This window comes from Chenopodium quinoa, unplaced genomic scaffold (genome assembly GCF_001683475.1).
Source record: "Chenopodium quinoa cultivar QQ74 unplaced genomic scaffold, ASM168347v1, whole genome shotgun sequence".
Classification (NCBI taxonomy): Eukaryota; Viridiplantae; Streptophyta; class Magnoliopsida; order Caryophyllales; family Amaranthaceae; genus Chenopodium; species Chenopodium quinoa.
In genome coordinates this window covers 1,469,413-1,579,768 of record NW_018744502.1, presented here as the reverse complement: position 1 = coordinate 1,579,768, position 110,356 = coordinate 1,469,413, and the positions used below count along the sequence as shown (strand labels likewise).

Below are 110,356 nucleotides of genomic sequence, written 5' to 3'. Positions count from 1 at the left end.
GAGAAATAATAAAATATTTATGAAAGTGGGGTTAGTGGGAGAGATAAATTATAAAATAATAGTAGGTCATTTCCTAACATAGAAGTGTTTCAATTAATATGAAATGGCCGAAAATGGAAAGTGTTGTAACTAATACGAAATGGAAGGAGTAGTTGTAATTAAAATCAATAATATGTCTTGAGTTATTGCATTATTTCTATCATAAAAATCTTTATTAAATGCCATGTAATATGGTAATAGCTTAGTGTCTAACACCTTATACTTTAAACTTAAGGTCGTGGGTTTAAATCTTATAAGAAACATATTTTTAAACTTGGAGTGAAAATCGGATTAAAATGAGGGAGTTGCCACATGGCTAAACATATAGCTTAAAAAATAAGCAGAGTGCCATGTGGTGCCTAAATTTATTTGGGAACGTCTTTTAATATATAGCATAGATTAGTTCTCATGTACGATATTTAATTTATGGAAAAAGATACTCTATCATGCTCACCTAATTTGTTAGTACAAGGTTGAATCCCAAGCCCTTATAGTTTTTTTGGTCCGGTATTTGCGAGCTAGATATTTGGAAGTAAGAGGATTGACACCTTCAAGTACCCTCACTTGGTAGGATTCGAACTTGACCCTAGAATCTAAGGAAAAAACTCTACCAAGTGTGTACCAACTTACAAGGTAGGATTTTTTGTACAATAATTTTTACAGAATAATTTCAACTACAGTTTCAATAATAACTACCTACAAATAAGTTAGTTTCTTATACATAGTCCTTACAATATAATGAGTTAAAATGGAAAAAACATGTAAAAATACAACATTAATTACATTGATATGTACGTGATATTGTCATGCATTCCTAAATTAATACCATTCTAAGCCATATAAGTTAAATATAGAAAAAGTTATAATTTTGCTGATCGTTGCACATGTCTGTAGATATTTAACATATAAGACAATCATTAGATCAGTTAATCAGATAACAAGTAACAGTGGTTAAACAAAAAAGTACTGTCATAAGTTAATACATGAAAAAATGAATAAAAAATTTTAGATGTTAAATAGCCGCAAAATAATTATTTTAAAATAATAAAAAAAAAAAAAAAAAAAAAAAACTCAATGAATAAATATGGGGGTTGTTAAATATCGCCCTCGTATATCTAACTAGCGGCCGCAAAATAATAAAATAATTACGTACTTATTCTTATAATAACGATTATTAAAATAATTAATTTTACCTCAACTTCACACTTTTACCGTACACAAATATTTTAACCATTCTCTCTAGTGGTCAAAGGCCACCAACGATCATTGGTCAACCACCAACCACCGTGATTTTCAAAATCAAACAAATTTTTTAAATTTTGCAAAATCAAATTCATTGGATCTTATGGACGACGACGAAAGACCGGAAACACAACCTACGCTGCTCGCCGAAGGCTTGTCGGACCATACGGACTCGGTGCGTGCTGATTAAATTTTCTTAAAATTTGAAACCCAGGCAAATGCCTAGGATTTTCGAAAACCCTAGGCTGAAACACCAAGTTTTTTCGAACATCCTAGAAAGTTTCGAAAAAACTAGGCACTTTAGCCTAAGGTTTTCGAAAATCCTATGCGTTTGCCTGGGTTTTGATTTTTTTTTTTTTATTGTTTTGGATTTCACGCATGCTTTAATTGTTATTGGATTTCATGCATTCGAAATTATTTTTCTTATTAGAATTATATTATAATATTGTTATTAGAATTATTATAGGGTTAAAAAGTTTTTGGTATTGTTGAAGATAATTAAATTGTTTATAATTAGTTGCGTTGTTAGAATTATTAGCTTTGTTTAGGGTAAAAATACCCTTGACATGTGGACCAATACCATTGCGACGCGTGTCCCTAAGCTCAGCTTTCAACGAGCCAATTAGAGCATGACATGTGTCACTCAATGATAGAAGGGGAAAAATGGGCTTCAAGCCCATAACCCTAGAAATCATAAAACGGTGGGAAGCCTATCTACTTAGGTTAAATACCTAAAAGGCACATGTCCCAATACACTATATATACTGATCATTTACATCAGTTGGGATACATTCACAATTGAATATACACGAGAGACCTTACTCAGAAATTGAGGCAGTCAATGATTGCCAGATAATACATTCTCCCCGTAGAGAAACTTGACCTCAGAATCCGAGAGGATACCACTTCACTTTCCGCACTTTTAATTTTTCGAACACGTTCTAACTTGATCGTCGGAGGTGGAACTCCACCTAACCGGAGTCTCCGTTGTTTAGTGGTACAGGCGCCCAGAATCCAGTCTTGGTGTTGTAACTCTCCCGAGGGACACAGAAAACCCCGAAACAATTATTATTATTATTGTGTTTGTTGGTTCTAAACTTTTATTAATATTTATATAGGATTCTAAGTCTGAGAATGGTGATGGTGCGGACTACAACGGGCATTTTTTGACAGACACTGTGTTTCCGAGTTTTGAGGATTCTGTTCTATGGGCACAAAATGTTTGTCGGTCGCTCTGATTTATGTTAGTGAAGGCTTCTTACAAGACCGATTGGAGTGGTCGGCCGTATTGACATGTGAGTCGTGATCGTGGAAAAAAGAGCATGATAAGAGACATGATGAACGCGATACGCAAAGACACGAAAAGAAAGGCAAACAGTTCTCCCTTAACTCAAGGTTGAGTATGTCAGAGTAGTAAGTGGTTGGAAGCTCAGTTGGTTGAACGACACTCACAATCATTCTTTGTTTGTGTATCCCGAAGGACATCGACAAATTAGCGGTCTTAGTCTTGCTGCTAAGCAGGTAGTGTGTGACATGACTCAGGCACAGGTGCCGCCTCGACATATCATGAGAACTCTTGTAGAAAAGTTTCCCGGAGACCATCCAAACATCAGGCATGTCTACAACTGCAGAAGTAACATCAGAATAGAGCAATTCGAGGGAAGAGAGGTGGTTCGCCAGGTGCTTCCAGAGTAAATACCTTACTTGGGTTATGACTGATATTAACATTGTGTTGCAACATGCTTTCATGGCACACCCGATCATGACAAATTTGCTACGCACATACCCGTACATGATAGGTATGGATTCCACTTACAAGACAAACCGATACGACATGCCATTCTTTGAGATTGTTTGGGTTACACCGACTAATAAAAACTTTCTGGTTGCATACGCATTCATGAGGCCGGAGTCCGGAGTCCGAAAAAGTTATCAGTGGATCTTCAGTGCTTGAGGTTGTTGATCGGTCATCATAGAGAGTCGTCGGTACTACTGACAGATAGGGAGCTTGGCCTTTGTACAGCGTTGAAGAGTGTGTTTCTAAACACATGACACATGTTGTGTGTGTGTGTGGCATATTAACAAAGATGTTGAGGCGAAGGTTACTTCCATGTTTGAAAAAAAGAAGGAGATTGGTGCCAAGTTCAAAAATGGGAGGTGGAGGCATGTGATTAATGCTACATCTGAAGAGGCGTATAAAAGAGAACTTGTAGAGTTGAAAACCAAGTGGGGTCGATGGTTGAAAGTGATTGACTATGTTGTGGACACTTGGCTCATACACAAGAAGAAGTTTGTGATGTTTTGGACGAACCAGGCACTGCACTTCGGCAATGTTAACAACCGCAGGGTTGAGAGCCAACATTCGGCATTGAAGTGTTGGATTGACAGTTCAACAGGTTTTTTAGACACAATTTGGGCTCAGGTGCACTACTCGATTGAGAACCATATCATAGCCATTCGTAATGGGTTAGAGGTATGTAGAACAACTCATGGTCAGAAGTACAAACAGAAGCTTGTGCATCAGCTGAACGGAAAGGTATCCCACTATTGTTTGTCTATTCTTCTCGGTGAGACGAACAGGATGCGAGGGTTGAGTACGTATGTCCATCGACGTTGTGGGTGTGCTCTACATACTACCCACGGGTTACCTTGTGCGTGCCAAATATATGACTTAATTGCTGCAGGGAAGGGGTTGTATACGAAGAACATTCATCCATATTGGAGGACCCTTGTCATTGGAACGGGTGTCGACATTCCTGATATAGTTGATGAAAATGATGAGGATCGAGCTCATTTCTGCCCAGATCTTTCGTACAACCATACGGTTGTTCGAACAAACTAGGCGTTTGAGCCTAGGATGTTCGAAGAAACAGGGCGTTTGCACCCGATTTCAAAAAATAATAAAAAATAAATAAATAAACCTTGTCTCCGGCGACCGCCTTTCCCTTGTCCTTCCTCGTCATTTTCGCGGCTGTGTAGATCGAGAAACCGAAGGTTAAAGGAGATGGTGGTTTAGAGAGAGAATTATTTTTAAGAGAGAGAAGAGGGAGTGAGGGTTTGGGGGGTAAATTATGTTTGAGGGTTGTAAATTTTTTTTTTTTTAATATAAGGGTAAATTTGTAAAATATATTTTATTTTGCGGACATTAGTTAGATACTCGAGGGCGACGTTTAGCTTTCGACTTAAATATTGGCACAGTAAAATATCTTACACATACTACTTTCTTTGGGTCCTTCCTCTACTACAGAGAGTACCACTCAAAATCTTATCAAGTCAAAAACTAATGAAAGAATTCTTAGGCAAGCCGAAATTAGTTATCCACAAAACCAGATATTCTTTAGACCAAAATCTAAACCCTCACTATTATTTTAGTTCGAAAATTACATTAATTTACATGTAAACAACAAAATGATAGCCAACCAGTGAGCCACCCTATACATTTATTTCATGGTTTCACTACATAACTCAAAATTCAAGCTTTAGCTTGGACTTGTAGCAGTTATTTAAGAATTGTTGGCTGCTTTGATCTTCGCGAAGCTACAAATTCAAATATGTTAACTAAAATCCCATATAAACCCTGAAGGCCAAACAAATGCAACGACAGGAGATTCAAGGTTTTAAATTCCTCAGATTTTTCACTTCACAGTTTCGATAAATATTCAACCAACCTGTCTTGCCTGCTTGAGTTCATCACACCTGGAATAGCTACCCATCATTTGCAAAATCTTCTTTCACCAAAATTTGATGCTATTGAATGTTCATTGGATATTATTTTGAATCTTAAATTATGTCGCTAGCCTTTTCTTTCCTTCTCATCTTTCACCTTTTAACTGAGAACAACTTCGATAAAAATTCATGGTCATAATTTTCTTCCTGCCTACCATCTCTTCACAGGGAACAACTTAGTTCTCTTGGTGGGTATAAATGTAGCAGCTTCAGCTGATTGAGTAGCCCCACCAACTTGTTGCTGGTTAGTAATTCCCTTTTCATCAGCAAGTAGTCGGACCTCAAATGCACCCCTCGTAAAATTTCTAGCTACCTGGTAAAGTGATGCATACAGCAGATGGTCAAATCAAGAGGCATCAATTATATGTAGTACAACTAGTTTATCCTTGGCAATGTTTAAAAAAAACAAAAAAAACGAAAAGAAAATCAACTCAGAAAAAAATTATATTCCAGTTTCATTACGAAGTATATTTCAATTTAGGTTCAAAGACGTGAAAATTATGGACAACATATAAAGTTAAGGACTAAAAATATTTTAGGATCCATGTACTTATCACTTATGGATGATAACTACAGCAACAAAGACGCAGAATATTGAATAGATTGGAGATATTGGACTCATTTTAAATCAGTCAATCAAGTTTAGCATTGGTTTAGTTGAGGTGGGTCATAGCTAGTGTTTTGCTGCACTTCCTGGTTCACTCGTTAACATACAGAATGGGGAAAGTTCGAATCTCGCTAACACATACATATGACCTACATAGTTAAGAACATGCATACGCTATGCTTCAGTATTACGGGGAGGAGCACTTTAGGTGGAATCATCATAATGATGTTATTGGTAGCGGTAGAAGAAAAAATATAGTTAGTGTGTTGAATATTGATAAGAGTACATGGAGAAATTTTTGCCCGGAGAGCACCAACCTCCTGAATGTGCAATTGGTGATTTCCATCATGACTCATCAATACGATCATGTCTTTCAAGCTTTCCCCTTATCTAATTACCAAATTAATCAACTTTTCTTAACCTTCTTAATACCCTATAATCTACTGATATATAAGTGGGAGAATTGTTGGGTTTTACATTAATAAAATAATGTGCAAGAACAACCTTTTACCCGGATCTATGTAATTTGTGAATGACGTATTTGGGCTATCAACCCAATTCGTCTATTGATTCAATGCATGATATAGGTGTGACCCAATAGCTGACTCTAATAGTTGATTATTCTCATTATAGTGTAGAAGCGGCCTCAAGCTAGACATTCCAAACTTTCTATTATAGTGTAGAATATTAAACTTGGCTGAAGAACACATTTACTTCATGGAGAGTATGTAACCACAGGAATTGGTGGTTTAGATTTGTACCCATCATGAGGAGCAGTTAGGGGGTAGCATGAAATATTTAGGTGGTAAGGATATGTAGAAACAGACTCCTGTCCTGCTCTCCTTCATTGACATCTCTAAATTTCCTTCCATCATATGTGGCTTATTATTTAGTGACAGACTGAAGGAAACCTTATTACAGAGTGTAATAAATCAAGTATGAAGACTGCATGCAAGTGAGTAATAGGGTGTCAAATGGATAAAGTAGGGTGGTAAAAGTAGTTTTATCAAAGGAAATATCAGGAGACTAGAGAGCAAATTGCTGCCCCAAGTTTAGAAATCGTAACCAAGGATGAAATCATGCCTCTAATCTCGATTGCTAAGTTAATGGAAACCTAATAGGAAAGCCTCCTACATAACGGCTATGCAGGGTAAGTGTCAGATTTTTTTCGCTATGATCACTGCACACTGTCAGTCAGGCAGTCAGGCATCACAAAATCACAAAATCACAATTTGACATGGAAATATCTTTAGCTCTGAATTGTTGTTTACAATAGTGTTTAAGATTATATTCTAAAATTTTTGTCAAAAAAAAAAAAGATTATATTCTAAAATTATACTTCCTCTACTTACAACACACCTTCTTGGCACGCTATTTGAGGAAGAGATTAGAAAAGGTAAACAGAAAAAGTAAACTTAATAAATTAAACCGCAATAATTTAACGCTTTCTTCTTATTGATGGTAATACTATTTTAATTAATTTGTTTGTTCACTGTGACGGACTCGGTGCACCTAGTGGCCACACTCGAACCTCCAATATGGGTCTACACTCGAAGGAGTATATAACTTGAGATACAAGACAAAGGGGGAAGAGACAAGCAGCAGCAGGCCAGCAGCTAGGGAAAAAGGTGAACAACATGACAGATGTGGACAAAAATAATCAATGAAACACTAATACTTTGTTTGGATAGATGGAAATGGAAGGACAAGAAGAGAAGAGAAATGGAGGACAATTTAGTTTGGGTAAAGAATTGGGAGGAAGGGGAAAGAGCGAGGGAGATCCATTTTTCCTCCCTTAAATAAGCATAATCCCTCAAAAATTGGAGAGATTTGGAGGAGAAATAGAGCTCACCTTTTCCCTCTCTCCCCTTCCTCCTCTTTTCCTCCCCTTCCTTTCCTTCTTTCTTTGCTATACAAAATGTAAGGGAGGAAACATCATGATTTCTGCAGAATTGATACACTGATTGTGTAATGACAAATATAATTAATGTTAGGTTAACTTGTAAAAGTACTTAATTATAAATAGGATGTGGCATAGTAGTAGAAACCTCAAGTTGCTAAACTAGAGATTGATAGCCTTAAACTGTCTTGTGAACCTTATGGCCATATCTTTATTTATTCTCTTGATAATTTTCAATTACATAGTCTGAAAAATCAGTCCATTATCTATTCTAATATCTTTGTCAAATTGCGTGCCAAAATGATTTGTTGCAAGTAAAAAGAAATGAAGTATATGTATTTAACTAAGTTTCATCTCAAACCTGTGTATATCTGCAGCTTAAGATGTTTGGTTCCTGAAATGCATTTATAAATTTAAAAAAGTTCCTCCGCAAACAGTCAGGTGTCAATAACCTATCTATTCAACAGTCAGTATGACCAAATAATAGGAAATCAGCCATACCTTCAAAAGAATCCAAACTTTCAAAGAGCTAATCAAAGTTGCTAGTCTTGTCCTTTTCCCTGATGTCAAATAGTCGGACATGTAACTATCAACTCTCAACAGCAATCTGGGCCAGGACTTCGGTTCTCATGATCAGCTTTCTGGTCCACTGTTGCCTGATAGAAAGAAAGGCAACAAATCAGATTAAAATGGATGTAAGAAAAGGTTGCAAATGAAAATAGATGAAAAGAATCAAAGTTTATCCTCTCCTCCGAACTGATTAATGAGGATGTGAATTAACAGCTTCGATAATCCTTTGTAGCAAGTTATATGAAGGAAAACTCAGATTTGAATCCTACACCAAATAGACCTACTTGGATGTTTGCCTCTACAGGGTGAAGCAAAGAAAAAAATCTTAAACAAACAGCTTTACTTACTAGCAAGCGGCATATTTCATGCTCAATCTTTGAGAAGGAAGTTTCTAGAGCCTCAATTCTCCAAGTACCATGACAGCAAGTGATGGTTCATTTACCATAAATGTCACACTTGGGCGTACCTGTTTAAATTATGTTAAGAATATAACACTTAGATAATAAAGTAACTTTTAAACTCCAGCAATCATGACTGAATTTTGAGCTGGATTCATTGCACAAATAATAAATTTTTTCACTCAATCTTACAAGATCACCACCATATTGACCTTTTTTAATTATACTTTCAACAGTAGTTTACCAGCAGAGAAAAAAATCGTGGGAACTCTATCAACACCTACTTTATATGCAGCATTTTTTTTCTATTTTTCTTTTTGAAAAGAAAGAACCTCCTAAAAAGATTTCATGTATACAATTGACTTCATGACATTTTTTCCCTACAATTCAGTACAGTATACACCTTGAAATACCTGATTAGACCCTTCCCTAGTCACTACACAGTATACACCTTGAAATTGACCACTAAATATAGTAACCATCTTGCTTTTAATTTACAAAATGATATTCAACTTAAGGTCAAATTATATGGCAGTGATTTACAACACAATAATAGTAGTTCTAAGTTTTTGTGATAAAAGATCCTTGAATAAAATCTATAAGATAATGTTATAAAAACTATTTACGTAGACAAGCCTAAAAATATAACTCAATTTAGGTTTTAAAAAATGTTTCATTCAAAAAGTCAAAATTACAAAAAAAATTCAGACACAATTTAGTAATAATATAAAGAGCCTATGCTGAACCTTTAACACAAAGCCAACCAAACACATTTATTGGATCAGGGATATATGAGGAATGAAGCATTAACATTCAATACATACCCTCTTTCTGGTAATCTCCATAAGTCCATGCTTGGACAATTCAGAAACCTTAACGATAGAGCGGTCCATCTCGACTGCTTTCTTCACTTCTTCATAGACTAATCTTTTGTTTGCTGGAGAGAAGGCATCAGCCAGAAAAAAGAAAAAATCAAGGGAAAAATATATTGGCAAGTTCTGATTCTCAAACAGGATTCCCTTTATATTAAGTCTTATTGTCTAACCATGTTTTCCAGGACTTAAGAGAGGTGATATTTTGTCTAATTGTTATAATGGAGGGATAAGCAGAGCAAACAACAGGCCACCAGAACTGAAAAGTAATTTTAACGCCAGGCTCAAAATTGTAAATTTTGCAAACACATCACCAAAGTGTGAAGTTTACTTGTGTTTTACATTATAGAGTAAAGTAAGAACAACAATCAAATGTAATGGTGTTTAACTAACAGCTCAATCAATAATTTACAAAACCAAAAAATAAAATAAAAGGTTGACAAACATATTTATATAATAAAAATAAACACTACTATTTTGTTTTCCCTGCATTTAGGAGTGGGGTAATCAACAGAAGATCAACTAGTTGTAATGAAAACAACAAAAAATGATTTTCAAGAGTTAAAAGAATAAGGAATAGAGGGCAGAGGACCTCAATGATATAATATTTTTTGTAAATTGGTGTCAGGAATAAAGTGTCTTGACTCTCTTAAGTTCAAAGCTGAAAGAGTTCCTTCAGAAGACAAACAAGTTCCATTAAGATTGCTACTATTTCACCCCTCTTGTGAAAAGCACTGCAATATAGATGACAAAGAGCTGCCTCAGAAGTAGGATTCTCATTGTCTGCTGGTCTCGTTATAATCAGTTGAAAAAGTGTAAGACAACATGATTATACTTTTCAAGAACTGAGGCTAATAACTTGATATTGCCTATCGAGAAAGTTGACTTAATCAACACAGAATATAGTAAACAATATGCTTATCCGTCCCTGCATTCTGAATCTGCTTAAAGTTTGCATATGGATGATATTCAGCCGCTCAATATAGAGTAGATCCTCAAACAAATAATCATTATCATTTTAAAAACTAGTCTCAATTCACAAGTAATGTATCCCTCTAGGAAATTATTAGTGCAGTATAGTTGCACAAATCTAGAGGAGCCAGTGGCAGGTGTAACTTACATAGTTACATAAGTTAAGAAAAAAAAATGTAGAACTTACAAATAAACTAGTCCAATAGCATATATTCAGTTCTTGCAAAACAGTAAACGGGTAACAAGCATAAAAGTTAAAGTATAAATAGGGGAATGCTATGAATTAGAGATATTCAAAATACTAACCGTTACTTCAATCGGAACACCGGAATCAACACGATGCTGATAATACAGGTGTATGCAATCAACATCAAGTCTCTTCAAGCTTGGTCGCTAATTGTACCTTCTCTCTCATCCCTCCTTTTAGAGCCTGATTAATCAATCAAGAACATTAATGTCTGCAACAAAACTAGCAATAATATCATCATTGGACAAGACCTTTGAATTCTTAGATATTAATAATGCATTCGAAATAAGGGGTTTTGCATTTTTTTTTTTTTTTTTTGGCTAGCTTAGGAATCATAATATGTTGATATAGAGTATCCATATACAACCATCATACCAACACAACCCATCATTTTTTTATTTATTTTTTTGCCGCATAAATGTTCAAAACCTTAGCCACAAAAATACCAATTACAGCAATCAAGGTTTGCAAACAGCTATTAAAAATATTAAATTTAATCAACCAAGAGCACAAAATGTGTCAATTTTTAATTCCTGTTCTCAGACAAATTTAATAATATTGCCTAACCTCCAAATATTCTCCCCACGAAACAAAAAAAAATGGTTAAATTAGTAAACAATTAGCATAAACAATCTCAAATTCTAAAATAAAATAAATTGGATGAAATTCAGTAGCTAGTCCACAAAGTCAACCAAACAAAATCCACTAATTTTCCATTTACATGATACATTAACACCCAAAACAACCAAAAATATGAAAAATTGTAGCTTTTTCAACAAGACCCATCAATTTTAACATACAAAACTATAATCAAACTCACAATTCTTGCTTAAAGTTGCAATCAATCTCAAATTTAAACAAAAATAATAAGAAAAAGGAAGAAATTGTACCTTTCCCACAAGAATTTCACTAGTAAAGGGGCCATAAATATCAGAAGTATCAAGAAAAGTGATGCCAGAATTAATGGCATGACGAATTTAGACCAATCATCTCATCTTCTGGCTTTGGTGGTCGAACTAATCCTGCGCACCCAAGTCCTTGGACTGATACTTCTAGCCCTTGTGAACCCAACTTCATCTTCTTCACTTCTGCCATTGATTTTAATTTTGATTTTTGTTTTTTCTGGGTTTTCTGTCTCCAATTTTATTAGAGAAGAAGTAATCCTATAAAATGTGGGAGAATGAGAGAATTGTAGGCAGTTATGACTTCACTAAATTGAATACTGATGTAGTGATGTTTGTAGAATTGTGAAATAGAAAAGTAAGAACAAAATAACAAAATGTCTAATACTTTCTCTTTTTCACAAATATTGCAGTAACGATGAAATTACGCATCTTAAAACACATTTTATATGTTAAATATTTATAATTATATAAGTGTAAAAATTAAAAAAAATTGATATTGTGAAAATATTTTACGAGATGAATCTAACAAAAACTCAGGTGACTATATTTTACGTTACGTATAAATCATAATATGCGGTCAAACAAGCGTGATGAATAGTATAAAAGTCCGATTGTTGCAATATTACTAGACGGAGGAAGTATCCTTTTCAAACAATACATACTTAGTATAAGAATTGTAAGTTCCCGAATAAATAAGAGAAATTTAAAGACTTGTTAAGGCTAACTACATATTCCTCCTATTTTCATACTCAATTGTTTGCCCGTTGTCATTTTTTACTTTGTTACTTAATCATTGTTGAGTTGAATTCATAAGTGACAAAGGACAAATTTTTAGAGGTGACTTTACAAGAAATATGGGGCACACAATATAGAAGGGACGGTCGGACAGAGTATAATTCTAGGTGAAACATTTTTTAGACAAGTGAACTTTAATATCGATTAATTGGTTTTGGATGGAACAATTTTTGGACTTAATTAAGGGTTAACATAATATCTGAGCCATTAGAGATTGCTTGTGGATGTATCTAATAAATGCATTGTAACTTACATTGTAACTTTATAAGTGATCAATGTTAAACATCTGTGTTTTTATTGAGTAATTCCTTGTTCCTCACTGTGAGGATTTTGTTTCTCATGGGGTATGTGTCAAGAGCAGAGAGATCCACCCAAAATTGACAGGCGGTCCCACTAGTGAAAAACATCACGTTATTTTCCAAAATGCCATTATGAGGAACAAAAGTGTTCCTCATGGTGAGGAATTGGGGTTCCCTCGTTTTTATTTGTTGATTTTGTTTAGTCTTTTTTGCATCCATTATAACATTGTATAAAAGTATTTACCATTGTACAAAGATAAGCAAGTCATTCACAATACTATAGATTAGAAATTTGAAGTTGTTAACATTTGCGTATAAAGGCCACCAAGCTGTTCTTGAAGCTGCAGTATGATCTTTTCTTCTTCAGCAATTGTGTCCAAAAGCCTCTTATTTTCCTCTCTTAACACAACAAATTCACTAATCACCTCCTCAACCTTGGCTTGAATGGCATCATCACTTAACTCGAACACACTCTCCACGGCTCGAACCACTTGCCATAAGCTCACCACCTCCAACAATCCTCCACCAACCCTCGCTAAGGCCAGCTCTAACACCAATGCCACCACTACAACCACACTATCAACAACATAGCCTAGCTTCTCGAAAAATGCCCTGCCTAACCCTACACACAAAAGGATTGTTTTCAAAAATAAGAGGCCTAGAATTATAACTCCTACCAATGAAACCATGTTTGTAGTCTTCTTCCTTCCACATCTTTGCATTTGGTTGGTGTTAAGAGGAAGAGAGCTCAATAAAGGACATCGCGAGATCAAATATTAGTAGAATAATCACGACGATATGAGCTTGAGGGGATTCTAGGATATTCACTAGATGAAGTCTCCATGGTACAACATCATTGCTTTGATCATTATTAGTTGAGGACTTAAAAGTTTTTTGTTGATAATTCTTCCTACATCTACACAACTTAATGAGACCTTGAATAGAGGATTCCGTATTTGTAATGCAAGAATTTATTAATTTGGGGGGAGGGTGTGATTGCTCGATTTGGCTCGAGAAATTAGTCATCATATCGGTTGGAATGTATAGATCTTCTGTGAATAAGTTACTATATAGTATCAAGATTAGCTGATTAGGCACATGATAAAAGGATGACATTGATGTAAAATTAAATTAAGGTGCAAGAAAACTTTGGTTTATGCATGTATTGCTTTTTGTTTGCGTTGATGTCTTCTTTCTCTGCCAAAAGAGTAGTAGTATGTGGTGTATCAAAAGTTTAGAGATGCGTTAAGGGATGTACGAAGTAGTACATATTATTAACATACACGATTGAACAACTATTATGTATGCATGACTTGTCTATTTGTATAGTTAAGCAAAGATGAGGCCAAAAAACATCACAAGTGCATAACATCTTTAACTGTAAATGTATTGTTAGTCAAACCTCATCACCTTTAAATTTCTTTAACTCTACAAATCCACAATAATGTTTAGCACGCAGATCTTCAGATCTCCAATAGCAATGACAATCAGTGCCCAAAATGATAATCAATATGAGATTCAACCTCAAGTATTTCACTTCGACATAAATATATATGCATCCTGCAGCTCGAATGATGATTTTGAATCATAAGTCGCGTCCTCCTGTTACATCCTTTTGTCCGATTGTCGCGACATAAAGTAATTACTCCGTGTTAGTTGAGAAAAAGTTAGGAAAATAACACCAGACAAATTTATCAATAGAACCAGAGGAAAGACGCGCAAGTAGAGGCAGTTGCCTAATTGTTCAGGCAATTAGCCTGATTCATTAGTGTATAGTAGTACTATTATCAGACTTAAATATTCATAAACTGTAACAATAATAACAAAAATCAAATGCAAGACCATAGTAAAGCGAGATTGATATATACCTTGGTAATTAAATTAGTTGATTTAAATGATGAGCTTGGTAATCTGCTCCAAGGCTTTAACACTGGCATACGTTTGGACAGTCTGTTATTACAATCTGCACCATCATCTGTGAGCTCTGATTTAGAATCAAAGTACTCAAAATCAACCTGATTTTTTCTCCTGTGTTCTCCGTCTATATCCAGGGGTGTAACAGAAGTGCAACTCAAGTCATTCATTTCATCAACCTCTTCTAAAGTGCAATGCTTTGCAGTAGCAAAAATCTCTACCATAGTCTTCATTTTACGCCTCCACTTCCTTGTTTTATTCCCCTCTCGCGCTGATACTACACTAGGACTTATGGGTGTAACCTCATTCATGTACCTATAACCCGGACTAAGCACGTCAGAAGGATTCTCTTCCTCTTGTTTTTGGTCATTACATGAAAGGGTTACCAACTGGAATTGTTCAGATTTCATAGATATCGTTGCTTCAACTGACGTGTCATGATCATTTCCTACATTCGCCACATTTCCCTTATCACATGAGATACTTGTCCTTTCAAGTACAACTCGAGCTTCAAGAGGTGGAAGCACGTTTGTAACACCATACTCAAGGCACGATTTTAAGTATTTCTCCGGGAATGGCCAATTCTGAAATATATTCTTTTGACGCGAAAGATAAACATACTGTCTGCAGGGGAAAATTAAATCAGAATAGTGTTATACACTCATACTTGTAGCTCAGAAGAGATTTTGCAGCAGTTGATAAACTAATACCTAAACATTGATGAAATGGTAAAACAGAAGGGTTGCAGAACAACAACAAGTGCATAAATTCAGAGACAGTACAAGCTATTGATTTAGCGAGGTGAAAATATGAAAAATTACAGGTTACAGTAAAAAATTCATCTCACTTTGAAATTTTATTAGTGTTTAATATAATATGCTTCCAAGTTCATAGAATCGAGTACGTACTACGGAGTATATAACATAACTTATGGAGAAGCATAAATCCTTTTCAATTGAATTAGGTGTAACATTAAAGCATATCATCTCAAACAACTAATATAATGTGAAGTTATAAGTGATTATACACTTCTTCTGTAGCAAAAAAATGTTATAAACAGATTGCCTTATACCAAGATTTTGCAAAGACCTTAATTTCGGACATAAAATAAACTCACAGTGCGTTTCAACAACTTCAGAATACAATAGGATTAATTATAAAGTACAATTAACCTCTGTTCAGATTTAGGTATACAAAACTACGCTATGAACGCGACAATTAATTTCGGACATAAGGAGTATGTAACATACCTTATGGAGAAGAGCTTGGTGCATGATTCAGCAGTAGTCTCAGTGCAAACATGTAATTGCTCCGCCGCGCTTCCGGCTTTCTCCATGTTATTCTTCTGTTGGAGCTCATAATGTTGCATCATTACCAAAAATAAAAAAAATCACCAGATGAAAACAAAAGTTGCAAAAAAGATAACTTAGACAGTGTAGTTTAGTTTCTTATAAATATCTGAAAAGGAGGAAGCAGGGGACATACCAAACATAAATAATCCTTAGACCATAGTACTTATCATAGATACATGAAAGGGCATAAATTAAATTATTAGTACTACAAAAAATTCATTAAATAAAAACCCATGATGGAGAAGCAGGAACAGAACCCACAATAAAAAAAAAAAAAATCCAAAAATTAGAAAGTGGAAGACAAAATAATCGGAATTCACGAACGCTTAAGGCATACTAAAAAGAAATACATGAAGATTATCTGTGGATGGGGGGATTGCTAGCGCTACCTGATCAAGTAGTTGAACCAACATGGAGATTTTATTTAATGAGTTGAGAAAGAGTGTGAAATTGTGCAAGTGATTTTATGTTTTGCAGAATGAAGGTAGGGACTAGGGAGTGAATGTGAATATGTTGTGATGGAGCAATCTTGTACGGCAACCACTCTTCACTTCTAGTCTTTTTACATACACTTGCCCCACAATCTTGTTTTTTCCCTAAAAAGATCTAATTTATTTTGATGACAAAACTAATTGTACAGTTGTGCAGTGAGTGAATAGCTCAGTGGAGCTACACTCACATTCCGTGGTCTTGACCCGGGATCGAGCACATCTCCGAGCGCTCCCACCCATAGTTTCCTCCTATAATATGATGGGCTGGGCTGTGTGGCTCCGCTTACCTCTTAAAAAAAAAAGTAATTGTACATCAAGTATAATCTGATCCAGGGGCAGCACCTCTTGATAAGAAACTTCACTTTATAACCGTTTGTACCATTTTAAGGTACAACCAATACTAAATTTTAAATCATGCATTTTCAAGGCATAAGCAAATGGGTAAAGTAATAAAAGTAGCATCATTAATAATATCATGTACAAAGTACAACTGGTTGTACATTGAAAAATTGTCCATTTTTATATAGCAAAAATGAAAAATCTTATGTCTCTATCGACATATTAATATGAAATTACTTAGTATATACAAAAATATTCTCATAAATTTTGAATCATAAAAAGGATTTGGATACAAAAAGACTTTTAGTTTGGAATGGAGGCAGTATTAATTGTTTTTTTCTTAAGATTAGAAAATTAAAGTAAAATTATTGGCCAAAATGAAATACAAACTTTAATACTCGTACGAAATATGTAACAAATCCTTAATCTCTACAAAGACACCACCTTGAGCAACAAATAGAGCAATCAAAGGATTTTCTTTGTACCCACAAGCTTAAGATCGAATGAAACCAACTAGATATCAAAGATTGAATTTACAGGCACAAAACAAAAAAAAAAAAAAAAAAAAAAAAAAAAAAAAAAAAAGCCTATTTATAATAATTATAAGGAAAAATTGACATAAATAATCCCACCTTTTAGTGGTATGCTCATATTAGTCCCACCTTTCAATTAACTCTACCTCATTTTAGTGGTATGCTCATATTAGTCCCACCTTTCAAACAACCCTTTTAAATCATCTACCTCATCCTCAATATTTTCATCTAAATTCTCATCGGCTAAATCCTCATAGCAAATATCATTATCAAAATCCTCTAGCTCAGCTTCATAATCAGGATCACTTAGCTCTTCTACTTCATTATTTTTAGCAAGTAGCTCATTACATGGAATTGGGCTATCTGGTCTTCTATCATACCAGTCATAATCAGATGGGACTTGGGTGGAAGTATGCTGATGTATAGATGTGTTGCCTGGTTCAAAAGTGGCTATTTCTGGGTGTAAGAATGTGGTTTTTGGTTCAACAGTGGCTTTTTCTATGTGGATAAATATGGTTTCAAGTTGAGGGGTGGATGTTTGTGGATGGGTGGGTATGGTTTATAGTTGATATTCAGGGGTATTTGTAGTTGGTTTGCTAGAGTTAGTAAATGTGTGAAATTGGGAAGGTAGCTTTTGGTGAGTTGTTTGAGTCAAAGAAGCATCTTTTCTGCTCATAGGAGAATCTTTGTATATGGGTTGTTTTTGTTGTTTACGAGGGATTTTCATAAGTGGAGTGACAATATGTGTGGGTGGTCCCCTCTTAGGGGTCAATTTTTTAGCTTTTCTCTTGGATTGTGTTTTAATGACTTCATTTACTGGTTCTAACTCCAATGGCAAAAGTTCAGGCTCATCTACTCCATATAAAACATACATCTCAATGCATCTGTTTGTCACACCTATGTCAATCAAATCCCTTACCTCCGAGTCATTATACACCCTTCTAAGCCCATTAGCTAATGACAGCCCTAGAACGAGGTAATACACACCTTCAATATGCGTATAACCACCACATTTTCTAGCTAATTCCTCAAGCCAAAACCAACGTAACTCATCAGGGTCAACTTCATGTCTTCCCCTGCCCTCCCAAATACACTAATCTTGTAGAATCTTGCTTAAAGAACCCACATGCCATAACTTTAAGGTAATTTCATCATCCATTCCAGCAATCTATACACTAACCCCAATCCAAAAAAATTATTATAAATAAAATTAAAATACGAATTTTAAATTTTAAAACTTATATTAACTACAATTACAAATAATCCCACAAAAATTACTAGCATAATATGCATTCTGTTTCATAAATATCTCTAGTACTAAATAAGTTGTCACCTTTCAAATATAATACGGAGTCATAATAATTTATGACCATATTTCGATATCACTACTAAAAATGAGTGATTTTGCTATTATCAAGGGTGTTTTGTAAAATCATGTCATATCCTTAATTATGAGATATTAAGAAGACAATGTGATAATGAATTTTGAAACGTGAGAGTGCGCTGTTAGAGAAAGAAGCATCATTTAAAATAGCATGTAACACATTACTCAACTCCATTGTTCAATATAGCATAAAATTATCGTACACAAGAATGATAAAATGCAAGACAAAAAAAATCTACTATATGCATTTACTCAGTAGTCAGTAATCACTTGGAAGCAGATCCAAGAACTGTAGCATTTAGACAAATAAGTTCACAAACACATTCCTTCTTCCAACTCAAAAAGGCTTGATAGTATATATATACACTGAAGTTGACTACACCTTTTGGCCTGATCACTCACCTTCAATGGATGAACCTAACAGAGATTCCCTTAGGCCCTTGGTACATAATTTTCACCAATGAACATAGAAGAGGTTTTACTTTGAAAATAAATATTCAGATCTTGTAAAAAGTGACATATCATTAAGACCATTGATTGAATACCGATTGTGTAGGGCGCAAGCAAACTTGCTCTACTTTGACTCAATGTTTCTCTTCAACAATGAGTAGGGATTCTGGAGGGAAATGTAATATTTCAATCAAAAACCATAATGAAATTCAGTAAACCAAAAGGCTTAAAACCTATACCATAAAACAAATCCAGTGATTATTCACCACTTGGATGCAAAACAAGATGATAGTACTAGGTTTCCTAATTACTTATCAGACGACGACAAATGTGTACATATTGCATGAGCTGATACTAATGCCAGCTGATGTCACACTCAACCCAAACATGCACGGTATATGCAACATATGTATTAGCCTAATTTAAAGTATGTGTTCATCGATTACCTTTCACTCTTGCACTCTTCTGCCTTTTCTTGGGTTTTCCTTTACAGGTTGATGTTGCAAAACAGGAGTACGACACCATGGTGAATTGGCTCCTCGAGACAAGCTAATACCTTAGATGAATTGAAGTTCCAACTACACTTAGCAGGTAAGCCAATAATAAGAATAAATACCAGAAGACAAACAAAATAATGAAAAAAATGATTAAAAAACACCCATAGTAGTGATAGAACACAAAAAATTATTATTGAGAGTAGAGCAATACCTAGGTAAATCACATGTATCATAATTATACTTTCTTGTCGCACTTCCCCTGCAAGTAGTTGATCCACATCATTGGTTCACATTTTCCCCGGATAGACCTTGTTTCCCAAATTAAGGTGCCCTTATTGAGAGATGTATAATGACATGATGTACCAAGACTACCAACTAAGAATAACTCAATTGTTCATCTACTTCAACCCAACTCCATGCTCCACACTTTTCCAGTCCTTTTGGCTTCATCAATTTTCTGATATTGGCAGCCTCATCCCATAAGCCAGCTTCAGCATAAATGTGAGCCATTGTTAGGTATGCAGCAGAATCCTGTGGCTGCAGAGCAAAGAGCTGATCAGCAACCTCTCTTCCCAATTCCACGGCACCATATGTTTTGCAGCAACTCAGTAGTGAACTCAATATGACAGAATTAGGATCAAAAGGCATCTTATCCATCAATTGCATTGCCTTTCTTATATGCCCTTGTCTAGCATACAAGTCAATTAGACAAGCATATTGGTCCATTGTAGGAGACAGATCATAATCCTTCATCATCTTGTTGAAGTTCTCTACAGCTCTATCAAGTAAACCCGCATGATTACAAGCACTGAGCACTGCAGTAAAGCAAATATGATCAGGAAAAAACCCTTTGCCCATCATGTGATCAAACAGCTCTAGCGCCTCTATTGCTCTTCCACTCTGAGCATACCCTGAAATTAGAGTTGTCCACAAAACATAGTTCTTTTCAATTGTTTGATCGAAAACATAACGAGCTTCATCAACGCTACCGCTCTTTGAGTACATGTCAATCAGAGTGCTCAAAACAAACAGATTGGTCAAAGAACCTAATTTTGTTACCAAGCCATGCACCTGCCTCCCAACCTGGAGAACTGATAGCCTCCCAGATGCATGCAAAATGCTGCTCATGGTGAAATCAGTAGAGCTAATACCCTGATTTCTCATGCGTAAAAAGAGTCTGACTGCATTTTCAACGTAGAGGTTACGGCAGTGACAAGCAATCATTGAGTTGTAGGCAATACTATCCCTAGTTGATGCCTCATTGAAGGTCAAAACAGCAGCATCTACACTCCCACATTTTGAGTAATAATCAATCAAGGAGCTAACCACGAAATTGTCAACCATAAAACCAAGCTTTATAACATGAGCATGAATTAGTAAGCCTTGTTTAAGAGGTTCTTTTTCAGCAGAACAGGCAGCAATAACACTAACATAAGTGAAGCAATTAGGTTGAATATCGCTTGTTAGCATCTTCTTGAAAAAGAAATTGGCTTCAACTCCACATCCATACTGTAGATACCCCGATATAATAGATGTCCATGACACTTCATCATGCTGCTTCATTTCGCTAAACATGCTCCTAGCATCTTCAATCCCAAAACACTTGGCATAAAAATCAACAAGCGCACTACTCAATATTAAATTATCTTGTAACCATACTGAATTATCTTTGCGTGTATTTGCAAACCCAATTGGGAATTTCGAATCTTTGTACAAGAATTAAGGGTTGTACATAAATCATACTTGTTTACATCAGTTCCAACATGTACCTTTCTCAAAAACACCCTTCTAAACTTCCAAAGAGTTCTCTTAGTTGATAAATATATCAACCTAGTTCCCCATGAAACCATTATTCTTCAACAACTTCCGATTTCTAATGAAAATTTCATTGAACAGACAATGTGCACTAACGGAATAATGGTAGTTACAGCAAAAAGACGAACATTCAATGTTGTGTTTTAATCGCATCATATCCTCCAACCTTGACCATCATCAAAGATTCAAAGTTCCAACCATTAGAATTTGAAAGATTATCAATAGATCACAACTCTTACAAATAAAAAGATTAAAAGAAAAACAACTAAAGTAATCAACCAGGTTTATCTTGCTCTGTTTTTGGTCATATGGTGTTAAATTATAAAGATTCAACAGCAAAAACCCAGAAACTTATGAAAAATTCAACTAATTTAATCACAGTTAATAGTTCCTAAAACATCAAAACAACCCCGGATTAAGGGAATTTCGTCGAACACTTAATAGGCAAGACATATAACTAGAAGTTTACATTAAATACAATAAACTAATTAACAGAAAAAACCCAGCATGTCTTATGATGAGATTGATAAAGTTAGCACCTTTCGGAATTGAACAGCAAGAACAAATAAATCAAAGCAAAAATTAAATTAAAAATAAGATAAGTAGATTGAGGAATTTTGACAAACATATGGTGTGCAACTAAAATTTACAAAGTATAAAGCTCAAGGAGAGAAATGAAAATTTACAAAGTATGCAAAATGCAGAGAAACTTGCATACCATATCAGATATAAGTAGTAGCTCCAATTTCTTCAAAGCAAGGTGGAGACATGAAATTCAACCGCCATTTATGCTCTTTTTAAAATAAAATAAAAAAAGTAGTCAAATTTTACTTTCTCGACCAACGTGAATCCTAATTACGATTCATTCATGTTAGCCACCTCAAATTATTTTGGGATTAAGACGTTATTGTTGTTGTTGTTGGCCAATGTAAATCCTACATATGTAGTAGGGATATAGGTGTAATTACGAATGTATTGTTTTTCGAGCATTTTTCAATTTTCATGGAAATTGCTCACCCATAGGCATAGTTTACATCAATGGGTTAGCCATTTAGTAAGTGGGTTGGGTTTAATGGGTTATGATGTGAGTCTAGTTTGTGAGAGTTGTGAGTAGATGTTTGATTTATGAAATTGTAGGTGAAACCGTAAGTTGTAATATTAATTTCAATTTTATATGTTTTATTTTTTTATTGTTATTTAAAGAGCCACTAAGGTAAGTGATGAGATTCAAATAATTTCATTGTTTATTGATGTGATAAAGACTTTTGGGGTAAAATAGATCAAAATCTATTATTATCAAGGACATTGACTATTTATGTAAAATAGATCAAATTCTACTCAATAACTTTGTAAGTGCCAATTTTTAATGTACAACCAATCATACATTGTACATAGTACAATCAAAATCATCACTGTGAATAGAGATACTACATAAAGATACTACATGAACAGAAAAACAGTGGTCCTTTGATAATAGACAGCTCAGAAAAACCACATGAATAGAGATACTACATACCGCCTCATACTCATCCATTCTTAAATTGCCATCATCTCTAGCATAAAACTCCCCATCCACTTCGTCAATGAATTCAGGAACATCCTGCTCATCAGCCATGTAGTCGAATTCGTCAATCTGATGTTCAGACATGATTCACCTGCACATGAATGTCTTGGCATTAGCATAAAAAGCTTGAAATTTAGAATCCATGCATAATTTCCTATCAGTGGCGTCTCCAAGATTTTCGAAATGTGGGTTTGAAACTTCGGAAGTTTGGAATCGTAATTAACAAAGGAATAAAAATATAATAATTAAATATTCAGTACATAAGTTCAAACAAGTTGAAGACCTTTGTGACTTTCCGGCACGTTTCCAAAATGACTCTAAACTCATGGTATATACAGCTAGTCTGCTACACACACATGATAAATGCAAAATGAAATCAATGAATGAATGATAAATTCAATAATCAATATCAATGAAATAGAAAATCAGAAATAATAATCAACATAAATTAAACAGAAATTATACTATCATACGGCTCAAATACTCAAATATACGGTCACAAGCAGTCAAGCACAACTTCAATTTCTAGAGGAAAAATCCCTTAATCGGCTAATCAAAACCAATCCTCAGTTTTTAATCGGCTAACCAAATTTAAAAAAAAAAAAACATTTGGGACTTATAAATTATGAAGACAAATTAAAACTATCGTAATTTACAGTCAAAAGACTCGAAACCATCTTCAAAAATCCCCAAATCGTAATTTACATTAGCATATGAAATTCAACGATTTAGCAAAAAAAAAAAAATCCCCAAATCGAGAAGTAAATTAGCGAATTATAACCAATAAAACATTAAATCAGCGAAAAGAAATTCACTGACCTCACTACCAGAGTACGAGGACGAAATTCAACGACGACGCCCCACGTCGGACCGTCGGAATCGTTGCTTGGCTGATGACGCGTCGCCGCGTCGGCTGCGGGACAGAGGAAAGGCGGACAGAGGGACAGCCGGAAGAGGAAGAGGAAAAAGGTTAGGGTTTTACAATTTGGGGGAATGAGGAAGAGGAAGTGAGGTAATTGCGTTCTTGAGTCTTGAGAATTGAGGAAAGCAGGAAACAAAAAGAAAAAAAAAAAGTGTGAGTTATGGTTTTTGAACCCACATACTCGTGTGTGATGGGAGGTAAAAATAAATCAGTGGGCTGCAGTTTTACATCTTACAATATAATACACAAATATTCTATTTAAACTTATTTTATTTTTTGTTTTTTTTTTGTAAAAAAAACTTTTTAATTTTTTTCAAAAAATTAGTGGACATTGGATCCGCCCCTGTTTACTACCTAAACCCAATGCTTAAAGACCAATCAGCTGTTCTATCACTAAAATATAATATATACAAAATTCGCAATAACTCATCAAATTATTAAATCAAAAGTACCAAAAATCAATTAGCAGTCAATCACTAAACCCCTAATCTTTATACTCTAGAAAAAACAATTGCCAACAAAAATAAATCAATACTAGATCTTCTATGGATCTTCACCCACCAAAAATAATTGAAAAATTAAATTAAAAACAGAAGCAAAATTCAATAATTCTCAATTAAATTCCAAATCTAAAGAACACCCAATTCAAAACAATCATAACCCATCTATCAAAACTTGAACCCATACAAAAAAACCAAAAACCCAGAAAAAATGAAATCTCAAATCCCTAAAACATACCCCTAAAATTGCAACCAAAGAACAACCTAGAAAAGAAATTAGATAATAAACCCACAAATCATCAAATGAAATATTATTAATTTATTATAAACATAACATAATTAAAATACAGTAAAATAAACCAAGTAAGAATAATTTAGAATATGTAAGAAAACGCCATCACCTTTTAATTAATTAAATTTTAAGACAGAAGAGCAATCTGGAAAACTCTCGTTCTCCTTCAACCTGAATATCTTTCCCAAATATCAAATACTATAACTTATTAATGGGGAAATTTTTTCTTTTTTTTTAAGAAAATAAATTAATTAATTGAATTTCTACATTAAAAAAAACCGACTTTATTGGGTTGTGGGGAAAAGAGGAAGTAAATGGGCCTTAAAAATTGGGGAAAATAAAAAGGGAAATTCTACATGGTGGCCTCCAGGTTTCAGCTTTTCTACGTGGGAGACGAATTTTTTTCCAACTCTCTTTAATGGCACCAAGGTTTAGAATAATTGACCATAGTGATCTTTTTTAGGTTTATGGCTAACCTTTATGGATAAAATGGTTAACCACCTTAGCTTTGATTTTTTTATTAAAAAATTATTTTATAAACAATAAAAAAAATAAAAAACAAACCTAATCACCAACCCAGCCACCACTGCCGGCGGCCAACCCCCAGCCGCGACGCTTGGCCTCTCCACCTCCGACCGGCGACGCCTAGCCTCCCCCACCTTGGTCGGCGACGCCTCGCACCTCCTCTCTTTCCCATTTCCCCCATCGCTGCCCGCCCCGCACCTCCTCCCTTTCCCATTTCCCCCACCGCCGCTCGCCGGTCCCTAATCGCACCCCAAACCACCACAAAAACCAACGCCCTTCCCCAACTAACCCCCTCCTCTGTGAGCTGACCACGAAAACCCTAAAACCCACCCAAAACCACCAGAAAACCGAGACCCGTTTCCTGGGTTTGGTTTCGAAACCCTAAACGGGTTTGGGTATTTTCTGGTATTTTAGGGTGGATTTAAGGGTTTTTGGGTCGGCGAACTATGGAGGGGGGTCGATAAGGAGGTACGCTGGTTTTCGTGGTGGTTTGGGGTGGGGTCGAGGTCGGTAGTGGGGCGGTGAGGGAAATGAGGGTTGATTAGGGGATTTTTCCCTACCAATCATCATCTGACAAGTGGACCAATCAGGCCCTGCCATGTGTCCGCCACATGGGCCAATAGGAGCCTGCCATGTGTCATGCGTTGATCTGTCCACCATGGACAAATTGTGTCACGCCACGTGGCCTCCATACGCCAAGCAGGTCAAACGGCCACCTAGGCCCAATTTCCAAGGGAAGCCCAGTCAGCCCTAGGTTAACCTAAACCTAGTATTTGGCACGTTTCCCAAGGTTATAAATACTCTAATGAATCCTCATTAAAGGGGGATTCAGCAATTAATTACTCTCACCTAGAGAACCTAAACTCACTGATCAATCCTCCCCTAGAGGAACCAGATCTCCTAACCTTTACTTTTCCGCACTTATTGCTCCTCAAGCAAGTACTAACTTGACCGTCGGAGGCGGAACTCCCACCACAAGGAGTCTCCGTTGTTTTGCAGGTACAGGCGCAAGGAGACCAGTCCCGGAATTGTAACTCACCCGCAGGACATAAAAAAAAACCCCGAAACATTTTGGCGCCGTCTGTTGGGAGAGTACTTTCGAGATGGCATCACAGTCTGTACCGAATCCAGAAGAGAGGCGTCCAGTGGACGACCCTCAAGTCTACTGAGACCAAGATACTGAAAATGAGGTCGAGGTTGAAACGCACACGGCCTCAGATGGGACCCTAAGGGCCCGACGCACCCGTCACACCGAAAGAAGGGAACGGGTAGATTGCCAAGCTGGACCCAGCAATCCAGCCGGCCCACCACCTGAGCAACAATAAGCGGCTGAAGGATCTGCTTCCATTACAAGGAACGAACTCATGACTTTCATGAGGGGGTTCAAGGGAGAGATCCAAGAGTTGATTAAGAAGAGGACGCCTGTTCCTGCAAAGGAACAGTCGGCTAAAAAATCCTCTCACTCTAGTAGGATGAAGTCGGTCACTGATCGTGCGGCAACCCCTCACCCAAAACTTGGGGCTAGTCGGCCACCGGTGATTGATTGGACGAAGTTTCACTTCCCGTCAACTGGGAGGAGAAAGCCCATTCGTCATGTTCAAGCGGATGGGACGAAGAAAACGTACATTGATGCTCGGTTGATGCTAGAGTTGAAGAAGAGTGACCGACTATCAGAGTCGGCCTCTACTTCAGATTTTCAAGATAGTTTGCATAATACCTCCATGAGGTATACTCAATCAAATTATGAGAGTCAGACAGGCGGTACCTCCAACAACAATACTTCTTGCAGCCTCCTTTGTTTGGAGGGCAGGCGGCAAGAAACGTCCAACCATTGGACTGGCAACTACGGTTGCTCAAACTTGGAGAACAGCCGTCCGCCTTCTCCAAGGAAATCATTGAGGCCGCCCAGTCGGCCAAAGTGAAGAATGTGTTAGTAGGCGCCTATGATGGCACTACTAACCCAGAAGATCATTTAATGGCGTTCACCAACCTAATGTACCTCCAAGGGTTGGATAATCCCACTTGGTGCAAGTGTTTCGCAGCGACCCTCAAGGGAATTGCACAGCAATGGTTCGGCAACTTGCCGACTGGTTGTGTGAATAATTTCAAGACACTTGCCTACTTGTTCACCTCCAATTTTGCTATGAACATTCCTGCTAAAAAGACGACCCTTGACTTAAGAACCATTCAGCAGGGTGAGAAGGAGGGACTCCGTTCTTACATCAGGCTGTTTAACCTGATGAGGATTCAAATACAGGGGCTGCCGGATGAGGTATCCTACACTGACTTTTTCAGAGGTCTTAAGGATGGGTCGACCTTCAAGTTCGACTTGGTCCGAAAGAGGGTTGCGACTCTCCAAGAAGCGTTGATTGAAGCTGAAGCCTATATACAGGCGACTGATCTCTGTAACACTAGGAAACAGTCGGACGAAAGGAGGTCTGACAAAAAAGAAAATCGACCAAAACAATCGGCAAATAAAGATGAGAAAAAGAGAAAAGAAGTCTGGGCGGCCAACTCCTCTGAACAGCCGTCCCAGAAAAAGAAGAAAGAATTCAAACCATACTCTCCCAAGTATGCGTTCAACAAGGATAGCCAAGCTATCCTCAAAGAAATCAAAAGCCGGATCTCAATCGAGAAGCCGGCTACCATGAAGGGTTCTGCAAGCAATCAGAACCAAGATAAGTTATGTCATTTTCATGAGGATATTGGTCATGAAACCAATGAATGTATTAGCCTCATGCGCTACCTGGACTGCCTGGCTGAAAAAGGCGACCTTGACTCCTATGTCAAGAAGTCCAAGGGGAATGCTCCCCCCAAGCATAAGCAGACAACCAAGAAGAATCACAGGTCGGCTGACAGTTCTGATACTGATGACGCAGTCGTCTACACTATAGCAGGCGGCTTCTCGCGGCCCCACTATCAGGGGCAACAAAGACAATATCAGGCGGTTAGATGTTGATTCCGTTCACCAAGGACGGACCGCCAAGAGTTCGTTCCCAGAAATTGTCATCACAGAAGAGGATCTGGGAGGTGTTAGGGGGCCGCATGATGACCCCATTGTCATTGAATGTAAGGTGGCCAACCAAAGAGTTGGCCGGATCCTTATAGATACCGGCAGTTCCTCTGATCTCATCAGCAACAAGTGTTTGGCAAAGCTCAAGTACAAAACCAACCGCATACATCCGGTAACTCACCCTTTAGTAGGGTTTGGAGGAAGTGTTGTACATCCAGTGGGACGAGTGGATCTACCCATCCGTCTGGGTGAGAAAGGGGAGGGCCGTCACATGGTGGTTCGGTTCTTAGTGGTTGAAGAACTGTCGGCCTACAACATGATCTTGGGACGACCCACCCTGAACAACTCTAAAGCTGTCATTATCCCCTCTCTTGTGCTGCTTAAATTTAAGAGGGATGATGGAACAGTCGACTCCTTAAGGGGAGATCAAAAGATGGCACGAGAGTGTTACCTCTCGGATATCAAACCCACTGTGGCGGCTGCTGGCCCAAGTGGTGAAAAAACTGACCTTGAACTCATCAAGGAGGATGCGCCTGCCCAAGTGGCAGGCGACAAGAAAAGAAAGGCTACTCAACTGGGGGCCGAGAGAAAAGAAAAAAGATAGCAATCACTGGCAGAGGAGCGGTCGGACGAATTTCGCCCTCAGCCAGCTGGCGAGCACACGGATGTTGTCCTGGACGACTCTCGTCCTGGCCGAATAGTCAAAGTAGGGACGACTGCTCTTGAAGTATTGGGTGAAGATTTGCACCCACTTTTGAAGGAATTCAAAGATATATTTGCATTTGAAGTTCATGAAATGCTAGGCATTAGTCTAGACTTGGTAGTGCATAAGCTGGTTGTGGATCCGAAAAAGAAGCCGGTCCGGCAAAAGAAATGGAACCATGGTGAAGAAAGAAGCCAGGCGGCCGCCGCCGAGGTTAAAAAGTTGCTTGATGCAGGGTTCATTCGGCAATGTTATTTCCCAGACTGGGTTGCGAATGTTGTGTTAGTAAAGAAGCCGAATGGTACCTGACGAATGTGTGTGGACTACACTGATTTGAACAAGGTGTGCCCCAAGGATAGTTATCAATTGCCTAAGATTGACAGTCTGGTCGACTCAACAGCCGACCACACTTTAATGAGCTTCATGGACGCCTACTCTGGTTTCCATCAAATTCCGTTGTGGAAGAAAGATTAGGAAAAGACGGCCTTCGTCACTGATCAAGGGTTGTATTGCTACACGGTCATGCCGTTTGGTTTGAAGAACGCCCCGGCCACCTTCCAAAGGATGATAAACACGGTCTTCTTTGACCAAATTGGAAGGAATGTCGAGGCATACATAGATGATATGATTGTAAAGTCCAAACTTCAGACGGATCATCTGGCTGACCTCCGAGAAACATTCACCACACTCAGGCGACACCATGTCATGCTCAATCCCAAGAAATGTGTTTTTGGGGTTGAGTCTGGGAAGTTTCTCGGATTCCTCATTAATCAAAGAGGTATAGAGGCAAACCCTGAGAAAGTGCAGGCGGTCATTGACATGCAGTCGCCTCGAACAGTCCGAGAGGTTCAGAAGTTAACAGGTTGTCTGGCGGCCCTGGGGAGATTTCTCAGCCGGTCAGGCGACAAGTGCCTTTACTTTTTTCAGGCAATAAAGAAGAAAGTCAGGTTTGAATGGGGGCCGGATGCTGAGGCGGCCTTCCAAAAGCTAAAAGTCCATCTGCATTCCTTACCAAGGTTAGTCAGTCCCTTGCCCAAAGAAGTGCTTTACATGTATCTCACAGTGTCTGACCATGCTCTAAGTGTCGTCCTCCTTGCTGAAAGAGACGGCTGCCAGCTCCCGGTTTACTTTGTCAGTCGTGTATCGAAAAATGTCGAGTTGAGATACCCTCTAGTGGAAAAATTCGGTCTTGCCCTGTTCATGGCAGTTAGAAAATTGAAGCCTTACTTCTTGGTACATTCAGTCATCGTATACACAGATCAGCCAATCAAGCGGCCACTGACAACCATGGACTCGTCAGGCCTTATGATCAAATGGGCGATAGAGATTCAAAGCCTTGAAATCGCTTTTGAGCCAAGAAAAGCAGTAAAGGGGCAAACATTTGCTGATTTTATTGTGGAGATGACTCGGCCCTCTGATTCTCAAATTCCAGACCAAGTCTGGAAGGTCTATGTGGACGGGAGCTCCACTTCAAATGGTTGTGGGTCAGTCGTCGTATGTTAGTCGCCAGAAGGCGACAGGTACGAGTATGCTCTACGCTTTAACTTCCAAGCCTCGAACAACGAGGCGGAATATGAAGCTTTACTGGCTGGTATCTGCATGTCTAAGGTGGCTTGAGCAAGAAGAATAGACGCCTGCTCTGACTCACAATTGATAGTGAGTCAGTATAATGGCGAATACGAATCCGGCCATGATTAAATATTTGCAAGCGGTACGATAAGCGGCCGGGTCACTTGAGGAGTTTCATCTAACCCAAGTACCAAGGTCCGAAAACAACCAGGCGGATGCTCTCTCAAAGTTGGCCTCCTCGGCCTCCTGTGATACTCCAAGAACCGTCTCCTGGGAAGTTATGGAGAAGAGAAGTATCAAAGAAAAGCCTATTGGAATCCTTGACAGAAGCTCAACGTGGATGGACGACATCCGAGCATATTTAACATCCGGCACCTTGCCGAATGATCACTCCCAGGCGGCTCTGCTGAAAAAATGGGCGGCCAGCTTCGAAATGTGCAAGGGTGAGCTTTTTAAGAAGAATTATCTTCTGCCCCTCTTAAAGTGTGTGACCCCAGAAAGAGGACGAGAGGTCCTAGAAGACCTGCATTCAGGGTATTGTGCTTCGCATGTAGGCGGCAAGTCGCTTGCTCAACGAGTAAGGCGACAAGGTTACTTTTGGCCTACCTTAGAAGCAGACGCCATGGAGATGGTGAAAAAAATGTGACAAGCGCCAAAGGTTTGACAAGTTAATTCACCGTCCGGCTACTGATCTCACGGCCATCCATAGCCCACTACCGTTTGCTAAGTGGGGCATGGATATCCTAGGTCCCTATACGCCTGCTACAGGCGGCAGGAAGTATATACTTGTTGCAATCGACTACTTCACCAAATGGGTAGAGGCAGAGGCTGTTAAGGGAATCAAGACGAAGGATGTGATCTCATTCATCTGGAAAAATGTCATCACTCGGTTCAGGGTGCCCATGTCTATGGTTTTTGATAATGGTCCCTAATTTGAGACGCCTGTTCTCAAAAATTGGCTGGGAGACCAAGGCATCTCACACTACTTTGCATCAGTCGGCCGTCCTCAAGCAAACGGCCAAGTAGAAACTTTCAATAAGATCATCTCAGACGGTCTTAAGAAGAAGATTGAACGAGCAGGCGGCCTATGGGCAGACGAACTACCACATGTTCTCTAGGCCATTAGGACGACTGAAAAAGGGTCGACTGGAGAAACTCCATTCCTCCTAACTTATGGTGCAGAAGCTGTTTTTCCAATTGAACACTACGAGCCGACTCTTCGAATAATGTTGTACGACGAAGAGGCGAACTGGGAGTCCATGCGCCTGGCCTTGGACTCACTTCCAGAACGAAGGGGCAATGCAGCCTTGCGCCATGAAATCTACCGCCTGAGAATGACAAGGTCATATAACAAAAGAGTGCACAAGCGTCCACTCAAAGTAGGGGAATTTGTACTAAGAAAGATGGAAGCAGTCGGTAGGGCTAATGAGTCAGGCAAATTAACTCCCAACCGGGAAGGACCCTACCGAATCTATGAAGAAATCCGGGACGACACCTACCGCCTGGAAACACCAGACGGCCAACCCTTGCCTCGAACCTGGAATGTAGATAATTTAAAGAAGTATTATTTTTGAATGATGTAAATAGGCAAGAGCTACTAATAAAGTTTGCTATTTTGCTTCATTAAGTATTTAGAGAGGCATGCCGCCTGCTCCATGAGCATCCAGCTACTCTCCGTTTTTTCTATTAATTGAGGGGCATGCCAACTAGTAAAACAGTCGGCTACTCTCCATTTTACTCAAAAAATGCATTCAATTAAGAGGGGCACGCCGCCTGTAGCTATACAGTCGGCTACTCTACTATACTTAGTTCGCCATGAACTACCTAAGGCCTATGGCCGAATGATCAGACCAGGCGCCCAGCCAACTGATCCAATCTATAAACTAATACGACCTGTCCCAACATTATAGCAGGCGTCCGGCGGCATCCCTCCGGATGAAATTCGTCGCAGAGAGCAGCTCCCTTTTAGGTGGAACATTGTTCTATAAACTAATTACACGGCACCCAGACGACTGTCCCCAAGGACAACCACGTAGCCGTTTTTGAGACAAGGATAACTCTAACACTAAACCAAATAAGTGTTAGCAGTTAACATCCGAGTCGGATGACTGTCTGTATTACTTGGGATAAGTACAGCCGGTACCCCTCAAGTAAATAGCCAACAAAAATTGGTGAATCAAGGGGATCAGCCGGCTCCCGCCGCCTGGTGCCTCTACTACTAAAGCATAAAAGCTGACGAATGAGTAACCTCAAAGATTACTCATAAGTCACTCTCTCATACTTAGTAAGGATTCAAAAGGTATGATGAGTCCGCCTGTCTAAAGGCGAACCAAAGCTCTCGTACTCCGATCCTACTAAGATGATTGCTTTTCAAACCAAACATGTTTGAAAATCTGGTTCGTAGGTCGACTGCTCTTTGGCAAACAAGGACTCAAGAACTATTCTTATTTTAATAAACAGGCGGGCTGGTTATAAGCGGCCTGTTCCTTTCTTACTTGAAAAAGTTAAACAAACCTAATGTATTTCCTAAAATACGTTGGGGGTCCGACTGGGTAAATGGCCAACTGATCGCCTAACCTGGAACCAATACAACCAGTCGTCCAGGGGCATAGGCAATCGGTACCTAGTACCTGTTCGCAATCTTTGGCTCACGATAAGTTATAAATTTTAAAACATTTTTAGCCGAAACAGTCGGTCTGACATGCAAGCGGGTAGTAAGGATCCTCTACACTTAGCAAAAAACAAAGCATAAACAAAATTCAATGAGCAAAGACGACCAAAAGATGGTCGCCAAATTCATATAAACAGCCGGCCATAAAGACCAGCAAAATATTCAATACCCCGGCCCCCTGGCCGGGTAAAGTGATACAAGAGCACACGTCACGCAGGCCAGAGAACAGAAAAAATAAAGCTTTAAGCATTGGGAGGGGCTTCAGTGTTAGCTGCCGCCTGATCGAGCTCAACGATGGGCGCTTGATTCTTCAAGGCCCCCTCTTTTGACGACTCGCCTTCAGGGGCAGGAGCTTTATGCGTATCCACCTCAATCGGTTGCAGGGCCACCTCCTCTTCCTTCTCTGAGCTGGAGTCAACCGCCTCGTCTTCCTCAGTCACCTGCCTCATGATCTGTTGGTTGTACGTTTCAGTACAAGCGTTGAACTTTTTCTCCCAGGCAGCATAGTGAGCTTTTGGGAAGAGGGCTGTCCAGGTCATCTTCATAATCTGAGTTGAGTCCTCCATCACGGCTTGAGCTAAAGCCATCTTTTCAGCCTCGGCCTTCGCATTAAGATCTTTGGTGATGGCCGCCTCCTGCTTCTCCAGGCGCTCCTTGAGTGTGTCAAGAGACGTCTATAGACCTTCAGCCTTATGGCAATGTTTCTAAGCGGCTTCAGCTCCTCTCGAAGACCCTTGACCGTCGCCTCCAGCTCATTATTCTTCTTTTTGGCCGCTCCAACTCGGTGCGGATAGTGGAAGTGGCCTGCGCCTGATAATAAAGAATATCAATTGTCAAACTTTCATTTTGGGCAATTTGAAACATTGCCTTATCAACGTCAGAGGCGGGCATAGCTTTAGCAGCCTTTACCTCTTTGTTCTTGGCGCTGATCGGCTTCCGGAGGCCGTGTACTCGCAGCATGGTCTGGAAAAAGGAAAAACAGGCGTCAAATTTGAGAATAACAGGCGACACGCAAAGTCAGCACTTTAAAAATATTCTAAGTCTACCTCGGAAAGGAGACCCATGATGTCGTCTAGGTCAAGGGTGCCGACTCCCTTGACCGCGTCCCTCTCCTCTTGAGGGACGACCTTAATCATAGACTTGGCCACTTGGACCAAGTCTGGTTCTTGAGGGCCGCCTGCATCCAAAAGAGAGAAACATCAAAAACATGAAGAAAGCGATGAATAAATAAGTTAAGTCTAGCAGAGCAGCTTATACTTCTTTGCGGCCGACTGTCCCTAAGGACTTGTGATTGTTTCCCCACACTTTGTGGGGTGATTGGCTGCTTGTCAGCCGACTGCTTCCTGGCAGAGCCAGGAATGCTCCCAATCACCAGTTTGTGAGCCTTCGCATCCGGCTGCTGGGAAGAAGAGAGTTTGAAAGTGCCCGCCTGCAAAAAATATGAAATGGTCAATACTAATAATAGCAGACTTTCAAGGCAAAGTTTGAAGGATCATAAACTCACTATGGGTGTCTCCTTGGCAGGAGAATCAGAAGAGGTCCGCTTCTGATGCATGATGGAGGTCCGCAGCAAGGCGGCCGCCTTCTTTGAAGCAGAGATTTGGTCCATAGCTTCAGCTGAAAATAAGAACCACAAAGAGTTAGAAAAATTCGAGAACAAAGCAAAAGATGCGTACATATGCTCAAGAGGCCGGCTACCTCTGGAGGTCCGACTGCTGAGGCCGCAGGCGGCCAGAAAGTACTCATCATAGAGCCACTTGAATTTGGGGACGCAGTGCAAGGGCACCTACTCTCATTCCCCCGTAGTAGAGTTGGCCCTAATCTCTACTTTGAAAAGTCCTCGGTCCAGGATCTCTTCCCTGGCCTTGAGGGGAACAAGCGGCATGCTACGACCGCCTGCTAGAAGAGGTGGATCTCTGTTCCACCTGTTGTAGCGCTTGTTCATCAGCTTGTTAGGGCTGGCAATGACGAGGAAGGTGTTTCTCCAATCCTTCCATTTATTCTCTTTGCCCGTCGTCATCAGATAGCCTTTGTGGCTCGTTATTTGAAACCAGTCGGTACCGCTTGCTTTGGGGGTCCGGTTGAGATAGTTCATATGGGTGAACGCCTCAAAAATCGGCTCCACCCCATGCATTTCACATCCGGCTACATAGCCAAGGATGTTGAACCAGGAATTCGGGGCTAACTGCCATAGCCCCACCTCGTATCCATCGAGGATTTGTTGAACGGCCGGATGCAAGGGAAATCGCAGATCAGCCTTAATGGCCGCCTCGTAGCAGCCAAAGCAAGCGTCCCCGCAGCTAGCGCCCGCAGGCCAGACGACTGCGTCCGGCACAAAAAACTTGGAAATCAGGACCCATCACATGGTCCGATAGAAAAGATTCTATTCGTTTCTTCATGGCCTTGATGCGGTCCTTTTGAACGTGGCAATAGTAAGGGGTATTTTGTTCCCTATGAGAGGCCGATGGTTCCGACCAGTCGTCCCCCTTATCAGCCGCATGAGAAAGTCTCGCCTCATGCAAGCGAGAATGCCTTTCCTCTAAATTTATAGAGAGGTGGCTTGAAGAGCCAGAGTCAGACTCGCTATCAAAAGAGTCCGACTCCTCCCCTCTCCCTGAGGGGGCCGACCCCTCTTCTTCTTTAGGGGCTGTCTTCTGATTGGCCAGGTGAACAAAGAAGTGGGAAGGGGCTACCTTAGCTCCCTCCTCGGAGCTCTCGGAAGAAGGGCCGCCTTGGGTCCCTACGGTATCAAGCGGCTGGTCCTACAGCTCGCTAATCTGAACCCGAAAAGAGGAGCCATCAGAGTTTTCAATCCTCTTTGTCTTTTTTGTTCTTGCCATACTGTCCTGCGTAGATACAAAGACAATTGGATTCCGGGACTTGCGCAAAGTTTGAAGTACCGCAGGGCAGTCGACACCTCTAGTCCTAGACTCAGCCGTCCCCGGTGACCGGCTGATTGCTAACCTAAGCCGTGTCGGATGCTTTTGAGGCCTCATTTTCAAAAAGAAAGTAAATAAAACACAAGAGAGCAGATGGTTACCTGAGTAATGAGTTCTGGAAAGAAGGAAAGAGCAGTCGTCCAACGAAAGCAATCGGCCTGTCAGAAGTAATCGACAGGTCAAAAGTTGCAAAGTGTCAGAGCTCAAGTTTAGGGGGTCCGAGAGTTCTCTTGAAAAGTTTGCAAATGTGAACAAAAGACTTGGTCAACATGCCCTTATATAAGGCAAAAGGAGAATGCGAAGGGTCGCTTCCAAATTCAAAAAATGAGCGGGGAAAATGCTCGGCCCGTCATAGGGCGACACTTGTAGCAGGTTGTCGCCTGTTACAGGCCGACACCTATCACAGGTGACATGTGAACAGTCACGCGCCACCTGTGAGGGGCAAATGATTAGGGGATTTTTCCCTACCAATCATCATCTAACAAGTGGACCAATCAGGCCCTACCATGTGTCCGCCACATGGGCCAATAGGAGCCTGCCATGTGTCAGACGTTGATCTGTCCACCATGGACCAATTGTGTCACGCCACGTGGCCTCCATACGCCAAGCAGGTCAAACGGCCACCTAGGCCCAATTTCCAAGGGAAGCCCAGTCAACCCTAGGTTAACCTAAACCTAGTATTTGACATGTTTCCCAAGGTTATAAATACTCTAATGAATCCTCATTAAAGGGGGATTCAGCAATTAATTTTTCTCACCTAGAGAACCTAAACTCACTGATCAATCCTCCCCTAGAGGAACCAGATCTCCTAACCTTTACTTTTCCGCACTTATTACTCCTCAAACAAGTACTAACTTGACCGTCGGAGGCGAAACTCCCACCACAAGGAGTCTCCATTGTTTTGCAGGTACAGGCGCAAGGAGACCAGTCCCGGAATTCTAACTCTCCCGTGGGACATAAAAAAAAACCCCGAAATAGGGGTGGTGGGGGTTCGAGATTGGGAGAAAGAGAGGAGGTGGAGGTGGGGGATCGAAGGTCGGCGCACCGGCGAAGGTGGAGCTGGGCGCTGGCGTTGGGGGGGTGAAGGAGAGGTGGTCGGTGGACGCCGGAAGAGGAGGGGCTGCTGGGGCTAGGTTGGTGGTGGCTGAATTTTGGGTTTTTTTTTTTGTTTTTTTTTTTTCGAAGGTTAACTATTTTAACCATAAAGGTTAGCCATAAACCTAAAAAAAGGTCACTATAGTCAATTATTCTAAACCTTGGTGCCACTGAAGAGAGTTGGAAAAAAGTTCGTCTTCCACATAGAAAAGATGAAACCTGGAGGCCACCATGTAGAATTTCCCAAATAAAAATGAACGCAAAGACTCGGATGAGTCAACTCAACTTGAAAAGTAATGTGTCCCCAGAAATAGATAAATGGGGTTGCAGCATTAAATTGATTTGATAAGTGAATATCAAGGTTAATTAGATTTGAGAAATTAAATTTGGATTTGGCAAAGCAGATTTTGTGAAGAGAGGATGAGTTGTGAGGGGGGAGAGAGCAATAGAGAAAAAGACAGGTTTGTGATGCGACGGTGGATCACCTTGTTTTATAAAATTTTATTTATGGAGTACTAACTAGAGGTGTCAAAATTGAATCGATTCGGAAAAAAATCATTCATTTTGAAATATAATCGATTCGATTTGATCTGAGAAAATCAGGATCCAAACCCAATCTGTAACCGACCTGAACTCAATCCGAATCCAAATTTGACTCAATCTAAACTTAAATCGACATCGATTTGATCCGACCTGAACTCAACCCGAAACCGATTTGATTCGAGTCCGGTTTGACCTGACCTAAACTTAACCTTATCCGAAATTGACTTAACAAATAACCGATTCAATCCAATCTATTTTGACCCGACTAATATTAACCTTACCCGATTTTAACCCGACTTGATTTTAACCCGACCATGATTTTAAACCCAACCTATTATTGACCTTTTTTTTTAACTTAAACATAATTATTTTGATCCATCTATATACAAGTTTTTTATTTATTTTATTCAAGTTCATATACTACTATATTTAATAATTATTAATAAGTTTACCTTTTATCCCGTCAAAAAAAAAAAAAAAGGTTACCTTTTATAAATAAATAGGAAGTCCTACAGAGTAACATGTTTACTTCAAATATGAAGTTTATAAAATTACATTAGCTTTATATACGTCTCATCTAAAATTTTGTAAACACAATTATAAAAACCTCAACATTTGACTCAAATCTTTTTCAAAATTTAATTATAGTTACTTGGCTCAATGATAAAAAAAAAAAAAAAAAAAAAATTACACAAGAACATTCAATGAGAATACTAATACATTATATTGTATTTCGTAATTAGAGTGAACTAAACTTTGTACTCAACTTGTTTTACCTGTTGTAGCAGGTTATCGGGAAGCATGGAATAGCCATTTTTTTTTTTCATACCTTGAAATCTGAGATAAATTACATTAAAAATGTACAATTTTAAGACTAAGCAATTAGAGTGAACTAAACTTTGTATTCAACTTGTTTTACCTGTTGTAGCAGGTTATGGGGAAATATTAATAGTCATTTTTTTCATACCTTGAAGTTTGAGATAAATTACAATAAAAATGTACAATTTTAAGACTAAGCAATTGTCATTTAAATTATCTAGCCATTACAACTAAATGAGTAAAGCGTTGAACATCACCTTAACTAAATTAACTTCAAAGAACCATTAGAAGCACATTTAGATATCAACATTTTTTTTAAGGATGAAGTATTAACTTATGTAATCTCTTCAAATGTAGGATTTAATTTGCTAGCTTGTACTTGTAGATGGGTATGAATAGATTAATTGGGCAGTCAACTTCAAAGAACCGTTCACATCACCTTTAATATAATGTCGGATTGTTTATTTTTTTTTTGGCTAAAATCGGTTATAACAAGTTAGAACAGGTTAAGTGGCCAGAATATTCTCTCCAGCAAATACTATCTCATAGTTTAATACCCAATTTGCAACTTTTGATAGTTGAGTACCCAATCTGCAACAACTAAGATAGTTTAGTACCTAGTTTTATGGTTCACTCTCGTAATTATTAGTCACATAATATGAAAAATGTAACATGAATGACTTGATATTGACCCAATGATGAGGTAAAACTCAATAAGTACTCCAGTTTTAAATGACTTTATTTGAATATTGAATTTAGTCAACCCGACCAAAATCAGTCAAACACAAAAGGATTTTATTTGGAAATGATCTAATATTGAATCAACCATATCTTAATTAAATTGTACTTGGCCGAACCGCAAAATCAACTAAAACGAAATTAGCCCGACTCGAAATTAACCCGGTCAAACCCTCTTTTAATCCGATCCAAATTTATCTGAATCGATTATGAATCGATTTGAAGATGACCCGACCTAAACTCGGCATATCTTGACCCGAAAGTGACCCGACCTGACCCGATCCAAGTTAAAAGGGTAATTTTGACCCGACCCGTCATGGGTCAACTCAAACTCCATACGGTTATCTGAATTGACACCTCTAATACTAATATTACAGTATTGAGTGTAAATAAATTGCTTCATCTATCTCGTAAAGATTGTTTCATCGTATTAAAAATATATATTAGAACTTTAATTATGAATTCTCATTAGTTAATGGAAAATAATACAATAACGTGTGATCTTATTGTAATTATTATTAAAAGTTTAAGTTAATGTTTTGAAGATTATTCTCATTAGTTAATTACGAAAAGTGATGGAGAAGTCTTAGAAGCCGAACGAAGTGTTAATAAATTTACGTAATAGAGATTTCATAGTTGTAGTCTTCTCATAAGAAAAATTGTTTTATTGACTTTCACGATACTTTCTTTGTTTTTTATTACTCCGTATTTGATTTCAATTATCCTTACAACATTTTGAGTTTTACTTTATTCGTACTCTTTTTTGTTTTTATGAAAAGATTTATACTCTATTTTTTTACGAGAACCCAGGGGAAATTATATTAAAACTTTGTCTGCAAAAACAGACACCAAAACTTTTTCATACTCTGCCAAGAAAATTACAAAATGACAACACACATCAGGATTTTATGGAGAGAAGGAATCATAGCAGAGGTTTACTCACAATCACCATCATATCAATAACATCTACCACGATGATGCCACTGCACCAATATCCCTGAGACGCAATTCTCTAGCAATCTGGGGAAAAAAACGCTGTTAGAAGTATTCTTACAAAGAACAGTAATTTTAACATCTAACTGGTTCTCTTCCCTTCACCAATGAAACAAAAGAAGATGATTGAATATTTTAAAATGATGCAGTTTTCATGTCTAACACTGTACTGTAACTAATTCTCTGAAGGAATTCTGTATTGCTAAAGGAAAACTGATTCTAGTATCCTTTCACCAATGAAACAAAAGAAGATGATTGAACTTTTTAAGGTATTTTGTAACACTATTGATGAAGGAAAACTGATTCTAGTTTAGTTATGCAACCATGAATAACATAATACTCCAAGAGCTTTGAAAATAGAAAAAGAAACATCTGGAGACAGAAAACTGTAGCGTAAAAATAAGGAGATATATGCAGCCCTTAAGCAAAAAGAAGAAAGAATTAAAAAAATATATAAACAAAAAAAAAAAAGTTAAAATAAGAAAGATAAAAAAAATATCAAACAAACACCAGTCGACATGTTTTTTCATAGATTCCTAAGTTAATACCAATACACGAAACATATTTAATGCTTACTGTAAGCCCTTAAGACTTAAAGTATTATATTGTTAACTAAATCAACAAAAGGAAAAGTCAGCTAATCACACACCATGATTAAGAGTCCCACACTAGATAAATATATTGATGTATAAGATACCATCATAAATTTAGAAATTTACATAGAGGGTGTTAGTAGCTTTTTGGAGCAAAAAGAGATGTTTAACCATTTCAGAAAGCTCTTTGGGGTGTTTGATTAAAATGCTTTTTGAAAGAGCTTGACCCAAAAAGCTCTTTTTTAAAAAGCTAATATGAAGAGATTTTGGAAAGAGCTTTTAGCTTTTTGGTTGTTTTATAATCTAAAACAACTAAGTACTACCAACTACTTGCCAAACACTTTTACACACAGCTAATTACAATCAGTTAGTCAAAACAATTAATAATTAATAGCAGGTCAAAACAGCTAAAAGCTACTCCCTCCGTTCCTAAAAGAGGGTTACGTTTGCCCCTTTTGACGTTCCCCTTTAATAGTTACGTTTCAATTATTTTTTAACATTAATATGATTAATTTTTTTACACATTACCTTCGTACATACATATTTTTCATGCAACTATCCCATTTATCAAAATATATACATACTCCCAATGTAACCATTCCTATTTACAAAAATATTTACCTACTCTCAATGCAAATATTCCTATTTTCAAAGTTAATTTAATGGCTTAATACTTGATGTGTGTGATATCTAATCATTATTTTCCACTATCTTATTTTCTTTATTAACTGTGTAAACCCACTAAACGTAACCTTCTTTTGGGTTTGGGGGGAGTAATTGCCAAACAGGGCCATAATCAATGAATGAAATTAGTAGTATAAATTTGGTTTTCATTTAATTTTGTTTAACCAAAAATGCAATATTTCCTGTTCAAGCACAAAGCACCCGCGAGTAAACTTATCAGCACAGAAGTAAATTGGGGTCATAGGATGTCAGAGTGTCACACACTTGTTTTGCAGCAGCAAGTTTGACATCAACAATAGCTTTCTCTTGTGAAGCCCCTTGACCAAACATCCCATGTCCTCCATTCACATCAATAGAGACTAAAGCTTCAGTTTGTTCGATTACCAAAGATTCTCCATTTGGAAGAGCGACCCTGCCAACAAGATGCAATCAGCACAATTTAAAGTACTTGCCTTACTAATTCAAAGATAACACAGAATGTTTTAAATTGTTTAAAAGGAAACCAATATTGTGAGAGCGCAATTTCTGATGCACGCACAAGTCAGAAATACATGGAATTTGACTATCTCCTAACATTTGTAAGTATGAAGCTTCTTCAGAGTTGGCACATACCCCGGCATTTGTGTGAGGCCATCAAAGTAAGGAGATAGACCGTCGAGCATTGTGAGAACCTCTATCCTCCATTTTGTCCTCTTTTTCCCCCAAGTAAAGACAATTACCAAGTGAAAACAATGGGGCAAACCAATGAAGTGATTATCATTTACCACAACTTATTTTGCTTGACAGGCCTAATGATATTCTTAAATGTAATTTCAGCCGCGAACAATTAGTTGTGCAAATTACTGTCAAAACCTTAATTATCTAGAGTGGGACAGAAGAAAAACAAATATGAACAAGGTATGAACAAATCAAATGTGCCAAAAAATCAAGAAAATGACAAACACAGATTACGTGGATATCCTCTCCCTGGGCAAAAGAGAGAAAAACCACCAATTTATTAGAGTTATAATCAATTAGTTAATTGAGCAATGTGTCACGTGCTGACTAATTCCCCTAGTCTTATGCACGCTAGCCTACTAACTTCCCTCCCTCGGATGCTAGTCAAGGCTTAACCCCGAAACGCTTCAAGCAAGAATGTGCAACGAAAGCTAAGGAATGTTGAGAACACAAGAGGAAATATTTTGAATGCTTTGATAGCTTGAGAGAGAGTGTTTACAAGTATTTTCTGAGGTGCCTCCAAATGAAGGCCAAGTCCCCTATTTATAGTGTTCTAAGCATGGCCTAGAACCTTCCCTCTATATACAAGGCTCTAGAATTATCTACTCAACTCTAGATTTACAGATGATTCAAGGATGTCCTAGGAGGTTCTAGAAGCTTCCGGATGCATCTCGAGTCTCCTTGAGTATTCTGGAACCTTCCGGACTTCTCCTTCAAAATCTAACACCACCATGGTGTTCATTGGGCCTAAATATGGTGGACCCCCAAATTTGGGCTCAATCGGACTTCATTTGGGTCCCCAAATAGCCCATTATTGTGTTACTGTCACTTGGGTGTTCACTAGGGTGACAGCACAGTAGCAATATAAAGCTCTATAGGGGGAGGGTGTGTCTGGCCTAGCCAGTGTGCACCAAGGGCATTCCCCCTGGCCACGATTGTTGCCTCCCGTCCAATGGCCCTAGTGAGGGGTGGAATGTGTGGGTCGTGACATGCTCCCCCACCTAAGTCTTGACGCCCTCGTCAAGATCCTGACTCGAATGCCTCGATCTTGTCCACAAATTGCCATAAATCTTCTTCTTTTTCCCACGTGGCCTCGCTGTCCGGGAGACCCTTCCAACGGACAAAGTATTCGTTGTAGCTTGGCACACCTCGACGCCTTATGACTCTCTTTGCCTCGATGCTCTCAATGTCCCTTTCAAACGATGCTACCACGGCCGTAGGTGCCCGTTGTAATTTTCCCCTGGTCTGATCCTCTAGATCGGCATGGTAAGGCTTCAACATGCTAACATGGAACACCGGATGTATTTTCAGCTTGGGAGGTAGCTCAAGCTTATAGGAAACTTTCCCGACCTTCCTGATGATCGGGAATGGCCCTTCATACTTCCGCACTAGCCCCTTATGCACCTTGCGGAAGACTTTGAATTGGTGTGGCAAGAGCTTCACCATGACTAGGTCGCCTTCTTGAAATTCTAATGGGCGCCTGTTTTTGTCGGCCCACTTCTTCATCTTCTTAGCGGCCCTATTCAAGTAAGCCTTGGTGATGTCGAGCTGCTCGTGCCATCCCTTAGCTAATCTGTGGGCAGCGGGACTGCTACCCGTGTAGCCCGATACAACTGCCTGTGGAGTCAAGGGTTGTTGACCCATGACTATCTCAAAGGGGCTTTGCTGGGTTGCCTCGGACCGCTGCAGATTAAAGGAGAATTGGGCAATGTCTAGGAGTTTTGCCCAATCTCGTTGATTGGCACTCACAAAGTGCCTCAAATAGAGCTCCAGCAAAGCGTTCACTCGTTCTGTCTGCCCATCCGTCTGCGGGTGGAAGCTTGTGGAGAAATGTAGACCGGACCCTAGCAACTTAAAAAGCTTCGTCCAAAATTTGGCGGTGAACCTTGGATCACGGTCACTGACGATGCTCTTTGGCAAGCCCCAGTACTTGACCACATTCTTGAAGAATAACTTGGCGGCTTGCTCCCCTGTGCAATCCTTATGTGCCGGTATAAAGGTCCCATACTTGGAAAAGCGATCAACTACTACCATGATAGAGCCAAACCCCTCTGACTTGGGCAAGGCAGATATGAAATCCATTGAGACGCTTTCCCATGGTTTCTCTGGTATAGGCAAGGGCTCCAAGAGTCCTGCTGGCACACGTTGCTCCACCTTGTCTTGTTGGCACACAAGACAAGTCTTCACATAGGCCTCTATATCGTCCCGCATGTGAGGCCAGTAGTATACCTCCTCCAAGAGTGCCATTGTCCGCTGTATCCCAGGGTGACCAGCCCATAATGAATCATGACACTCCTTCATGATGTCCCGCCTAAGGTTGTCCCACTTAGGCACATAGGTGCGACGTCCGACGGTGTAGAGTATCCCATCCTCTATCCAGAAGCGTCGGGTCTTCCCCTCGTTAGCCAAGTCCATCAAACTCTTGGCCATAGAATCCTCCTTTAAACCGTCCTTGATTCGATCAAGGAGGGTGCTAGCTATGCTGCTCACGTTAGCAAAGATTGCCTTGCGGCTTAGAGCATCAGCAACTACATTTACCTTCCCTGGCTTGTACTCCATAGCGTAGTCAAAATCAGCTAGGAAGTCTTGCCATCGAGCTTGCTTGGGGCTTAGCTTCTTTTGATTTTGGAAGTAACTTGTTGCAACATTGTCGGTATAGATGGTGAACCGACTCCCAAGCAAATAATGTCTCCAGTCACGCAAGCAATGAATGATAGCTGTCATCTCCTTGTCATGCACTGGATATCTCCTCTCAGTGTCATTGAGCTTACGTGACTCATAGGCCACTGGATGCCCTTCTTGCATGAGAACTCCTCCGATAGCAAAATCTGAGGCATCAGTGTGTAGCTCGAATGGTTTTGAGTAGTCGGGCAGTGCTAATACGGGCTCTTTGGTGACGGCATCTTTCAAGTCATCAAAGGCCTCTTGACATTTGTCGCTCCAACACCATTGTGCCTTCTTCTTTAGCAAGTCAGTCAATGGCGCTGCCCGTGCTGAGTAGCTCATGATGAACCGCCTGTAGTAGTTGGCGAGCCCAAGGAAAGAACGTAGTTCCGACACGTTCTTGGGCTCCTCCCATTCCCTGATGGCTTGCACCTTGTCATACTCCATCATTATCTTTCCGGCTCTAATATGGTGTCCCAGGAATGACACCTCCTCCTGTCCGAACGAGCACTTCTCTTGCTTCACATAAAGCTCGTTCCCTCGTAAGACCTGGAACACCTGGTCACGCATGCCGTCTTCGCCTCGTCCCCTTCGGCGATGCGCACCTGCCAATACCCCGATCGTAGGTCCAGCTTGGAGAAGTACCGTGCTTTGCCGAGTCGATCGAACAAATCGGCGACTAACGGGATTGGATACTTGTTCTTGACAGTGATCTTGTTGAGAGCCCGATAGTCAATGCACATTCGCAAGCTCCCATCATGCTTGCGCTGAAATAGGACTGGTGCTCCAAATGGTGCCTTTGAGGGCCTAATGAACCCTGCTTCCAGCAGCTCCTTCAATTGCTTCCTTAATTCCTCGAGCTCGGGTGGGGCCATGCGGTATGGTGCCATGGCTGGAGGCTTGGTCCCTGGCTCCAGCTCAATCTCATGATCCACCTCCCTTCTAGGAGGTAGTCTCTTTGGTAACTCCGGAGGCATCACATCCTTATACTCTTCAAGGACTCCGGAGATTTCTGATGGAACCTCATTTCCATGGGGCTCCTCTTCCTCCACTAATGCAGCCAAGAAAGTCTCTTGTCCCTTTTTGATCCCCCTGGACACCTGGATTGCTGAGATTGTCTTGGCTTCAACTTCTTCTCGTGTGACAGGAACGGACCATGACCCTTGATCCCTTTTGATCATAATTGACCCGTCCGCTTCAAAAGAAACGGGCCTTACTGTGTCGATGAACTCAAGTCCCAGCACCAAAGAGAAGTCGTCCATATGCACGACTGTGAGATTTATGGTGCCACTCCATTGTCCCAGACAAATAGGCACCTTATGCGCCACACCAAGGATAGGAACGGGCGAGGTGTTGACCGTCTTGATCCTCCCCGGTTCCTTGGTGTACTTGATTCCCAACTTCATTGCTTCCTTCTCCGTAATGAAGTTGTGTGAGGCACCACAGTCCACGAGTGCCTTAGAAGCTCTCCCATTCACTAATGTATCAACAAACATAAGTGAGCCCTTCGGGCGAGGTAACGTGCTTACCTGGACCACTTTGGTGCTCTCCTCAGCTTTTGGTGTGGCCCGTACGCTACTAAAGAGGCGCAACGACCCCATTTGTGCATCGTCCCCCGACGATTCACCGCCCGAAGCTATGATGGCGCTGAGCTTCTGTCTCCCAGGGCAATCCCTTGCCCAGTGCGGCCCTCCGCACAAGTAACAGCCCCTGTTGTTGGGCTTGTCAGATGATGAAGAAGACGACGATGATCCCTTTGCCTTGTCCTTTTTCACCGTCTTGTTGCTATTGGTGCTGCTTCGATCAGTGGGCTTGGCTCCCCCACCTTTTCCCTTGCTGCCGTTGCTACGCCCTTCCTTCCTTGTGTCCCTGTAATCAACCAAGGACTCTGCAGCTGCGATGGCCTCAGCAAGTGTTTGAACGTTCCTCCTTTCTACCTCTTGTTGAGCCCATCGTTGCAACCCTCCAATAAAATATATAAGTTGTGCAGCCTCCGGCAAATTATCAATTTCGAGCACGAGGGTTGTAAATTGCTTGATGTACTCCTTGATGGTGCTGCTATGCTTGAGTTCACGCAGCTTCATCATGGAGACCTTGGCTGCGTCATGCGGGCGGAATTGCTTTTTGAAATCTTCCTTGAATTGGTCCCATGTTCGGATGGAACATGAACCATTCTTGATGTCTTGTTCACGCCTTCTCCACCACAGAATGGCGTCATCTCCGAGATACATAGTGACAGCATTAATCTTGGAGGCATCCTCCTCCAAGTGCACAGCCTCAAAGTATCGCTCCATGCTCCATAGGAAGTTGTCAATTTCCCGAGCATCCCTCTTTCCATGATACTTTGGAGGCTTGGGAATTTCCACCTTAGGACCGACTTGAATGGTGGCGCCCCCAGCCATCGTGGTCCTTTTTAGCGACGTGAGTTCCTCCTTGAGGAGCTCGTTCTCCTTCTTCAAAGCAAGGAGTTCCCCCGTGAACTCCTCACGCATTTTTGCCATCTCGCCCATCATCTTCTCAAAAGCCTGATCAGCGAGTGATTGAGCATCAAGGGATACCTCTTCTAGACGATCGTCTAGTTCCCCTAATTGCCCTTTGAGCGTAATAACTTCATTCTCGACCTTGCCGACAGAATCCGTCATGTCGCAAGCAGCAACTTCGGCTTTGGCCGATCTCTCATCAACTTTATTCACTCGCTTCTCAAGCTTTTGGACAGCTTGAATGAGAGCCTCAGGCGCATAGCCCTCGGTTATTTGTGAAGCACTAGCGTCCTTACCGTCCTTGCTCTTTGCCATTCTTCCTCCTTCGCTCACAACTTGCTAACAAAGCTCGACAGCACTATAGTCCCCCGCGACCGTAGCTGCTCTGATACCACGTTGTCACGTGCTGACTAATTCCCCTAGTCTTATGCACGCTAGCCTACTAACTTCCCTCCCTCGGATGCTAGTCAAGGCTTAACCCCGAAACGCTTCAAGCAAGAATGTGCAACGAAAGCTAAGGAATGTTGAGAACACAAGAGGAAATATTTTGAATGCTTTGATAGCTTGAGAGAGAGTGTTTACAAGTATTTTCTGAGGTGCCTCCAAATGAAGGCCAAGTCCCCTATTTATAGTGTTCTAAGCATGGCCTAGAACCTTCACTAACCTCCTCAAATGGAGGGTTCTAGATCTAATCCTTTCTAGAGTATTCTATACATTTCTTTAGTACATTCCCTCTATATACAAGGCTCTAGAATTATCTACTCAACTCTAGATTTACAGATGATTCAAGGATGTCCTAGGAGGTTCTAGAAGCTTCCGGATGCATCTCGAGTCTCCTTGAGTATTCTGGAACCTTCCGGACTTCTCCTTCAAAATCTAACACCACCATGGTGTTCATTGGGCCTAAATATGGTGGACCCCCAAATTTGGGCTCAATCGGACTTCATTTGGGTCCCCAAATAGCCCATTATTGTGTTACTGTCACTTGGGTGTTCACTAGGGTGACAGCACAGTAGCAATATAAAGCTCTATAGGGGGAGGGTGTGTCTGGCCTAGCCAGTGTGCACCAAGGGCATTCCCCCTGGCCACGATTGTTGCCTCCCGTCCAATGGCCCTAGTGAGGGGTGGAATGTGTGGGTCGTGACAAATGGCTCCCTAAAATGATCTTTCAACCAACTCACACAATCTCCCTAGATTGTGTATTACAAATCCCTCTCTCAACTGATCTTTCAAAGTCTTCATATTCCTTCACCGGATTTCAGGGTACTATAACCAACATAACTCACCCCCTTTATATTTTTCTACGAAGTTTACCCTTTCTCCAAGCAATGTATATTTTATACTCTTATCCTCAGTACTAGGAAGCATATGATTAATCCTAAATCAATAACAATTAAATAGGAATAAATATAATGAGAAAGAAAATATTTTGAAGTCTTCCATGGATAAGGAATTTCCACAATCAAGCCATAAAAGAGTTTTGCACGTGAGACTTGCCGTAGGCTCTTATTTCCTCAATCGCTATGGATTAAACTTTTTTTTTTGCTTTGTCACTGTTCCTCCCTGACGACCCACAATTTAGCCTGAATCCACCATGGGTCTCAGGTTTTGGGCTTGTAAACTAAAGGAAATAAGTTACACTGGCTCTTATTATATGGTAGTGCCAACACAGTTATTATTTACAGCTTTTCTATGTCAATTTTATTAGTTCTTTAGCTATACATGCTCAAGGAATTTTAATAGATAGGTACAGATATAGTTACGTACGACTTCCGTTACATATTATGTGTAACTTTTGCCATTTTTGTCCGCTATACATTATGTGCAACTTTTTAAAAAATTTCATTTTTAAATTTTTTTTAATGAAATTACTGAAGTATCCTTATTTTAAACATTTCAAATTCAATTAACTCTTTAAATCAGAACTCATTAATAAGTAATTAATCCAACTTAATTAATATAATAATTTATCCCTAATTTAATTCAAACCTCAAACTATTTTTGATTAACTTCACTAAATTCATCAACACCTCTCAACTTCCCTCAGATCTCATCTCCTCTTTCTTTGTTCATCTTTTCAGATCACCTTCGGCCACCATCGCCGGCCACGCCTCCGCCTCCACTGTCGCCAAGAGCCATGTCCTCGGCCCACTTGTTAATTTACCCCAACTACCGCCTACGCCTTAGCCACCAATGAGAGCTCTGTCCTCGGCCGACCATGTTAACCCCACTTTCCGCCTATGCCTCAGCCATTGTGAGAGCCACCCTCCACCATACCTTCTCGTCCGCTTAAACCCAAGTGAAGGCTGGCGTCAATCTCATTCAACCTACCACCGGTTTCAAGTTCCTCTTTCTTGATCTTTGTCTTAATTTTAATTATAAAAAAAAGGTGAAATTGTTTAGATCTGATGGGTTTCAAATTAGATGGGATGATTTCGCCGTTTCGGGGCACAGGCGGGTTGCTCTTGGTTGGGTTTCTCACGTACTTAGGGGTGCGTGGGTGTGGATTTCGGATGGCTGTGTATGTGGTGGGTGGGTGGGGTGGGTTTTGGGTGTTTATGGTTTACGATTAGTGGTGGTTTTCGGGTGTTTTAGATGGGGTAGAAGGGTGATAGAGCAGCGGTGGTTGGGGTCGAGTAGAGGGGTGGTGGGTTTCAAGTTGGCCAGTGGTGAGTTTCGGGTGGTTAGGTTGGGGCTGCAGTGGTGCGGGTACCAGTGGTTGGTGCTAATGAGAGTGGTGTTGGTGTTGGGGTGGTGGTGGCGGGGGTGTTGGTACTTGGTAGTGGACCTGGTGGTTGTTTATTAATGTCTCACTTTCTCTCTTAACTTAAATACATACACTTAACTTTGTTAAACAATAATTTGCATTTTTTTGTCTAGGAGTCCGTGCCATGTCCTAAAGTTGCAGATAACGTGTAACGGATGTAGTACAAATTTGGGACCCAACACAATATCACATACAAAATTTATTAGGAGCAAACAGTTTGACTTATAGGAATTTGTTGTTCATCACAACTAATGGACTTTTCTGAATCCTGATACAGTTCTTTTTTTATTTTTATTTTTAATATATATATTAAATTCTCTATCAATAACTCAAGCAATTTCCTATAACAACAAGAACACACAAATCAATCCATTACATAACAGAGCTATTAGCCTATTAGTATCAGAAATTCCAGACTTCCATAGTTGTCTGTGTATGAATTATTAATCAGAAAATAAAAAGATTAATTATACCTTCTTCCTTCAATCACTCATAAATTTTCTACTTACAGGAATTTCAACATCAACCACTCGTAGAATTATTCCATATATTGCTGCTCTCCTCCTATTCTATTTTTCTTAAAAATTAGACTATTTCCAACCCTTTTTCTTTATAACAATTTTTTTTTTTTTTTTGTTGTTGATATGTTTTCTCCATCCGTGAAAGTTATCTTCCCAAATTTTTGGGTTTTTTATCCTCATTCACGAATGAATTTTTTATTTTTTTTTTTCCAGTGGGAGGTGATTTCGATTCATATGGGCTTAGGTCTTGTCAACAACTCCTCGACTAGAACATTAATCTATATTGTAAAGGTCTCTACAAGGAAAGATGCAAAGATTTCAAAATTTCGCTGCTTGCATCAAACTTGAATTGGTGGAGTATAGTGTGCCGAGAATGCAAAAAAAAAAAATGTTAAATCATTATTTAACATTTATGTTCTTTTCTTTAAATATGTGGTTTATAGATCTATATTACTATTGTAGACGTCGTACGGCTAATTATTAATAATATTATTCTTCTCGTCAAACAACAACAACGAAATATCAACCACTCGTTTAGATGGGGAACATACAGAGAAATCGGTAGAGATGATCAGAATTTAATTTGGACTTCACCAAGACCCATCTGAATTTTGGTCATCATTCTCTCATTCCTCCTTTCTCTCTACTTCTCTCCTCCATAATTCCCAATAAAGGTTTTTATAATTCTATGACAAATTTCCTAATTTGTTGATGGCAATGCTCTAAAATTAATAGGACATAAACCAAGGGCATAAGCACATAACAATGGCAACAAGACCAATTCAAAATTCCCCTACTTGCAGTTTAACCCTAACAAGACAATACCAATAAAAGGGTAGTTCAGATTGAACCTACTAATATAAACATTCTAAAAAGCACACATGGAGGAGTAAGATCAAGTCCAACTATTAGATGTAAATAAACAAAAAAATTACAACATACCACACCTTTGGAAAATTGATTCTTGGCATCCTCACCTTTTATTAAGAATATTATTGATCTCCTCTTTAATATTGAATTCATCAAACAGAGGAACATTTTCCCTGGGTAACTCAACTCTATCACAGAGCTATGAAGCAATATCTTGCAAATAATTGGTCACTTGGAAAGAACATCATATAAGAACAAAGTCCGACAAATGACATCTTAACTTGTTTAGATCATCAAGATACATGAATAACATATCACAACAATGATGATCAAGAATTTATTTCTACCCTATATTAGGCAAATAAGTTGTTTCAGAACAGCTTAAAACATCTCTTCGAGGAAGTCAATAAGCCTAATTAATATTATGCATTCTGAAAGAACCAGTGTTCACAAACACGTATCAAGTTAAGATAAGATAAGATGAATGATTAATGATTGACCTAACCTCATATCAAGTTCAAATTCTATTGCCCAAAGAAAATAGAGAGACATCAACTAAATCTACTAAACTGCTATAACAACTACATGGTCTACATCCAGGTAGCATATACAATCGAATAAATATGCAAATCTTCTATATAACAGGGCTATCAAATTTTAAACTTTGAGCTTGTCCACCTACACCTTTGGATTGGGCCCACTGGGGTGTAATATAACCACAACAACTAAAACATATGTAAAGGGGCAACTAAATTAAATTCGAAGAGTGAGTTTCATACCTCATGGTATGTCCTTGGGGAGTCTACTACCATTCTCTTAACCTGAACAGAATAAAAAAGATAAGACAATAAGGCATGTAACATTTGACTAAATAACTGTTTGCAGCACACAAGTCCATTGAAATACTAGGAATTGGACTCCCAGAAAAGCATTTCAAAATGTCTATGAACGAACATAAAAGGTAAAATTATAGGGTATTAGAGGCAGCAAACCTTCTCATTAAAATAATCCTGGACAACAGATAGTGTCTGCCCCATTGCTTGGTGCAAAATAACAGGTACAACACCTTCAACACCTTCATCTGCTGCAAGTGTTGCAGATTTTGCATGTTCAACAATATTTCTCCATGTTGCAAGCAACCCTTCCAAGTCCTTTCGCAAAGAATGACCAGCAGCAACAGTTCGGATGGTCACAACAAAACCAGGGTGCTGCAAAGATTTTGCTATGACTTTCAAGCGTGTGCGTTCAACCCCAGAAATGTTCTTTGATACTCCAATACTCTTGCACCGGGTGATCAATACCTAACAGTGAAAGGAAAGAAGTTCCACAAATTTCAAAAAGAGCACAAAGATTTATGCATTTATCCACCTTAACCGCTTGATAATTGATAATTGAAAATGAAGATACGTTAACAAAAAGAAACCTTGGGTTTAAAATGTATCTTTTGCAGTTCTCACCCAGAATCCGCTCCTAAGCTTCGGATAAGCAGCAATGTCGGACCTTTTTTTACCCAACCCTTCTTTTACAACTTTCACAAGTATCTTAGTGCCTTTGCAAACATTAGCCCACATTTCTTCCGCACTATGGATGTCATTAGTGCTCCTATGTTTTTTCACCACAGAATGCTGGGAATCAGTTTGAATTTTTAGATGATTCCTATTCCCATCCAGCTGAAATTCAAAGTTCCCAAGATTTAAACCAGTTCCATTACTGTTAACCTGAATAAGATTTCCCGTTTAAACTTCATCGAAATCCATAGTATCTTCATTTACATGTCCCTCAAATTCTTCAACCTCCACATCATTATCAGTAAGTTCATCTTCTTCTTCCAAAAATGCTTGTTTAAAATGACTGATGTCTAAGTTCTTCTCAAGCACGGATGATGAAGGGCAAGTTACACCATTTTCCTTTGAAGTATCAAAGAGTGGAAACATAAAAGGTGAGGGTCTGGAGCAGTGGCGGAGCCAGGATTTGTAATCCGGGGGGACAATTTTTAGATGTTTAATAATCGACAATAATTATAAGAAAAAAGAAATTGATCACATAAATTGTTTAATATATATTTGAAATCGCTTATGAGATATGACAATTATTCTTATATGGTGAAAGAGGAGTTGTTAAAAAATTAATTGCATATTAAGAAATTTATTAACCAAATTTTTTTTTTATGCTGGTAAACCCCAATTTTAAGGTATGTAATCCTTAATAATCGATAAATATGATTTATCAAATGATAAGCATTTACACAAATTGATAGTAGATGTAAAGGGATTTGGGTTACATTTTAAAAAAAAAATAATAATAAATAAATAAACTTTCTTTGACTAAAAATAAAATTGGAAACTTAGTTCCAAACAAGCTATAAAAAAATAGAATTTAGGCACACATAATTAGAGAGATAAAAAAATACGGAGACATGTGTTCATTACAAATAGTTTAATAACACATTAGTAATCACTATCAACAAGGCGATACTTGATTAAACAGTTAAATGAGAGTAATTAGAGGTTTGAAGACTTATAATACTTTGTATATATAAATTACATACTATATAATGAAATTTAAAAACCAGTAAAAAAAAAATGGCAAAATCCAAAAACAAGAAAAAGAAGTTAAATAGGAGCACTTTGTATAAACTATAAAATGAAATAAAAATAAAGTCCAAAAATAGCAAAAAGAAACAAAAAAAATGATCGGGTAAAGAATCGAACCTAGGATCAAAGAAAAATACAAGCTTTACTCAAGCCCATCAACCACCAGACCAAATGTTGTCTTTGTTATATAAGGTATACATGTAAGGTATTTATTCTTATTTACAGCATTTATTTAAGCTAACATAAATTAAATTTTTTTTTGGAAAAATGGGGGGACAACCGTCCCCCCTTGTTCCTACATGGCTCCGCCCCTGGTCTGGAGCTCCCTATATTTACAAATGCACCACCCATATGAGGAACAAGTTTTGTAATTACCCCCAGGTAAACACCATCACGTTTCACATACTTTTGACAAGTTCTAAAAACAACTCAACTAGATTTCCATCTTCAAGTACAGCTATCCTTTGCATGGTACAGATAAAGTAGTTGACTAATATCTCAGTAGAAACTAAACCAACTGGTGGAAGCAGATTACTCTCTGTTCCAGAAAGCAGCTTTTTCTGAAATAATATGGTGTTGTTCCTGCAGTTCTTGAAGACATGCCTCATCTTGAGTAGGCTCCTCGATAATGGGAGTTTCAGCAACTAAGTTGACATTAGTTTCTGAAAAATCGAGCATAGGATATAGGAGCCAGGGATCCTCAACAGGATGGTCTCTCTCAGAGAAAGACTAGGTAGAACTGAAGTCACCATCAACTTGATGATACATTTTTTCACTTTCAATGAAGTACTCACCTCCATATATGAAATTATTAGACGATGACTGTGACGTAACATGATCATTTGGAAAGTTTTTCAAAGTTCCTTCTCAGTCAAAGGAATCAATATGAGCATTGAAGTCTTTTTCAGCATATTGAGAGGTAGCACATGGCTGCATCAACCAGGGCTCCTCCAAAGGTTGGTTCCTTTTAGTAAAGTTGGTCTCTTTATCATTCAGACTATCTGAATCTTCACTTCTAAAATAGTATCCATTGACCATTGGTAACTATAAGATCCTCTAAAAAGGGATTTTCTCGTATGGAATCACTGTCAAAGTATTCCACAATGTCTTCTTGATCTGTCTAAGCGCTGAAAGCATTAAGTTTTCAGAAGCTTACCTAAAGAAGAAATTTCATATGTCCAAATACAAACACGCCCATAATACCTTTAGAAAAAGCAGTTACTGAAGGCTGGACAGGAAGGTGTTGTTCCTGAATTAATGAACCATGTAAATGAGTGTTAGGCCACGTCTTGTATAATCTTGCCAAAGTCGCCCCATTAAGTCTTTCATGTACATTATTTGACAAAGGAAATCGAGGTTTCACCCTTGAGATTGCATCATAACAAGTCCATCTACCGTCTCTTATAAAACAATGGTAATGACAATTCACTGGACAAACCATCTGCTAAGATACATTGAAACAATAATTTGGTAAGGAATCTAAAATCTAATAAACTCTAAGACCATCACCTGAGCCAAGGCAGGAGGCACGGCCGCCTTCGGTCCAGGGAGAAAAATTCCAATTTCATAGCTCCATCCTAACGTTAACAAAATACATAAACAAAACCCTGCAACACATTAGCAACTAGATATGACTCAATTATCAAAGTATGCTCGAAAATTCCCTTTAAATTCTTCTCGCTTATAATTATGAATAGCATGTAGGAATTATGACTAATAGCAATTAATTATAGAGTAAACTTATCTGATTTAATGTCGTGGCGTGACATAGCATCACTGCCCTAAAGTTGAATTTGCCCCATACTTGTACACATGGACTCATAGCAATCGACCTCTAAGGTTACACGACTCTAACTCTCCGGTATACTACGAAGAGCTAGATTGAGAACACAATGAACAATGCCAAAACAAGAGACTATTTTGTGTAACATTTTTGGCGTAAAGAAGAGAAGTATATCCTTTTTTGTGTGTCCAAAAGAAGTGGAGGAGCTTCATTTATATAGTAGTTTCACTAAGTTCAAGTCAAAGGGAGGGAATTCATATTTCAAGGCAACCATGCATAAGAAATTAATCAAAACCCTTTAATTATGCATGTATACTAATTAGCTAGTCTTCCATCTATGTATTAAATGGCTAGTGAGGAGGAAATATGAGGATCAAAGTCAACTAATTGCTATAATCATGGTATTAATCAAGCAAATTTGAATTTTGATCTTTTGAAGCAAAATCAATGAACCTAGACTTGGAATTGCACTATGGGAATAAGTGAATAGCTCCAACATTCCTCCAAATGATTCAAAAGAGCAAAGTAAAGAGATATGAATTTGGGCAAAGGATACTCGGTTTTGCAAGTATCAATGTCTTGTAGACTTGAATTGATACCCAATACTTACAATTGTGTTCTACAATCATGTTGGGTGGACTTGGCCTTGAACCTTTCATGAGGTTAGTAAAAACACAGTTGCGTACTAAACCTTTCTCAAATCAAAGGTGTTCTCGTGAAATTAAAAGTACCCAACATTTGCCTGGATATTTCATGAATGCTCTAAAGTCCTACCCTTTGGAACCTCATAGGGGGTTGGCCGTAGCCCCCACATTCACATAGGTAAGTTCATCAAGTTTGTACTGTCACAAACCACCTTAAATAAGGCTATGAACTTATTAAGAGTTATTTAACTCATCCTTTCACACATAACAGTAATAAAAGTACTACATCTCTTTAATTTATAGGAATGGTCGTAGTACAATACATGAGCTCTTTTGTGACTTCGTTTGACCCATTGAATTTAGACATTTCTAAGATGGGTATCAATCACAATTCACTCCTCAACAGGCTCACTCTAGCACCGAAGGCCTTTATTGAGTGAATCTCTAATATTCCTCTTACATCACGTGATCACATTTTATTTTTTGATTAGTATCCATGCCTCTAGCATGTATACGTGTTTATTCCATTGTAAGCTACCTCAATTGTAACTTATAACTCACCAACAAATATAATAAATGGAGTTGGCTCCCCCCCCCCCCCCCACAATGGATACCTACTAATAAATTTTGCAATAAGAATATTGCATAACGCTTTGAGCCAAAACTTCTTAGTGGACTCATCATTATTGGTTACCTTGTAAACATTTTATACCTGCACGTTTAATCCTTATTTCATGGTACCATACAATGATCATTGGTGAGCTCTTTCACAATCTCCACCTGCACTATGATTATACATGACAATATTCTCGTTACATAAGAAACATTAAGTTAGAAGTAGATGATTCACAATCATAGTCAAACTAACAGATCATGAGAGTAATCATATAATAACTTCTCACACCATAGCTTTGGTGCTCAATTTGATTTATATAATAACCTTATTTACCTTGTATTATTTCTTACAAGGACACACGCATAGAGAAAGTTCCTCCATTTTCACTTTTATATCTAAGTTTTCATATTACTTTGCAATTTAAGTGTTCATTTGAACCACTATCAAACCACTAGAGGATAATAGTGCAAACACGACAAAATACAAACTTAGTTAATAATGAGAAACAATAAAGATAGTCAATCACCAACCTTTAATGAATCTACCATGCATATCAATTTCTTTACTTTCAACTGACTAATGAAAGTCAACATTACAGCCAATAGCTTTCTTATGATTAGACAAAACTAACTTTCACAAATATGATAGGTCACACTGACATAAGGACTTAGATTCATATTAACTTATTTTCTCCGGAAACTAGCACAAACAAAAGGACATGGTCTCTCCACATGATTTAGGATACTTATCCATCACTTCTTGAAGACGTCCCATAACCTCTTCTAATCCTTATACCTTTCTAATTAAGAAGGACAATTAGACTTAACTATTTTGAACTTCGACTTTACTTCTTTCTAGTTGATCTACTTACCAACTTCACAATTGAAAAGTCATGAACCAAATTAAATCATAAGAATCAGATTACAAATTATCATACTATTGCAATGATGAGAGACAATCTCAATGCGTCTCATAGAGCTCATAATTAATTTGAAGAATAACACAACTCAAGTCATTAAAAATCATGTAAAACACAATGCATTAAATAGCAATGACATATTTTGAAACCATGTTAGCATACTCAACCCAAATCCCACATTAGGTCTTTTAAATAGTTTAAAGGTTTATACTAGAAAAATTACATTCCTCATGAATAATTTGAATAAAAGATCACTTACTAAAGTAAGCTAAGCTAAGCAATATTAAATTCATCATTTTCAACAATCACAACATCGCATAGTCTAAGAAAATTAACTACTAAGCACCCAAGGAACATCTCACCTTAATAGGCGCTCCTACACAACAAGTATTTTAGGTTATCACATAATCAATCTATTAATCAGGAGAGGATTAAAGACATTCTTTTGAGACGAAACATTTACCAACATACCGAAAATATTGCTATCCCGTACATAGATTACATTAACAAAAGTTAAAACCACACTAAGAATTTAAAAGACCTTTCAAATAATAGGGTTATTCCTTTCTTTATTCCATCATGTAGAGTTCTCCAACTTTTGTTGACCGTCCTAATTTGTTCAAACTTTGGTCAAAATAACACTCTTATTATTGCTATATAAACAAGGAAAGGAAACAGTCTCATCTAGACCATGAACGAAATCATGACTTGAACAAATTTACTATCAACAAGTAGAATAAAACACATTGATAATTCTACCCTCCAAATTTAACATATAAACTAAGTTATCATGAATTAACACATATAATTCAAAAATTAATCTAAGTCGCATACTTATAAGGCTTACAAACAAATGACTTAGTAATGAGCACATTCATCATACCATTACAAACACTAATTTAATCAGTTGTACACTCAACAACAGATAACATATAACACAATAAGCAGAAGTAAACAGCTCAAAACCTGACAAATCAACCAACATATAACCTCAAATAATAAGCAAGCTTTTATATGAGAGTCCCCTCCTCAACACAGTCACTATTTGTGTCTAACTAACTCACTCATTAAGTCTCAACTCCACACAAAGCATCACAAATCATATGAATAGCACATAATAATAATATATTAAGTAAAGTTAGAAATTTAATAATAAGAAATTAAGGAGGAACTTTCCTGTCATGAGCAAAGTTGATTTATCTGAATTCAAAACAGACTATCTTAATTAGACAATTTTAACAAAATCACACGTCACTCTATCAATTGTTACCCTCATCGGCCTTTTTATGTGCCCACTATAGTTAGGTGTCATTGCCGCTGACTTCTTGACTTCCTAGCAACAAATAGAAATTTAAAAATGAGATAAGCTTCCCTAATGGAGTATCCCTATTCAACGAGATGTAATATGTTCAGATTGATTTCCATTACGCACAACATTGCAAGGAAGACAAAAACTATATAAATGGTTCTTTTTCCCATAGTACTACTGATAAGAGAGAGGAAATTGTAATAATACATTACAAGCTGAACCTAGATAAATAATACACTTGCAAAACTCACGAATGCACAATTTTAGTTTTGCTTTGATACTATACTCATTATTCATAATGCATTTTGCATAAGGAAAAAGGCACGAAAAGGTTATTGCAACTTTAATTTTATTATATTGCATGCGACAGCAATTCATTAGTTCATCAATCCAAAAAATTACATACGTACTGTAAATAATTTGGAAGTATATACATTCTTCACACATTGGTAAAAGCAATGATTACATATCCAATAATATAATATAAATTCCAAATTAAAATTCATGGCTTAAACAAATCGAAAAATAAGTCCTTAATTTGTACCACAAACAAGTATCACTATTAGCCACAATAGAAATTAGAAAGTCGACTTTAGATTGTAGGAATTATGACTAATAGTAATTAATAATAGAGTAAACTTATCTGATTTAATGTCGTGGCGTGACATAGCATCACTGCCCTAAAGTCGAATTTGCCTTGTACTTATACACACGGACTCATAGCAATCGACCTCCAGTGTTACACGACTCTAATTCTCCGGTGTACTACGAAGAGCTAGATTGAGAACACAATGAACAATGCCCAAAACAAGAGACTATTTTGTGTAACATTTTTGGCGTAAAGAAGAGAAGTATATCCTTTTTTTTTTGTGTCCAAAAGAAGTGGAGGAGCTTCATTTATACAGTAGTTTCACTCAGTTCAAGTCAAAGGAAGGGAATTAATATTTCACGGCAACCATGCATAAGAAATTAATCAAAACCCTTTAATTATGCATGTATACTAATTAGCTAGTCTTCCATCTATGTATCAAACGGCTAGTGAGGAGGAAATATGAGGATCAAAGTCAACTTAGTGAGGAGGAAGTATATCCTTTTTCATTGCTATAATCATGGTATTAATCAAGCAAATTTGAATTTTGATCTTTTGAAGCAAAATCAATGAACCTAGACTTGGAGTTGTACTATGGGAATAAGTGAATAGCTCCAACATAGCAAAGTTCTAGTAACTTTCACAACTTGAGTAATAATAACCAGTAGTTCAATAATCCACCTTAAAATAACCCTAAATTCATATACTCACCAGTCACCATTAAATAAACAATAACTTATTAGAATCACTTCATCAAACAGATAATGTGCAAACTATCAATTTGACCAATTCAAGCTGACTAATTCACCAAATTAGGATATAAATTATACCCATTAGAAATAACATGGTGGGTAGAGAGAAGAAGAGGAATTACATTGAATGGTGAAGAGAGAGAATGAGATTGCTGCTGCTTTAGCTACACATTAGCAGAGAAAAAATGACTGCTTTTGTTTGAGTCTGTCGTTGCCTACCTGAAAGCGTTTGCTAATTGCTATGGCAGAAGTAAGATAAGGGAGGGAAGTGGAGAATGATGAAATCATGAAAGGGGCATATTTTCGTAAATTTTACCAGCAGGCGTAAGAGTTGCGAATTGAATTTGGATATAGTTTCGGGGAAATTCGAAAAAAAAAAAAAAAAAAAAAAAAAAAAAGAGGATAGTTCAAGTGATTAGACTTTAGAGTTTCTTTATTTTTTCCTAAGATCGATTCTCATTTTCCGTAATTAAGTTTATGGGATGTTTGGTATGTGGGATAGGTATAAGAAGGATAAGGATAGAGAATTTTGGGTGTGATAGGGATTTTATAAAGTGTTATCCTTTATTTGGTATAAGTTAGGGATAAAAGCAGAATAAATAACAAAGTTACGAATATACCTAACCTTATCTTTCTCCTTTATTTTTTTTCTCTTCATTAAGGGTATAAATGTCATTTTAATTATAATCTCTATCTCTATCCCATAATCTTTTCCCCAAACCCCTATGACCCTATCCCTCTTCATTTATCCTCCTAAACAAATATGTTGTTAGTTCACAAGTCACAACGTGCACAATTAAATTTTTTGATGAAAAATGATTTTAATAATCTTTTCCCCAAATCTTTATCCCTCTTCATTTATCCCCCTAACACAATTAAATTTTTTGATGGAAAATTGTACAATGTAGTGATACCAAAACTCTTAGAAGAAAGTTGGTAGTTTTACAATTTTTTTTTATTTGAATAGGGTAGTTATTTTTTAAAAGTGACGATTAACTAGGTAGTTAGTTATTAACAAAAAAATCCCATATTCTTAGAATTTCAGTTTCAATTTATGTTAGTTTCATACAATATACTCCATAGTTATTTGGTAGTGCTATAAATTTGTTTTATTATTTAAATCATAATACTATTTACACTAGTTACAATAGGGAATTGGTAAAAATAGGCCAATTAACTAAATTGGTAAATAAAAAAGATACCTTGCAATAATTTGGTAAATAAAATTTACTCCTGCGATAATTTGATTAAAAAAAAAAAAAAAACTCCAGCGACATTTAGGCCAAAAAACTAAAAAAATTCCGGTAAACTACTCATGGATGTCTTATTTAATTCTTTTTTGTGGTTTTTTTAATTTATTTCTCTCGTGTATTTTTCCACTTAATTTTCCAATTCTTTTTAGAGAAATAAAAAGCTAAAGAAAAAAGTTTAAATTACTTTTCACTAGATGAAAGCCCGTGCGATGCACGATTTTTCATACATATATCTCAAGAAAAGATATTTTCCTATATACTCTAAGTTGGTTTTTTTTTATTTTTTTTTATAATTATTTGATTTATTTTACAATTTAATGATTTCAGACAAAAAAAAAACAAATAATAATTTAATTAAAATGATATTGCCACTTACAAAAGTATAATTTTTTAATGTAATTTATAATGCGACTTAATTTATTGTTGTTTTGTATTTTATTCATTGTTGTTAGTTATATGACAATAATATGATATTTTTCAAAAAAAAAATTGTAAATATGATATTTCATTGATTACATATTAGGATAAAATCTTTAATGTGAAAAGATAATAATTTTTTATTTTTAAAATAATTTAAGTCCTAAATCATTATTCGTTGCTATTTACACTTGAAATTAAACTCTCAAATCTATATATCATTTTGTATATTTCTTGTGATATCTACCAAATTATCTGTCTTTTCAAATTTTTAGACATGAAATGTATAAAGAAGGTAAAGTTTTTTATTGCGTTATAAGTTTTAAATTTTTTTTATGAAAAAAACATCTTATTAATCGGGTATTTAGATAAAAACCATTAATTTCATAAGATAAATTTTTTTTTTAATAATTTAAATTCTAATATCCCACGGTTTTTTATACATAAAATCTCATAAAAATATTTTTGTAATTAGATCATACTCATAATATTTTTGATTACTTTGCTATTTTTTGTTAAGGATAATTTTTTTATTAATTTTATGTAATTTATTCCCCTAATAAATATTTTGATAAGAACATTAAAAATAATAGTTATTAGATGTAATATTTCGATGTAAGAAAATTTGTATTAAAATTTTTTTTTGATAGGATCACCAACTTTGTTCACACCCATATCTCTTCCATTTAATAAAAGTGGATAAATAGAACATGTTAGCAAAAATAAAATTTATATAAAATTAATCTTTTGTCTTATAAAATAAATTAAAATATTTACCAGAAAGTGAATAATTTTTGTGAAATTAATCTAAAAATTGTAATTATACAAAATTAAATTTATGCATTGGAATTTTTTCATCGTTCCCAATCGCCCAAACAATAGTATTTTGGAAAATTGAATCATTATTTTGTTGTCGCTGACAATGTGTGCGATATTGCTTCTTATTTGTAATGACTGAAAAGTATCTAACGGAGTAAACTTTTCCTTCAATCAATTTTGAACAAAATTGTAGAACAAAGTTGACTTTAATTGAGCCATGATCGTAATCACCCTGTAATTAAAAATAAAAAATTAAGTAAATTTTATGACTTAATTAAGCTACTTAAATCACAAAAAATTGTTTTAATCATAAAATTAATTGATAAAAACTAAAAGGTTCATTAAAAGGTTTAATAAATGTAAATGATTTATAAAGATATAATACCTCCTCATCCAATAGGATCATTAGACGAGAAACTCGTACTTTGATATTCCAAAGATTTTTGTTCGACTATAATTCTCTGTTTAAATGAGATCTGCATGTAAAAACAAAATTCAGTAAACAAAACATAAACATATAATCATTAAGTATCCCAAATAAGCACAATTTAAACAATAATCACAAATATACATTTAAACATGGGTTTTAAAAATTAGGCTAAGAATTACCCCCAGCCATTGATGACCTAATAAAACTGACACAAAATTAATGACACAAAATTTGCTTGGTTTGGTTTTGTATTGATACGAAATTTTGTTGGTGTCATATGATGCGTCAATTTATAATGGTAAAGATCACAAATTTTAATTTAATTTTAATTAAGGAATAATTTTTATTTCTTATCATAAACACTATCAAAACTTATCTTATAGGTATATAAATCCTATATCTAAAGATGATTATTTTAAAAGATAATTTTTAGTTTTTTAAATAAATTAAATCCTAATAAATTAATATTCGTTATTTTTACTTGGCAAAATTCTTAAATCTCATTCATCACTTTTGTTTAGGTGGCAAACGAATTTTTTAGTTCCAAAATAAAATAAAAATCTAATTTTTAATTGGTCGAAAATATACCTTTGCTTATGTGGTGCGCCGAATGCTCTCGAAAAATGCCTACTTTATTTATATAATATTAGATTTAATTTTTCAACCGTTATTAACGAAATAAAAAGGGGGGGGGGGTTGGAAATAAAATTGGGTAAATCAAGATTTAGTAAAATTAAAAGGGATGAAATGTTAATTGAAAATTTTCAATGGGAAAATAAAATTTAAAACCACAAAAAACAAATAAAATTGGGCATTTTGAAGAGTTTGTTGAAAACAAAAATAATTTTGGTCTATATGTCGCCTGAGTTTATTACTTTTTACCAAATTGTCGCATGGGCCTAACTTTTGTTACCAAATTGTCGCAAGAAGTCTTTTTTATTTACCAATATGGTCAATTGGCTGTAAAAATAAATATAATAGAGAATAGTATAAATAAGTTTTACGTCATGTTCTATTCACTTTAATAAAATGATAAGGAGTATTTAGTAAAAATAATTCAATTCAGTAAAAATAATTTTAAGTGAAGAAATATTACAGTTCAATAAAATTAATTTCAATTTAATAAAAATAATTTCAATTTAACAAAAATAATTTTATTTCGATAAATAAAATTCAATTTAGCAAAAATAAGGTGAAAAGAACTAGGTTTAATCAGTAAAATTAATTTCAATTCAACAAAATTAATTTCAGTTCATCAAAAAATAATAATAAGATTTGCAGCAAAAAAAAAAATACTAAGATTATTAAAAATAATAATAATAATAATAATAATAATAATAATAATAATAATAATAATAATAATAATAATAATAAAAGATTAAGAGAAAAGGGTCTTAGTCAAGACACTTTTAATCTTATATCCATGTCCATCAAATTTTTGAAAACGATATCGTATCCTCCAATCCAATCCCTACTCAAATGCGACACCGAGTCTAAGCAATATAGGAAAAAGTAGCTTAATAACAAAAAAGATATTACAAAAATGGTATTATTTGAATAGCATTGTTTATAAATTTATAATGATAAAAAAGCCCAACAAAAATGAAACATGTATCTCTGTATCTCTATGAATTCAATTTTCTCCTTAACGAACGACTAATCGACTATATAAATTATATACCTTCCGAATATCATCATAAATAGAACTTTAATCTTCTACAATCATAGTAATCCACATTGATGCATCACAACATAATTAATTTGACCAAATGAATACTGTTTGAAAAGAATCGCTGTAGCTATATATGTATATACGTAACAAACCATTAAGATTTATATAATGTCCAAACCCTTACTGCCACATGTGATGGCTTTTATGTTTTGCGATATTTCAGAGCTTCAAAACGAGCACTGAGAGCATCATAATCTGGCAACTTGGGATGAACAGAAGGAGTCCCAGGTTTACCATACATGCCACTTGGAGGCTGTTGTTCCATATCGATATCTTCATCACAATCCGATTCATCAAATTTAATATCAGTATGTGTACGACGAACGTTGTAGCTGTGCCGTCTTACTATGTTAAAATCCATATCATCTGAGTTCATGTCAGTATTGCTGTGGCAATTATTTCCAGCTCCTCCTAAACTGAAAGATCTGTATTCCCTTCCTTGGGTTCCCAAATTACCCTCTTGGTTGACAGGATGTGGTGATTGATTACTTCTTGTGTTGATATCAGAAGATGTTTGAGCTAGTTGGGCAGCAGCTTGGGCAGCAGCAACAGCGTCTTTTGCAGAATCAGCAGCTGCTTTTGCTGCTGATGCTACATCTTGATAATTTGCACTACCCATCTCATTAACACCACCACTTGATACTCTGAAATAAGGCCAGAATGAGATGTTAAGATTTACAGACCTGACTGTATAATATTCAGCTCAAACAAGCATTGACAATTTGTACTTGGAAGCTTACAGACCTGGTCGTAGGCGTCGTAGACTTCTGAGCTTCAGCAGATGGAGGTGCTCTTCCAGAATTCAATGGCAGGCTTCCAGCGCTAACAAATGTTCGTGGTCCCTCCTAATCAGCAAAAGAACATAAGCATGTAAACAAAGCAATTTAGAAAGATAAATCATTATAGCTGCAAATTAACTTCCGGGGAAACCATTCCCTATTTAACATTGCAATTTACGTAAGGGTGCTAATTAACAATTAGCCCTAGGATACAGTATTAACACCCAAAAGTGAACACTTCACAATAACTAAAGTACCCCGAATATGATACCTATATACATTGGTAATTTGAGTCACCATATAGCAATGTTAAATATTAAGAAATTTTATTATATATCAAAATTGTTAAAACAAGGATTAAATAAGATCTGAGAACTAAGGAAAAAAAATAATCAACTTGGGGCCCAATATTCCAATAGCTATTAGATTGAAGTAGCCAGAATCACAATAATAATAAAGGAGCATAATCAGTGATATTAAATATAAGCCCAGTGTGATGCCTCAAAGCTTAAAATAAATCTCTAGAGGATCTATGCATGAAGGTTCATAAACTTGACATTTTATTAAGAAAATTGGTTTTGAAGGCTAACAGAATATTAGTGATATGGAAGCCAAAAAAGCTGGGCAGCTAGACAAGCTATATAGTTCTCAGGAGCTGAAAAGAACGTGTCATTTACAAGGCAGAACATTGTTTAACCTGGATTATTGCCTAGGAAAATTCAATTAGCTTCCACACTGTGCCAGTAATGCCAGTAAAAAAAATGGATGCCACTGATCACTTGTGGAGCAATAAGTTATAAAAAAATCTTGAAGCTTAAAAAGCTTAGAGATTTTGCTGTTTAAATAGGAGTATGGAAAACTTGTAGCATGGGTATCTTGGAAACCTGAAAGTAGCTAGAACACCGCTAGTATGAAACAACAAAGTGATTACTATTTATGCCACCTTTGATTATTCAAAAAAATTCATGTCGTGAACTGGCATCTGGTATGCTAGATGTCATAGGAGCCAAGAGCTTTGAAGTTCGAAGCTTTGAGCCAATAAAATTTTCCAACAATGGAAAGCATTAGAACTAGGAAAGAACACTATGTTCTCGAGAGGGCAGCTTGTCCCATGCACTCTGCAGAATTGTCCTACCATTTTTTTCTTGTATAATTACAATCGTAATAATAATAACACAAGCATAACTTGGAAGGAACAAACCTTACCTGGATTCACAGATGATTTAGCCTAAGAAGAACAAAGAAAATTGAAAACTACAAGTTTAAGCTAGCTGCTGCTAACACATACAATTAGCACACTAATATCTTCTCACTAGCAGCAAATCAACTAAGGAAAAGGCTAAAGTAACCTTTCTTGCTGTTATCTGATTATTAGTTATTACTTCCTTTCATTAACTGTCTAATCGGATCTTGCTTGAGCTGTTGAATGAATCTAAGAAGCAAAAGAATTAGACCTTGAATCACTACAACATGGTTTGTTTAATTCAGAAAATCAACAGTCTCTAATTCTGTGTTTTTGTAAAATGAGCCAACTTAATACATATATTGGCCTCTAAAAAATAATCAAAATATACCCCAGTCCATCTAACCTTCTGTTAATCCAAGAATCAGAGCAGAAAGCATTTTATCATGCACTAATTTATACCAACGAAGAAATTGAAGTGTGAAGACGACAACAGAGAATTAAAAAGTCGAATGACAAAGACAAACATACAATGCGCTCCTCTGGAGGCTTGAGAAGCTCTGTCTCCGTCTCAGTTGTATCCCATTCAACCTGGTACTCCTTCGCTATTTCCTTCATGACCCTGAGCTTTAATTCTCCAGGAGGGTTTAAAGCAGAGAGCTTTTCAATTAACTGCAAACGAAGAGATCAAAAACATATATGCATCAAATACTTAAAGGGGCTAAAAGAAATATAATACAGCAGCACAAATAAGTACAACATATTTTAGGGATGATCATTCTCAAGGCAATTATGGCAAATTCACCACCATTATTGAAATATAAAACTGATGGGCATGATATGCAATTGCAACTACAACAAAAGATTAATGAAACAAAGTCATTGTCATCAAGTAGTCTCATATTAACAAAAGACTTAGGCGTACAATTTTGTTACTTAACACATTTTATCCAAAGCAACAAAAAGAAATCCAGCAAAATCATATACCAAACGATTTACACCACTATCAGGACGCAAATCCGTAGCTGCATCTACAAAATCTTTTCCATATTTTTTCTGAAATATATCCCGTATTGCCAGAAGTTCTGGAATGTCTGAGCATCTTGGTCCTGCAAATATTAAACTAGAGATGGCTTCCTTCAAGTCCGAAGGGCAGTCCCTACAAGTAAAAACAACCAAAATAATTGAGAATGTCTTTTTTTGTAATCATTACACAGGTTCAAATTTGGGAATAAGATCGCACCTCTGCTTTGCAACTATAGAAAGTCTTGTAACTAGTCTTTCACAGAAGAGCTCAAGAATCTCATTTGCAGCCATCATATTCTGCTCCCTGATGACATGTTCAACCTACAGCAGTAGATAAAGACCCTTCAGCTACTCAAGAATTCAACAGTTCAAGCTTCAGATAAAATTGCAACTCTCTCAGTGCAAACACATAGATATAACAAGTTTATGGAAGGTAAAAGTGCAGTTAGGCAATTGGAGTCCCACAAAAAGTTAAACACACTATTTAGTTAAGAGTCTATTTTAAGCAATGGCAATGCTTCTACTATTACACTGCCCTAAGTTGAATGCGTCAATAAGCTACTCAATAATTCTGAATTCTTACTTTGCTGCTGAAGAGTAATACTATCAATGTTATTGCAAATATAGAGTAAGGCTAAAAGATTGTTGCAATTATAGCTTCAGATTGGGAAGCTATAAATAAATTGTACTATGAAGCTGTCCAGTACTTTGAGGTAATGGTCAAATATTGTATCTAATGTGACAGAAAATTAGTTCCTCTGTTTCTTTAATAGACATAGAGGGGAATAACCAGCAAGTTTAATGTCACTCCAACACAAGCAATATAATATGTTCTCTAAGATAGAAAATTCCCCAACAATATCAACATATAAAATGCAACAATATAGCAATTGAACAACCATAAACAATCAAGCAAATGACACACGATGTTTATGAGGAAAGCGCCTTTAAAAGTAAGTAAAAACCACATGATGATGAGGGATTCTGCCCAATTGCTCTTATTTGTTCAAAAAAAAAAAAAAACAAAGAATGTAACACAAACAAGGTACAACAACAATTTTAAAGAACTACTCTACGGAGGTAATAATTAAGATATATGACAAGAAACAGGGTGGTATAGGAGCAATATCTCACAATTACTGGCAACAAACAACAATCATAATGGTGAAGATGAAATCCTTGATGTCCCACACAAGTTGTCAACATTTGAGCAAGATCAGACAACGGATGACCTACTATTGGGAGGTGATTCATGAGACTGCTCTTTTAAAAACATGAAATGGCTACACAAAAAAAATCTTTATTTTCTAATCTGGTCTCACTGATTTTCTTCATCTCTTTTCTCCTCAATTTAGATAAACCCCTACGACTTTTAGTGCTCCCCTAGTACATGGAAAACGCACACCAAAAGTCAAACAAAGAAGCTTCACAAAAAAGCCTTAGAGCTTAAGCTGAAATTTACACAACTTGCCCCAAAAATAACATTTAGTAAAATGAGTTTCTTCACATAGGAACGGACCCATATCCTAACAAATCTCCCCCTCCCAAACATGTAGAGGTGGTTTCCACTCCGACAATTGAATTACAAATCTCAAACTTGCCTCTTGGCGGTGCTTTTGTCATCATGTCGGAGTAATTATCATCGATAGGGACTTACTCAAGCTCAAGAAACTTAGCATCAAGAACATCTCGTATCCAATGATAGCTCACATCAGTGTGTTTTGGCTTTGCATGACAGGTAGAATTCTTAGCAAGAGATTAATAGCACTTTGACTATGACTATGCATTACATCTCTTCTATGTAGACATAAGTCGATCACTTCATCCATAAAAATTCCTTACATGCCTCTCTTTGAACTTTAATTGAGTAATGGATAATGCCACACAAATCTATAACCTCATGCAAAAGTGATCAAATTACCCGAAGTAGACTTCCTCTACAACTCTTTCTACAGTGCGAGTGGGAATCCCTGAAGCTTACAAAAAAACTTTTCTTTGAATTTTTTTCGAACTTGAAAGCGCCCCTCTATAATTTTTTGTATTGTTTGTCGAGTAGTTCAAAAACAGGTTGAAAAAAAGAGGGGCAAAATAATATCACCAGTACCAAAAAAGGAATAGGCTTATCGCTAATACCTTGTAGATATCTCAAAATAGATATCTCAAAATGCATTTCATAGTATTCCAATGCTCTATCCCAAGAGAAAACAAGCTATATCTTGCATAGTGCAAACCATCAAACTACCCATGGCTAAAGAATATGGGATATACAATATGCTTTCTCTCTTCCATAGAATTTTGTTAGGAACTCAACCTAAAATGCAAAGTAAGAGGAGCATTCATTGGTTTGCTTACTCCAAACCTTCTGAACATATGCCTTTTGTGAACATATGCCTTTTGTGTGAGTGTGTGACAACCAAAAACTTCAACCCTTATAATCATGAATCATGATGGATCCTCTTACCTAAAATGTTCTCCTAAAATGTTCTTTGCTAGCTTGAATTTCATCACAGACAAAGTCCTACTCTATTATTGCTTAACTTTTTTGCCTATAGTAAGCTTGTTCTCAACATTTGTAGCAAAATGATAAAATCTTTGTTAGAAAATTTCTTCCAGAAGACACAGCGATCACAAAAGGTCTACTTATAGCCTTTTTCGTCCCATAAAGAAGTCAAACTTGCGATACCATTTTATCAGAGCTTGCTTTAGGCAATATAAGATCATCTTGAATCTGCACACATACTCTTCGTTTGCATTGTATTGCTTTAGGCAATATAAGATCATCTTGAATCTGCACACATACTCTTCGTTTGCATTGTATTTGAATTCCTCCGGTTGTTCCAATTGCTTACTGTCCACTAGGCTATGAGTCCTTTCTTATGTGGAGAAGCCCATTTTACTTATATTAATTTAGGGCAACTTGTGTAATTTTCAGCCTAATATCTAAAACTTCTTTGAGAAGCTTATTTCTTTGACTTTTGGTGTGCTTTTGCTATGTTTTCGGGAGCAATACAATGAGAAAATGAGAGGATGAAATTTAATTAGGAAAGAAAGAAAAATACAAAATGATGAAAGTGAAGCCATTTTACGTTTTTTGAGAGAGCAGGATCAAAACTCATTCATTCATAGTTCGTTTCCGCTCACTTTTTTACACACAACAAGGGCTTCATCTTCGTTGCTGGGATTATCTTTGGTGCATTGTGAGATATCGCCATTGTACCTCCCTTTTTTCTAGTGATATTTTTCTTCTCCATAGGGTAGATCTTTATGATTGTTATTGCCAAGTAAATTGAGTATCCATTAGTAACATTCTTCTTATTATATTAAGAGCAATTGGGTAGATTTCCTCATAGTAATGTGGTTTTTACTTTTCACTTTAAAGGAGTTTTCCATATAGATGTCGTGTGTCCTTAAGTCAACTGTTTGTGCTTGTCAATTACTATATTGCTACGTTGTACGTGTTGATAATGCTGGAAAAATATTGATCCTCAAATAGTCAAATTATATAATTGTATTGCTTGTGTAGGAATGACATCAAACAAACTAGTAGTGACATCAAACAAACTGGCTGCGAAAACTTGCATAGGGTTTTTTGTCAATTGAATTACTCATTGAGAAGTGTGTTGATAGTTTAATAACCCTTCCAAAAGGTGGGACTATGTCACACCAATTTCTAAGATCTATTTAACTCTACATTAGAATCATTGTCGATAAGTGGTTATTTTAGAGTTCTAGATGTTGCCATATCTTGGTTGCATTTGACATAATTTCTCTTGACTTGGTCAAGGGCTTCTGAATAAAGATGAGCTATATAATGCCTTTTCCTTCTACATTTAGTAAATAAAGTCAAGCTAAATTTTTAAACATTAATCAAAGGTAGAAACTAATTTGGGACTGAAAAAAGGGACACAATGATACTAAACAAGCAACCAAAAAAAAAACATTACTGATTTTGTCAAATTCTCACCCAAATTTTGTCAATGATCAAAATTACAGCACCCATAACTCATAAGGTATATTTAGTGCTCATAATACAACCCACTAAATCATGCTTCCTTCGCTTCATTTAAGTTAACATGTTTCCTTAAGCACGTTTGTAATGCATGATTTTATACATCAATGTCTTAACTTATTAATTGTTTAAAAATACAATAACTTAACAAGTTAATATTAGGAAAATATACATTGGGACGAATCAAACAATACCCCGGGAATATATTTATAACTACCCCGTATAAATTACGAAACAAAGTCAGAATAAATCATGTGAATAGTATTAAAGTCAAAACGTGTTCAACAAACAAGCAACAGGGGAAGTACAAGCTAATCCAAAGGCTCAAACCTCTAATATAAAACAAACAAATTCCATAGAAAATTTCTGATCAACACCAATAATCATGAACAAAACTCATCAAATTCGGTACCCCAAAATAAACCCACCAAAACCCTTAAAGTAGAAAGTCAAAAATTGTTGATAAATTACCCGAATTCGAGCAGTAGCATCCTGACCCGATTGAAGAAGCAACGCAACATCCCGTCTCATCTGCCGAACCACCGTCTCTCTCTTATTCCGTAGCAGCTTAATTCGAGCCGTCGTCATCCGAGCCCATGTCTTACTATATACCCAACACCCCCAACAATTCAGAAATCAAATTCAATTCAATCAAATCAAGAAAAAGAAAACCCAAAATAAGAGTAAATACCATTTGGAAGAATTGAAGTCTCGTCGAAAATAAGCACCCAATTTAGCGAGTTTCTTGCAATGGGTTCTCACTGCATAAGCAACTGACATTATTTTCTCTCTCCTACTCCAACTCCTACTCACTCACTGAGTCACTGACTCGGTTTCGCAGTGAAGATGAGCAAAGAAGAGAGAGAAAAATGGAAGAATTTGAAGAGGGTCAGTCGATTGAGTTTTTAACGGTCAGGTGTGTTGTCTGCTGGAAATGGAAATGAATTGTCCGACCTTAAAGCTAGAGTGCAGTGGGGAGAGGCGCTAAGAGTGTGATCTTAGAAAATAGAGCCGTTATGTTGTGATGGGGAAATGTGGGTAAAGGAGACTTTTTTTGCCGACTCTATCGGGTAATGGGATCCTATGTGGCCTTTTTCCTTCTACTACAAGTTTCCTATGCTTTGCAGCAAAAAAAAAAAAAAACAAGGTTTCCGATGCCTTATCCGAGGTCATTTGCTCATTAATTTTTGTTCATTTAATAAATGAGCAAAAATTGGTACACCCGCATGTAAAGAACAAACTCTCCAAATTTTTATATGGCCAAACATCATGGGATTACTTTTTAATTTTATAGGGGCTTTTTGGTCAGTGTTATAGGGATTATTTCGTTAGTGTTATAGAGATTATCTGGTCAATGTTATAGGGGGTTACTCGGTCAGTATTACAGGGGTTACTCAATCAATGTTATAGGGGTTACTTTGTTATTTTATAAGCGGCCACATGGCGTGCCTAGCCGCATACAAGACGTACCATTTTAGGAAATGGTTTCCTATGCTATTTGCTTACAACTCAGAATATACTTTTTTTTTCATTCAGATGCACCAATTTTTATAAATGAAAGTTTTAATTTAGATGCATTACTATTCTTTTAAGTTCAAAAAAAAATTTATCTGAATTTATCTTATTTTACTTAAAAAATTGAATAGGAATCCGTATTTCAAAAGTGATGTATCTAAAAAAAGGATGAAGTAGAAGGTTATCACTTTGATAAACATATGTAATGGCAAAATTATAAATAAATCAATAGCTTGTTATTGAATATGAGCCCCATAGCTGTGGATATAATTACGAAAATGTCGTGCTTATTGCTTACTAGACATCTTTGTTGATTGATATACAATTTAGCACTTTTATTAACGAATTTCGTCTATCATGGTTATAAAGTGGGTTTCCCTCATTTGCTTACTAGTATTTGTTGGGTTTTACGGTGTGCGAACACTGCGCGGAATTAAAACCCGCCCAAGGACCACATGCACAAATTAAAGCGCCTTAACTAAAACATGCATATAATTAATAAAACAATAAACACATAAAGGGGGGAGAGAGAGAGGGAGAGAGAAAGAAGGGAAAAGACGTTCATACCCTTGAAGCGTGTTTTCCAATTAGCACGAACACGAACTCACGAACGGAGCTAGAGCCTCAAATGCGACTCCTCCAACGCGGTCCACCCACGCGCCCTAGCTTTGGATATAACCGGCTAGGGTAATATTAACACTACTAACAAGAGGATCTCTTTTTAAGGTTTTCTCAATGGAGATGCCTTTTATAGAGTTCAACTCTTGCAATTCAAATCCCAAGGTCCTTGGGTATTTATAGGAGAAGCATTTCCATCCCTTTGATATTCCATCAATGTGGGACTTTGCAAAGTTGAGAAATAAATGCATTTAATTTATTTCTAAAATAAATTAAAATACACAAAAAAAATTATCAAACAACAAGTGGCAATCACATGGGAGGGTTAGGTGAGGACCATAAGGGAGGGCCACAAGGCCTTCCTTGCTCCCCAAGCTAAATCGACCCTAATGAGAAGCGACCAGCTGGCGGCTGCCTAGAACAGCAATGGCTTGCCTTTGCTGGCAGCCTTGCGCTCTCGACCAGCCAGCCAGCCTAGGCCCATCGTAGCACAGCAGGCCTCGCAAGCTTGTGGATAGTTACGCTGCTAGGTGGTGCTGCTGCTGCTATCGCAAGCCTACGCGCACACAGGTCTGTTGCTGCTTGTTAGCCTTAGCACATGCTAGCAAGGCATGGCTAGCCATGCTAGCTGCTGGCCCTTGCTAGCAATGCTTGTGCACCACACACTCGGCCACCAGGCCCCAGCCAGCCCACGCGCGTGGCTTGATGGGCTTGTGGCCAGTGCTAGGCTTGCGGCAACATCAAGTTCCTAGCCCTCGCATGGCTAGGACAATGCGAGGCTAGAGATATGCGCTTTGACATATTTATTGTTGTTTGACTTATTTGTACATCTTGTTAAATCCTGGAATTTGACTCGACGTTCGGCTTTTACGCTTTGAAGCTCGGAATCCGACGTCGGAGTACGTATCCTTTTGTTTGACGTATTAAGACCTTCGGCTTAATTTGTCGTCTCAGTTCGGTTGCACGCTTGGGCGTGACCCGTTAGGTCCAGTAAAAGGAAAGATGTGAGATTAATATAATTAATATCACTGATCGGAGATGGCCTCTAGCCCGAATTTTCGATCACTTGACATCATTGAATAATTAACTCTGCATTTAATTTTGAACCCTGTATCGGAATAATACACTTGTTCGAAGGACAACATTCCTTTCAGTATTTATAATCACTCTATGGCCCTCTTTGGCAATTAACTTTAGCTATAAACATTTTACCAAGCAAAGCTTGGTCTATTGGTAAGATTTGCTTCTCCCAACCATGAGGTCGTGGGATCAAACCCCACTAGAGGCACTTTGGGGTGGAGATTCCCTTAACCCCCCCCCCACTCCCAAAGTGCCTAGCCCGCTAACCCGGCTGGGAGGACCTGTGAAAGGTTTCATTCCGATAGGGCTCTTTTCCTTACCGGCCAAAAAAAAAAGCTTTAGCTATGAATTCCTCCATATTTTAATCATTGCTCATTTTCTCTAGGCACAAAGTTTTAGGAGGAATATTAGAATGCATTAATTTATTATTGAAGTGGGGTACGTTGATGAATACAAAAAATCTGGAAAAAAAAAAAACAATAGTGGGTAAAGTAGTGGAGAGAAACACTTTGAAAAATATTAAAATATGATAGGAAAAGAATAATCCCACCTTTGTGTGGTCTTTCGAAAACAATTCCATCTTCAGTTATTCCAAAAACAATACCACTTTTGACATCCATCTTCTTTAAATAGACCTTGACCGATTGGTAACTTGTTATTTTAGGTTATTTGCCACGTGTCAACTTTTGATTGGTCTATTTTAATTTTAATTTAAAAATAAATAACAAAAATATAAAAAAAATAAAAAAAATACCAATCCCTGTAACTCCATCCCGGCAGCCCCAACCCCACCACACCTCTTCCCTGCCCGCCTTTCTCATCCTCGGAGTCCTACCCAGAATTTCGCCACCCACTTTGAGCAAATTGCCGTTCGAAATTCCATAAAACTCAAACCGTTTCCTCCACCATTTTCGGATTCGCATTGGATTTTGGTTTTTGGTTTTTTACTTTATTTAGCCAAAAAAAATTTTGTATCTTCTTGTTCTTCCATGTGAATTTCAGCAACTACATGCATGTGCAATCATGGAAGATACTGTGTTGTGCTATAGTAGGCTCATTGATACGATTTGTCAATAGGTTCTCTCAAGGAATTGGTAAGATAGTTCCAAATTTGATATCAATTATCAGGTGGGAAGGGGTTTTGGGGTGGGGGTTGGGCTGTCCAGACAGGAGGGGTGGGGTAGGGAGTGTTTTAGACGACAGTGAGTGGTGGTGGGGTTGTAATTTAGGTGGCAAGGGTTTTCAGGGTGGTGTTAATGGTGGACTGGTGGTGGCCATGAGAGGGGGTGGAGAGGTGGGAGGAGAGAGCATTTAAAAAAAAAAAAAACCAATTTAATAGGTTGCAGGCCAAATGGTGTGTTTAAAGAAAATGGATGTTAAAGGTAGGATTATTTCTAGAATGATTAAAGGTAGGATTATTTTCGAAAGATCACACAAAGATGGAATTATTCTTTTTCATTTTCTAATATGATACGAGGGGCCACTAATTAGTGGTTCCTGCACCAAAGTGTACCATGCATATGGTATACCCGATTTTTAAAACAAAAGTGTGGACTGAATACAAATATAAAGTACACGAGTAAATTTATTAAAATTTCATTTAAGTAGAGAAGAAAAAAAATAACAAAAAAAGCAGTGCATACATATTCAAAGAGCGAGAGCTTATTTATTCATATTCTTTAACTTATTTATTCAAATATCAAATGCTACCTACCCGCATATATCGTTAAAAAAATGTTTAATTTCCTAAATTTTATAATTCATATTATCTCTGTGAAACAAATACTCCAAAACAATTAGAGTTTCGTACACCCGGGTGTACCATGCGCATGAATATGGTACACCCGGAAAAACATTACTCTATGAATAAAAGAACATCGTCTATAAAAGAGCATCCTATATGTTTTAAAAGTACGCACATTTAATTGGGGATGGACAATCACAGTTAATGAGCTTCTGAAAATTTCAAGGTCCACTTAAACATTTACTTTTTATCTCTCCTAAAATTTACTTTGCAAAAAAAGTAAATTTCCATCTTCTCCATCTTTCCCACCTTCCCCCTTTCAAAGAAACCTATTTTACTCAAAAACCAAATCATCTTCAGAAATTAATCAAGTTTTTTTGCAATTATGAAGGCCAAAAACGATGGGTAAGTGCGAATTTCTCATTCAACATCCCTTTTCTCACTTAATTTCGCATTTCAAGTTGTTAGTGTATTAAAAAAATTGTAAATTTGTTTGGTAGGGTCTCTGTTATTGTTCATGAGTTAATTTGGAATTTTAAAGTTTTCAATGCAACTAAAAATGGTAGATATGTTTATTAGGAAATGATTCAATGATTTATTAATTGTTTCTGATAATGTTCTTTTTGATGTAATACGACGTTCTTTTTCAAATTTGTATTATGTTCTTTTATTTAAAGTTAATGTTCTTTTATTTAAAGTTAATATTCTTTTATTTAAAGTTAATGTTCTTTTATTTAAAGTTAATATTCTTTTATTTAAAGTTAATGTTTTTGATAATGTTCTTTTTGATGTAATACGATGTTCTTCTATTGGATTATTGCTACTGGTTTATCTACTTGGAAATTTAGCTTACTATTGAATTGTGATATTGACAATTTCAGCGTGTCCGTTAATTGTTACCCTGTATATCATAGAGGCTTGGTTTTTAAAGGGGGAGGGGAGAAAGTGAGGGTGGTAAAAAGAACACGCATTAAAGTCTTAAAGAACATAAATTAAAAAACACAATTAAGAAAAAAAACTCATTACCTTAAAGAACATACGAGCATCTTTCAAAATAAAAAGAGCCAAATTCAAAGAACATACGAGTCAAATTAAAAGAACATATTTTTAGAACATATTTTGTACTATTGAAACCCAAAAAACATGTTTAATTCACATGTTAAAGAGCATAAGTATATAAGAACATATTATTAAAAATATATAGGTATGTTCTTTGTCAAACACTAGCATGTTCTTTTTCAAACACTATCATGTTCTTTTTTTTCCATGTTCTTTAAAATATGCCTAATGTTCGCATGGTGCACCCGGGTGCACTATACTATTTTCACTCCAAAATAAAAGTTCGTATATTTTAACCAATTTTCTTTATATTTAGTTATAATGTCGTTTAAATGTTCATTTTGTATCTCTTATGATATTCTTTATATTATTAATTAATGTTTTTTTTTCGTATGTTTGTTGTTATATTAGATATTTTAATAAACTAATGTTCATGTTCTTTGATTGTAATCGTAATGTAATTTTATTAACGCATAATGTTCATTGCTTGTTACGAAATATTATTGAATTTTGTTTTTGTACTATTGCATGTTGGTTAGTTTCACCTAATATTCATTAAGTAATAGTATCATTTTTATTTTATTAATATCATGGATGTTCTTTATTAACGTAATGGATGTTTATTTGATATGAAAGTCAATCACCAACCCATTATAAAATAATACATTCTACTAACTAATCTTTCTAAAACTCGTGTTCGGAGAAGTGGAGCAAAAAATTAAATACGGAGGGAGTAAATGTTTGTATTACATGGTTTCACTAGCTAATTGAAATTCGTTGCCTGTATAAAGTGTTTTATAAATAGTTATTAGTTATTAGCAGTTTTAGAGATTAACAAAAAAAAAAAGGTAAAAGCTAACCAAACACCCTTTATCTAAAAAGTACTTCCTTTATTTTTTTAGTTGACATGCTTTGACTAAACTATTCACAAACTATATTTCAAAAAAAAAAAAAAAAAAAACTATACATTTACTAGTTTTTTTTTTTAAAAATTATTATTTATAGCTACGATAAAATATAGTCCTGTAGGATCTTATATAAATCGTCTCAATATTAATTTTATAAATATCCACTTTTTATAATTTTACAACGTTGATAATTACAAATATTTATCAATAAATTGTGCGTGGCAAAACGCGATATAAAAACGTGCCATTCTAAAAATCAGAGAAAGTATATAAACTATTGTAGGTGTCGATCGAAGTGCACCTGCGTGAAACATGTTGTGAATATGCTTGATACGAAATTGAATATAACATTATATGATTTAGGACAAAAAAAGTAGGGAGTCGTAAACAAGTTTTTAAGTTACTGTAAATTGTTCATGGATCTTTTAATGCAACCACAAAAAGGGACAAACCAAAGGCAACAACAATATGATCCATGAAGGTTACACCCCATTCATAATCCATGAGAAGACTAACTCCATAGTAGTCCCGAACCATGACTAGATATTCGAAAATGATCGTAAGAAATTGAATCAGGAAGTCAATTATGTCCATATCAGCCTCTACTAAATTCTTATAGCAACATGATGCATTAATTGCAACCCAAAAGACATACAAACAAGATTTAATTCACTCCAAATTAATTAATCTAAGTTGTTTGAATATCTATTGCATAAATAAATCTAATTATTGTGATCACTTCGGTTAAGCAAAAAAATTACTCAATTCTAAATCGTTTTCCAAATTATCTTATTAATCGTGATTATCAATTACATGTCTTGATTAAAACATGCAATATGGTTATCACAATAAATAAAATAAATCAAATAGTTTAAAAAAACATGCATAAAACTATTGGAAGCAACTTGATAATAGTTTAGTCAAATGAACAAATTACAAAAATCTTAGGCATGATACTAACATGATTAATATAAATCCTAAACATGCATGATATTAATTTTTTTGAGGAAACATGCATGATATTAATAATTAAAAACAAATCCCTAAAACATGATACTAGTAGGAACAAAAGTTGTAGAATTAATTAATTAAATTAGTAGAATAATTAAATCTACTTATGTTCATTGTGAAACCTTACAACTACATAAATCATGAATAGAATGTTAGCATACTTCAGAATAATTAATAAACCAAAATAATTAATTTAAATTAAATAAGGTTTAGTTTTGAAACCTTCGAATTTGATCAACTTTTTACACCGTGGACCGCCAAAAGAACTTTGAGTATTGTATTGGTGACTAGGACAATTGGAGGAGGAATAGTGAAAGATTAGAATCAATCAGATTTAGAAAAGAGAGAAAATTTGAATGTTAGAGCCGAAAAACGATGTTCAACTCCGCCCTTAACCCTAGCAGAGCACAATATATATATATATATATAGGTTAAAGTCGAAAATAGGATAAATTTGGTGATCATATGTTGCGTCAAAAATAAGTGCATCGCGCTATGCAAGAAAGTGTCGTGATGTGGCAAAGAGCATCGTGACGTGGTGCTAGCGTGCATCACACGGTGCAAGCTGGCGTCACGCAATGCACACTGGCGCATCGTGCAAGGTCTCTTGTGGTGCACCATATCGAAATTTCTGGAAAATATTCGATTTTGATGCTTTACGCATTTTATGTAGAAATTTATTTGTTTTAGCAGCTGTTTGACACATTTTCGGAGTTCTAGAAGTTTATATTAGATTAGGATTGGTGTATGGATTTAATGGATTGGGGCCTATGAAAAAAAAGGTTTGAGCTCAAAATGGAAATAAAGGTGGGATAAGGAAATGAAATAGACTGGGTTTATTAATAAATAAAATCAAGTACTTTACTCAAACAAAATGACAAGGAAATGTTTTACTCATCATCGAGTTTTGGTCGGAGAGACATTTTTTAGGTGTTTATAACTATAATTAGCGAGAATATATTTTATTAGTGTATAATATGTTTTTTTTGGTGTTTAGAGAGCCACAAGGGCGGGTGATGAGAATCGATCCCAAGATCACCTGGAATCGGGAGGGGAGCTCTAACCACCCAAGCTATACCTCACTCTGAATTAGTGTATAATATGTAGTGTAAGTGGGTTGGTAAGTAGGAGCTAAGAGAAAATTACTACTTACCTTCGCTTTTTTTTTTTTATAGTTAAAACCTTTCTTTTATCACCCTTTTCAACGCACAATTTTGATGATTAGTATCTTTAATTATCAACATTGTAAAATTATAAAATGTTGGTATTAATAAAATTTATGTTAGTTGAGACAAACACTACAAGAGGGAGGGTGAATTGTATGTGAGTTCCTAAGTGACTACTTTTGCGTAATTAAAACAGAATAATAAAGGAACTTGCAATGCACACGGGATTTTACGAGGAAACCTTCCAGGGCCCAACTGGAAGTAAAACCTTGACTCTTCAAGGGATTTCAAACACCAAATCAATCCACTATAATAGGCTAAACACTCCTAGTTACAACCTATTACAAATTTACAATAAGACCTTTCTCACAAGTTCCTAATTGAACTTTCTACATGATAGGACCCTATCCTACCCAACCTAAGTCCCGGACTTAGATTCACTCAGCACTCCCGGAGTACTCACACTCAGCTTCAACCTTGAAGCCTACAACCTGTATGGAATATGCTAAACACTCACTGTAATACCAAAGCAATACAAACTCTTGACTCTAATATGTGATTAGAAAGCTAACATGAAATCCAAAACTAATATGACAAAGTTTAGACTTGGCAAACTTACACTTTTAGTACTCTTCAGATTATTCACACATAAACTCACAAGTTGTGCAAATTATGAATTCTACTTTATGTACAAGTTGTACTCATATGTAAAGTAGGGTTTTTAAAAGATAGAAATTAATAAACTACCGTTTTCATAATCACAACACTTAAGTAAATTTTTTAGAAGAAAATCTTTTGGAAAACTTAACAAAGATATAATTTTAGAAAAGAATATAATAATATTTTGTAAATCTGGATTATATAAGATAAAGTCTCTCAAAAATCTTTTCATAAAATTAAAACTTATCTTTTATAAACTTTCCATATTTTATAGCTTGCTAAGCTTTGCCACGCTTCTAATAGATTCCATGCATAAACTTACATAACATATTTACAACAATCCTTAGAAAAATAAACTTAACAAAAGACTTTTCTTTTATGGCTGGATTATCTCATCAATTGCTGTATTGTAAGGATACTTGGGCTTCACGCAGACCAGGACTGAGTTCCTGTTGTCTTCCATTCTCCAGCTCCTTGCTGGAACTCGCAGGCCAAGTTCTTATAAAACTAGTTGTCTTCAACGCAGTCCAAACTAATCTTCTCAACTTGCTGTTAAGCTCCTGTTAGGGAACTTCTCTTCGTGTTCCTGTTAGGGATCACAATTAGTTCCAGTGAGGAACTCTTCTTCTACTTTCTTTAACTTTCCTTTATATCTCCTTGAGTCTTCATAGGTAGGTTACACTTCCATTTCCAAAGTCAACTTCACTTGTTTTAATCAAACACTTAGAAAAATTGCATTAGTTGAAGTTTGCTTTTATTCTTCATCATCAAAACTCTTAAGCTTCAACAATTTACATTGAGACGTTGCCAATGCACAACGATTTATATTAACATTGTAACATTATAAAAAGTGGATACTAATAGGATTTACATTGAGACAATCCAAATATTATCCCAGTTGACTACTTCCTTTGCTTTTTTAAGTGTCCTACTTCCCAAAAACGATTGTTTTGATTTAAGTGCCCCATTACCAAATTTAAAAAGTCCACTCATATTATATATTATTTCACTTTCTTCCTTTTGACCCACCATCATTTTAAAATATTTCTCTTTCTCATTTTATACCTAATGGTCCTCCATTTATAATTCTCTCTCTTGATTTTCCAAAATTTTTATTCTTAACTATATCCACTTATTTATTATTTTACTATGTTACCTAAAACTTCGCGCACACTCTAATGGTGCACTAAAAAAACCAGATAGTGTATGTTTTATCGTAGCTATAAATCACAAAAGCTAGTCAACGTGTAGGTTGTGAATAATGCAAAAGTTAAAGTGTGTCAACAAAAAATACGGATAATGTAATAAAATATTAGACTATTTTCGACCCTTCTTTAATTTAATTCAGTTTTTTACTTGGTTTGCTTTTTGCTTTGTTTTCCTTTGCTTTGTTCTCCCCGTTTGTGAGAGTTTGTCCTAATTTTTCTGGGTTTTTCCCAATTTTTTGGGATTTTGATTCTCATCTATGGATGAGAATTTTATTTTAGGATTTCGATAATAATTGGGAAGGTGATATGGATTCATATGATATTAGGGTTTGTCATCAACTCTACGATCACAACATCAGCGCGGATTGCGAAGGTCTCTACTTGGAAAGATGCAAAGACATCGAAAATCACTGTTCGCATCAAGTTAGAGTGGTGGAGTGTGAGCTATTTCAAATTTGCAAATTAGTTATGATTTTGATTGTAAAAGTTATGTTAATTTCTTTAAATTTGTGGTTTTCTAGTCTTTATTACTATTGTAGATGTCGTATGGATATTCATTAATGAAATTATTTCTTCCCATAAAAAAAAAGAAAAACAAAAAATGCGGAGGATGTAATAAAAAATACTTCGTGCGTGTGGGGTTAGTGGAAGAGAAAAATAATAAAACAATAATGGTGGCTCCTTACCAAATAAGGTGTTACAATTCAATTATTATGAAATATAAGTAAAAGAAAAATGTTGTGATCATTATAAAATAGAGGGAGCCATATGATACGTAGATTTAATAAGGCACACTTTTGAATGTAGGAAAATTTGTCGACTTTGTATGAAAGGACCACCTTTATTTTTTTTTTTTGTTTTTTTTTTAAAAAAAGTTATCAAAAAGGTTCTTATATCTCATTTAGGCTATAAGCACGGACCTTTACTCACTTTCTAAACATTGATTTTTTTTTCGGGCACTGATTATCATGTGCCTTACAGAGTACATGACTTAAAAAATGTCCTTCTCTCTATTTTTTTTTCCTCATTTCCCTCTAATTCCAACTTATCTTTTTCATTTAATTTTTGCCCATAAGGACCCAATTTTATGTCAAAATGAACGCAAAATTTAATTGAAAAATTTTTTCGAGTTGAAAATGAGGGCACACAAAACGAGATATTTCGATTAATTTTTTTCTCAATTTTGTCCTTAAATTGGGTCTTTAAGAGCTAAAATGAACCCAAACCTTAGTCAAACTTTTTTTTCGGCTTGAAAATGTGGCACGCAAATCGACACATTTGTTGGCACGCAAAATAAGACATCTTTGTCAATTTTGATCTTAAATTGGGCCTTTTAGAGCCAAAATAACTCCATGCAAAACCATAAATGAATAATTTTTGGATAAAAATTAATGACATGAAAATCAAGGCATTTCTTGGCACGCAAAACAGGACACTAAAAAGAAGTAGGAAAGTTGAAATTAGAGGGAAAATGAGGAAAAAAATAGAGCAAAGAGCCTTTTTGAAAGTCACATGCAAGGCACATGACAATCAACGTCAGAAAAAAAAAGTCAATGTCAAAAAGTGATTAAAGGTTACTTTTAAAACCTAAATGTGGTATAAGGATCTTTTTGCCACATTTTTTTAATAGATGGTCATTATTCAAAAAGTCTACCACTTAATAGATCATTTCTCACAAATTTTCCTTAATTTTAATTGAACATTTGCCTTTTCATATTAATGGTGGGCCATTTCAAAACTTGGTTAACTTACATGGTTTTTTTAGATGTGGCGTATATGTAAACGGGTGATGCTAGGACTGTTAATAACCCGAGCCTGGTCGTGAATAGTTTAAGCTTGGCTTGATCAAAGCTCAGCTCGACAGGGCTTGGCTCGAGTTCAGATTTGGCTCGAGACTAAACGAGGCGATACACGAGCCATGTAAAACACGGCTTGAAAAGCTCATGAATGACTCGAATTATTTATTTAAAATAATACATTTTTTTCCATTAAATAAAGTTAATAAGCACAATAACAACAACCCCACTATTTTACTTAAGTAGTTGGGTAAGTTATGTGGCATAGATTATGTATTGATGGGCCTAAATGAGCCTAATTTCAAAATCGAGCTTACAATGAACCTGATCTCGAACTTGAGCCAATAACGAGCTTTAGCCAAGCTCCACATTTGAGCTCTCGAGCTCAATTTCAAGGCTCAACGAGCCACGAGATTGAGCCGAGCTTCTAACCCAAACTCATGAGCTTGAGCCGAGCCTATCAGTATTCAGAATCGGCTCGGCTCATTAACAACCCTAGGTGATGCTTGAGTTATTATATTAACGTAGTGATTCAAATTCTTGCTTTTTAATGAATACTTTTTTTTTTTTTTTTTTTTTTTAAATATTCGCACCATTTTGTTTGAACCCAAGATTTAAGAATAAGAGTAAAATACATATGAGGAATGTCAAACTTGCCCATGTGATTCCAACAAATGAGAGAGAAAAAAAGGTGGGGTAATAATGGTTGCAATCACATGTGAACAAGTTTAGTTAGGGTATTTAGTGTGTATGAAAACAAACAATACGTAATTAATAAAACATACTAAATATGAAAATGGTGCACAATTAATATTATAACACCCTAGAAATTCTTCCCTTTAAAAAACCTGTTTTGTCCCTTTTTAAATATAAAATAGGAAATATCTAAGATATTACTGCCACTGTGATAACAACTAAGGTTTATCAAATACACATAGCGGAAGACTTTTTCAAAACCTTCAATAGTAAAAACAAAGTCTAGTAGTCAAATCAAACAAAAGTAGAGTCAAACCAAATTCAAACATAGTCAAACCTACAAGTTGGAACCATTGTAGGCCCTTTTAAAACAAAAATTTAAATTAAAGTGTTAGTCCCATCAAACAATAATAATAATAATAATAATAATAATAATAATAATAATAATAATAATCCAATAATCAATAACAAACACATATTCAAAATAGAACTAGAATATGATTCACTCTTGCCTCAAACCCCAACATGAATATGCTGCATCACCTGAAAAGATTCTCTTTAAATTGTCCTTACTACTAACCATAAGAAATGGGTCGTCGTAGGGCTAAGATAAAGACAAGGCTAAACATACACAAAACACAACCATCAGCAATGCGGAGTACATAAGCGTAAACGAAACACACTGACATGCATACAACCAAATGTCTTTTATCTTACTTTTAGCCCTGAGTTTAACATACAACCTATAATTTAAACACAAGACAGCTCATTTTTTATTTATATGATTATGCATCGAACGGGTTTCCAACCAAATTCTTGCCCCAAAGAATCGGGGTAAATTACTCCGGGAGCTAACCGGGTAGGCACCAATGTTACTTGAAAATGACGGACGTCCATGCACAATATAATAATAAAAGGAAAGTACAACGTCCTGTACCCGCCCCCTAGTAGGAGCTATGGTTAAATATTAAACCCCTTAACTCCCCCAATATGTTGATATTCAAGGTATATACGTTTCGAGAGTTTTGGTGTGTAACCTTTTTCACTTTACGTTAGTTACATTTTAGACTTGATGATGACTCTCAATCAATAACATAATCAACCAATATGAAGCATTCAAGTAATCAATCATTCCAATTCAATTCCTGAATAATTAGCGATCACATTTAATTTAATGTTTCCCTTTTTAAAACTACCTCGCTGTAAAAATCCCTTAAGCGCATAAAGCACCGCAAATCCTATTACTCGGTGTATAAACACCTTAAGTGCACGTAGGCACCAAAATATAATTTATCCTTGTGTACTAGGACACTTAAATAACTCCAATCCCATACTTAAAGCATCAATAAAAATTATATGAACCATAATAAAATTACCTTTATTTCAATATTCTAAACTCAATTAAACATTTAATTTAATTAAACATCCTCTTAATGCCAATAATAAAGTATGGTTCAATAACAATATTCCATCATCATCAATTCCAATAAACAATTCATTCCAACCAATCACGCTTTACAAACAATTCACCAATTTCAATTCAATTCAACAATACAATTCAATTCACCAATTCCAACCAATTCCTGGCATGATACTAACTTAAAATCAATTAAAATAAGCCCTAGCATGCTTTTACACGCTTAATAAATTCCGAGTACGCGTACGCACCTCGAAACGCTACCAAAATACGCAACCTTGCTTAACTAATCCAAATCAAAGTCTCCTACATAAAGGGACAATCACACTATACTTGTATGTACAATTTTCAGAACCTAAAACTTACTTTAAATCACTCTAAATAATCTGAAAATTACTTTAAAATCCTTACTTAATCTCTCTTTTTAAAATAATAAAAACACTACTTAGAATAAAGTTTCAGCAACTTAAACTAATTAGAAACCCTTTAAAACTTCATTAGAAACATACTTTTATGCTTAATTATTGATTATAACCAATGGTATAAAAACCCCAATGTAATACATAAAAGAACCCTAAAAATCACATCTTTAATAAATTGAAAACCCTAATTTCATAAGAACTTCAAAATCTGAAAAATTAACAACTACAATAATCTTTACTTAAAACCAATTATAAATATGATTTGATACTACATAAACATGTTTTGAACAATTAGAATCAAAATACAAACTAATAAACAAAATAATAAAACAAAAAGGAGAGAAAGGGGAGGTGTCGGCAAGGTGGACGGCGATAGGGACAACCGCGGTGGTCGGGAAGCCTGCCAACAAGTGAGACACCAGCGGAGGCAGCCGGTTGACGGGGCAAACATCATCAACATGCTCAAATTCCATGAGCATAACTAGTCACGGGAAGGAGGTGACAAAGAAGGAAAGAAAAGAAAAGAAAAAGAAAAGGAAAAAATAAGAAGAAGACAAACCTTTTGACTTTATTGATTTATGTGAAGGAAAATATTGGGAACAAATGGAGTATATACAATGTAGAGTAGGTTAGGGTAAATTTTAGGCCACATAATATTGGTAGACATGATCACATGAGTGGTAAGGTATTTGGCCCAATATATGAATAAGGTTGTTAGGCTTGTTAACCGAACATGGGTTGTATTTTGATAGAGTACGTAAAATTGTTTTATATACAACCTTTTTTATCGGGTTAAAATATTTTAACCTTTGACCAAAGATAAACTTATTTTATTAAAATCCCATTGTTAAAATAATTTAGTTTAAGAGAATTTATTTTAAAATAATTAAATAAATTATAAAATACATAAAAATACGGGGTATTATAGTCTATCTCCTTAAAAGAAGTTTCGTCCCCGAAACTTAGGTATAAAAACAAAAAAAAAACTTGTTTAAAGACAAATAAATCTTATATATTCCAAAAATTTCCTAACAATTATAGTTTATGTACTTTTGTGATACTTAATTTCTACCTCATTTACTCATTCCAACACAACTAGTGTGCAAAATAACCAATTCACTAACCAACTTACACAAACTAGTGTGTAAGGTAACCCATTCATTACCAAATTTACACAAACTAATGTGTATTATACACCCTTAAATACAAACTTAAACAAACTAGTGCGTAAGATACCCAAATATAATAACAAAGTCGATGAAAACTAACTGAGAAAGCACTGAAAGTACTAAAATTAAGGGGAAAAAGCGTGAAGTTATACCGCACTCTACCCCCCTTAAAGAAACCGAGTTACGACCTCATAACTCCACTCATCAACTCAGACAACTTAAGGCATTCCCTTCTCATTTAATCCTTGGTTAAACCTTATTACTTCCATCAAACATCCTTGTTGCATGTATTCGCTAAACTAACCAATCCTTACTCAAATCATAATAAGAAGTCACGAGCGAGAAATAAATAATAGCAATATCCTCATGGAATAATTGATACATTAATGCCACTTAAATCAATCGATAGCAATCTTTTAATAAATGAATATATTCTCTATGTCAAGAATCCTAACAAGTTTTCCTCTTAAGTCGAACATTGGTCTAACTCAATATTTATCTTGAGATTATTAACGCACCACCAATTATGACATATCTTTCTCAACTTAGAGTATACAAAAACACTTTGTACTTACTAAGGTTGTTACAAGGCTAGTCTATTAGCCACCTTTACCAATCCTTTCTCAAATCCCATATAAGCATGAATACTTTGGGTTCAATTTCTTTTTTTTTTTACTAAATCTAAAGACTCGTATCTTGGAAGAACTTTAACAAATTAAACTTTTTGCCCTCGACCTTGAATACGTCATTTTTGTGTAAATCTGCGTACATTTTTCATTAACTGTGCACATCTCAAAGCTTTACGTTTAATCTGCTCATCCGAAGTTTTCAAAATCGTCATCCCACTAATGTTATTCGCACATAGTGACTTCTTCATTCTTTCCATACAACGCCTTAAAACGTGTCATGTCTATGCTATCACAGAGTCTATTATTAGAAAAATTTAAATATATCCAAAACGTCTTTCCAACATGTTTATAGTTTGTACTCTCAACATGTCTTTCATAGTTATTCTCATTTCCAATCGTTTATCCAAAGTTCTTGTGTACACTCCTCCAAAATTTCAAAAGATTCATGTAGTTTATAACGACATTTTTTAAGTGCTCCATGGAGCCTCACCACCTTCTTTACGTAAATCCTTACAAGTTTGTTCACCGCAATTCAACAATATCATTCTCATTCCTTTAGTTAAGTTTATATGTAATAGATTTATCGAGATTCAACCCCATTTCCAACTTGGATTCTCAAGTAGATGTTTAATCTCTTGATTTTCATATGCTTCAATTCATCTTTACAAGTCAAACTTTCAATTTCATGCATGGCTCTTCATTTTCTATCTTAGACCACTAATGCATCCCCTTCCTTCTCTATATACTTCATTCCCTTGTGGTCGGGTGCACCCAACTACGATGTATTTGTGCCTTTCCTCCATGAGTTTTCATATAAATTCTTCGAAATTGCGAAGTTCTCACCATCCACCTTCTTTTATCAAGCTTCCATCTTCATTGATATTAACGTAGTCGCCCTTGTTAGTTAATCTTTTCACATATTTGTTCAAGTCCAACACTTAAAACCTAGTTCTCCTTTCTCCTTGAAATTATGTGACGTAGATTCTGAATTGCACAGCATATTCTCAAATGATCATTTCCCCCACGATTTCAAACTTCAATCTTTCCATTTCTTAAACAACTCCCAAACTACAATCACTACATTCACTCCATGACTCATCAACTGTCGACTGAGATGAACCGCAACTATGCAGGCCTTCCATCTCTTCGTATATGGGATGTCCAATTAGTATTCCTTTATTGCCTCCAACAATCTCAATTAATAATGTACCTAAATCGTTCTTTCACAAAAGTACACTTCACATTCTTGTGATCCTTGTATAACTTAAATTTCACACCATAATCCCTTCATAATGTAATCCCTCTCCACTGCCAATCATGTCCTGTTGAACCAAAAACTTGAATCTTTAATGCCTTTAAGGTGTATAGTAGGTCAACCCTCAACAACTTTCATTTTTGGGATAAATGGAGTGTTTATAATGTAGAGTAGGTTAGGGTAAATTTTAGGCCTCATAATACTGGTAGACATGAGTGGTAAGGTATGTGGCCCAATTTATGAATAAGGTTGTTGGGCTTGTTAACCGAACATGGGTTATATTTTGATAGAGTACGTAAAATTATTTTTTATGCAACCCTTTTTATCGAATCAAAATATTTTAACCTTTGACCAAAGATAAAACTTATATTATTAAAATCCCATAATTAAAATAATTTAGCTCAAAAGAATATAATTTACAAATAATTAAATAAGTTATAAAATACATAAAAATACGGGGTACTTTCTAAAAAGGAAAATTTAGTGCAATTAAAAAAAATGATGGCAATATATGATATACAATGGCTAACGGCATTTTTAAACACTGTGAATAAAACCTCAATTATATGAGGAGAGTGCCATGTGACACGTAAGCATGTTTAGGAACACTTTTTAATATTTTTTCTTTTTTCTTTAAAATGCAACACTACTCATTACACGCTTGTCAGTGCATTATTTCAATCATAAATATCTCTTTTATTAATAATATATATGTAAAAACTTAAAATCATGATATTAATAAAGTACGTATAAATCAAAACAAAGCTAACAAGATCTCACATGACTAGATTTTTCCTTAATTATAAATCATCAAAACTAGTCAAAATAGAGTATATGAATAGCGTAAAAATAAAAGTGTTGTACTTTAAGGAAAACAAAGGAAGTATATAGTTTAAATTTTATTATTGAGTTTGAAAACCTCTTGTAATTACTGAAAATATCTTGCGTTACATTTTTGCTGTCCTAGCTTGTTGATATTATATCATGAATGCTAGTTATCATTGAAGTAAACATGGGATGAAAAAGATAAGTTTGAAGGAAAGTTTGAGTTCGAATTGTTGGAATAAAGGAAGAAAATTCAAGGTAGTCTGATCCAGGCGCCCGACTGGGCGAGCTCCACCCGACCGAGAGCAAGAGCAATCGTGAAATCTGGAGTTCCGTCGCCGTACCAGGCGAGATCCACCCGATCGGGCGCGAGAGGACGTTGGACTCTAACGGTTTCCTTGGATTTTTCTTTTGGTTTGAGTTCTTGTAACCCCCCACTTAAGAGGTGTTTTATGGTGATTAACTTATCAAACTTTTCCTGCTTTTTCATCCCTTTGACTTCTCCATGATCTTCCATCTTCCTCCTTTCTTGTTTATATATTGAAGGTTGATTTTCTGATTACATATACTTGACAAAAATACATCAAACACAAGAAGCAAAACGCATTAAGCTAAACACAATTCCATTTCTTTGGGCATAAGTTTCCATAGACTCCACCTCTCACTCTAAAGTGCCTTAGCGTGAGAGTTGTTTGTAACCTTAGGGGACGATCCGGCGAATACAATTAAACACCCCGGTTGCACTGGAATTCGTTTTCAAAGGCAGTGATTTATCACGCCACACCGAACTTCCTTTCCTATTTTACCTCTTGTTCTTTTTGTTGGCTATTGTTTTAGACAACTATTTTACAACAATTTTGAAAACGAATATGTCTATTGCAAATAGTATTATGAACGAGACTCTTCAACAATTTTGGGTAGTGGTCGAAAGATTGGATGATGCAAAAAAAAATATTTTGAAGGGAAAAATGTTGTTCACGTTTTTCTGGGAGCAGCCCCAAAGATGGCCCCTAATCGTAGGTCATTTGTTGTTGGATTTGGATGAAATTTTGGGAGCTTGTTTGGGACATATGAGGCTTTATTTTCAAAGGTTGGATCGTTGATATCTGCTCATGTTTTGGATTTATGACGATATCTTTGAGCTGCAGTATTTGGAGAGATACTTAGGCGTACTACGGAAAATGCTCATCCTTGACACTTGAATTAATTCAATGGAGATCCTTTCTAAACTAATTTTAATTTGATTATGTGTAGCATGTGTTTTTAATTCTAATAATCATTTTGACAAATATATGAGTTGTGATTTTTTGGCATTATAATGTTGGATGATTATTTTGTCCATATCGTATTAATTGTTATATGATTATTAGCTTATAGGCTAAAGTATAATCCATGTCATATATGTGTGTTATTACATGGTATGTTTATCTCTTTTGTTGTTTCAATACTTGTGTTTGGACTTAGTTTTTAGAGATACCCCTTAATTGATTTAAGTATCAATTTTATTGGAGTTTTGGAGTAATATATATGTATGACTATTTCTATGTCTTTGTTCTATGGTTGTGGTTTGAACTTAAAACTATGAAATATGTTAATTGGTTTCATTTACCAATTTGTTGGTTTTCTTAACATAGGTATTGTTTTGTTCATTGAGAATGTATATGTTAGGGCTTTTGTTTTAGATTAATTTCTATTAGCAATATGGTGAGTACCTAATGTTTACGTTCCTATGTTGATAGATAATTCATGGTTAATTTTTAAGACTTGTTAAGTTGTAGGTTTTATAAACCTTACCATGAATCTTGTGTTACGTTGAGTATGTTATCAAATATTATTACTTTTTAGTATATATATACGTTGATATGTATATGTCATGCTTGTGGAAACTTTGGACATGCTCATAGTGCTTACTTTGCATACTTCTTTTCAAGAACTTGTGTTAATTCTATCAATTTATTAAGTATGAAAGTTCTCGAATGGGAGTTGTTTGATTCTTTTGTGAAGAGTTATATATGTATAGGAGATTATTTTGCTATAGTTTTTACTTCTTGCATTGTAATCCATAGTTGTGCCTTATAACTCTTATTCTGTTGTATTGGTTAAAACATGACTACTAGTATTTATTTTACTCTTGATGAAATCCTTTTGGTAGCTATTTTGACGTTTTTTAGTGTGTTAACTAAGTTGAGTTATTCTTGTAATGTTTTTTTGAAGTATGATAATAATTGAATTATTTTAAATTCAATGGTTAGATTATTTTACTCCTTTAATTGTCTACCTTAAGAGAGAGTTTTCAAGAGTTATTATTTCTTATGGCATGTTTTGCTCAATTTTGTTCTTACTTGGTTCTATTTGGTTTAGTATTGGCATTTGTTTTAAGAATCATTATCGATTTCTTTATGTGTGGGAAGCGATTCTTAAGAATTTTATTTCTTTTGATGCTATGTCTAGTAAATCTCCACATGATGCCAATATGATTCAAGTAAGGAACATGGGTCCAAATGTGCTTCAAGAAGCTCAAAATACTTAGTGGATGCACAATCACTACAAGTGGTGGTCATTGGGTTGTTCATCATTGAACGCTAAGGTAAATTATTAGGGGCACCATGGAGGTATGTTCATATATTCTCTCCTCCATAATCAACTATGTTTTGGTTTTAGACTTAACCTTGGCATGTGGGGGTTGTGATTCTATGAGTGTATAGAATTTTGTAGTAGGAATTTAGTTCTTATACGTCCCATGTGAAAGGAGTATAGTTTACCTTGTCTAATTTCAAATTCTTAGTTGAAGACTTCTATCGTCCAATGTGGAGGAAAAGTATAATATGAGAATTAGTGTTGGACTCAAAGTTTTGGTTTGTTTCAAAGTCTTGGTTTGTTTGATATCTTGTTTTTGTTAGCAACTGATTGTATGCTCCATGACTTTGTATGTGAATGTTGTGTGAATGTTGGATTATCTCCATGTACCACTATATTTGGCATGTTGGCATGCTTTACTATAATAATTCGTTTTTAGCAATTCTATGCATTATCTCATAGTTAAGTGACAAGTGATTGGCTATGCATATTGGAATTCTCATGTCTTTTGATTGCTATATTTCCATCTATATAGTTATTTTGATTATTGAGTAAACAAGTTGACTATAAGAAGAATAAGAAGCATTAATTATTTGATGCAAAGCATGAAAGTGACTAGTTATGGTAAAAACTATTATTTGGTTTGCCTTGATTTGTTATTTTGGTAACTCTATTTTTGAAGAGTGTTTCCTTAACTTAATGAGTTGATGACGTGAGTGCTTGTTTACCTTGGAAGAAACTATTGAGGATAAGTTAGATCTTTTCTAACATGCTTAGAGTTCTCCTATTTTTTATGGAGTGTGTTTCCTAATATCCTTCTAAAGTTTTTCAACGTTAACTCACTAAGTGTTGTTGGGAGAGTTCAAAGCTATACTTTTGAGTAAAGGTTCCTTTGTTCTTCTTGTCTTAATGGAACAATGTAGGTCTTACTTAGATGACTTATTTATTTTGGTTCCTTGTCCTTGATGATAAGTTTTCCTTTAGTGATTGAAGTTTGTTAAGCCTTCTAAGTGGTGACTTAAATGACTTGGTTGGGGTGTTCCATGTTGAAGATAAGAAATGTGAGTTGAAAGTTCAAGTGTGAGTTGACTTGAGGTTTTTACCTAGAAGGTGGTACAAGAGTTTGGTTAGTATCTTGTGAGAATACGACACTTAGGATTAAGTTTTCTTCTCACTGCTTGCTTCTAGGTGATATGTTTTTGTGTTATTTCTACATTGTGAGTAATGCGGTGGTGTTGAAAATCACATGTAATTGTAGTTAATAACTTTCTTGAACTTCAATTCTTTCCAATTTGTTAAGCAATTTTTCCTCGAATTTGAATATGACATGTGTTATATTATTTTGAGAATAAAAATAACTATTATGAGTTTTTGGTTTTTCCAAAGTGTCATACATGTTTCGTGATTGGGAAGTTTTTGCAATGATATGATATTTGTTGCTCATGTCATCATTTGACTGGAATACGTTTTGTATTAGCATGAATCATGTGTGCTTTAAAGAGGTCTTAAAGTACGTCTTGAGTGGAGTATGCTAGTACGTCTAGCAATGTGATAAATAATGATATGCATTGCAATTTATTTTAACATATATAGCATACATTTGTGAAATGATTGTAGAGCAATATTTTACAAATTTTATTATTGGATGATTAACGTTGTTTAATTTTACTTCATCTTTTACTAAGTATCTTTTTAGGTACAAAGGTGTTGAAATACACTAGTTTCCGGGAAATGTTGTTCAAAATTTCTGGAAGGCAAGTGTTGGAGATCGGTGGTCGATGAAGTATGTTCTCTAATGCAGCGGCTATATCATTTTCACGGATTGGACTTGATCGAATAAATGTTTGGAAGTTCAAGGTTTGGGTTGTCTTGTTACTTTATTCACCTAATGGTGAATGTGACAAATTACTCTAAACCATTTGTGCAAATTAAGTTGATGTTGATAGCATGCTAGTTTTCCTTATTGGAAAAATATTATAGCAAAAATAATTGTGTACTATGGTAAGGAAATTTGGGACATGTAACAATCCTTGATAATCTGTGAAAAATGTCGAGGGTGATAGGCCTTAAGCCCATGTGGAAAGATTAAAAGCATTACTTTCCTATCCCTATGGCACGTGTTGTAATGCTTGATTGAGGTTGAGCTCCTTTGAGTTCTTAATGAAACAATAAACCGTTTAGGTTAGTGCTATTTGAAACGCACTTGATTGATCCACCGCTTGAGGTTGAGTCCTTTGACTCTTAATGAATCCAAATGTTTGAGTGGACGCACTAAAACTTTGGAATCACCGTTGTTTATGATTATTGTGAGGTTGAGCATAAAGCTCTTAATGAATCCATGGTCTTGTGGGGGTTAATGGCTACAATGTAGCATTTGTTGAGTTCTTATGAACATATTTTAACCCCATTGACTAAGTACTTTTGAGAAGTGCTTGTGATTCACCTATGTGGTTGTGAAGACTAGCCATCTTCTATGGAAAACTTGGGCGGATTTCCTAGAGCCTCCATTAGACCTAAGGTTAGTTAATATGCTTAGCTATAAAAGAGCATATCTTTTCGCGGAGTCTATGTAAATTTTGGAGTGATGTATGTGTTGTGGGGGTCTTGAGTTAAATCTTGGAGTTTCAAGGTTAGCCCATTCCATGATCAAGAGTCTAACACTACTACAAAAAGATGGAAAGAAACCCCCTAAAATTGGCCTAAGAAACCACATTCAAGGGGGTCTTAAGCTCAGTGGTGTCTTAGCCTTTTTTCAAGGGGTTTGTTTGCTCAACTTAAGAAACCCCTTTTTGAGAGAAGGGGTTTCGTAAATGTGTTTGATTTGATTTATTAGAAGCATTAAAGAAACCCCTTTTTTCTGAAAAGGGGTTCCTTATGATACACTTAAAAGACTACTATTTGATAGAGGGGGTCTCTTTGATTTGTTATTAATTTTTTTTAAAAAATAATATTGCAATATAACTATCAAATACATACTTTGTATATATGATAGTTATACCACAATAACTTTAAAAAAAACCCCGAAAATAATACAGTAAAAATCAAACCACAATTATGTTAAATTTTTACACTTCTTATTATATACTATAAAGTTAATTACATAACCAACGATATTTAGTCATTTACAATAGCAAATCATATAAAACTTAACAGAAATTACAATTATTATCTTTTTTTTTTTGGTAAATAAGAAATTTTATTACCAAAGAATGAAAAAATACAACTTAGAAAAAAAGTTGTAAAACTCAAAAAACTACACAAGCCCGAAGGCACACAAACACCACTACCTCCCTACACTGTCACCAACCACCTTCTAGGAAGGGTGCCAATAACAGCGAGAGGGAACACCTACCTAGCCTCAAGCGAGAAGGCACCTTCTAGGAAGGGTACTTCAAGCAAGGACTAGGACAAAGGACAACACTACAACACAAACAAAAACAACACAACCCAGCTAAAACACATGCAATAACACAGCCTGTTCTGAAATCAAAATAGAAACAGCAGCCTACACCAGCAGGATTGAACAACAGCCTACAGCACCAGGACTGACACCAAGACCACGAAAACAAATCCTGTAGCACTAGATCCAGCCCAACCAAACAGCACAGACCATAACAGAGAAAGAACACAGCCTGCACCAGCACCTTAGCATCTCAGAAATCAAGAGCACAGCACCACAAGAACTCAGCAATACCAATACAGAACCAGCAACGCATAGCACTGCAACACCAGGTAAAATAAAGGCATAACAGCAGGGCAGAAACCCCCTACAGGCCCTGACAGAGACAGAACCAGTCAGCAAAACAAGAGAAAACAAAGACTAGCACCCCTGCTGCGCAAAAACACAGGAACACAGTCCTAGTACAGCATATAGCATTAAAAGGCAGCAACACAGAAACACAAACCAGCATAGAACACAAGCAAGAATAATTAGCAAGGTAGGATTACAACAAATAATAATTACAATTATTATCACCAAATAGAATTGATATAGCTTCCATCCATCTTTTAGAATCTCCTTTGTATAATATTAATTTTCACCTACAAAAATGTGCAAAATAATTCACCAAATTAATAGATCAATGGTTGCAACAAATAAAAGGAGATAAATAACCAATTAAAGTAAATTTTGGTACAATCCAACATATATCAAGCGTCAAATAAAGTAAATTTTGGAAAAGATAAAATAAAATTCATAGCAACAACTTACCCAAATTATGAGGTTCATTCATAAATCAGTTTAATTTTTCAAATAAAAAAATAAGTTTAAGGAAATTTGGCTTTTAATGTAGCAAATTCTAGCAAGGATAATATTCACAGCAAATTATAAAAAAAAATTAGGAGGAAATCATACTTTACAAAAAGATGAAAAAGTTTATCGCCTCCTCCCCGATATATATAGAATACTTCAACTTCCCTATTCAAAACTCAAAATTACAATTCGCACTAACCTTATTTAAGAACCAATCATCGTTTTTTCGTCAATCCACAAAATTTTCTCAACATAGAATGCGTATATGTCACAATCAATTGCTTGACTAAAACCCTAATTAAACTCATAAATTGAAACCTGAAAATTATCGAAAAATTAGGGTAAATCTTCATAAATTAAAATAAAAAGAAGAAAGACAAAAAGAGAAGGCATTACTTGTTTGACAACATGTAGTGTCAACAATTGACGATAGAGTCGGCTTTTCGAGCAAGATACAGAGGATGTTGAAGCTTGGCCAATGTCGAATTTGGCTTCGGAAATAGTGGCTTTAGCTTGACTTCACTGGTGTTAATGGTGACACTTGCCGCGGCTTTTAGTGGCCCATTGGCCATACACCAACGCCTTCAACATCATCGGTAGGGGTGTCAACGGGGCGGGGCGGGGCGGATTTTGGCATTCCCATCCCCATCCCCGCCTCACATTTTCATCCCCATCCCCATCCCCATCCCCATGTCGGGTTTGAAAATAATCCCCGTCCCCGCCCCGGCGGGTCCAACTCTAAAACCACCCCCGCCCCATCCCCGTCCCCGCCCCATACCCGCCAAACCCCCACCCCATACCCGCCAAACCCCCGCCCCATCCCCGCCAATTCCCCGCCCCATACCCGCCAACTAAGTATTGAGAAAAGCAACTGTCTTTCAAGTTTCAAGTGTCAACTGAAACCCTGCAGACTCCATAGTAGACTAATGAAAAAGTAGCAGTGCATACAAATCCCATTAACTCAAATCCAACAAAAACCACTGCAAGATCAACCATTTTAAAAATAACCATTTTAAAAAAAAAAACACTAACTCCAAATTGTCCAAAGTCCAAATATTAAAAATAACTACAAGTCTACAAATATTCAAATACATAACAAGAAATTCATTAGGCCTTGAATTATTCGGTGCAAAGTCCACTTGTTCCAGAATCGATATCACATGTTTCAAATCCTTCCTCTAATTCTCCCACTAATTTAGCATATTCATCATCCTTAAATTCTCCACAATCTGCAAATACAATGTGAATTAATTAAAATAAATAAATAAATAATATTATTAATCAAATAAAATTTTATTTTAGCTATTTACTTTTAGAAGCAGCCCATATCCAATTTTGAGTACACATCAAAGCTTCTACAGCTTCCGGTAAAAGCCGACTACGATAAGGATTAAGAACCCGACCACTTGTGCTAAATGCGGACTCTGATGCAACAGTAGAAACAGGAATGCTCAATATATCTCGTGCTATTTGCTGAAGAATGGGATATGTGCCTCCATTTGTCTTCCACCAGTTAAGAATATCAAAATCTTGGACTAGAGGCACATTAGCAGCATCTAAATACTTATCCAAATCTGATATATCATGACTTGAGTCCTTATCTTGTTGTAAAAATTCAGCAAATTCTTGCATAAAGGTCTCTTCATTGGATTTGCTACTACTACCCAAATCAAAATCTTGTTGGTTGCTACTACCTTGAGTTTTACCCATCTTAGACCCATATTCATCAACCAATCTTCGTAGAAGATCACTAATTCTACGAACCTCAATTTCAAAGTCATGCTCATCAAAAATTTTTGCAAAATAAAAGCGAATAAGAGCCATTTTGTATCTAGGATCTAGTATTGTTGCCACTCCCATTAAGCCATTCACACTAGCCCAATACTTGTTATATTTTTGTAACATAATGTCGGCCATTTTCCTTACATAATCATGAGGAGATAAAAGCCAACCAGAAATAGCAATTCTCAAAGCACAAATTTTAGGAAAATAAAGATTGGCCGTAGGGTAATTTGTTCCTGAAAAACTAAGGGTAGTTTTACTAAACACTTCCAAATGTTCACATATTTTCTCAACTTTTTCCCAATCTTCAGGGGTCGGTGGATTCTTATATAAATTATTACGAGCACTTAAAACAACAAACACTTCTTTATAACTAGTAGCAATAGAAAGCATTTCATAAGTAGAATTCCACCGGGTTTTGCAATCAAGTGCTAACTTTCTACTACACTCAGGAGTTATTTGCTTAGCCACTTGTTCAAACCTTTGTACTCTCTTATCAGAAGCAGTCCAAAACACAACACTATCCCTAATTCTTTGAACACCATTTGATACCACAGCACTTAAACCATCTTGAACAATCAAATTTAATATGTGAGCACAACAACGCATATGAAAAAAATCACCTCGCAATAAAAGTGAGCCATATGGAAACACTCCTTTCAAAATTTCCATCATTGCATCATTAGTTGAACAATTATCCACGGTTATAGAAGACAACCTAAGATCAAGATTCCATGATTGAATGCTTTCTTTCAAAGCATCAGCAAGAACCTCAGCAGTATGAGGGGCGGGGACATATAAAAACCTACCAAAACCAATGAAAATAACATATATTATTTGTCTATTCAATACTATTGTGGATATATGGGCTCATTATTATCATCCATCATCACAACTTATAATTCTTATGATTTTAAAATTCACACAAAAAACTATAGCAATACAAAGACAACCAAAAAAAAATAAACAAGTTATAAGTAACCAGAAAACAATACCTTATGATCCGACTTTGCAACTTCCATGTATTATCAATAAAATGTGAGGTGACCGCCATATAACCTTTTCTCTGGTTGTCAGCTGTCCACATGTCAGTAGTTAAGGCAATCTTACCCTTTGCTTTCCTCAACAAGGTTGCAACATTCTCCTTCTCAAGCTCATATCTTTTCATAATATCTTTTCTAGTTGTGTTGCGAGACGGCACTTTAAATCCAGGTTGGAGTGTCTTGCTATATTTTCTAAAACCAATATGCTCAACCATGCTAATTGGATACTCATGCAAAATAATCATCTCTGCCAAGTCTCTTCTTCCATCTTCTTGGTGGAATTCGTAAGGAGCCAATGTCATCGTGTCATTCTTATCATTCAAGTTTTTTTTTGTACCAAACATTCTTGTTTGTCGAAGATCTTGACATACTCTCTTTGGACATATTTTTATATGATCTTTCAAATGAGTAGTTCCTGCTTTTGACCCACCAGCAAGTAGCTTGGAGCAATGGTTGCACTCAGCTTTTATCACATCCCCAACTCTCTTTCTCTTAAAATCAGACCACACTGCCGAAGTATGCCTACTAGTAATTGGTAGGAGAGAAGGATCGGAATTAGTCTCTAGAGGACTTTCATCATCATCTATTGCAATTGGAGTATTACTAGCGGAAGTGGGAACACTAGCGTTATTTGACATCTCAGACAAATTCTCCCCTGTAAAAATTAAATAAAGACAATTAATGCCGAGAAAATGTGTACAAATTTGCAAGGACCTTGATCACATTCCATTTAATTTGCATTCTAATGGCAATCATAGAATTAGGTTCATTAAAAATTCTTACAAATTTCCAAAAGATTTTCATTATGACAAATACTATTTCAAAGGATGCATCCAATAGAAGCAGATATCAGAATATACCAATGTCAGACAGAAATCTCTTTCATCACATTCATCATTAAATCATTTTCATCTTCAAGTGCCCTGTTCATTGCTTACCTGCTCACTCTTTCTCCTCTAGAAAACCACTCAAACTTAGTAATCTAGCATATCACTTGAATTTTACTTTACGTCTTACCTTAATCATTTTCATCTTATAAATTGAAACTGACACCTTAATCAAGTTCTGGACTTTCGGGTGTTGAATACAAAGGGATCTTTATATGAATTATCAGCATTAAGACATCTTAAAGGTCTTTGATAAGGGTGTAGCAGAGTTTTAATAAGTTCAGACCAATGGTCTTTGATACATCCTTGTGGAGGAAACCTCCTGATGACCTGAATGATTATACTATCTTAAGTCATTATAGTGCATTAGTGCATGTCAATCCTACACAAAACACATTACAGTCTTCAAACACAAACCATTCAAAGAATTGTTAAATAAGAATTTAGCTTCATTTTATTATCATCTAGGAGTCAAATATAAGCTAGACCATACTTAAATATGAATAAGCCTGTTGATTATAGATAACTACTAGTTCGCACACATATATGATTCAAACCACAATATAATACACCATGAACACCCAAACAACATAGCAACACAGCAATTCGAGACACATTAAAATAATAGTAACACTTACATTTTCTCGGCATTTGGACAAAATAAAAAAAACAGTGTGTTAAGTTAGTGTGTACTACAGAGATTGATCTTAGTAAATGAATTAAATAAAAAAAAAAAAGTAACTAAATCTATAATGATCGAATAAGTGGTCAAATGACATAATCCGAATTTAGTTATCACACATAAGCTAAAATAATAAACAATTTCTGGGAAACGGGGCAAAGGGTAACCACTCACTCACCGTCTCTTAAACGAATAATTCACCACCAACAATCAGTGTTCTAGCAAATTAATCACCTCCATATAGATCAAAGCAAACCACTAATTAAAACCCAAAAAGGGCTACAAATCCTAATTCATGCAGTCTTTAAACAGCATTAAACCATTAATCATTCTTATCTTTGTACATTATTCAGTCAAAATCATATTTTCCAGGACCAATTAATGACTCTTTTAGCTAAATTGAAAACTAATGAAAAGTACTCATTCTGAATACTTTTTCTGATCAAAATTTGACCAGCACATACGAATTGAAACAAGAAACTCAGCTTACAATCACAACAACACCACACAAATGCAACAATTAGGAGTGTTTCAAGAATGAACCAAACCAAATTACAAATTAAAGTCACACCGAACAGAAATCAACGGCAACAAATGTTCTAATTTATAGCAAAGTACTAATGTAAAATTGTTAGAATGGTAATTTAAGGAGGTGTATATGAGCAATATGGCAATTGAAAAAAAAAAGTTCAATAATTGCATTAGATTGAAAGTATCATACAAATATAACACGAAACCCTAGCTCAATCAAATGAAATATTGAAAACCGCAATCGAACAAATCATAAATAAAAGACGAATCACATACTTTCAATCGAAAACCCAATTAAGAAATTCTTAATTGAACATATTGAATTAAGAAAACTCAAAGATAATAATGCGAAAACGTTTACCTAAATTGAATGAGTTGCAGCCTTGCAAGATCGAGGTTGAAGAAGAAGGATCGAAGAGATTTGATTGCAGACGAGGACCACGAGGTTGAAGAAGAAGGATCGAAGAGATTTGATTGCAGACGAGGACCACGAGGTTGAAGAAGAAGGATCGAAGAGATTTGATTGCAGACGAGGACCACGAGGTTGAAGAAGAAGGATCGAAGAGAGGGGTTTGAGGCTTGAGGAAGAGATTCAGCGCTTGAGAGTTGAGACTGTGAGAGGAGAGAGTGAGGCAGTGAGGTGAGGCTAGGGTTTTTGTTTTGAGAATGAGTGAATGACTGAATGAGGGTGGGTATTGGGTAAGTGGGTTTCGTGTCTTATGCGGGTATGGGGTGGGTATAAAGCGGGTATGGGTCGGGTATGGAGTGGGTCAGGCGGGGCGGGGCGGGTACGGGGTGGGTCAGGCGGGGCAGGGCGGGGCGGGTATGGGGCGGGTCTGGGCGGGGCGGGTATTACATAACAACCATCCCCGCCCCATCACCCATGGCGGGTATGGATTTTAGACCCATCCCCGCCCCGCGACCCGCCAAAGCTAGACCCATCCCCGCCCCATCGGGGCGGGGATGGGGCGGGTCTCCTACTAGACCCGCCCCAGTGACATCCCTAATCATCGGAGTAGAGAAAGAGGGTGTTGAGATTGAGAGAGGTGGCTGAAGAAGGGAGAATTGAGAGTAGAAAAAAAACAAGGGTTTGTCAGCTCTTTTGTTAAGGGTTACATTTAAAAATATTAAAGGGTTTGGAAATAAAGTGGAGTAGGAGGGAATAAAAAAAAAAATTGCGCCTAAAGGTTTTGAATTTCTTTGATATTTCAATGTATCGCCAAGGCGCCAACGCTAATGGGCTTTAGTATTAGAAAGATTTGATACAACAATTGTCTATTTGTAACAAAATTATTTTTGATAGTTAGGGTTAGAAACAATACATTAAATTAATATAAGAAACCCCTTCTCATAAAAGTGGTTCCTTAAATAAGAGTAAATTTAGAAAATTAAATAAGGAACCACTTTTCCTTGAAAGGGGTTTCTTAAATATATGTATAAGAGACCCCTTATTTGGGAAAATAGGTTTCTTTTATTAAGAAACCTCTTATCTAATAAATGTGGTTTGTTATCACTGGTTTTTTATCCATATTTTGTAGTAGTGTAAGGGTTTCAAGGTTCTATCCACCCTTGTACTTGTAGCTCATTGCCTCATTTCACTAAGCACTTAAATTTTAAATTACTTATGTAATATCTAAGTGTTACGTATTAGACTCCTCTTATGCCCAATATGTTGCTCATTCTCATCTTTTGTTGGCTTATCTTCCCTTTCTTTAGTGGGGGACTGTTGGAATAAAGGAAGGAAATTCAAGGTAGTCTAACGCCCGACCGGGCGCGAGAGCAATCGTGAAATTTGGAGTTTCATCGCTGTACCGGGCGCCCGACCGGGCGCTCGACCGGGCGTTGGACTCCAACGGTTTCCTTGGATTCTTCTTTTGGTTTGAGTTCTTGTAACCCCCCACTTAAGAGGTGTTTTATTGTGATTAACTCACCAAACTTTTCCTGATTTTTCATCCCTTTGACTTCTCCATGATCTTCCATCTTCCTCCTTTCTTCTTTATATATTGAAGGTTGATTTTCTGATTACATATACTTGAGAAAAATATATCAAACACAAGAAGCAAAACACATTAAGCTAAACACACTTCCATTTCTTTGGGCATAAGTTTCCATAGACTCCACCTCTCACTCTAAAGTGTCTTAGCGTGAGAGTGGTGTATAACCTTAGGGGACGATCCAACGAATACTATTGAGCATCCCGGTTGCGCCGGAATTCGTTTTCAAAGGCAGTGATTTATCACGCCACACCGAACTTCCTTTCCTATTTTACCTCTTGTTCTTTTTGTTGGCTATTGTTTTAGACAACTATTTTACAACACGAACACCTTTTGTAATTACTGGAACAAATCAAGTATTGCTTTGTTGTTGTCCTTGTTCGTACGTTGATATTATATCGTGAATATTTTTGTCATCAATGAAGCAAACATGAGATGAAGACTATAAAAGATTGAAGGAAAGTTGAAAAGTGATTAAAAAAATAACTTTTGACTAAGTGGAGTGAGAAAGTAGGTAGACAGAGTAGCAAGAACAATATAAGACCATACATGAATGAGAGTGTTTGGCGTACACTAATAGAGCATATATAGGGGATACAATGAGCTGAAATACTTAAAATTTATTCAACAAACATAACACATACACAACTGAAAACATAATTAAGAAGCGTCACTTCATCACCAAGCTAAGACACCAAATGTATCTAGTTGCCTTCATTTCTTCCCTTTCATGCTAAAATTTAAGGATGTTACAGAATTAAAAACTTATACTCGCATTATTTTCATAGCAACTAATACAATGTTGCATGCTTTCCAGCATAAAGCACAACACCTACCAAACGGATATCAAATTGCATGATTAGGCAGTGAACATTAATAAATTTAGTTATTAACTTGTTCCTTTGGTGGATAGTGGCCGCCATGACCATGACCGTGACCTCCATGACCGTAACCATAACCTCCATGGCCATAACCATAGCCCTCTGGGTTCACATTACTCTCCACTTTCTTTGGCTGATAGTGACCATGTCCATGACCATGACCATGACCATGATATCCGTAGCCTTCAGGGTTAACCTCATCCTTCTCTAGTGGACCATGACCGTGCCCATGGCCATGACCGTGACCATAACCTTCGGGGTTAACATCATCCTTCTCTGAGAGTCCATGACCGTGACCGTGACCATGACCATGATGATATCCATAACCTTCAGGGTTAACCTCTTCCTTCTCTAGGAGACCATGTCCGTGACCGTGGCCATGCCCATGACCATGGTGATATCCATAACCTTCAGGGTTAACTTCATCATTCTCTAAGAGACCATGGCCGTGACCATGTCCGTGGCCGTGACCATGACCATAACCATCAGGGTTAACTTCTTCACTCTCTGAAAGACCATGACCGTGACCATGTCCATGTCCATGGCCGTGACCATGACCATAACCTTCAGGGTTAACTTCTTCACTCTCTAAGAGACCATGACCGTGACCATGTCCGTGGCCATGACCGTGACCGTGACCATAACCTTCAGGGTTAACTTCTTCCTTCCCTTGGAGACCATGGCCATGGCCATGACCATGACCGTGGTCATGACCATGGTGATAACCATAACCTTCAGTGTTAGCTTCTTTCTCATCTTCTATAGGCCCGTGACCGTGGCCATGACCATGACCGTGTCCTCCATGATACCCATCCGTAGATTTTACTTCTGTGCGCATGCATGATATTAATAAGAAACATCTAAAAACACAAATCAATACATGCTTGATGCTTAAATTTAATATTTACATAAGAGTAATTTTTGCACACATTATTAATTCGTCACACAACATGAATTTCAGGAAGAGGGATACATGAATGATATATTGCATATTAATAAAAAAAAATAATAAAGACATAATAATATATTAAAATGATGATCTAGTTACTTTAGTACACTAGCCAGTTTATTGCACATAAATACGGATGATATTATTTGCATACGAAATGACTCCTCCGTCTTTTAATAAAGTTTTTAGAGTAATCCAATTTTTAAATAATGAGATCATTAAATCCAAACAAAGATAGGAACATCTAATGTTTTTTTTTTTAGATATAACTATAAAGATAAGTGAAAGACAACAACTTACGAGTTTTTTCAGTAGTAGTTTCAGCTAGCTCACGAGCAGAAACCTCGGAAGAAATAAAAAGAAAAGAAGCAAAAACAAGGCAAAAAACAACAAAGGGCATTAATATTGAGGATGCCATCTTTGAAATTGCAAGTAAAATTGTTTGAGATTATAAAGCTATGGAGTGAACTAAACTCTATTTATAGATAGTTTACGTCCCAAAGTTGGGGCCACACTTTGAAATTAATACGAGTATTGCTTCACAAGGGTCAATAGTAAACCAGATTTTGTCGTGATGATATGTTATTGCCCAAAAAAAAAAAAAAAATGTAATCTTGGTAGGTAGAGAAATGAAAAGCGACTAAATACTTCATTGGTATTTTATTGAATATCTGTATTTTTTTTTTACACGGTAAGATATCGGGGTGTGCCCCTCCTATCATGGGAGGGGTGAGGTGAGGATTGAACCTAGGTCACTCCTACTGGAGATGGAGGGACAAACCATCCCTTCACTCCTTGATCCTCATTGAATATTTGTATTATGCTAAGTAATTTTAAAGGTGAATACAATTTTGCATTGTAATATACAATTTTAATATTAATCTGTTATTAGAACTTTTATTCACCAACAAAGTGTTGACTCACTTGATAAAGTTCTTACCTTATATTTATTTTTAAGACATGATCCGTAAATAATAGACTAAAAAATACCATAAGGGTTCGTTGAGGTATAATTAGGATTCCTCCTTACCAATTTTATAAAAATTAAGCAAGAAAATTCATTTAAAAATAAAAATCAAAGACTTTTTGTTATGTTAACACTTGATATTATATTGTAATTTAAGACCAACTCAACCAAAATTTAAACTTATGGTTTTTACACTAAGCACATCATGATTGATATTACGTTCTATCAAAAATATGTATGGTAAATTTTAAAAGTATAAGTTGGAGACATCATAGTAACAATAAATGAATTCAGTAACCGTAAAATTTTTAACATGGAGCAAAAATTGAAAGAATGGTTGATTTTGGTAGTATTTGGTGAGAGATAAAAACTTTTACTCCTTGCCTTTAATTTGGTCGTATTTGGTGTAAGAAAAGAAGGATAAAGTAAACAGGTGGGATGGTAAGAATAGGTTGCTTAGATTATGTGTGTATATGTATTTATGTAGCGGTAAGAAAGAGTAAGGTCTCGTTCACTTCACCTTATTTTTGCTGAATTGAAATTATTTTTACTGAATTGAAATTATTTTTACTGAATTGAAATTATTTTTCTGAATTTAAATTATTTTTACTGAACTTAAATTATTTTTACTGAACTGAAATTAATTTTACTGAACTGAAATTATTTTTATTGAACTGAAATTATTATTATTAATTTTCTATTATATTTCTTTTTTATAGTTACTGAATTTTACTTAACTGACCTTATTTTACTGAACTGAAATTATTTTTGCTTAATATTATTTTTTTAAGTTGAAGTGAATAGGGCCTAAGATTTTTTGATGCAAAAGTAAGAAAAAGTAAGATGATATTACATACTCCCTTTGTCATTGTTTTTTTGACCCATTGTAAAAGTATGGGTTAAACTTTATAATCCTTGACCATAAAATATTCTTAATCCATAATATATAATTATGTTAGGTGAGATCTTATTAATTTTGTCTTATTATATATTTTATTACTATGTAGTTTTTATAATTTTATACGTATTAAAATGAAAATTAAAATTAGTGTAAGCCGTGTCTTGGAAACCTCAAAAAGTCGTGTTGTTTCAAATAATTGTATCGAACATTCTACTTTCTACATAATTCTTTACTTATAAATTGGCTATTTACAAAAAAATTACCATTTAAAGTTATTTGTAAATAATTATAAAGGTGACAATATTAATCTTTACTTTTTTTGAAAGATGTATCCCTTTAAAATCACTTCATAATTAATGTACAAAAATGATTTTCTTCCTGATAAAAGTAAAGATAAATAAACATGATAAAACTCACTCTGAAAATAAGTAAATACTACTCAATATAAAATTTTGTACAAAAACAATATTGATTAAAATAAGTAAATGACTTGTTATTGATAGGTTTCCAAAAAAAAATGACTGGTTAGTGATAAAAAGAATTTAGGATCAGAAAAAAGATGTTGCTATTTAGGTAGGCATCTAATTATTATTTATTTATTACACCTATTCTTAAAATTTCTTTTTATTTTGACTGTACACTTTCAATACATTACTTTGACATAAATTTATTTAGTTGCATATATATAATTAGTAAAAGAAAAATATTTCGTATAAATTTAAAATCTACTTATTAAGATGAATCAAATGATCTCAACATTTATACTATGTGCAAAGAGTAATTTAGAATGCACTCATTTATTTTATCAAAAAAAAAAAAATGCACTCATTTTATGTATAGTACCAAGATTTAAATGGGAAGAATTTGTATAAACAGAGGGAGTTGTCAGTTATGTCACATCATACGCATATAAAATACAACCAATTTATAAGTCATCACTTATCACATACCAAATGAACAAGAAAAAAGGAGGGAGACATCTTGATGCAGTGGTACAAGAGGTCGCCTCCCATCCTTGAGGTGCGAGGTTCGATCCTCATGTTGGGGTTGATTAACCTACCATATAAAAAAAAGGAGTAAAAAAGGCAACCCAGATCAAGATAAAAATATGAGAAAACAAAATTTAAATCAATGATCACACTAGGAAAAAAAAGGCTACTAAAAAAAGTAAATTTTGATTATATCTTAGCATGAGAAAAGATTAAATAGGAATCGAAAAATTACAAAAAGTACAATCACTTTCATTTGAAACTAAGTAAGCGATATAATATTCACAATAAATAAAGGAAATAATAAAAGTTAGGATGAAAAGTAAAAACTGAACAAAAATGACAAGAAAAAAAAGAAAG

The 110,356-nt window shown here is 36.1% G+C and overlaps 4 protein-coding genes, 1 long non-coding RNA gene and 1 pseudogene across 6 annotated transcripts; all 6 read right to left on the bottom strand.

The window, feature by feature from the left end:
• Positions 1–13,825: 13,825 nt before the first annotated feature.
• Positions 13,826–24,707, bottom strand: LOC110697969 (annotated as a pseudogene).
• A 15,116-nt stretch (positions 24,708–39,823) lies between these two features.
• LOC110697970 (ribonuclease E/G-like protein, chloroplastic) lies at positions 39,824–42,176 on the bottom strand. Its single transcript, XM_021875366.1, has 3 exons — positions 42,123–42,176; positions 41,775–41,922; positions 39,824–40,260 (listed from the first exon to the last, which is right to left on the bottom strand). The coding sequence occupies exons 1-3, from the start codon at positions 42,170–42,172 to the stop codon at positions 40,207–40,209; spliced, it is 252 nt and encodes an 83-aa protein (XP_021731058.1). The 5' UTR covers positions 42,173–42,176; the 3' UTR covers positions 39,824–40,206.
• Positions 42,177–45,412: 3,236 nt separating this feature from the next.
• Positions 45,413–47,686, bottom strand: LOC110698161. The gene has a single exon (XM_021875567.1). It carries the CDS (start codon positions 47,684–47,686, stop codon positions 45,413–45,415), a length of 2,274 nt encoding a protein of 757 aa, XP_021731259.1.
• A 4,493-nt stretch (positions 47,687–52,179) lies between these two features.
• LOC110697971 lies at positions 52,180–53,477 on the bottom strand. Its single transcript, XR_002506619.1, has 3 exons — positions 52,953–53,477; positions 52,522–52,830; positions 52,180–52,350 (listed from the first exon to the last, which is right to left on the bottom strand). It is a non-coding gene; the product is annotated as an uncharacterized LOC110697971 (long non-coding RNA).
• Positions 53,478–65,189: 11,712 nt separating this feature from the next.
• On the bottom strand, positions 65,190–73,479 carry LOC110697968 (IST1-like protein). The gene is made up of 7 exons (XM_021875364.1): positions 73,075–73,479; positions 72,855–72,987; positions 68,592–68,695; positions 68,336–68,507; positions 67,880–68,020; positions 66,131–66,231; positions 65,190–66,030 (listed from the first exon to the last, which is right to left on the bottom strand). The coding sequence occupies exons 1-7, from the start codon at positions 73,161–73,163 to the stop codon at positions 65,529–65,531; spliced, it is 1,242 nt and encodes a 413-aa protein (XP_021731056.1). The 5' UTR covers positions 73,164–73,479; the 3' UTR covers positions 65,190–65,528.
• A 32,418-nt stretch (positions 73,480–105,897) lies between these two features.
• On the bottom strand, positions 105,898–107,604 carry LOC110697966 (cold and drought-regulated protein CORA-like). 2 transcript variants are annotated; one of them, XM_021875363.1, is made up of 2 exons: positions 107,440–107,604; positions 105,898–107,015 (listed from the first exon to the last, which is right to left on the bottom strand). In XM_021875363.1, exons 1-2 carry the CDS (start codon positions 107,555–107,557, stop codon positions 106,192–106,194), a joined length of 942 nt encoding a protein of 313 aa, XP_021731055.1. In that variant the 5' UTR covers positions 107,558–107,604; the 3' UTR covers positions 105,898–106,191. The 2 variants fall into 2 exon arrangements, with proteins under 2 accessions (XP_021731055.1, XP_021731054.1); XM_021875362.1 differs by having other exon boundaries at positions 105,898–107,018; positions 107,440–107,603.
• Positions 107,605–110,356: the final 2,752 nt, after the last annotated feature.

Excerpts from the sequence above, each read along its gene's own strand:
- LOC110697966 (XM_021875362.1), bottom strand. The coding sequence starts at position 107,557 with ATGGCATCCTCAATATTAATGCCCTTTGTTGTTTTTTGCCTTGTTTTT. Across the intron at positions 107,019-107,439 it reads AACTACTACTGAAAAAACTC|AAGTAAAATCTACGGATGGG; the intron begins GTAAGTTGTTGT and ends GCATGCGCACAG.
- LOC110698161 (XM_021875567.1), bottom strand. The coding sequence starts at position 47,686 with ATGGCAAAGAGCAAGGACGGTAAGGACGCTAGTGCTTCACAAATAACC.
- LOC110697970 (XM_021875366.1), bottom strand. The coding sequence starts at position 42,172 with ATGCTCGACGGTCTATCTCCTTACTTTGATGGCCTCACACAAATGCCG. Across the intron at positions 41,923-42,122 it reads GGCCTCACACAAATGCCGGG|GGTCGCTCTTCCAAATGGAG; the intron begins GTATGTGCCAAC and ends TCTTGTTGGCAG. Across the intron at positions 40,261-41,774 it reads AACTTGCTGCTGCAAAACAA|ATTGCTAGAGAATTGCGTCT; the intron begins GTGTGTGACACT and ends TTTTTTCCCCAG.
- LOC110697968 (XM_021875364.1), bottom strand. The coding sequence starts at position 73,163 with ATGTCAGTTGCTTATGCAGTGAGAACCCATTGCAAGAAACTCGCTAAA. Across the intron at positions 68,508-68,591 it reads TCTATAGTTGCAAAGCAGAG|GGACTGCCCTTCGGACTTGA; the intron begins GTGCGATCTTAT and ends TTTTACTTGTAG. Across the intron at positions 68,021-68,335 it reads ATAGTGGTGTAAATCGTTTG|TTAATTGAAAAGCTCTCTGC; the intron begins GTATATGATTTT and ends CTTCGTTTGCAG.